The following is a 127,359-nucleotide window of genomic DNA, read 5'->3' on the forward strand; positions in this document are numbered from 1 at the left end:
TTAGTTATAAGTTTGTTAAGAAACAATCATGATTTTCAGATTTCTATAGATTTCTACTATTAAATACTCTCGATTTTGATAAACACTAATCTGCCATGAACCCTTTCCGTTAGCCATAATAATAATTGTTTCTAATATAGTCACAAGGCCAGCAATTTTTAAGACTTGGACTCAGAATGTAAAAAGCTGGAACAAATACCACAAGGCATTTTTTTCAGTGCACTAAAAATTAACCATGATGATGAAGAGGATCAGGAAGATGAGGATGGTGGTGGTGGTGGTGATGGGAACAATGATGAGGATGATGATGATTGCCACCATCAGCATCATAATGCTTATTTCTCCCTGCTGACATGAGCTGAACATGCGCATGTACTCTCTCTCTCTCTCTCTCTCTCTCTCTCTCACACACACACACACACACAGAGTTAACATAGTTATTCCAAATATTGTCGTTTTATTTATGTTCCATTGTATCTTCAGCCTACACTTACCTCTTGCATTGCCACATTTTAATCGGATGAAGTGTAGTGTTTTCCTTCTTTATGCTACTGTCTTGTGTAAGTTAGAACACCATTAGAAAGATTATCTTCTTCTCCTCTTTCCTTATATTCATATTTTAATAAGAAAATGCTTTGAAATGTTCATCTGGGAGCAACTGATTTTTTTCTTTTTTTTTTCTATGTCAGTTGCTTTACTCTATCCATCATCTCGTTATCATTTGGGCATTGCCCCAAATTAATTAACTGGTTGTCAATCAATGTTATGCTCTAAGACAGCTTGGATTGAGAGAAGGCTTCTTGCATGCAGGCGAGATAAGTTACTTTCTTTCAGAGGTTCAATTATGGCATGAGTTTAGTGCTTACATTCTACAAGATATGAAACTATTCTAAAAAAAAGGAAAAAAAAAAAAAAAATCTCTGTCTTTCTCTCTGTGGCTATCCTTCTCTCATATTTATTTTATCTTAGACTCTTATTCATACACAGTATTCATATAAGTGTTTATACTCACTCATTATTGCTCTAGCATATTACTGATACACTTTCATCCACTTCTACATACAAACACATCATCATCATCATCATCATCAACAACATCATCATTGTCACCATTATCATCATCACTTAACGTCTGCTTTCCATGCTTGCATGGGTTGGACAAATTTGACTGAGGACTGGCGAACCAGATGGCTGCACCAGGCTCCAATCTGATCTGGCAGAGTTTCTACAGCTGGATGCCCTTCCTAATGCCAACCACTCCAAGAGTGTAGTGGGTTCTTTTACATGCCACCGGCACGAGAGCCAGTCAGGCGGTACTGGCAACAGCCACGCTCAAAATGGTGTTTTTTACATGCCACTTGCACAGGAGCCAGTCCAGCAGCACTGGCAACGACCTCGCTCGAATGATTTTTCACATGTCACTGGCACACCAGTAAGGCGACGCTGGTAATGATCAAGCTCAAATGGTGCTATTTACGTGCTACTGGCATGGAAGCCAGACAGCTGCTCTGGCAATGATCATGCTCGGACGGTGCTCTTATATATATATATATATAAAAAATTATTATTATTAGCCATGCTACATGGCAGTGAAACATGGGCTGTAACTGCTGAGGACATACGTAAGCTCGCAAGGAATGAAGCCAGTATGCTCCGTTGGATGTGTAATGTCAATGTGAATACCCGTCAGAGTGTAAGTATCTTGAGAGAAAAGCTGAACATTAGAAGCATCAGTTGTGGTGTGCAAGAGAGACGATTGCGCTGGTATGGACATGTGGTGAGAATGGATGAGGATAGCTGCGTGAAAAAGTGCCACACCCTAACAGTTGAGGGAACCCGTGGAAGAGGTAGGCCCAGGAAGACCTGGGCTGAGGTGGTGAGGCAAGACCTTCGTACATTGGGCCTCACCGAGGCGATGACTACTGACCGAGACCTTTGGAAATGTGCTGTGCGTGAGAAGACCCGGCAAGCCAAGTAAGATCATTGCCAGTGCCCCTGGACTGGCTCTTGTGTGGGTGGCACATGAGATGCACCATTTTGAGCGTGGCCGTTGCCAGTACCGCCTGACTGGCTCCCGTAGGATTTTCGAGCGAGATCATTGCCAGTGCCCCTGGACTGGCTTGTGCGGGTGGCACATAAAAGACACCATTTCGAGCGTGGCCGTTTTCGTGCGGGTGACACGTAAAAGCACCCACTACACTCTCTGAGTGGTTGGCGTTAGGAAGGGCATCCAGCTGTAGAAACTCTGCCAAATTAGATTGGAGCCTGGTGTTGCCATCCGGTTTCACCAGTCCTCAGTCAAATCGTCCAACCCATGCTAGCATGGAAAGCGGACGTTAAACGATGAAGAAGTATACCAGAGTAAGCACATAAATGCAAAACAAGGTGGAAAAAATAGTACTTGAATACCAGAGGTAGAGTAATATGCTTTATTAAAAAGCAACAGAAATATCACAAAAACTGTTACTCAGAGTTTCACATTCCCATTCGTAGGACAATTTTGTTTAGAATTGAACAGAAATTAGGTTATAAGCAAGCATATTTGCTTATAACCTTATTTCTGTTCTATTATATATGTGTATGTATGTATGTGTGTGTATGTATGTATGTGTGTATGTATGTGTGTGTATGTATGTCATTTTTCAGTTTTATTTCAAGATTTCTAGCCAATAGAGAAAGAGCCAGTTTCTAACCTAGATCCAAGGCTCCTTCATTGGAATTTCAACAACATCAGCAGAGTATTTTTGTATGTATGTATGTATGTATGTATGTATGTGTGCAGATTTATATATTTTGTTTTATGTATGTATTTTCATGCATATAGTATTCGCATGCATATAAATGATAAACTTGAAGGTTTTACTGGTTTTTGCAGTTCCAGTGATGATTTGGATCTGTAGTCTTCAAATCAGCTTTCTCCTATCTGGCTTTAAGAAGCATAATTCCTCAAAATTGGTAGTTAGGCAGTGTGTTACATATCCCAGGGCCCCAATAATTAATAAATTTTCTTTCTATTTGAAAATTGGTTATAAAACACGTGTAGTCATTTTATTGTCTTTATCTTATGATATTTACTTTGTATTATATTATACTTATTTATTGCACTTTTAATTATTAATTTTTTTATATGTGACAGTGGATTTTCATTGATGAGTTCATGAACCTTGGTTTTTTCCCTAAAACTATATATTTGTATATATTTTATACTGTGAAACTTAATTTAATTTTAATTTTTAATAAATTGATTTTAATTGAGTTTTACCTGTAATTTTGGATTTTATCCCTATTATTATTATTATTATTATTATTATATATATATATATCTTAAATGAATGTATTTCTGAGGTTTATATTTGGACTTGAGTCAATTGAGAATTTGAGAATTCCTTTCTTTTCTAAGTATATTATTGGAGTGAACTGAACCCACCATGTTCTTGACTGCATGTAGCATTAGCTATTACTTAATGCCAGTTTCCTTTTGAGATTAGAAGAATGTGTATGTATGTGTTTGTCATTGTATGTGTAACAGAATGAATAGATTTACTCTATACTAAGTAACAATGCAGAACAGTTGTTTAAAGTGTCTTGCCTGTTCACTCACTTTAAAAAAAATTGGCGACAGTGTCAGGGAAAGAGAATCTTGGCACCAGAAAGCTGAGCTTGGTAAAAGACTGCCTCATGAATATTGATTTCATTTATCAATCAATATCCATCAGGCTAGCACCTGGCTTCAGTTTCACAATTTCTTTTAATAAGATGCAATAGCATACTAATTGGACTTGACAGCAGTCTAGCATAGTTGAAACATGTTTAGGACAAATGATTTGTGTAGCTTGGTAGAGAGAAAAAGAGAAAAATATTTGCAGTGGTAGTCATTACTTACAATGCTTGGCTGAATGATTTCATAATATCATGAAAATCTGATTTCTAAAGTAAAAGAAGGAAATGTTGTAGAGGTATTGCTAAATATAATGATAGAATTAAATTTCTAGGACCACTGAAACATTTCTCAGATCCAATTTCTGATTGCTAAAAACCAAAAGTGATCAGAATATATCTAAGCTATTCTACAGAGTGAAACTATCCTGATATTCATTTATCAATCAAATCTCTTCATACAGAATTTAGAATGAAAATAACTGCAATTGTTTTATACATTGGTTTCATTTCTGATGCAGTATGCTATTTTAAATCCTGTAATCTATGAGATTCTTTCTTGACAAGTTTATTAATTGCATTTCATTAAGTTACAAGTGAAATAGAAAAGAAAATCTTTTGACCCTTGGTCTCATCATTTGAGACTTTATTTGTTACAACACAAATGGTTATACAATCACTTTGGAAAATAATGATCCAATGAGGGAGCTTTTATGCTCTTACTCAACCTGCTAGAAATAGCTGCCAAATCGCATTCCAGTTATATCCTACCTTACGGGGGTGGGGATGTATGAATGCATTGGATAAGGCAGTCTTAGATACTACATAATCTAATGTATCGGATATTGTATTCCTAATTTTTGGAAATCAGAGAGTTAAATTTTATTTACATTACTACTGATTTATAAGTGAGTAATACATCCATTTAAATGGTATTTAAAATTAGTTTCTGAAGACAGTGATATTGAGCTGAATTCCGCACTAAACTTAACAACTTAGTTCTCAATTTGTGCTACATTTTCTTCACTTTCATCATAGTTATTTGTTGATGAGGAACCTTATCTTATAATTAGTAAAATGAGCATTCATGTAATGAAGTCGGCCAAGAAATTTCAATTATACATGCACATGCACACACATACATATACAAGAAGCCTTGTATATTTTCCATCTACCAAATTTGCTCACAAGGTATTGGGTCGCCTAGGGCTACATTGGAACACACCTGCTCAAGCTATAATGCAATGGGACCAAACTTCTTAACCACAATGTCATACCAAATTCAGTGCATGTGGGAGAGTGAGCAAGAAAGAGAGGGAAATTGGAAAATGATTTGTGAAATATAATAAAAACAAAATGGAAATAAACCAAGCTTTCTGAAAAGTGTTAGAATCCAATTTTGTAAGATCTACATGAAGAGGCCAAGTCTTTGTTTTGTTACTGTATTTGTTGAATGCTGAGTTGGCACAACTTCAAACATTCACCAGTGTCCTTTGAAATGAAACTCTTTGCATTGTTTTGTTGAAGTTATTTACATTATTCTGAATGAAAGAGAAACTGGTCTTATATAATCAACTAAATGCATTTAAAAGTATTTGGTATTTTCAAAAATCAGAAATAACAGTGTAATCTATCCTCCCTTTCTGCAGAATATTATGTCTTTGTCACAATGAATGCAAAAAGAAATTTTCTGGTAGTAATTAGCATTGCAATAGTAACAACATTTATAACACATTGCATTATATCAATCTGAAAAACAATCTGAAAAATATGTTTTGTTTTTTAAGTATTTCTTAACTGTGTTTAACTAATTGTTTCAGACAAGGAGTAGTCATGTACAAAATATTCTCTGTGCATTGGCTGGATAAAATGTGTTTTGATGTGAGAATCAGTGCAACACTAAATATAATTACAACTTGATTACATGTTATATTAACAACCACATTTGTGGCATCCCATCAAAAGCAATAGAGGAGAAGATTAAGTTTATCTTATCTTTGAAAACTATTGTAGCCAATTCATACATGGATCCAATATTTGATAGAGTCGGCTCAGTGAAAAGATAAAGGTAATAGAAGACATATTTTTTCAGCATATAAATAGCTGTTTGCTGATATGAATGATTCACCAAAAAGATATTGGTATAAAATAAACAAGTACAATGCTGAAACAACTTTATGGATAACTAGGATAGAAGTAAGACAATATTTTAATTTCAATATTTTTTTCACTAAATTCTGGTTGAATTTTGGAAATATGAATTATAGTCTGGTAAATTAGAAAATGACATTGAAAACAAAATTGTTTTTACTTATATTTTTATTGTCAGGCCAAGATTTAATTATTGCTTGATGTTCTGTAAATTGTAAATGTATATTTGAAGCCTAGCAGAGGAGTTGAAACCAAACAAAAGTAAAGGAAATGCAAGTAAACAGGAATCTTACAAATTATTTTGATACTGAAGCAAAGTCAGTTCATGGGATCCATGGCTCAATTCCATAAGAAGTGTTAGATATCTTATGTCAATGGAGCAAGCTTTCACTGTTTCAAACATAACTCCTTATCTTACCACTTTATACAGAATATATTCAGTTCTTCTGAAGCAAGACTATTGATAAACATTGTAGCTAGTGTATATTTCTTAAAATCTTTATCATCATTCTCATCAATGCTTTTATATTTGATTGTTGAAGTTCGATGTGTCAGCCATTCGGCATATCAACACTGATTGCAATTCTTTGTTACATTATCAGTGAGGTCCAGCATCCACAGATCTAGCCTCACATATTTTTCATAATCTTCTCTTGTTATTACTTCCATCCCTGTAAGGTGGTGAGCTGGCAGAATTGTTAGAATGCCTAACAAAATGCTTCATGGCATTTCTCACTCATTGTTTGCTATAAGTCACCTGTCCAGGACATACTGTTTTTGTCTCTGATGCTAGCTTCTCTCCTAGCTTACTTATGCTTCACCTTCCATGCAAATTAATGTAACATAGCTGTTGAACCATACCCACCTGATTACTCTCCAGTCTCTATGGGGTCCTATATTTTGAAAACCATCTGAACATTATTCATTGATTCATTTCATTGATGTTTACTACTAACTACTTTAGCATATTTATTTGGCATATAAATTAGAATTTTAGTCCTTGCCACTACAACTTTTAGACTATTCTCTTTCATTTTGAAAATTTTTTGAAATTCTTGATAAACTGAATTATCAGAGCCAGGTAATCAGCATATAAAAGTTCTTAAGTATAGCTGAACTCCAATATATGACCTCATGATCTATAATTGGTATTGAGAACATAATTTTATCTGCAGTTTCATGTATACATTAAATTCTTCGGTGAACCTGCTACAGATTTTGACTTTGCTTATATCACTCTTGTGCATGACTTCAATTGATATCGTGTACCTAGTGTTCTAAGTACTCACCAAATTATGGAGAGCTGAATACCTTTTTTAGGTTATTGAATATGAAACAAAGTTGTTTGCTTTTCAATAAGAACTTAGATTAAAATATAACATGGTTATTTTTTAAGCCAGTTCTAATACCAACATCATATTTTGCTATTAAACTAGTATTCTTCAAAGCAGTTTTGAAATTGAATAAATTTTTAATAATATATAACTTGAATAATGCATTCATGAAACTAGAAAAATGTTTAATTCAATAAACATTTTTGTCTCATCGATAAATTTAATACCTAATTTTGAAATTTTTTTATCCTTCAAAGTAGTTTGCAAGTTTTTGAAAATATATTTTTTATCTAGTTTGATCATTTCTTTGTTGCATACATGTTTCACCCTTCTATAGTTTGTCTGGCCTGTTTAGAATAATTCAGTAACTTACCAATTTTTCACAATTGCATTCTTGTGACTCACACAAATATTATTCTCATCTCCCAAGATGCACTGCCACATCTTCAAGACCAAATTTCTAAAGAAGGGATAGTTTCATAATTGATGAGAAACTTGACAATCCTATCAAATGATTGATTTTCTATTCAGTCTAATTACACACATGTGCACAATCATATGCATAAACACCTACACACACTCACATAGCACACCACACCACAATAACACAACACACTAAAATACACACACACACATTATATATATATATATATATATATATATATATATATATATATATATATATATATATACACACACACTCACATAGCACACTTTATTACACACAAACACATTTTCTGAGCAAAACGATGATGAAATGTATAATTTGTAATTTAAAATTTTATTTTGACAAAATTCACCCTGTTTTTTTCCCCAACAGCAATCTTCCTCCAATATTCATCCCTTGAAGATAAAGGATAAATTAGCTTAGAACAATGTATAAATTAAATTAAACATTTTTCATCATCAATTTGCCATGATGCTCTCTATCTCTTTTATTTCTGAGTAATTAATGACAAACAGCTGCGTGCAAGCATATGAATGTGGCTGTATATGTGTGTGCAAGTGTGTATGTGTGTGTGATTAACTGTATGGATGTGAATATAAAGGTGTGTATGTTTGAATGTTAGCTACAATTCTTCATTTGTGCAAATGAAGTTGAAGATACTGTGATACATATTGTTATTGTTGTTATTATTATCATTTTATTGTCATTATTATTACCATAGATACTACTACTACTACTAGAAACAATTACTGCTGTTGTTGTTATTGATGCTATTGTCATTTTTTTTAATTATAAAATTGGGTTTTCATGAAGTAAATTCCCTCAATATTTTCAGATAAGAAAATATAAAATAAAATTATCAAAAAAAAAAAAAAGGATCTTTAATCAATGAGAAAATTTTCATTCCAAAAATGATTAAAAGTGAAATGCTTTCTAAAAATTAATGGGAGCAGATGATTTATTTCCTGCACACAATATGATCACTTACATTAGGCTTGAGTAGTAACTACTGTTGAAGGGCTGAATTAGTAGACTCCCTTAATGCCATCTCCTATACAAAAGAATTGACCCATGATTTTAGGCCTATGTCTGTCACTCCTGTATTGATCTCTTGTTGTCAACAATATTTCAAAGTCATTATATCATGGAAATAGCAGCCATGGCATTAGTGCAGGCTGGAAGGATAGCCGTTAATTAAAACTGACAAATGAAGCATTTACTGTCTCAAAGGCCTGGAGCAAGCTGATTTGCAGTCAACTCAGTCTAGGTTGTTAGGACATTATTTATGATGTTCAAACTCTACTGCAGTTGAGTTAACATTGAAAAATAGGAGTTACGATGATGAAAATGATAATTTGAAGCTTCTTGAATCCCATGTCAGGAAGGAAATAATAATGATAATGATGATGTTGGGTAGTAACAACAATGATGACATAGCATTTGATAAATGTTTAACTTTCATTTTTTGATTCTACAGTAGATAGAAGTGGGCAAAGCACTTTAATGGACATGCTTCAAAGCACCCAGCTGTTGGAAATAGGATCCCCAGCTAGTGAACAATATTAGCAACAATAAATTTGTATACCAACCATTGGGGCAGTAATTTCTCATCATGTGATTAACACTACAGAAACCAGGTTTCAGCACTATCCAATGGACTCCTGTAGTTTCTGAATGTGTGTGTGTGTGTGTGTGTGTGTGTGTGTGTGCATACATACATACATACACACACACGCATACCCATATACATGAGGTCATCATCATCATCAGCAGCAGCAGCATTTTTGTGTACTTTCCATGGTGACATGAATTGGAGAGGTCATCATGGTCTGAGTTGTTACTGACAGTCATTATTACTCTTATAGACTGTTGCTTGTACATGCCATTTTGGCTTGGTTTCTACAGCCAGGTGCATTTTCACATGGCACCAGTATTAGAGAGGTTGTCATACCTCAGTAAGGCAAAACTAAAAGGTCCTCTTAATTCTACACTCATTCTCCATTCATATACCAACCACTTTACATTGTGCATTTTGTGCATTTTCTAGTGACACCAAAACTAGAGAAGTTGTCAAATGCTTAATGAAACACAAGTAAAGAGACCTCCCAACCTTACTTTTCCTCTGCTTGCTCACCAACCACTTCAGAGAGTATGTTAGGAGGAAGATTTTGCTGTAGCACCAATACAGCAGGAGATGTCTTGTACACTGTAGGTGTAGTGAGAACACAGTACCCTAAGACTTGTTCTTTCACTCAGGTAATATAATCAGGGACAGGAAGAGGAGAGAGAGGGAGAGAGAGAGAGAGAGAGAGAGAGAGGGAGAGAGCGAGCAATGACAGAAAAATGGCCAGATGGGAGAATGGGTGGGTAAAATGTACAAGAATATGATGGTAGAGACACAATGACTTCGGTGGAAATAGGTGGGGGGAGTGATGGGCAACACAGAGGGGAACAAAGACAAGAGCAGGTGGTGGATAACAGAAGAAGTGGCTCAAGAGCGAGAGACTGATGACTACCAGTAGAGAAAGGGGAGCAGTTGGAGTGTACTGGGTACAAACAGTTCAATACAGTCTCTCACACAGAGGCTGAATGATGAGAGAGAGAGAGAGAGAGAGAGGTAGGTAGAGTGATGAAGGTGGTGGTGGTGGTGGGTTGGGGAGACTATGTGGGTAAGCTTCATACCGTTTGGCATTATGTGAGCTGCATGGGGGTGGTGGTGCTGGAATGAATGATGAAAGGATATGAGAGATGGACAAATGAGGGAAATGATGGAGAGATGCGGATTATACTCGAGGACTTACAATATATATATATATATATATACACGTGTGTGTGTGCCTCTGTGTGTGTGTGTATATATATATATATATATATATATATATATACAGATACATACAAGCTGTACCAGACTCCATTGCTTACTTCAGCATGGTCTTTATCGTTGGATATATAAATATATATATATATATATATATATATTCACACATGTATATATATATATATTATTCTGTTTATTTCTAATGTTGCTATGTAAATTCAAGTATAAGATAAAAGAAGGTATTCAGAATAATACAAAAGTAACAATTTCAAGCTGGAGTCGTCTATTAAAGTCATTCATTGGCTTCTTGTACTTTGCACTTTGTATCCTTCCTTTCATATAATATAAACCTGTTATTCAAGTAAAACCTTTGCAAGCACTTCATAGTAATTTACAAATATCCTTGTCTTAGAATGTAACCAAAATGTAGATCTCATAACTCCTTGTATGTCTGTGGTTATATGCCTAAATAAGACATTTGTATTTGTAACGCAAATAATGATTATATTTCTTTTCTAGTTTCTCTAAATGCCCCAAAAGAATTTTATGCAGTTATGTGAAACTGCTATATTCTTCCATCTTACTCATGAAAAGCTAAAGATAACTCAAAGATATATCCAATACATTATTGGTGATATCTTTTTATTCATCTATATATTAGTTCAATGGTTTTGAGGGAAAAACAAAATATGATTTACATAATGTGTTTCCATATCATTTCTTTTTGAACCTGACATAGTATAAAACATGGAATATTCTAGCTAGTCTCCTATCTCTATGTATTTCATCATGTATCATTATTTTCTTATAAACTTTAATGTATCTATCTATACACTGAAATGGCATCAGTGCTTGTGATGGAAGTTGTGGTGATGGTGTGGCTGCTCAAAATACATTAGTAATGGCCAAATGGTAGTCATTTTTTCTCCCTAATCTCTACAGATCTTTACTGAATAAAAATGCATCTAAGAGAAAAGAAAGAAGAGAAAAAAACAACCATTTGTAAAAACAAGTAAGATGTATGCTGCTTATCTATGGTTATGCATTTCTTGGAAGCTAGGAAAATAAATGAATATAGCTATAACGTTCTGTATGTTTTATTAGCTGAACTACATCATGATATAGTGGTTGCCATTACTTTAGGTATATTGGGGTGGAAATGGGATAAAAGTGTGACATCCAATCAGATGTTCTCTATGTTGTGGATGGCTTTAGATTGCCTGCTGACCCAAATGACATGTTTACGCTTCAGTCATTTTTATCCATCTTCCTTGATTGTGACACTTCTGATATCTGACATGCATCTCAAACTCCAAGGAATTTGGTCAACCATTACAGATATGGAAAAAATATCTTTTCCTTGTTATCGATCATGCAGAGAATATTGTGAAGAATTCCATTTGCTTTTATCAATTATTATAGCAGAAGATTTAGTAGAAGAGCAATTAACCAAAACTGAATTGAAGCCAATACTAACCTAAATAAAAATATTTATGAAATACCTTTCTTTGCAGAAGATAAACATTTTACTGTCTGATAGCATCAGATGGCATTTTTTTCACTTTCTACATGAAGCTAAAACTGTCATATGATACTGAAACATTAAATGCAAGATGTCTGAAAAGAAGAAGAGATATATAAATTTCATAACTACATATCTCAATTTTGAACACACGCACACAAACACACACATGCATTGGCACATGTGCATGTGAGTACTCACATGCAAACAGTTTATAATAAGTGCTTTTGTTATGTGTCAATAAATCGAATGTTTAATGAAATGATTTAAACATTTGCATATGAATTGAAGCAGTTATTTCTATAGCTTAGTACTGTTTTACTAATATTTCCAAATTATATATGTAAACAGTGTGCAACCTTTGTGAGGACAACTCAGCTCCCAAATGAAAGCAATTCTGCATGCAGCGTCTGGGCATGCAAGGTCACATTAAGGACACAGTCTCTAACTAACGTGGTTGGGTCTTAGGCACCATAAATTAGGAGGTTAATGTACACGCAATATCATGGTTTGTAATTAATAGCTGAAGAATATTTGTATGGGCTTCGTCTATGCTTAGAAGGAAGACTTTGATACTGAAGCTAAAAGAAAATAGCTGAATAGTTACTCAGGATTTAACATAATTTAGCATACTTTTGTAATAAACATAGAGTATTCCAAACGGTTTTTATTCCCAAAAATTGCTACCTATGGAACTACAGGAACAAGCTATTATCACTACCACTTAGACAATGCAGTTTCAAGTCTACATTGATTCATCCATTTAATACAACCTACTTATATCATTTCAGTAGCTGTTTTTCCAGTTTGAACAGAAACAATGTGTGGACCATGCGGGCAGTCATACATACCCCTGGAAAGGGGGAGTTTCTCCCCCCCCCCCACCGAGCCCCATTACTCATTATGTGAAATATTTTAAGAGTCTAAAACCATCTCTGGAACATAAGTAATGTATTTTTTCAGTTTGGAGAAAATCAGTTATGAACTTCAGAAGTTCTGTGGGTTTACACACACACATCCTCAGTTGTATATATATATATATATACACAGTAGAGGTAGAGAAATTAACATAAGTATGTCATCAAGAGTAATGTCTCTTGAACCAACAAAGCAACCAAGTTATGCAATTGTTCATAGTGTCTATCCAGAAAAGGGGGTTTCCTGACCCCAGGGGACCCATTACTCATTATGTGTAAACTTTTAAGAGCCTAAAACCATCTCTGGAACATAAGTAATGTATGCTCCCAGTTTGGAGAAAATTAGTTGGAAACTTCAGAAATTCTGAGGGTTTAAACACACACACACGCATCCACAGTTTTTGGTAGGTATATTAAGGGTTCTAACAAAAGATAGCTATAGTTTCACACCCAAGTTGCCAGCTTTCACTTCAGCAGACAATATTAGAGGACAAATGTGTCCTTTCATGAAAACAGGTCAAAATTAGTAAAAGTTATTAAATATTCCTAAATATATTAAAGTTATTAAAATATAAAATAGAATACTATGGAATGTTTAGAGTGAAACTGGATTTTCGACAGATAAATTGCATCTATCCATACCAGCAATGTCTTCCACCACAACAAATAAATGTGAAATAAAAACACTAAAGTGTATAATAATGTTCTTTTATGGAAACAATATCATAATTTGTAATTATAATACTAGCTATAAAAATGATATCTGAAATTATAATGTAAACAATATCCATAGCATTAAGTAAAAATTACCCTTGCTACAAACTGTGCAATTCCCCAGTCGCTATAATTTAACATATGTGTTCTGTTAATTTAGGCAGATTTTCAGTTTAATGGCTGTTAGCTGTGAAAACATAATTTCCCAAGAGAGTATAGTCCAGCAATATTCTGTGATTCACAACCACATTTTAAATTATTCTTTTAAGATCTGCTTGATTATGTTAAAACTGTCAAGCTTGACATGATTTAGGATGCTACATTTATAGAATAAATGGCAAAGAAAATGATTACATGAAGTCAGAAATCACAGGAAACTAATATATTTTTGATCATCACATGTGTTTGTGCGTATGTGTATATACATAAGCTCACTTACATCCAGATACATAATATCTATGCATATTATCATCATCATTTGAGTTATTGCTTTTGCTATGCTGGTATGGGTTGAATGAGACTTCTTGTGACAGATTTTAAGTTAGATGCCAACTTACTGCCAACCCTTACTTGTTTTCAAGTAAGATATTTCATTCAATATCTACATGCTTTAAGGCAGCAAGCTGACAGACTTTGTTAGAATGCCAGACAAAATGCTTAGAAGCATTACATTCTGAGTTCAAATTCTGCCAATGCTGACTTTACGTTTCATCCTTGGATGAAGTAGATAGTCTGCTACTATAATGCTAGGCTGACCAAAGCCTTGTATGTGGATTTGGCTGAAGGAAACTTAAATAAACCCATCATATGTATGTATATATGTATGTATGTACATACGTACGTACGTATGTACACACACCCTTGTATTATGTAGTGGTTGGAATGGTGGGCACTAATTTACAACTTGTAACATCATATAATGTTCCTATACAGTATGGAAAACAAACTCCATGATTGGTAATGATGATGATGATGATTACGATGATGGTGATAGTGGTGGTGGTAGTGATGATATCATTGGTAGGAGAGTGGTTGGGATAATGATAAAGGGGAAGATGCTGAGTGTGAGGATGAAGATGATAAGAGCATATTTGTTGATATTGGAGATGATAATGGTAGTGGCAAAACCATCACTTGTGAGAATGGAACACTTATAATATGGTCCCAGTTGTGATGATAGTTATTAGTTCGAGATGATGCTGATAGTTGTGATGATTGTTGCATCATAGCAGTGGTATTAGGTAGTGGTGATATTGGTGATTAAAGTGGTAGTGTAGGAGATGATGTTAAGTTATAATGGTGTTAGTGTTTTGGTAGAATGGTGTTGGTGGTGTTAGAGGTGATAACGATAGTGGTGATGGGGATAGTGTTGATGGTGCTACTAGATGTGATGGTGATAGTGGAGATGGAGACCTCGTGCAAAATTAACTCTTCAAAAAGACTTCATTAGTTAATCAATTGTTCTGTTGTTTATTGTATCTTAATGTCCATAAAGTGTAGAATGCTTAGAATGAATATTGTAAAGTAGGTTAAAATGTTCACTGATAACTCTAGATTGTAGACTACTTCAGTTATTGGTTTCCAATATTAAAGAAAATAGGTTCAAATCTCTGATAGCAGCTCAGGCTTTGAAAAAAAAATCAATGTTTTCTGCTACTAGCTTTAAATACTGTGACCCCTGCCAAATAGCTAGTAACTCTACATTTAAGTTAATAACTTTGCTTTTAAATTCTCAATATCATAAAATATGTGTTTTATATCTCTGAAATATAATCAAAAATAAAGAACATTATTTAGAGGTTGGATGTGGAAGTTGAAAGATAGAATTTCTTATTTGCTTTATCAATAACTTAGTGTTTATTATTTTGATAATGTTTTATGGTTTTGAGGTTAACAATGTTTTATTGACTCGTTGATCAAACTAATGTTTGACTGGTATTAAAGTTGAAGGTTAGAGAGAATATAATTGCAAATAATAGAGAGAATATAACAAAATATACAAGAGACATGAGGCTAAAGGAACTCCCCTAATGATCAGAGATAACGTGGCTTTGATTTCAAGATGTAGCCATTCCACTTGGTATGAATGTCACAATTTCATATCCATTCTCTTATAACTTTGTACCAATATAACAAATTTATATGTTAGTTTGCATCTACCAAATCCACTCACAAGGCTTTGGTCAGCCTGAGGCTATAGCAGAAGACACTTGCCCAAGGTGTCATGCAGTGGGACTGAACCCCAAATCATGTGGTTGGGAAGCAAGCTTCTTACTATATATATATATATATATATATATATATATATATAATTTACACACAAACACACCCACATATTCTTCTGTACAACTGGTGTGCACCATCTACTGTTGACTCTCCTGAGTTCCTCCAACCTTTGATGGGTTTTGTTTTTCAACCTGCAGGATATCTAGAAATCCTCCTCCTCATGAAGCAAGCTTGGTGGGGTTGCTGGTTTAGTTGCTGATGATCTGGCTGTGCAACACGTTGTACTGGGTCATATGCTACCAGAAGCATGAGAGTAATCTGACATACATGCACACATACATACATTTGTATGCATGTAAATATGTATGTATGTATAAATATCTATCTGTCTGTATGTTATTTTTATGTAGGCTCATGTATCATAAACCCACAGAATACATGTTCAGCATGTATATGGTAACCTATTAAGAATAAATTTACAAAATTAATTCTCACAAAAAGCTGGTTGTATTTTAGATGGATATGGTCTCAATAAAGACATAGCACTCAGCAGGTATGAAATCTATCTTCATCGCCACATTACAATATCCCCACTAAAATAAATATGCAGATATGAAATGAAAACAGACCTCAGAAATCTACTCATATAAAGAAAATAATTAGAAAACAAAACAACACAAAAGAAACCAATAAAAACAACACCAACAGGAAAATAGCCATAAATAATGAATTGTCCATCGAAGGAAAATCAATATATCTGTTTGTTCTGTTGCTCATGAGACACATGTCAGCTAGGTGGGGGAAGGGGGGAAAGTTCTATGATATAAAACTGTCAAAAACATAAAGTATCCACCTTGATCACATTTCACTGCCATTGATATTATCTTGCAGTTGAGACATAAAATGGAAGAAATATAAAAATCTTGAATCACACAATAAATAACTACAGTATTGTTAATAGGGCCAGAGTAGTCAATATCAGACAAGCACTTTACAATAGAAGGCTATCAGAAAAATAAATGAAAGCAATATGTTTCCTTTCCAGTGCTGGACACAAGAACTAATTAAGCCAGATGAACCACTTGCTCTTTGAGTCAGAACAGAGCAATTTGCTTCAACATTATTATTATTATCATTTGGAAGGCAGTGAGCTGGCAGAATTGTTAGCACATCAGGTGAAGTGCTTAGCAGCATTTCATCTGTCTTCGTGTTCTGAATCCAAATTCCGCTGAGATCCACTTTGCCTTTCATCCTTTCGAGCTCAATAAATTAAGTACCAGTCAAGTACTGGGGTTGATCTGATTGACTCGACCCCTCTCCCCCAAAATTCCAAGCCTTGTGCCTGTATTACAAAAGATTATTATTATCATTTGGCAGAATTATTAAAATATTAAATAAAATAACTAGTGGAATTTCGTTACAAATCTTTACATTCTGAGTTCAAATTTCACTGACATCGACTTTACCTTTCATCCTTTCGGGGTTGATAAATTAAGTAACAATGAAACACTGGGGTTGATGTAATCAACTAGTCTCCTTCCCTAAAATTTCAGGACTCGTGCCTTTAGTAGAAAGGATTATTATTATTTACTTCTCAGAGCTCTCAATCTTACTTGCTCTGGTTAATTCTGTGTGAGTACACAGCATTCTGTTGTTAAAGGCCTCACAGGGTCTCTGTCTATGAATTATAAGACTTGGTACTTAAGAGTTAAGTATTGTGGAAGATACTTCAACACCCAAGCACCAATCTCAAAATCAGTTTTTAGAGCACGCTCTATCCTCATGTGAATTTCAAATTATTATTATTATCATTATTATTATTATTGTTGAGGTGGTAAGCTGGTAGGATCATTAGCACGCCGGGCAAAATGCTTAGCAGTATGCCATCTATCTTTACATTCCAAGTTCAATTTCTACCAAGGTCAACTTTGCCTTTCATCCTTACAAGGTCAATAAAAGTAAGTACCAGTTGAGCACTGGGGTCGATGTAACTGACTTGCACCCTCCCAGAAACTGCTGGCCTTGTGCCAAAATCTGAAACCGTTATTATTATTTCTATTAAAGCAGCAAGCTGGCAGAATCATCTGCATGCCAGACACAAAGTGTGTGTGTAAGCAAATATTCAAAGTGCATGTAAACATATACATCTCATCATCTTTGTTGTATGTCTGTTTTCCATGCTGGTATGGGTTGGACAGATCACCATGTTCAGAATCAGTACATATTCAGAAGTACTGCTATATTCAAAATCATGTGATAATGTTAAGTAAACAGTTGATTTACCTCATTCCGCACCTGTTCTTTTTTATCTCACACAACATACTCACACACACACACACAACACACATACACACACACACAACACACACACACATACACACAATGCCTGCACATAATCTTGTATCAAAATTTTTCCAGTTATAAGTTTCATATCCAGTAGGATTTAGTTTTCGAGTTTTACCAGTTCAAACTTGCCACTTAACAGAGATTGGACCAGTAAATTCATACAGCAGTTGAAAAAGGAGTGTCTCAGTCCCCATACACACACACATTCCAAATACACTATCAGCTTATATCCGTGCAAGGTATTTATGATCCTACAGACAAGTTGTCAGGATAATCTTAAGAGATAGAGCAAAGTAGAGAAGGAAAACATAAATCTTTCATCAATATAAGGATCAATAAACAACTTCACGTAAAGTGACAAATCTCATACATTCTGAGTGTTATGGAGAGCAACTTAGATAGAGTAAGCAGGGATCCTGAAGGCCTTGGCCATTTACACCATTACTTACCAAACCCCAAGTTTCAAAGTCATTCCTCAAACTGCCAACATTTGTACCTGAATTATTGTCATAGTTGGATTAACGATCTGAAAATACTGCATTCTGTTATTGGTGAGAAACTATGGATTTTAGTTATTTAGGATGTTCTTTCACACATCTCATATCTGATATTGTTATTGTGATGCTATAGATATTGCTACTGAAGTTGTGGATGAATGTTGCTGGAGTTGTTATTGTGATTGCTTTTGTTTTAATACAGCTTCAACTTATGTTTATCTTCTCTGTTGTTACATTTCGTTGAACATGTTATGCAATCTTTCTAAGCTTTTGCTAGATTTACTTTTTACTGTGAACAATAGAATACTTTTCCTCACTCTATTCCATCTACCACCCACTCTGTTTGCGTGTATGTGCATGCAAATGTGTGGTGCAGCTGAATTCGGTAAAATATTCCATTGCATTGCTTGTATGAATATCGATATCAATAGTGTGAAATATTTTTTCGTACTTTTATGTTGAACATTTATGTTTGATAATATTAACGAGAATTGTTTGAAAATTGTTGTTATCATTCTCATCATCATCAGCAGCAGCATTGATAGTTTCTATGAGATAAAGCATTTGTTATTGACATAGATGCAATTGTACTTGTTAGTGGATTTTCTGTATGAGAAGGTGATGTATTTCTTATCTCTAGCTTGGATATTGATGTCTAATAAAGGTATTTTTCTATTGATGCCAGTGTAGATTAGAACTTTCAGACCTTTCTTTATATATATTTTTGTTAGCAACCAGATATTTTGATTGACGATATATCTTTAGTAATGGGTGCCATTATTGTTGGGGCTGAAAGAATAGATTAGTTGTGCCAGTGCTATTTATTTACCACTCTTCCTCAATCTGTCTTCTTCATAAATGTGTGTGTGTGTGTGTGTGTACAGAGAGGGGAGAGAGAGACAAACAAAGAAAGATTACTATTTTTTGCCCATCCATTAGGCAGGAATAAAAAAAAAAATTGTAATCCTAGTGCTGAAAACATTGGGAATATCATTAAGAACTAATCTGCTGTAAATTAAATCTTTACTAGTAGCATTGCCAAGGTTCACTCTTAAAATATCAATCCTTTTTGATTTTAAAGAATATAATAAAAGGGTTGGCATCTGATCATTGCGACTGATTTATGTAGTTTGCATAAGTGCAAAAACTTGGTACAGACTTAGAACTGAAAATCACTGGGTGAAGAAATTATTTATTTATTTATTATAGACAATACATTGCTGTATCTTATTGAGTAATCACCCGATGCCAATGCTTATAGCCACTTCTAACAGCAAGCAAACATTATGGTGTAACTATTCTAAAAGCTGTGCTCCTATTCTAAAAACCAAGATACACATTTTATTATTGTGCAAACTGGATTACAAATAAACCCAGACATATATATTAAAATAAATAAGTGTTATATGCTTGGAACTGATTAGCATATCATTATTATCATTATTATTATTATTATTATTATCATTATTATTATTATTACTCGGTGAAAGAGCAGAGCATGCCATCAAAGTTACCCTGGAATAAAATATATGAAGCCCAATATATCCATCATGACTGCCTGTCTGATAAGGATACATCAGGTACATGCATCACAACCATATGCATGTGACATGATGATCTCATATCAAGGTAAATAGTGCATTACCTTGCAGGTGGGGGCCCAGTTGGAATTTTCTTCAGGTTGAGTAGCCCAGCTCACTCAAAAGGTCCCTGAACAAGGGTTGTTTAAGGATGTTGAATGAAACATCCATGTTTCCAGAGGTGAATTATCTAAACCCCAAAGAATTCCTCTCAACACATGGGTATGATGCTCCCCCACTACTTCTGCCCGTGATCAGAGATGCACATATTGTCAGTCACCAAAGGACATGCTCAACTGGTTAAGGTCAAACAATTGACAAGCAAATCTGTGGTATTGAGCAGAATATTTACTGTAGCCCATCTTTTTATACCAAGACAAAACAATGTACATGATAAAACTTCTGATCAGTTAAGATCTGAAGTCATGAGACTCACTGCCTGGTACTGCATCAGGGCATTTATTATTATTATCTATTTATTTATTTATTATTATCGTTATTATTTTTCTGCTGAGGTTGACTTTGCCTTTCATCCTTTGGGATTGATGAAATAAGCACCAGTTGAGCATTGGGGGTGGGGATCGATGTAATCAAGTTGGCCCTTCTCATAAAATTTCAGGTCTTGTGCCAAAGTAGAAAGGATTATTAACAAATTATTAACCAACACTGCAAAATAATAAAGAGTATTTCCTAAAAGTGTATCAATATTTCTTTGTCAGGCATGCTTATGGTGAGAAAACTATTTTGAATGAATACAAGTTTTCACAAGTTTCTGTCAACTAAATTTCATACACAAGACAATGGTTAACACTAGGCTTCAGTAGAAAGAAACTTGCCCAAGATTTGTGCAGTGGAGTCAAACCTGGAATGATTGGTTTGTGAAGTGAACCTCAGCAATACTTGCATCTATGAGTCTGAAAATTTATGATTTTCTTAGTGATAGTCTTTGCAGGAGGCTGAGAACTAATAGCAGGAAATATTCGGTAAAAGAGAGAAGTAAAAGTGAAATAGTAAGTGCAAAATAATTGAACAAGTTAAATATGTTGATAATTTAAGCTGAGAGAAATTAAAGTGGCAGAATTGATTGTGGATAGGACAGAAGAGTCAATCAAGCAGAATCATCTTATTCAGTGAGGGAAAACAAATATAAAATATCACTGATAAACGTATTGTTACATGATATAGTATAATGGGAATTGTCTAACATTTTTCCTGTCAGAATATTTCAACATCTTACAATACAACACATTTATTATGCCATAGTATACTGTCTAGCAATAATCATTTTTGTAACTGGATACAGTGGAACTTCTGTCTAGTATAGAACAACAGCTTATATTCCCACTATAACCTTGTTAATCAATGTGACACCTCATCTCCTAAATTTGCTTCAAGGAAGTTCACATTATCAACAGAATGTTTGACATCTGATGCTTTGGTTTTAAATGAATTATATATTATTTTTTTTTTTTTTTTGTTAAAGCCAAACAGAAATTAATTGGAAACAAATTGCTTGAAATAATTCTTTCAACTTGCTAACATTACCAATCTGAAAGTGAAATAAAGGTAGCAATAAAATGTGTCTAGTAACATAATTGAAACTATTCACAAGTGGAAGATAGATAAACAGTTCTTTAATTCAGATTAAACTTAATGTTTCAATGCCACTTATTACATTGCTTGTTATTGATACAATTTCTACTTAATAGATATACAGCTTTCATGAAAAAGTTTTTTTTTTAAATGTCTTTTCCATGGTTACATGTACACACACACACCAACAAATATGTTTACATACATCAACAGATACGTACATACTCACACACCAACAAATACATATACATGCATGGCCACCAAGAAATAGATACATACACACATGCATACAAACAAACATACACATAAATACATATACACATGTACGCACACAGTTACATAAGTAATAATAATGAAATAGTTGCTATCAGAATAACAGTTATGAACTAGACTTCTTTGAAATCCTTACTGAAAAAAAAAAAAATTAATATGAAAGAATATGCTAATAGAGCCTCTAGACTAAAGAACTAAAGATATTTAAAAATGAAAGCAATTTGTTTAATTTATAAACAACAATATGTCATATTGCAACAAACAACAATGACAGGTGGAGCAATCACATTAATACTAAACATACTAAAATGGATTTTGAAAAACTTGAAAGGCCCACATTTATTAATAAATTTTTTTTAAAATAAAAGAATCTATAATGTGCCAAGATGTTCTTTGGAAAATAAAACCTTTTTAGACTATAACAAATTTCACTTAAGGATATAGTAATGCTTTTGACTACTGGAAAGAATAAAAGTTTGAAGTAAAAATAAAATAAAATAAAAATATATGAAGAAAGAAATAAGAACCAATAATGGTAGAAAGTGATAATTTAACGAGTTCTTGGACAGGCCTATTAGTAAGTGAACATTAAACATAAAATGTTTACAACCAAATTATCATTATAGAGATACTTGGGATATTGATTGATCCAAGTTGTAATTTTGGGAGTCAACACCAGTAAATTTGAGAAGTGTATAGGAGAGAAATAATATTAACTCTAAATGCATGAATAGTAAACTATAAAAAGATAAGTAGTATTGTTAAATGAATAGAATGACAAAGTTTTAAAAAGGACAAGTTACAAAATTATCATCACAATGAAATTGCATAATATGAAAGTAATCCAGTTGTTTTTAAAGTCCTGGTTAAACAAACGTATGATTAAAGACGTTTCAACTGGAGCAGTCCATTTTTTTGGGGTTTGTCAGCTCCATTGTTCCTTGGACTAAATAATCCAATACATATTCAGTTTCAGTTAGTACTAAATATGGCAATTACCACTACTACCTACTACTACTACCATCCATAACAATTTCTACATTATGTGCTGCATCATAAAATCAGATGGTTAACAACACCTGGCTTCAGTGTGGACCATTATTACCTCTTAAAGCACTCAGTTTCAGTCCTGCTCTCAGAGGCTACAGCAGTCCACTTTCTGGTGCTATCTGCTCAGTGATCAGATTAAATGGTTATCTATCAGAACTATTTTGAATCACATGTTCAGACTGTTATGATTGTTCTCTGTCATCTCTTCAATATGCATTGACTCTCAAGCCACTGCTGCAGAAATTGGAGGTGTTGAACTGGGATACAATATATGGACAATATTGTAATGGTGTTGGATGACACAAAAGGAATCAACATCATTCTAAAGCAATTCCAGTTGGTGACAGGAGCAAAGATTGTTTTTGAGCAAGGGACACATTCCACTGCCCAAGCTGCCCAACTGTGCCAAAAACTTCAGTGCAGAGGGACCAAAATGCCCGATTGAAGATGCTCAAATTTGTTCAGTGTATATCTTCTACTATAGCTCTTGGCTGACCAAAGCCCTGTGAGTGAATTTGGTAGATGGAAACTGAAAGAAGCCTGTCATATATATATATATATATATATATATATATATATATATGTATGTATGTATGTGTGTGTGCATATGAATGTATGTATGTGTGTGCATTTTGTGTGTGTATGTGTGTGTGTTACTGCTTCCTTACCTTGACATTGCTTGATAATTGTGACAGGTAGAGCATCCAGCCACAGAAAATCTGCTTCAACAAATTTTGTCCAACCCATGCAAGCATAGAAAAGTGGGCATTAAAGCAATGATGATGATGACGATGATGATAGAATTATGAGAGCTACATTGCAAGGATAAAGTTCCATCCATCTTAACAATTATGCAATCATTTATAAGGAATATTACACCAAGGTTATCCTCAAATAGATCAATACATTTGATGAAGTAATATATACTGAAAAAACGTAAATCTAAGAGTGGGATGAAACATGCAAAATGGATAAGAGTTACAGTTACAGGTAATGAAATGGAACAAATCCATTTTGAACTGAATACCACATTTCAATAACAGAAAGCAGATCAGTATCTATCACATTTGTATATCTTCCCAGGGCTAAATACTTGAAAATAGATTTATTGTTGTAGTTAAAGAAGTAGCATGAATTTACTATGCACTGCAGTTTCATTAGCATTTAAATTAATATATTATCAAAAAGAAAAAAAACTTACATTATAAAAGCACGTATATTATTCATGATACATGTTAGAGGCAGAAAATAGCAAGTTACTACATAATCCTATAAACAAAATAAGAGCAAGGAAACAAACCATATATGGGCTAGCTTTCTAGTCTCTTAGACACTATGTAATAAATTAACTGACAAGTTAAACAAATGGACATTCTTAATAATGTTATATTGAGGTTGTTCAAAAATGACTAGCATGATAAAATGAGTAGAGCTAAGAATTTTTCTCAAAATCCATTAGGATAATAATAATTTATGTAATTGGTAATCAGGTAGACTATGTAACATCATGTTATAACAATTATAGAAATTCTTCATTGCAGCATTCTGATAATAGTCAAAGGAAGCAATGTATAATTTGAACCTGATGTCTTCCTTATGTGTCTGTCTGTGTGCATATATGGTTAATGATCTATGGACTCATTATATCTAACTGGAGAATGGGTAATAATCTGACTATTGTTAGAAAAGGTATCACATGGTCAAGCATTGGATTGAGGTTTCTTCTTACTCAAGCTAGCTGAGACAAACATACAAAAATGATAAATGGAATCTTCATTACGCGTGTGCATGTGTGTGTGCATGTTTCTGAGAACACTTTTTCAAATATTTAAGCAACAATATATTTGGAAAATTATTTCATCTGTTTTTTTTTTTGTGTGTGCACTGTCTAGTGGTAGTTGACTGTTCACTCAGCTTTGCATCAATGGAGAGAAGATAAAACTTAATGAAAAGGAATTCAAGCATAAATATATATATTATAACTTAGGTTGAAGCAATGTACATATAAAGATAAAAATTGATTGAATCATTGACTTGAATTAATATCATCATATCCAAAAGGGTAGAGGAGGGGGACATTTTATTCTTATTGTGTAGTAAGCCTTATTGATAGAACTATTATCATTATATTGGAGTAAAACTAAAACTCCTATCACCTTCATGAAGTTCATAGAATCAAACTTGGGTTAAACCAGAAGAAAATAATAATGATGATGATAATTTTCTAGAAAAACACAAAATTATAAGAAAAAAATATGTGATTATGCAGATGTAATTATGAAATGTATACAAAATATAAATATTTGAAAAAAAAATAATATAAATTGATAAATTGTAAAAGCAAAAGATATACCCAACTCAGAAATGATCAGAATATTCCATTCTACTTTCTACTCAACTAATTGCTGTCTTTCTAATTCAGCCAGTAAGCAAAAGTATTGGGTAAATTTATTGATACCATTCTCAGAGGGCACTTAACTATTTACCCAGTGAAAACAAAAAATATCAAATAACATGAATTTTCTTTTTCTTACACAACACCAAATATTTATAATTATCTACACTCACTCGAGTGACAGTTTTCAAGAGTTGAGCCCTTAATGAAGCTTCATAATAACAATCTAGTGTTTTTTTTTGTTTTGTTTTTTTTTTCACGAATGTTTTAAAAAAAAAACAAACAAACACAATACTAGATTGCTATTGTGATATATAAAATGTGAGCAGAAATGAGAGGAGACTGTTAGACAATCAAAAGATATTGTGAGCTTGACTGAAATTTAAAATATGAAAAGGAAAACAGAAAATGATATAGCTGTACAAGAACAAGCAGTCCAAACAAATCTTTTAAAGCAAAAATAACAGCAACTGTTTTGTTATATTTAAGATGTGTGGCAAAATATAAGAATATGACAATAGTTTGGTATGCAAAAAGAACAATTTCCTATCTCCAGAGACTTGTAGAAAAGACAATGATAGTAGAAGTAGAAAGCATTTATAGATGTTGCTACAATGTTTGATAGCAAAGTCAAAGCAGGGGAAATAGAAAAAGATTGAAAGTTTGAACTTGGTTAGAGAACAGAAACACCTAAGAAACCTGAAGAAACTTATCTATATTTTCATGTAAGCAGAGAGAAAAGTTTCAAAATTTGGTAGTTGTCTTTATCTATTGTCTAGTTTGGCTCTTGGACATCTTTGGTGGAGTCTGCTGTATTGTGAGCATTTAGTGAAGGTCTCTGGCATGAGGATAACTTCCTCCCTTCCTCTCATCAGTCACAAATGCTGCAGAAAATGTTTGTCCTCTTCTTTGTAAAACTCCTCTTTGAGAGTTGACTTGATTATGCAAACTGTAAAATATGAATCTACTGTTGTGATTCGATATGAAACTTTGTTACAACAACAGCAACAATGATTTGTTGCAATGATACAAATTTACAGAGGAATAGTCAACTGAATCAATCCACTGTAATTACTGATACTTATTTAACTTACTTTAGAATAATGGAAGTTAGCCTCAAAGGTTTTGAGTTCACTATGTAGAGGCAAGAAATAGATGGACTGTAATTGATATCAGCTAATGTTGTTAATTAGAAAGCAATTCACATTAATGACACTTTGAAACTATTTAAACTGGTTTGTTAAATGATTGAAAGATAATTATGTGTTTTTTTTCCATCTAACATATAACTGTATACTGTAAGTTCACAATTTTTTATGCTAATTCTTTTATGACAATATTTCTAATAGAGTACACTATGTGTTTCAATTAATTTTAAAAATCTAGAATTTAAAAGGATTTACAAAATTACTTCATTATTAAGCCAAAGAACAAAGTCATATAAAATAATATCAAGAGTTTTAAATTAAATATACACTCTTTCAAACATTGGGTTTGTATCAAAGAATCAGAAGCAGCCTTAGGCAGAGATTTATATAAAAAATAGCTATTGTTCCATTGAAATACCTTATCTTTTCATGTCACTATTTCTTTGAACAAAGAAAGAAAACAACTCATATAGAATCTATTTCCTCTCCTCTTTTCATATCCATTAGCAATGGATAGTGAAAGTTGCTATATAGTGTTTGATAATTGTACATTTTTTTGTCAACAGAAGTACAGTCAGCCAATAGTTGTGACATCTAGCGATGACCCTGTTATGATTCCTAACTATCTCAGTGATTCATTGGCAACTCTAAGAGACAGTCACCTTACTTTGGATGAGCAGTATAATGGACTTTATGAAGAAATACCTGCAATGTCAGGTAATTAGAAATATTACATTATCTCTTTAGTTTCCCTTCAACCATAACTTACCAATTTATCTTTAGTGTCAGACTTTAGCTGCACCTGTCATTAATTCCCATTGGTTCAGTTATGATCATTGCTATTAATATTAAATAGATGTGTTTATGCTTAGAAATATTTTCCCATCTTAGTAAATTCTAAGGTTGTAGAAGGAAGAATCTGTGCAGTGCTGGACTGAATGCTTTGTAGTTTAAAGTTTTAGTCTCTTTATGCTGAGGTAACTCCTCATCAGTGCTGACTTTCTCTTTCAGCATTCAAAGGTTGATGAAATAAGTACCAGTTAAATACTGAGGTCAATTTAAGAGATTATGACCGTCTGCTAATGTTAGAAACTATTATTTAAGCATTAGATATTAAGCTATTCTAATTATCAAGTTAATTAATTACTTGTCTATCTATCTATGTGCATATGCATGCATGTGTGTAGGAAGATATCTAGATGAATATGTAGAAAAGATTTCCAATATAGTTTTATACTACTAACCATTCTTTCTTGGCTCTTTGACTTTCAAAATCAATTTTTTTTGTGCAAAATTTAATTCTGACAAGTTTTATAAGTTGCCTTGAAGCTGTTGGTGAAACATTTCATTGGCAACAGAACATTGTTGCTGCAAGGTGAATTATCTCCATCATAACAAAGTTAGATGTAGAACAACAGAAGACAAGTAATTCTAAGTGTGTTGCAGCATATAGTAAATTTACATCTTACATTACAAATTTCCTTGTCAAAATGTTAGCAGGAAGATTACTTGGATAAATGTGTTGTTGAAGTCCCCCCTCCTACACAGACAATCCACCAACAAGGAAGCTTCTATGTAGTTTGAGCAGCTAGAAATAGCAGCTAATTTCTCTTCAAACCATGCCCTACCATCTAGAAAATATTGGGATGTATACATTATAAAATGTAATCCAAGATACACTAATCCTGAGAAAAGATGGTTTCTCCAAGGTTGGAATGCCTTTAATCATAAGTCCGCTAACTCAAGCTGAACTGGAGCTAAACAGTAACTGATAAACTTATAAGTATTTTCTTTTTCAAATTTGATATTTGCAAATGCCAGAGATTTTATTAGATTTTCCACATTATTTTATGAAAAATAAATTAATCAATGAAGCATTAACTTTATTTAGAAGCAGTTTCAGACATTCTTATACTTGTTCTAATTGTGACACAGTGTAAGCATCTATCCCTTCTGGCGGGTTTTTTATACGAGATTTTACACTAAATTTTGTTTAAGATTTTGAGTTATGAAAGTTTATCTAGTTTCATATGATGTGATTTAATTAAGTCAGTGTGGTAGAAAGTTCAATGGAGGAGTATAGATCTAGCCTGCATTAGTAAAGTTGGATTATCATTATCATAATCATCATCACCATCAGTCCGTTGTCTAAAACCCCATTTGTGTTATCAAGTGAGCAGCCAGCTTATTGATTTCTACATATAAGCTGTGGAAGACAGGTAAATAAGTTTATTCTGTGGAAAAGAAATAGTGATGCAAAAATCAGAGAAAGTTATTGGTATAAAAGTAAATTGGTAACTTCATTGGATGTATGAGTTTTATAACGTAGCTGTGCAGTGGACAGCAAACAGTAGTAATATATATTAATCACATAAAAGAGCTGCTGACAGACTGCTTCTATGATCAGATGTCTCTCGTTTAATTCTTTATCCTAACAAGTATCTCAAAGGCTACAGAAGCACCTAATTTGATTCAAGATCTGAACTCTTTTGTTTCCTTTTACTCTGTGAAGTATTAAAGTACTTTTCTACTCTAGCATCAACTCTTGTCAATGTTTCATTTGTATTCTTACATTGTCTTACAGTATAATCTTAAGATATTTTTTTGATATACTTTATTTATGACTAAGTCATTAATTTATCTAAAATTTATGTCATGGAGTACAAGCTTTAGTAAGCCACTGACAAAAAAAGGTTCTAAGTTTCACAGGGTAATTATTGATTAGGTCTGTCAACAAGGGCTTCAAATAGATTAGATTCCTTTGTAGTATGTGGTGAGAATGGAGGAGGATAGCTGCGTGAAAAAGTGCCACACCCTAACAGTTGAGGGAACCCGTGGAAGAGGTAGGCCCAGGAAGACCTGGGCTGAGGTGGTGAGGCAAGACCTTCGTACATTGGGCCTCACCGAGGCGATGACTACGGACCGAGACCTTTGGAAATGGGCTGTGCGTGAGAAGACCCGGCAAGCCAAGTAAGATCGTTGCCAGTGCCCCTGGACTGGTTCTTGTGCGGGTGGCACATGAGATGCACCATTTTGAGCGTGGCCGTTGCCAGTACCGCCTGACTGGCTCCTGTAGGATTTTCGAGCGAGATCGTTGCCAGTGCCCCTGGACTGGCTTGTGCGGGTGGCACATAAAAGACACCATTTCGAGCGTGGCCGTTTTCGTGCAGGTGACACGTAAAAGCACCCACTACACTCTCTGAGTGGTTGGCGTTAGGAAGGGCATCCAGCTGTAGAAACTCTGCCAAATCAGACTGGAGCCTGGTGTTGCCATCCGGTTTCACCAGTCCTCAGTCAAATCGTCCAACCCATGCTAGCATGGAAAGCGGACGTTAAACGATGATGATGATGATGATATATATGTATATATATATATATATATATGTATATATATATATATATATGTATATATATATATGTATATATATATATATATATGTATATATATATATATATATATGTATATATATATATATATATGTATATATATATATATATATATGTATATATATATATATATATATATATGTATATATATATATATATATGTATATATATATATATATATATGTATATATATATATATATATATGTATATATATATATATATATATGTATATATATATATATATATATATATATATGTATATATATATATATATATATATGTATATATATATATATATATATATATATATATATATATATATATATATATATATATGTATATATATATATATATATATATGTATATATATATATATATATGTATATATATATATATGTATATATATATATATATGTATATATATATATATGTATATATATATATATATGTATATATATATATATATGTATATATATATATATATGTATATATATATATATGTATATATATATATGTATATATATATATATATGTATATATATATATATATGTATATATGTATATATATATATATATGTATATATATATATGTATATATATATGTATATATATATATGTATATATATATATATGTATATATATATGTATATATATATATGTATATATATATATATATATGTATATATATATATGTGTATATATATATATGTATATATATATATATGTATATATATATATGTATGTGGGTGCGCTGAAAGTGTAGCTGCTAGAATAAGAATAGCCTGGGCAAAGTTTAGAGAGCTCTTACCCCTGCTGGCGACAAAGGGACTCTCACTCAGAGTAAAAGGCAGACTGTATGACGCATGCGTACGAACAACCATGCTACATGGCAGTGAAACATGGGCTGTAACTGCTGAGGACATACGTAAGCTCGCAAGGAATGAAGCCAGTATGCTCCGTTGGATGTGTAATGTCAATGTGAATACCCGTCAGAGTGTAAGTATCTTGAGAGAAAAGCTGAACATTAGAAGCATCAGTTGTGGCGTGCAAGAGAGACGATTGCGCTGGTATGGACATGTGGTGAGAATGGAGGAGGATAGCTGCGTGAAAAAGTGCCACACCCTAACAGTTGAGGGAACCCGTGGAAGAGGTAGGCCCAGGAAGACCTGGGCTGAGGTGGTGAGGCAAGACCTTCGTACATTGGGCCTCACCGAGGCGATGACTACGGACCGAGACCTTTGGAAATGGGCTGTGCGTGAGAAGACCCGGCAAGCCAAGTAAGATCGTTGCCAGTGCCCCTGGACTGGTTCTTGTGCGGGTGGCACATGAGATGCACCATTTTGAGCGTGGCCGTTGCCAGTACCGCCTGACTGGCTCCTGTAGGATTTTCGAGCGAGATCGTTGCCAGTGCCCCTGGACTGGCTTGTGCGGGTGGCACATAAAAGACACCATTTCGAGCGTGGCCGTTTTCGTGCGGGTGACACGTAAAAGCACCCACTACACTCTCTGAGTGGTTGGCGTTAGGAAGGGCATCCAGCTGTAGAAACTCTGCCAAATCAGACTGGAGCCTGGTGTTGCCATCCGGTTTCACCAGTCCTCAGTCAAATCGTCCAACCCATGCTAGCATGGAAAGCGGACGTTAAACGATGATGATGATGATGATGACTACAATAGTTAAAGAGTTTTCCTTTGTATTCGTGATAGAAAACAAGTGTTCATAATACATAAACAATATAAAAAGATGAAAGATGTGGGAATTTTTCTGGTGTTCTGCTTTGACACAGATGTGTGGAGCAGCTTCATTGTTATAGACATGTAAATTATGAGCAATACATGAAAGGTATATACATGGCATCCCCAATTAGACAATGATCTAATGTCAAAATCAGACTACTCCAAATCTTCTAACTACTATGTTATCATTGGTTACTGGCTAAAACGATTTTATTCATTATATTGATTTGAATAAAATTTACTAATTTATGTGACGGTATAGCTTCTTTGGGATGCTTTCAAATCAGGCAAAGATTATTAAACGTTCTAAAGACTTTTGGATAAAAAAATTATAAGGGGAGGGTAGCTTCAAAAGAAGTTTACATGCACAAAACCAAACAGTATTTCATTGTCATAAGAGAAAAGTTATATACCTCTATAGAGTGGAAGGGGACTAAATCTTCCTTAATATCAATTAGTAGAACAAGCTTGCTGGATATAGCTGAAAAAGTTCTCTCAAATAAAAAAAAAAAGGCAACACTTATGGTGCTATCTACTGTATTATTATTATTATTATTATTATTATTCATATGCTTAGCGGTATTTGGTCCATATTCATGTTCTGAGTTCAAATTCTGGGATCTTTTTTAAAACGGGGGCCACATTTTTCATTAATGTTTTACGTAGTGTTTTTGGTACGGAAAGACTTTCAAACTTCGTATACTTATCTATTTTGTGTTATAAAACAGAAAAATATTTTTGTATTCGAATTTATTTCATGTAAAAAATTGTCTTATTTCGATAATTTCAACCAATCACTGACGTCCATTCAGCCGATATACATTAAGTGCCGACTACATAAACAAATGATTCTTCGTTTTATTTGCTTTTTTCATTTTAAATTTGCTTTAACCCTAACCCTAACCCTAACCCCAACCCTAGGGTTAGGGTTAGGGTTAGGGTTAATTGTTTCAGAATCGTTTGTTTATGTAGTCGGCACTTAATGTATATCGGCTGAATGGACGTCAGTGATTGGTTGAAATTACAGAAATACGACAACTTTAACATGGAATAATTTATGGATTTCTTTTTTTTTTAAGAAGACTAAGAGAAAAAGATGTTTTATATGACACATTCTACCAGTGTTCCAAGTTTCAAAGTGTTTCGTTAATGAAAAATGTGGCCCCCGTTTTAAAAAGATCCAAATTCTGCTGAGGTCGACCTTGCCTTTCATCTTTACGGGATCAATAAAATAAGTACCAGGTGAGTGCTGAGGTTGATGTAACTGACTACTTCCCTCCCACCAAAATTCAGGCCTATAGTTGAAAGGATTATTATTGTTGATGTTGTTGTTGTGATTATTACTATCCACATCATCATCATCATCAAATGAGTTGTGTCGAAACATTAGAGTAACAGACTTAATGCTGCCTGATATCAAGGTCTTTTGATATTTAGAGTTTAAATTCTGCCTTTGTGCTTAAAATGGACTCTCACCTAACCAGGTTTTAATTCCCAATTATTGTTATCTCACTTTATATTGCAAATGTTCTTGACAAAAAAGCCATGAATATCACATAGTCATGCTTTTCTTTGCTATAAATCTGAAGACCTGTCATTATATTGGGAAAATTCAAGCAGTTGAACAAAATGACTGAAACTTTATCAACTAAACTGTGTTCAATCTAATTTTCAGGTATTCACATATACATGGATTGTTGTTGTCTGGTGTTTTGCGTGTCCACACGCACACACGCACACACACACACACACACACACACACACACACACATGTATACATACATATATAAATACATATATATATACACATACAAATACATATACATATATACACACATATACACACACACACACACATATATATATATATATATATATATATATACATACACACATATACACACACACACATTTATCTATCACACTAACCTTTATCATAAATGCAAAACTTGTTTGATTTAACTGTATATTTGTCTATGTGTGCATTTATGTATAGATGTTTGTGTATGTTAGTGTTTGTATGTTTCTATATGTGTACTTGTGCGGATATACATTCAACTAGTCCTCCATTATTTCTATACATGCATATCTAAGCACACAGCTGTCTTTTGTCTCTATATTTACATTTATGCGTCTCTGATTTGATTATCTCTCAAGGAGATTTCATTAATGCAAGCTATTTTCATGAATTTAGCTATCCTCTTTACTTCTGACCTCTTCAACTTTTCCATCTTAATGCCAGGATTGTCTTCTTACATATGTGGTTTTTAATTAAAAAAATACAATGAATACTGAGAAACAGGAAAATGGTGTTGGTTAGTTGTAATATTCAAATAAATTTAAAATTACAATGACTGATAAAGTTATGACACCATGAAAGGAACAACCTACCAAAGCTTTCTAGGCAAAGACACGTTGATCTCAGCACAATTCCAGTCATAAGCTACAACAGAAACTAAGTGTAATTTGCAGGCTTTCTGACTAGTTATCATGACAAATACTTGGTACTGTTCTCATTGACCCCTTTGCTTGTAATAATTCAATAACCAGATATATCTGATCTCTTTTCTGTGAATTTTCTCCCTATGTATACTTGAAACATTTCTCTGACACTATTGTTAACTATTCTCATTTACTATTTGGTGTCAGTATCCTTATTGAGTCATTCCCAGTTAATAGTTGAGTGCTTAGTGACTGGAACAATATTTTACTGTAAAAACATTTACTTTTGTATTATGCAAATATTCAACTTTGTAACAATTCGCTCATGGAGGAGAGAATAACGCTTGACATATAAGAGAGTGTGTGTGTGTGTGTGTGTGTGTGTATGTACACACACACACACACACACATGCATGCATGCACATACACACATATGTACATACACACACAACACATACATATTTATTTCATTTTAATAGCATCTGTAGTATATAGCCATATTAGCTGCATATACAAATAAAGGTGACATCTCTTAAAATCAAATCTTCATACAAACAACTTCAGAAATAAGCATATCTTTAATGAGAAAGAATGAGTGATGTGTGTGTGTGTGTGTGCGCATGCATGCAATGTGTATACTTAGCATGGACACTTCTCTGAATGGTGAGACATATGTACTTGTCAGAAATGTCAATTTGATATTCAGATGCTTCAATTAATTTTATATATGTATAATATATATATATATATATATATATATATATTTAATTCAATGTAGTTCACAGAATTCTGAGCATCTATCTATTTTGAAAGTGTCCAGAAAAATATATGCCAAAAGCCATTATATAGCATTTTTAAATTTTCAGAATATTTCATTATAGAAAAGTCAATACAGAAATAAATAGTACAGAGTGCATAGCAGCCATGCATGAAATGAAACAAATATTGAATGAAGCAATATACACACATAAATCTGTCTCTGTAACTGATAAACTTCTCAACAAGCCTCAAACATAATTTAAGTTTTCCAAATTTATTGAAGCATCATTTTTTTAAAATTATATCTCTTTTTTTATTTGGTGAGAATTTATTTTAGCACAGTAGCTAATATCTACACTCAGTAAATATCTACTTCGTTCTTGTCAATAGTTTTACTACATTTTCTAAAACAACAAACACTTTCTCAGATGTAATTTTTACCCAACTGATGACCTGTGGTTAACATACTTGGAGTTTAAAGAAGAAAGAAAACATTAGAAGCTTGTTTGATATGATTCTACCAAAATTTCAGCATAAACTAGAAATAAGTTTCGATTGTCCAATTAAAACGGAACAACCTTTCCTCATAGAATTCATAAACCCCTCAACTGTGCATTACTGACATTGTTTTACTATAGATATCACCTCTGTAAAACTAAAATGCGACATCATAATTTAGAACAGAAAATGTTTTAGAAGTTCTTTTAAATTCAGTTACTCAGGTTCATTTTACTACACAAAATACAATCAAAAATTATTTTGCCAGTTTGACAATATAGAAGCTTACTTCCCTCTATCTCTGTTATCTGAAATGAAAAGTGGATGTGTGAGCGTGTGTGTGTGTGTGTATGCCAGAAGATTTATATTGTACATAGATTGATGTCTGCAATGTGAGCTTGTTAATCTGATATCAATATGATCTAATGGATTTGATGTTGCACCTAACAGTGAAGGGAGCTGCTTAGAAGCTAATGTAATTGACTTGACATCAGAAACTGAGTTTATAAATTGGTGTCATAGAGAGTTGCTATTGAGTCATAGACCTTAGCTTAAGGCTACTACCCAGCATGATTGCTTCCATGGAGTAGGTTTCACTTCAATAAAGATTTGTCAAGATCTTTTACAGTCACTTTTACAATTTATTTATGATTGATGAAGATATTGTATAGCTTTTATGTCAATATCAGGTTTTGTTATTTTTCAGGAATCTACAATTTCAACCCAAGTATGTCCCCAAATTTTATGAAGAAATATCAACAGCACTGCTGAGGTATCTCTTTAGAAGTTACTTCTCCTGAAGGTATAAGTCTCCTTGATGCAGATATCTAATTAACAAACATTGAACAACAATGGGATTCCTTTCAGCAATAAACTGGAAATTAGTTTTATCTTAGATTCTCTGCATTGATGCATAAAAGAACTTTTACTTTGAACAATTATATATCAAGTGTCCACATCTCAAATTCTATTTCTTCCACTGTTTGTTGGCAAAGTGGATGATAGTGGAGGGAAGGTAATATATGCATTTCGCTTAGAAGGTAATAAAAATTCCAAGATTACTTGAAAAAATAAAGTTACTATGATAGAATTATATTGCTAACATTGTTTAGTAAACATGTACATAGTACTATGAACAACAAGAATTATCATTTCGTTCACCACAACTTTAAAATGAACAGCCAAAAGATTTTTTTAAACTCTGAGAAAATGAAAATGTAAAAAATAAAATATTCATTTGTAAATACAACGACTGTAATCTCTAATTGTCCAACACATTCTAAGTCATACTGTCTGGGTTAAGATACTTGCTGAATTTTGGTTCATATTACTTCTTTGTTGCTTAATCAATCTTTGTATACAATGAGAAAACATCATGGAAGGAAAAAAGAAAGACAAAGAAACAGAAAAAAAAAAGAAAAAAACTAAACTCACGTGAAACTACAATTGTCAAAAATCAAAGCCAATTCTACACATATTCTGATATTCATGATATATAATCCATTTACTATGTAATCTAATTTGACATTTATTCTATTTGATATATAATCCCTTTGATATCAATAATCTAATTTCATATGTAATCCTTTGTAATCAATTGAAAATTGAAACATATATTGTTTGTAAGTTGTCAAAAATAGTTGCATCAGATGTTCTTTCTAAAGCTAGCTTTGGTTAATGTATATTTTTGTTGATGGAAACTTTCTGCAATTCACTTCTGTTGTCATCAAAAGGATTTATCTATGGAAATATTGTATATCTAAATGGAACAGCAACAAATATAAAAAAACAAAAAAAAGACAGAGCTAAAAGAATTTCCATCAGACAAAAGGTCTGTGCAAAACAATGCATGTTTGAGATTCTTATCACTTGTCATGTGTGATATTATTGAATGATAGTATGTGATAATACATTGTAATACTCAGTTTACTGACAAGAAGATCATTAAACTAACACAACATTTACTAACTTATGAACTGCATACAACTGTATCTCAGTTAAAAAATAAAACTGTGATGTAGAAATCAAAAACATGACTATTTATACAAGCAAGCTAACAAGAAAAACAATAATAATGGTGGCAGTGGTAATGGTGGTGATGATGATGATGATGATGATGATGACTAAAACAACAATATCAACAACAATAATGCAGTCACTGATATTTGCAATGATTTTATAAGAATTTTCCTACACTCCCCTTCCCCCTTACTTTTCCTAAAAGCAGATTTTTTTATGTAAATATTTTGTTATTCCCTATACAAAGCAATAGTTCGTGAGCAAATGCTTCCAGTGTGCGTGATATTCAGGGAAAACAGTGTTGTTAATAGAGCTTGGAGCTTATTGATTGCTACAAATTGTTTATAACACGGCTTAAAGTCTATCCTATTACCAGCAATAAAAAGAAAAGAAAAATGTTTGTGTTGAAAACAAGAAGCAAACAATTGTAAATAGAAGAAATGGAAAATAAATATACAAATAAAATAAGAAATAGCAAGTGAATGTAATGTTTTAAAATTTATTTTTTTATTGAAATTTCACAAATGAAAATATTTATTAGAAAATGTATAAAAATTGATGTTATACACAGGAATATTTGTAAACATGACATGCAAAAAATTTGATAAAATAATAACTGGTGGTGGTAGTAGTGATAGCTGTACTAGTGACAGAAGTTAATAATAACAACAACAATGATGATAATGATGATGACGACGACGGCGACAACTACAATGATGATGACAACGATGATGATGATGATGATGACAATAGTAATAATTTTTCAATATATTGATTTCAAAACACAGCAACAGATTTTAATGAATAATATTATATAATAGTTGAGTTTTGAACAATTAGGAAGAAGGGGTAGGAGAAATTATTGAATAGTAATCTTTTCACAAATGGACAAAGAAATTATTTTATCAAAAAAAAATAATCAATGCTTAATACATTCCTCTCTATCATTTTTGTTCTTTTTATCTTATTATTTCCAATAAAAATATAAATCTGAGAGAGGGCTTTGTTTCAATGTTGCCTTGAGTTGCACGAATGGAGTGGGTAAAGAAAGTAAATAAAAGAAAGTATAATAGAATAATGGGGTGGTGGATATAACCCAAAATTGATAATGATAATATTAGCTGCTAAACAAACAAGGTAAAAGAGAGGAGATGTAAGGGAGAGGAAAGGCAGAAGGAAAGAAGTCAGTTTGAACACCTACTTTGAACTTGAACTTAATCTGAAAGCTAGGGTCAAAACAGGAATAATAGCAGTATCTTATTAAGAAAAGCAATAATATAAGGGATGGGGGAAAAGGAAGGGAGTGGAAAGAAGCAGCAGTGAAACAAAGTACATTGAAGTTTTATTCTAGATTGAATCCCCATTTGGAAAGTAATATTGAAATGTGGAGGTGAATGGCATGGGAGGGTTATAATAGTTTTAGAAATAAGTAAATAGAATTATGTTTTAGCACAGCATAGTTTTCTTTATTCCTTTTGTTTGTCTTTCACTAACTGGATTTGTTGAGAAGTTCAACAATAGCTTGGAAATGAGGCTCCTAGTTTTCTTCCCACATCAGCTTGGCAGTTGAAGGCAGGAATCGACTGCAAGTCAAACCCCACCTTCCTATCCCACCCCACCTCATTTCACAAAGACTTGCAGAAAAACTCACTCAGCTATTTACAAATACAGTAACACCATACATATATCTATGTAAGTCTACTTACACACTCACACACAGATTGAGAAATACTTGCAGAAATGCACAACACCTTGCTGCAGTAGCAGCCTCCCACTGGCCGACACAACTCCTCTGAAGCATCAACACACAGTCACTCTCACACACTACTGCAGCAGCAGTTACATTGGAAATCTACACCAGGATACACTTCTCCAGTCACAGCCAGCAACAAAGGATTAAAACAATGCAGGTAAGTCTTACCTTAATTCTAACTCTTACTTTAAATTTAACTTGTTTATAGCTTTATCAAAATTAAAGAAAAAATGTTCTTTTCACTTTATATTAATAACAACGATCATTCTCAGCAATCTATTTTCAAAATATAAATTTAATCTTATGTTTGTTTCTTCATCTTTTAAAATTTTGTTTTTACTTAAGTAGCCAGTAATAAATGACTACTGAAGGAAAAATATCATGAAGATATCATTTTCTACTGTTCTACATTTTTTCTTAATTTGAGAAGAATATTTGTTTTAACTGTTTGGCAGTTTTCTACTCTTCACTTTTTAAAAAGTTTATTGATCAGTAAGCATGGGTGGGTGATTTCTTAAAAGCTTTGTTTGAGAGGATGTGTTAACAACGGATACATATTCCCACTGACAGGTGATATCTGACCCTCTGCACTGCCTGTCTATGCAGGGGCATCTCAAGTCAAAGTCAAGCAAATAATATATTCCCTAACTGTTACACTATCACTTACAGGAACTGGATGGTTATGGTGGGGATGGTGGTTGGGGGTGCAGCTAAAAGCAAGTGGTGGGGGAGAAATGGAAAACAAGATGAACTAGTGTTGGTGGTACAAATAAACTGAGAATTACTTTACAAAAAAGAAAAAAAAAAATCAATTTCAGTTAAAAAATCGTTTTTAAATACATTAAAGATGTTTTATTGAGAGAGGGAAAGACTGCGGCTGTACTCAGAGTGTTCATAAATAGTTTTACACAAAAAACAAATTCATAAATCAAGTGATCCAAATTACCAGTGATCTTTCAAATATTTATTTTTATGAAGTCAAATATATGTATATACATATATGAAATGAGTGAGTACATAATAAAGATGATTTACAAACATATATATGTGTATATGCACATATGAATGTGTATATATATACATATATATATGTGCGTGTGTGTATGTTTATATATATATATATATATATATATATATATATATATATATACATATGTTTATATATATATATATATATACATATGTTTATATATATATATATATACATATGTTTATATATATATATATATATATACATATGTTTATATATATATATATATATATATATACATATGTTTTTATATATATATATATATATACATATGTTTATATATATATATATATACATATGTTTATATATATATATATATACACATGTTTATATATATACATATATACATATGTTTATATATATACATATATACATATGTTTATATATATACATATATACATATGTTTATATATATATATATATATACACACATATGTTTATATATATACATATATACATATGTTTATATATATACATATATACATATGTTTATATATATACATATATACATATGTTTATATATATACATATATACATATGTTTATATATATACATATATACATATGTTTATATATATACATATATACATATGTTTATATATATACATATATACATATGTTTATATATATACATATATACATATGTTTATATATATACATATATACATATGTTTATATATATACATATATACATATGTTTATATATACATATGTTTATATATACATATGTTTATATATACATATATATATATATATATATATATATATATATATATATATATATATATATATATACATATATACATATGTTTATATATATACATATATATATATATATATATATATATATATATGTTTATATATATACATATGTTTATATATATACATATATATATATATATATATATATATATATATATATACATATATACATATGTTTATATATATACATATATATATATATATATATATATATATATATATATATATATATATATATATATATATATATATATATATATATATTATTACAAATTAAAAGGGTAAAGGTTTATCAATTTATTAATTTACTAATAAATCAACAATTAATAATTTTTACCAAGCCCTTCGGTATGTAAACACCATTATCGGTGGAGAACTTATTTAAAAGTTCATATACATGCATATATATACATACATACATATATATATATATATATATATATATATATATATATATATATATATATATATACATATGTTTATTTATATATATATATATATATATATATATATATATATATATATATATATATATATATATATATATATATACATATATACATATGTATTTATATGTGTGTGTGTATACATACATATATATATATATATCTATATATACACACACACATTAACACATAAACATATATGTTCATATGTGTGTGTTGTGTGAAGTTTATTTCCCAATCACATGGTTTGGGGTTCAGTTCCACTATGTGGGAGCTTAGGCGATAGGTGCAGTCATGGTTGTATGCTTAAGAAGTTTACTTCACAACCACATGGTTTTGTGCCACTTCCCATTGTATGATACCTTGAACAAGTGTCATTTACGATAGGCCCTGGCCAACTCCTGCCTTCTGAGTAGATTTGGTTTGTGCAAATGGGAAGAAGCCTGTCATAAATACATATACATACATACACACCTACCTCCACACATACAAGCATGCATACATAATACATACACACACACATACGTACATATGTACATACATACATACATACATACATACATAAAAATAAAAATACTTTATTGTTGATGTTGAAATTCCAATAAAGTAGCCTTGGATCTAGGTTAGAAACCGGCTCTTTCTCTATTAGCAAGAAATCTTGAAATTAAACTGAACAATGACATACATGCACACATGCATATATACATACATATGCACACATATATTTATATATGTATATATATGTGGATATGTATATACATATATGTATGTATATATATTCATATCTATATACATGTATATATGTATATATATATATATATACACACACACATATACATGTATACAAATATACATATATATACGCAGGCACAGGAGTGGCTGTGTGGTATGAAGCATGCTTCCCAGTCACATGGTTCCAGGTTCAGTCCAACTGCGTGGCACCTTGAGCAAGTGTCTTGAACTATAACCTTGGGCTGACCAAAGCCTTGTTAGTGGATTTGGTACACAGAAACTGAGAAAAGCATGTTGTATATATATATATGTATATGTATGTATTTGTGTATCAGTGTTTGTCACCAAACCATTGCTTGACAACCGATGTTGGTGTATTTGCATCCTCGTAACTTAGCAGTTCAGCAAAAGAAATCAATCAAATAAGTACTAGGCTTACAAAGAATAAGTCCTGGGGTCGATTTGTTTGAGTAAAGCCGGTGCTTAAGGATGGCCACAGTCAAATGAGTGAAACAAGTAAAAAGAATGTATGTGTATATGTATATATATATGCGTGTGTGTGTGTGTGTATATATATATATATATATATATATATATATAGTCAATTCAAAAAAAATCATTAAAAAATAAAAAAACAAACATGACGACATAGTACATGCAATGTATTAACATGATGCTTGGAGAAGGAAGAGAGCAGTTGTATTACACATATATATATATACACACACACACACACACACACATACATGTATATATATATACACACATACATACATATATATGTATGTATATATATATATATATATGTACATACATATGTATGTATATATACATATATATATATACATACATTTATATATATATATACAAATATATGTGTGTATATCTATGTACACACACACCACAAATATGTGTATATACATATATACATATGTATACATATACATGTGTATATATGTTTGTATGCATGTGTATGCGAGTATGTGCATATGTTTGTGTCTCCTTGACATTGCATGGTGTTGTAAATGATCAGCACTGTTATAAAGGCAGTGTTATTCATTTCCAATATTTTGCGTAAACATGTCTGGCTATGAGGAAATATTACCTTCCTTGGTAAACAGGTGAGGGTTGGTGACAGAAAGTGCCCCCCCCCCGGTCATAGGAAGTCTGCTGAATGTTATCTGTTCAACCTATGCAACCATGGAAAAGTGGATGTTAAAATGATGATAATGATACACACATACACACATAGGTATGTAAATATATGCATAAATTCCAAGCAGACGTGTGCATGTGTGTATATACATACATATGTATGTATGTATGTATGTAGTCATATATATACGTATATATATATGTGTGTGTGTGTGTGTGTGTGTGTGTGTGTATGCACACACACATACGTATATAAATTTACACACATGTATATATATTTATATATACATTTGTATATATACATATTTCAAAATGTAACTACATGTAAATCATTGGCAATTTTTTTCCTCTTGGACTTTCCTCTGTCTCCTGTTTCTGACAAAGAGCTTTGCTCAAAACGTAAAACCATTTTTCTTTCCTTCCCTGAGCGTCTGCTAATACTTTACATGTACCATGTCCTTGTGTTGTTGATTTTCTTGTTTGTTCTTCATTTTTTTGGATTTATATATATATGTATTTATGTGTGTGTCTGTGTGTGTGTATATAAATATATATATTACATATATATATATATATATATATATATATACATACATATATATATATATATACATATACATATATACATCCACAAACATATGCATACATGTATGTATATATATATATATACATATGCGCACACATTTATGCTTGTTATTTATATGCTGTTTATACACCTGTCTTCATCTTTTGTTTTTCTGTAAATTTCATATATATATATATATATATATGTGTGTGTGTGTGTGTGTGTGTGTGTGTAAAATTGATCACTGCAGAATATTTCTGAATTTTTAAATTTTTTTCTAAGTATTAAGTATAAAACAATTATTTGAATGTATGTGCATGTGTGTATATACAAATAAACTATATTTATACCTAAATGTATACCTATGGAACATTCATAAAAAATTTTTTTAATGATACTTTAGATGTATAGTATGTATTTTTGTTATCAATATTGGTCTGTCTCTCTCTGTATCTATCATGGGATGAAGGTAACATTCTATAATGATTTCTCAGTTGACATGTGGTTACAGAGTCATAAGCACACAATACACAGCTATTTAAAATTAAGCATGTAACAACAGTCAACGAGCACTTCTGCAGATGTTCCACTGTTCATTGAATCGTGTAAACCACAAAACACCGGTAGTTTTCAAAGTTTGCATGAAGAGGTATTGAAAAATTGTATATAAAAGATCATAGAAACAGAACAGAGACACACACACACACACACACACACACACACATATCAATATATATATATATGTGCATGTATATTTATATATTTACACAAATATATTGAAGTATATATAGATATATAAACACACATACACACACACACACACATGCACAGGCATATACACCAGCATACACACACATATGAGTACATACATGAAGAAATAACAAAGTACATTCTCTATAAAAGGTTTTGATGTTAGAAAATATTCATTTAACAATATATTTTAGATGCTTTAATCCCTTTTGCTTACATACTGAAAAATAGGCTAAGACACACAGAGTCATATAAACACATGTAAACAGTTATATCTACGCTGTTCTCATCAAACTGTCCAGTCTATGCCAGCATGAAAGAGAGTGGTAAGATGATGATGATGATGATGATGATGAGGATGATGATGATTTATCTCTACACATTCAGTGATGTGCAAACATTTATATATGTAAAAAATTTCTGTTGATTCTCAAAGGAGTGTTAAATTTCAGAAATCAATAGGTAATAGTAAACTGTTCATCAATAAATTTTAATTGAATGGCTCAAAAATACCTCAAGAATGCATACGTTCATACATATATGTTTGTGTCTGTATCATCATCCTCATCTAATGCCCATCATACACACATATATGTATATATATATATATATGTATATATGTATATATATATATATATATATATATATATATATATATATATATATATACACATATATATACATATAGATATATATATGTATGTATATACACATATATATACATATATTTATACACATACACATATATATATATATATATATATATATATAAATATATATATATATATATATATACATACATATATATATATATATATATACATATACATATATACATACACACATATATGTATACATATATATATATATATATATATATATATATATATATATATGTATGTATATATGTATATATATATACACTGCTTGAAAACTGATGTTGGTTTGTTTACATCTTCATAAATTAGTTGTTTGGCAAGAAGAGACTTTTAGAATAAGTACCAGGCTTTAAAAATATGTACTCTGGACAATTTGCTGACTAAACACTTCAAAGCAGTGCTCCAGCATGTCCACTTTGCAATGGCTGAAACAAGTAAAAGTTTGAATATATACAGATACATATATATCAACAGTCCAGCAAAGGCAAGAAAATTGAAACTTCGAAGTTTGTCACTTCATTTCTTGAAAAAGTTTTATCAGCACACATTCAAAGAAAATGTATTGAGTAATTCATAAAATACAAAATACAAAATGGCTGATAGTTAGCAAGGTGAGACACACATAAGAAAGAAGAAAGCAAAGGACCACTGATGAGGTCACAGAAGTGTGACGAAAGAACTCTGGCCGAAATAGGATTAATGTAATATAATGTAACATAAAGCTGAAGTAAATTAACACCAAATATACAGTGCGTGTGTTTTTATTGGCTAAACTGACAATATGACCATCCCCAAGTACAACAACATCTGTTTCAACACACGATTTCACATCAAAAATCTTGCAAAACAAATATATATATATATATATATATATATATATATATATATATATATATATATTCAGCTTTATACATGCACGCACACACACATATCAATATATCATCATCAGTTTACATGCACTTTCTCTGCTAGCAAGAGCTGGACAGTCTTTACGGATCCAAATCACTTCCCATAGTGAGGTACAACTCCCAAAGTTTTTGCATTTGTACTTGTCATTTGGCTTAGTTTGTACAGCCATTCCTAATGTCAACCACTTTACAGAATATATTGAATGCATTTTGCTGTGGCATCAATGCTAAAGAGGTTGAATATCCCTTGGTGAGACAGGGCTTGAAGGACCTCTTTCCATTTATTTAAGTAACCACTTTACCTGGTGAATGGTAGGTGTGGATGGGGTTTGTACACAGTAAATGAAAATTTAGAAATGGAACAATGATGACAGAAAGGCCAGAAATGGTTATTACAGTGACAGGGATGGGAGAGTAAATGTAGGTCTAGAGCAGGACTGAAGAGAGCTTGCACGGGTGACCAAGGAGGGGAACTGGAGAGAAAGAGGGGAAAGGACAATGGACTGAGAAGGATCAGAATAGGTGGGAGAGTAGAAGGAAAAAGAGCATGATGGGAAGAAGTCAGGGATATGTAGAGGTAGTTGAGGAGAAGGGAATGATTGACAATAGCAGGTGGACAAAGATAGTGAGAGCTGATAAAGAAAAGGTGAGATTAAGTAGGGGTGGGTGAGTGATTTGCAGTAACAGAAGCAATAACAAAGGTGGAAAAAGTTAGTGAGTGGGGAATGCTAGTGAAATAAATGTGAGAATATGTGAGGGTGTCAACAGAGGAGATTCAGAGAAAAGAAACTGTTGACTGGCAGTACAGCCGAGTAGAGCTAGAATGTATAGAATGAGCAGAGGAGGACGATGGCCCAATATAGCCTCCTATATATGTGTATGTGTGTGAGAGAGAGAGAGAGACAAAGGGGAGAATGTATATTTTTTTAACTTGACAGCTGTTTCTGAGAACTCAAAATTATGTAATAGTTGTGGCAATAGTTGTAATGTACATAACAGATGGAGTGTAAAAACAAATTATGGATATGCAACCTGCAGATGGATACACAGAAACATTACCATAATACTGACTTCCTTCATCAGGAGGGAAAGATTGGAAGATAGCATAAAGATGGATGAAATGCCATTTATTATTTTGTCCAACATGCTAATTATTCTACCAGTTCACTATCTTAATAATAACAGTAATAATAATAATAATAATAATAATAATAATAATAATAATAATAATAATAATGATAAAAATAATAATAATGATAAAAATAATAATAATAATAATCATAAATAACACACTAGACTGGGGAAGAAAGAGAATGTACAAAGTAACATGTGTGTGTGTGTGTGTGTGTGTGTGTGTATATATATATATATATATATATATATATATATACATGGTTGAGTCCTATCTATTTTCCCGACTATTAAAACTTTGATCTTTGTGTGTGTGTGTGTGTGTGTATCTTTATATATATGAATAATAAAGGTAGCTTGTTAGCAATGTTTCAACCAAAAGGCAAAAATATATACACCACTATGAAAATTATGCATTCCTGAATAGGACACTCGGATTTACCCAGTTAGAAAAGTTACCAGAGCCAGGCACCTTATTGTTAGTTTGGGTATCACAAAAGGATCATTGTGGTTAGCTGACATCTGAAACTGAATTAAGAGGAAATGCTGTAACTGCCAGGATAATATATCCCTTTAAACTCATTTTTGGATATACATACATACATACATACATACATACATACATACATACAGACAGACAGACAGACAGACAGACAGACAGACAGACAGATATGTGCATGTGTATTGTGTGTGTGTGTATGTGTGTGTATTTTTGTCCCCCCCCCCCACCATTTCGTAACTAGTGTTGGTGTGTTTACATCCCAATAACTTAGCTGTTTTGCAAAAGAGACCAATAAGTACCAGGTTTAAAAAATACAAATAAGTACTGGGTTGATTTATTTGGTTGACTAAAATTCTTCAAGGCAGTGCCCCAGTATGGCTGCAGTCTGACAACTCATACAAGTAAACGATAAAAGATAACAGAATATTTTGGGGATTATTTGACAGTTTCGAATCCTTCATGTGAGGGCTGTAGGGGACAGTGCAAATGTAGAAGAGAATTCAGTAGCCAGATCTGTTGAATTGAAAAAATATTGAAGATGGTGTTATATAAATTAGTAAATTATAAACGTGTTGTCTGCAAGTTTTGGAAATGAGTGCCTAATAAAACTTATTTTGTGAAAAATAAAAATGATGGCTTGAAATCACAGGGACCATAGTGGAAGTTAAGATAAATTTGTCTATACAGGGGATGGACGATGTGAATGACAGAATTGCTTGACTCATTAATGCAGACAGTAATGATGAAAGCATTTCAAACTTAGAGCAACAGCATACGTATGGAGAGACTGATAACGAAGGAGGAACAAATTAAACTCTAATACAAATGGGGTTGATTTAATACACCCCTGAGGCATCCTAGATGTGAGTGGAATTACAATAGAAGAATGAAAAGAGAGCTATGTAAGTCAGAAAACAAGCTGAAAATTCACTCAGCCACTACAGGGTCATGCACAATAATGAAAATAAAGAATACAAATATCCCTTTTATAGTATTTTTTTTAATTAATAAATGCTCCTAATTTTTTTTACTTATGCTGATGCAAGTTAGTAACTCACAAAACATAAAACTGTGTCCAATTCATTTATTTCCTTCTTTATATCTATTGATTTTCACATGCTTTCTTCTGGAAAGCATTTCGGAAATTTAAATTTGTTTGGTTTTTTTTTTCAAAGTTTAGATGTTATACAACAATTTTAAATGTATTTATACATTCAAATACCGTAGTTACAAACACTACAGTGCTCATGCTGCACACATTAACTACAGCAATCAAAATGCTTCTGCAGATGTGTCTACACATGTATACATTCTGATAAATGAATGTGAAAATAGTAGCCAAACCCTATGTAATTTCAGCTTTATGTAAAATTTATCTAAACACACATGTTAATATATACATACAAGTGTGTGTGTGTGTGTTTGCATGTGTATGAATATGCAATTAATCTCATAGACAGAAACATGAATGGATTGAAGATTATATATGTGTATATATGTTTATATGAGTGCATATCTCTATGAAGGTAAGTGCTTATGCATTCATATATATATATATATATATATATATATATATATAGGTGCTGTGTGTTAAGTAGCTTGCTTGCCAACCACATGGTTCTGGGTTCAGTCCCACTGTGTGGCACCTTGGGCAAGTGTCTTCTACTATAGCCTTGGGCCGACCAAAGCCTTGTGAGTGGATTTGGTAGACAGAAACTGAAAGAAGCCCATCGTATATATGTATATATATATATGTATGTGTGTGTATGTGTGTCTATGTTTGTTCCCCCAACATTGCTTGACAACTGATGCTGATGTGTTTACGTCCCCGTAACTTAGCGGTCCGGCAAAAGAAACTGATAGAATAAGTTCTAGGCTTACAAAGAATAAGTCCTGGGGGCAATTTGCTCGACTATAGGCGGTGCTCCAGCATGACCACAATCAAATGACTGAAACAAGTAAAAGAGTATATATATATATATATATATATATACACACATGCGCGCACATGTGTGTGTGTATATGTACATGTATGCAGATATAAAAACAAACATAGCTGATTGATTAAAGAATTACACACATGCAGTCAAGGTTCAATCCTATTGTGTTACATCTTGGGCAGTGTATATTCTACCATACCACAGCCATAGGTGGACCCAAGCCTTGTGTAAAATTCAGTAGATGAAGACTACAGAAGTACAATGGATGGACTATACTCCTAATTGAAAAGACCAGCCTTGTCACTGATCCTGCCTGAAGATCATATTGCTGGTATATGTGTCTGTGGAATACATTACCACTTATAATTCAATGAATAGGCAGTTCAGTTATTTGAACAAATGGAATGCTCGTAGTTGAAACTGAGAGCCATTTATTTTTTTATCTGCATAGATGTTGTGAGAAAAATGTTTTAATGCACAAGCATACATAGTGACAGATAAACAAGTAATAGATATGCATGACTGTATGCATATATGTTTGTTTGTTGTGCCAGCATGTGTGTGTGTGCATGTATATGTGCACAAACACACACACAAGCTTAATGCACACATATATTCAAGTATATATGAGTGCATGTGTGAATGTGTGTATACATATTAGGTGAGCTGATGAAGATGTAAGACAGACGTATTTGGCTAAATACTCACATGAACAGATACATATATAAAAAGATAGACAAATGCCTACATAGTCTGAATTATAGGAAATAAACTGCTTTTCATTTTATCAAAATGTCAATAAATTTCAATGATCCTATCTAAGGTGTATGCGTGTGTGGGAGAGAGAGAGGGGAGAGGAGAGGGGAGAGAGAGGGGAGAGAGAGGAGAGAGAGGAGAGAGAGGAGAGAGAGAGGAGAGAGAGAGGGGAGAGAGAGGGGAGAGAGGGGAGAGAGGGGAGAGAGAGAGGGGAGAGAGAGGAGAGAGAGAGAGGAGAGAGAGAGAGGAGAGAGAGAGGAGAGAGAGAGAGGAGAGAGAGAGGAGAGAGAGAGAGAGGAGAGAGAGAGAGAGAGAGGAGAGAGAGAGGAGAGAGAGAGGAGAGAGAGAGGGGAGAGAGAGGGGAGAGAGAGGAGAGAGAGAGGAGAGAGAGGGGGAGAGAAAGGAGAGAGAGAGGGGAGATAGAAAGGGGAGAGAGAGAGGGGATAGAAAGGGGAGAGAGAGAGGGGAGAGAGAGGAGAGAGAGAGAGGAGAGAGAGAGAGGAGAGAGAGAGGAGAGAGAGGGGAGAGAGGAGGAGAGAGAGAGAGAGAGAGAGAGAGGAGAGGAGAGGGAGGAGAGAGAGGGAGAGGGAGAGGAGAGAGAGAGGGAGAGGAGAGAGAGAGGGAGAGGAGAGGGAGAGGAGAGAGAGGAGAGAGAGAGGGAGAGGAGAGAGAGAGGGAGAGGAGAGAGAGAGAGGGAGAGGAGAGAGAGAGAGGGAGAGGAGAGAGAGAGGGAGAGGAGAGAGAGAGGGAGAGGAGAGAGAGAGGGAGAGGAGAGAGAGAGGGAGAGGAGAGAGAGAGGGAGAGGAGAGAGAGAGGGAGAGGAGAGAGAGAGGGAGAGGAGAGAGAGAGGGAGAGGAGAGAGAGAGGGAGAGGAGAGAGAGAGGGGAGAGGAGAGAGAGAGGGAGAGGAGAGAGAGAGTGAGGGCACATGGCTTAGTGGTTAGGGTATTTGGTTCATAACTTCAAGGTTATGAGTTCAATTCTTGGTAGTGTGTTGTACCGTTGAGCAAGACACTTATTTCACATTGCTTCAGTCCACTCAGCTGGCAAAAGTGAGTTGTACCTGTAATTGAAAAGACAGTCTTGTAACATTCTGTGTCATGCTGAATCTCCCTGAGAACTACACTAGCGATACACGAGACTTGTATGTTAATTTTACAAGCAAGTTGTTCTGTTGACTGGATCACCTGGAATATTTGTGGTTGAAAACTGACAGAGTGCCAATTATATATGTATGTATGTACCTGAATTTAGCTTGTGAAAAGAGTCCAGCAAGGCTCATTTCACAGCTTTAGCCCCATTTTATTTATCATACTCCTCCAGCTTGTAAGTGAAGAGTTTAAGACTGTATTCATGAAAACTCTTGCATGCTGACTGTGTAGTTCTTAGACCTAACTCTTAACAGAATTAAAGAAATTCCAGACTGAAAACAAAAACCTAGAATTGAGAGGCATCACAATAAATTTCACAAAGACTAAATTTATTTTAGATAAGAAAGAAGACAGGACCCTAACATAACAAGGGAAATGTTCTAGGAGAAAATCTGGACGTAAGAGAAATCAGCTGTTGTGGAGAAGAGAGGGGCCTGCATGGCTGAGTTTTCATAGCAACGTGTAACTCTAATGTAATTCTCAAGTGAATCAGTGTGACACAGTGTTACAAAAAACAAAGCTGGCTCTTTGAGTTATGGCAAACTCACTAGTCCTGGTGCCAGGAGAAAAAGCACCTTGTACACACTGTGAAGTGGTTGGTGTTAGGAAGGGCACCCATCCATATCATACAAGAGCAGACATACTTGTCAAACTGTGCAACCCATGCCAACATGGAACATGAACATTAAATAATGATGATGTGCACACACATGCACATGAAATATATATATATATCAAAAGTGACCTCCTGGTCATCAGTGTCACTTGGGCTCATTACAGATTTTGCATAAGGCACATGCTTGCTCGAAGAATTTCATGTTTTTCTGCAATGTTTCTAGCCCCAAAATAGCTGATTTTTGTATATCTAGCACTATTTCTTTCTCCATTTCTAAGTTAAGGATAAAAATAAAGCAACTCTGCAGAACCCCGCAGAACACAACTGATCTTTACATACAGTCGCACAGAATAACAACAATCAAATGACGACAACAGAGTGTATAACAAACATCAGTGATCTCACTATCGCCTGTACTCTTGACAAGAGATGCCAGATAGTTTTTTACCCCTACCAGGCTCGTTTGTATTACTCAGTTGCTGGATAATTTTTCATTCCTTTAAGAATATTGTAGAATAGAAACTTTTCATAGATTGGAATTTAAATCCTAATCTCTATAAAAATTTATTGTTTCAGGAAAAAAACTGAATTTGAATTACTTGTTAATTTTTATGATTATAGATAACTTGGGCTGTACCTTCTGAGCCCTAGTCAGTCGTGTGTGAACCATGACAAGAGGACATCTGCTACGAATGATAATTTTTGATACTGTGCATGTCTAAGATGATAGTCAGACACTGAATGAATATATATATATATATATATATATATATATATATATATATATGAGGTGCAGATGTGGAGACTTCCCAAAAGCTTCTGGACAAATTTCTTTCTGAAATCCCAGATGAATCCACATTATGGTGGGAGACACAAAGTAGAGTGACTCTGTCCAACTCAGTTCTTCATCAAAAATGGTACAGAAAACACACTGATGCTCCAGTACAGTGCCAGCCTTTGGCTGAAACCAGTAAAAGCTTTCTTTTTTTATTCTCTCTCTGTTTATTTTCTCATGTTCCTTTCTGTTGAAGAGTGTAGGCTTGAAATGTAAAAGACTTCCTCACCTTCCCGAGTATTAAACTAATACACCTGTTTGTTGTTTACACACCTGACCATGTGTGCATCGTTGGCAATTTTCTTTCTCCATCTTCCCTTCTTTGGACTTTTTCTATATTTCTGATGAAGAGTTCTGCTTGAAATGTGAAATCCTCTTTCTTTTCTTTCCTTTCCTGAGCGCCCAATAACACTCTACTTATTCCACATCCTCAAGTTGTTGTTTTTTCTTGCTTGTTTGTGTTTGGATTGACTATATATATATATATATATATATATATATATGCATAGATAAATTGGCTGGAGAAAGTTAAGATAGTTATTAGCTTTGTTGGTAACAAAGATCATTTTTTCAGAGTGAAAGGTAGATTGTATGATGCTTATGTACCATCAAACAATGCCACATGTCAGTGAAATGTGGGCTATAAATGCAGAAGACATGCAAAGACTGAAAAGAAATGAAGTTACCATGCTTCATTGAATGTGCAACTTCAGTGAGTACATATGATAAAGTGCAAATGTGCTGAGAGAAAAATTGGGCATAGGATTAATCAGACGTCATTTTGAAGAGTGCAATGGTATGCATATAGATGTGAACAGCTACATAAAGAAGTACTGATCTCTAAATGTGGATGGAACCTGTGGAAACGGGAGACCTAAGAAGCCATGGGATGAAGTAGTGAAGACAAACCTAAGCTTGTTTAGCCTTACAGAGAAGATGACAAAAGACTAAGATGATTGGTGATTTTTTTGTGCACCAGAAAACCCATCAGTTGCAGAAAAAAAAAACGAGGCCCTAAAAGTATATCATTTATGTCTATAGCTCTGCACCCAATCTGTACCTGTTAAGCGTTTCCTATGCTTCATCTCCATAACACCCATCTCTCCATCAGCTCTCTAACTGCTGCACCATTTCCCCAGCTGCAGTAATTATATAAAAGCAAAACTGCACATATTTTATCCCTGCTTTGTGCCACCGGTTATCCCACTCCTTGAAACCACTTCCCTTGTCACATATTCTACATTCTCAACGTCATTCCTTATCACTTTACTTTCCACTGAATACCCCTTCCTCTGAACATCTTTACATATCTGCCATCAACAGCTCCCCACCCATCTTTATATGTCACTCACTATATAAACTTATATATACACATAAGAGTGAGTATGAATGTTTTTGTGTCTTCATATACCAATACATAAACAAACCTATATGCATAAAATTCTAAATATATTAATATCTATCAGTATATGTTTAAACACTATCCCGGCATGTTTTTTAATGTGTCTATGTGTGTATATAAAATATTTGTGTATGTGTATGCATTCATAAAATATCTACAAATATACTGGTATGCATATGTTTGTATATGTGCATATGTTTGTATATGTGCATATATATATATATATATATATATATATATATATATATACACACACACACACAATTTAATATTGTCGTGGAGATATTCACATATAAGATAGTATTATTGTGCAGATTTCTCTTAAAACACCATTAATGTTATATTGTGAATTTCTCTCTGTACTAGCCTATAAATATAGATATATTTTTGTCTGCAATTATTTCTGAGAATATGTCTATAAGAACATATACATACTCATGCACATACAAATATATATGCATACTCACAAGCACATGTATACATGCATACATATATATATATATATATATATATATATATATATATATATATATATATATATAGAGAGAGAGAGAGAGAGAGAGAGAGAGAGACAGATAGATAGTTATAGATATATATACACATACATATGTATGTGTGTATGTATGTAAGTATTTCTCTCTCTCTCTCTCCCTATCTATCTATCTAACTATACACACACACACACACACACATATATATATATATATATACACACACACACATATATATGCATACTCAACAACATCTTTTTGGTGTAATATCTACAAAGATATGTTTATGTGTGTGTATCTGTAAGAAAAGTAAAGAATACATCTTCTCTAGAGAAGTTGCTATCTGCTTTCTTGCTGTAATGACATTGGAAGTGACTTATATAAAAAGAAATAAGTATTGTGTGATATTTTCATTAGAAATATTCCAACACACTGCAAAATAAAATGAAATAAATAAATGACAAAATAGAAATCTAAGAGAAAATAATGAAATACTTTATCATTTCTTGACAGGTATTCTCAGAGATGTGAAATAAAACCAAAAAGAAAGATATTTCCAAGAACTAAAACCATTACTTTTTCTTTCTATTGACATTTATATAAATTTCTTTTTTCAAAATCCTCATAAGAGTTTTTATTTATTTATTCGCATTTCTTTTTACTTCAGCTTTCAGAAACTTTCAATGAATGCAATTTCTTTTACAAATGTGTTGAATCCAAAAGATAAAAAAAGATGCGATGAATTTCTCTACTAAAACTGTTCGGAAAACTACTAAGATTTTCATTTCCATGAGATATGTTTTTTTGTAAGCATTGGAGGCATTTTCTACAGAACTCTTCCCTGTGTAGATAAACATGGTTTGTTTTATGAACACAATCAATTTAGAATTCGGAAGCAAAATAATAAGAACACTAGAGAAAACAAAGAAAGGAATAGAAACAAACTAGCAAAGAACGGTTTTGAGATGATTTTTCTCACTGCAATTGATTTTCATCTGGTGGTTGTTGTTTTTAGATTACTTTTTCCTGTGGCATACGTTCCATGATAACATTTGAGAGATTTTTATCATTTTGCTATTCCATATTCATCATTAATTTTTTTCGGCAGACATGATAGCAGGATATTTTATGACTCATCCGCTCCTATGAGCACAGTCTTTTCTTTAATTGCTACTAGCAGGCAGAAAACAGCATAACCAGAACTATTCCTTTTTACCTCAGTCCTTTGTTTTATAAGTGTCTGAGTATATATCTGTATGCATGGTCATAGTGAGATAAACTGAGAAGAAATAGCAAAATAATAGAAATGGCAGATTAAATGTTATGTATATTTCAAATATATATTATCATAGTTTTATAGCTGTATAAAGAATGTTTCACATGTATATTCATTCTTCCATTTATCATAATTACCAAATACGTGAGATTGAAAGGTCAAGACAGTGACACCACCCACTTGCAATGTTCTCTTCATTTTCTCTTAGTAAAAAAGAAAAAGTTAAAATTGCACTACCTACCCATGAGGCCTAACTGCAGTTAAAGGAGGACTTAGTGGAAAGTTAACGAATCATTATCAGGATTGTGTACAAGCCATTCCAAAGATATAGCCTATAGTGATACCATAGATAAACTGAAAGCATATTCCATCAAGGTTCAGTCATATAAGAAATAAGAGTTAAGAGGTGAATTTTCTAAAATGAGAAAGGCTGGATAAGTTTATATTACTGATATATGTTTAATGGGAATAAACAGAATTCCTCACTGCAAAAATTTACCAAACCAAGCTAATATAATGAAACTGTGATCTTTCTTATTGAATTTTGGTATGCATTAATATTTACAGGACATGCTTCAACATATGCTGAATTCTGAACAGCTTTGTTGTAAATATATGATTGTTGCTGCATTTGTGCATGAATGTACATATATGCATATAAGTAGTTTGGCAATCTCCATATGAAAACATTGATAAATAAGCACATAACTCCCTAAAGGTAGACTGGGAAATTTTCGGAATGCTCTCATTGCTCACAGAAAGAAAAGAAGCTGTTCAATCTTTCAGAATGGTGTATATAATCATGAATACCTTTACTAAAAGACTTTATCATGTCTTTACTGTTATAATTATATTTCTGTTCTCCAGCTGATTTCCCATATTCTTAGGTATGTTCTAATATGTGAGTCTGTGAATTTTACTGTCAGAAAGAGGAAATAACTTTGAATGTACTAGCTGGTAAGTTTAATTCCATTTGAATTTAATATATTATTTCCAAATTAATGACCAACGTTAGGCTAGAGTCTAGACAGAAAGCATTAAAAGAAGTTTATAAAGCAAATCTGTCATTCTACAGAGATGAAAAGTGCAAAAGGGAAGAATGATTGTTAAATGAATGATGGATTACACTCAACAATACTGCTAACTTGTTCTGTAAAGGAATCACAGAATAGCAAATTGATTAGAGAAACATATTAAAAATTCTTTATCTTCTATTGTGAAGATGAGAAATTCTCATTAAACATTTTGAGCAACCAACGATGGTATAGTTTTGAAAGAAATCAAGCAACCAAGTTGATATCTAATATTTTGTATTTAATAAGGAATAAAATAGTTTTGAATCTTCTTGTAGTGTCCTAATAAAATCTGAAGAGAACAGTACTCAACTCTTCTTGGGTAAGCAACAAGAAAACAAACAAATTATCAAAGTGGACTTGTTTATAACCCAGAGTTTGTAGAGCTACAAGGGACCCATAAGGACAGTGAGCTAAGATTATTGATGAGAGTAATTTAATATGGTCATTTTTAGTAATGACACTGACAGAATTATATCAGTAAGTTCATTGAGTAAAAGATGGAATTTGTTCTAGAAAGCATGAAAAAATTTTGTCTTGTTTATCCGAAGAAATTTGTTAGAATTTATCTTTAAGCTCAGTTAGGTTTAGTTGATTTCTCATACTATTACAAAAGTAATATACATTCATTTGTGGACCCATGCATTGGCAATAAAAGCATAGATGGGGTCAATATATTACTATAAAAGTTATGTAGGGAGCTGTAGTGAGTCAAATTGAATCATTAATATTAATGATAATTTCTGTCTTCTTTAATAAGAATTACCATTAATACTAAGGCTTTTTTCATTTCAATACAGGTGTTATTTTTAATTAAACTTTTTTTTTATTTTTTAGTTGTTTTTGTCAACTACTTTATGTTCTTCATACAGAAGACATTCCTGGAATGTCATGATTACCATAATAGCTTATTTGAAATAACTTATTAACTGCTTTTCATAAGTTTTCCTATACAAATACTAACAATTTTAACTGCTAATCAGACAAACGGCTACTAAATTAGTTATTCATTAAGTCTTAGACACACTTGGATTACATCCCAAATAAATTTTGGTGTGAAAAATCAAATGAATAATGTCATGTATAGTGATATTTGCAAGAAGGAAATTGAAAATTTTTCAATAAATAAAATTGAGATTTGTAACAAATATGGAGTGAACTGTAATTTTGTTGGCTCTAAAAGGACAATAAAGCACCTTCATATCTATCATGGGAAAGAATGCATAAGGTATAATCAAAGAAAATTTGAGGTAAAAGAGAGATAAAGGTGGTAGGTACAATTATCAAGTATAGAGAATGCAAAGAGAATGGTAAAATCATTAGTTTCAGATGTATAGGGCCTTAAGAGAGTTGTATTTGAATTGTATAGATGGAGTTGGAGATGAAATGCACAAATTAGAAGAGATTCATTTAGCCCTGGCCTAGAAGGCATGGCAGCTGTTAGGAAGTGTTGAGTGCAGAGCTGAAGTGCGGCAGATGAAAGATATTTTAAATTCAGTGCTATTGAGTTTGGCACAGTAATGAGCTTAACCGCAGGCTGTACAATTATTAGATGTTAGAGAGTTTCTCCAAACTTTAAGAAAATGATTTTTCTGAAAGCCAGCATTCATACATTTGGATATAAACTATTTAGAAGAGAAAGGTAACATGGAAGTGATTCAGTAGGAAACATACAGTGACATTTACTGCTATTCAACGTTTATGATTATAGTGGCAGTGAGCAATAAGTAAAATGTTACAGTCACAAATCCATACATAATCATATGAATATTACATCATATATATTCAAAGGTATGTATGTGGATGTAGAATATGACTAGGATGTTGTTGATGTGAATATATATATATATATATATATATATATATAAATATATATAATGTATGTCTGTATAAGACGTATAGACACACACACACACATATATACATACAAATACATATGCAAACATATATATATCCATACACAAATATGTATGTTTACACACACACACACACACATACATACATGCATACATTCACATGTACATATATACATAAAAATATGTATCCATCCATTCATTCATATATACATACATACATACATAGACGCATGCATGCATACATCATCTTCGTTTCAACATTCACTTTGCTTGCATGAGTTAGGTAGAATTCATTGAGGTAGACTTTTCTCTGGCCAGATACTCTTCCTCTGTCTATTTGTCTGTCTGTCTCTCTCTCTCTCTCTCTCTCTCTCTCTCTCTGTATATATATATATATATATATATATATATATATATATATATATATTTTTTTTTTTTTTATTTATTTATATGCTTGGGTGGGTTGTATACACACACACACACAGAGTATCAACCAGATTGTCAGATGCTGTTATACACCACTGGTTGCAATGTGCTTCCTTGCATTGTTGTAGCTTTCAAATGATACTATCTTGCTAGCTAGACAGGCAAATTGGCATTCCTCCAAATCAGAAGGCTAGTCCATCACAGGGTAACCCACTTATGGCTGAGTGGACTGGAGCAATGTGAAATGAAGTGTTTGTCACCACTATATGTACAGTTTGTCACCACTATATTTACCTCTCTTTCAGGCCCTCTTTCAACCAACTCATGCATTCATGTTAAATGCAAGGTAGCCATGAATCCCTTCCTTAACAATAAACTTAACTCGGGAATTTTACCTGTCCTAGATAGAGATTACTGGTCTTCCCACCATACTTAAATCTCTCAACACCTAGCATAAAGTGACTGTTCCATCTCATATTCTACCTCTTGGTCAAGGCGTTTTAGTCACATGAGTTACAAATCAACATGACTAATGCTAGTGCCATGGAAAAAGCATTTGCATTTCATTGTGTAATGTGATCAATGTTAGGAATACCCAATGTATGGACATGCTAGCCTATCACCCAGGATATCCCAGAAACAGCCATAAAGCTTCAAATTCTCCTTACCCTAATTAAATATTCTAAATGACTTGAGATGCCTGTCCTGCCTTGTTTTTTGTTTTCCTTTTTGCTCTAATATAATATATATATATATATATATATATATATATATATATCTTGCTCAGGACATTGACATCCTGGAAACTGTTCAGAGATGTGCAACCAAGCAATTGCCTTCCATCAGGAATCTACCATACTTTGAAGGCCTTGCTTCCCTGGGCATAGATACATTGAAGCTCTGATGTCTGGCAACTGACTTGGTAAACACCCACAAAATTATAAACTATAGTGTCAACAACCACTTTGAGCACCTTTTTGAGCTCCATGTGTCTAACACACATGGGCATGTCTACAAAGTCAGAAAACAGCACAGCTCCCATGACTTTTGGAAACATTTTTTCACACTCAGAATTGCTGAAGCATGGTACAAACTACCTGCATCAGTTGTTAGTTGTCAAGGCATTGCATCTTTTAAAACCTCCATGCTTCCTGAAAATCACCAACACTATACTTGTTATCCCCCTCCACACGCATGCACACATGTATATCATGACTCATACACTGTTCTCTTTCCTAACATTTATACATAATTCTATGAACTGTACATGCACCTTTGATGAGTTGTAGTGCACCTGAGCACTATACACAAGAATTTCACTTTTATTATTATTATTATTTAAAAGACATAATATGAATTATAAAGACATAAGAACAAAGAAGACTGCTAGCTTGAAACCCTTACACCTTCATGAGAACCTATGCATAGATATTTGACATATTCCCTCAAATCATACCCTACTTTCTTAATATGGTCTCAGATATATAAATACTAGCTTGTTTATGGTTAGAATGCCTTTGATTATAGATGGTGTGCTCAATTAGGCCTGATCTGGAGCTAAACAACAACTACAAGGTTTCTTAGATTCTTTCTGTCAAAATATGTATGAAAGTCCTGCTGGATTACTGCAGTCAGAAATTTTCCTCACTGAATAATTAGCTCTACTAATTTTGTAGGAGAGGGAGAAGAAAGTTCTTAGCTAGGTGAGTCTGGAAACTGATTTCAATTGTCAGTGGGACATTTACCATCACTTATATTGCTAATTCACTGGAGAGGCATAAACATATCAAATCTGTCCTTTTCCCAAATACAATAGATTCAAATATTCACTGGTGAATATCACCGAATATAACAAAATCAAGTACTTGAATCTATGAATGTGAATTAGTAAAAGCCCCATAATTAACCACTCAGATATTTTCAAAAACATATTATGTCAATGCTGTTATAAGTGGGTGCAGTGGTATGAGCTGCAGAATTTTCCTGAATTATAATATTTTATGGCATTTACTAGTGAACGTAGTTGATATATTGTGGCTAAAGAGGAATGAATATAATTCACTGTATGTTAATTCGCTATGTTAATTTTGTGAAGATGAGAGACAATGAGCCCATAAAGGATGTTTTTGATGAATAATTATGGAATAGGAATATTTGTTACACACTGAGTAAAGAAATGTAGAAATCTCAATGATGGCAGCAGAGATTATTTAAGATATGGTGGGGGTGATTTAATACAGGTAAAGTATAGTTGTGAGATAATTATTGCAATGATCGATAGCGGTAGCATATATTAAAATATCTATAGTTATATGCTATACATGAATATATTGTTCATTTATGCACATGGCAGAATATATATATATGCATCAGCTTGATTGTGTCAATGAACAGTTATGACAATATTCTTGTAATTAGCTGATTTTATTTAGTGTCTCTTAAATAGTATTTTGATATGAAATAGTGTAGTCAGATGGAACTTTGAAAAGGGAAAGTACAACTATTCACAAGCAGTCCTCATTAACCGGTACTTAACTTTAACATTTAGTGATTTATTTGTATATAGAATATAAAACAGAAATATTTTATATATATAAGAAGATATATGCAGAAAATTTTAAGATTTGATATGAAATACTGGATAGAGTTAGAGTCAGCTTTTAATGTCAATTATGAACAAAAGTACTGTTCATGTGTCTATGTGTCTGTCTATGTATGTGTGTATATATGTATGTATGTATGCATGCATGTATGTATGCATGCATGTGTGTATGCATGCATGCATACATTATGTATTAATGTGTGAGTAAAAAAAGGTGATGAAGAAGATAATAGATAGGAAACCATTCACTAAATTATTTATCCATTTAGAAATATTGTGTTAGCATAAGTCAATTAGCAATTTGCAGTTGAAAGTAAGAGCTTTGTTTTGCATTTACTTTCTGTTCAATTCATCCTTATAAAAGTTACATTCAGAAACCTAGATGGAGTTGTGTAAAATATACAAATAAGAATGCCTTTTGAGATTCAAGGGCAGCAATTTCATATTTTCCTATGCTGTATCACCAATATCTAAATGTATATCAATACTTATATTAATTATATATAACCTTATGCAAAAATATGTAAATATTCATTTGTTAATGATATAAAGCTAAAGAAATTCATGCTTTTATATAGATCCATGTGAATATGTGTAAACAGTCAATCATTTTAGTTGCTTTCAACAGTTTTCTCTCCTCTGGTCAGATTGTAAATATAACAAATGGATCAAAGGGAATCTGTACTGGGTGATTCATGTCTGTGTAAATAGATTTGTAGATGCAGAAACAGTCACATTTAAATATGAATAGATAAATTGATCTCAGCTGATCTAATTTAGTTACTGCTTTCTTTACACTGAAGTTTATCACCTTCCAACATCACAGAGGCATTCACAAGAGAAACAGTTTAGAGAAATTACACTTCTATAAGTTCATTCGGATTCTATTCTTAACTACAAGGATTTTTCCCCTCAGTTTTAGAAGCGAGAAGATGAATATGTTTCTAAATGAAAATTTTAGCACATTAATGATATTCAGAATTGTAACATTGATGCACAACAGAACCTTATAGCAAATCTTAGTTGAAGGTAAGTGGACGGTTTCTAAAATGCTAGACACTGGTTTGAATGTCCTTTGCAGCATCCCTTTTGTTCACTCACATACACACATACATGTAAGTATTCATGCATATACATGTGTGTGTGTGTGTGTGTGTGAATAAATGAAGGGAAAAAATATAAAGCTAGATTTAAAAGGAAATAGCTGAGAACAAATTTGTAGTTTTTTAACAAGTTACGATGAGTTATAATGGTGGTTATGAGTTTTATATGAATGGTAACTACGTAAAGAAAACAAATATACAGTTCTTGTGTCACACACACTAGTTCAGAAGGAAATATCGTTACTATGACAATGGTTGAAAAGCTAAATTTAATGTTTATTTTTTATACTAAAAGATTTTATGTGACATTTTTGGTCAGTGGATTTGCAAGACAAATAGAGCATTGAGCTAAATACCTAATTGCATTAATGTCAGTAATACATTAAAGTTCCCCCAATCAGTGACATTATTGCCTTTTGTAAATTAACCTTGTGCCTAGTCAAAGAAATTACTCAGCAACAACATTAGCTATGATATGATCTGGAATTTATAGACATGAGCTTCACAGGTTAAAGCAAGAGTCAGTGAGAAAAGAAAAAAAAATCACAAAGCCACAAAAGTAATTGTTATCAGCTTATTTGCATATAAATTGATTTGTTAACTTCTTTTGTAATTTGAATAGTAAATATCAATGTTATCTTGTAGGAATCTAAATCTTGGGATTATCTGACAACAGGACTATCTCACTTCAATTACTTTCAATGATTTAGCTAATTCACTTGTTTCCACACAAACTGGTAAAACCTTTTCATATGTGTGTTTGATTGTGTGTTTCCTATTTTCTCACATATATACACAAATAAAACTAAGTTTCTGCCATTCTAGCATTCTTTTTAAGTCTCTCAGATTTTATTTGTACAATACATCGATTGTCTTCTATTGGGTAGAAGGTTAAGATTTTGCTGGGAGGAAAACCAACCCCAGTGGGATTTGAACTCAAAGCAAGTTACAAATCATAAACTCTAGTCTTTACTGTCTGCCCTGTCTCTAGTGCTCTTTCATTTTACCATCTCACCTAGGATTTTGGTTTTGAAACTTCAATATCTAGAACTTAGACTCAAAAGAATACTTTAATTCTGTCTCATATTAAACGATGTGAGGTTGATACAAAAAGTAATGAACTGAAAATCAATCTCACAAATAAATATTCTGAGTCATAGCCCCAGATAAATATTTTACTACTAGTATGAGTGAAAATATCATCATCATCCTCATCATCACTTTTTTTTTAGACCTGTTTTCTATACTGACATGAGTTTGGTATGGAGGAGCAGTTCAAATTGAGTATCTTCCTCTCAGTTATGAGTGTCATGACACTGTGAGTGGAAGAGATGAGAAAAAGAGAGAGAGTATAGAAGAGAAGAGAAAAAGAGAGAGAGTATAGAAGAGAAGAGATAGTGAGGAGATGTGAGGGTATAGAAAGAGAAAAGAAAGATGCACAATAATGCATGCATTGTCCCACTGTTTCAACAAGTATTTCACCAAGCTCGTGCAGGAGGTCAGGTCTCCTGTAGTACTATGCATTGCCAACTAATGTAGTCCTCAGTCAACTCTTTCATCCGATGTAATATCTTGTGATAATTTTTCCTCATCTTACCACAAGTCTCCACCCCCCCCTTTCTCTCTCTCTCCCTCAGTTACCATTTACATTAAGCACTCAGCACTTGCTTATGTAGCTGCCATCTGCCTTCTATTGTAGTTTCCTGTCTGACATGAGTTGCATGTTACATCTGATTCCTCTTCTACCCAGTTTGTCTCCCAGTTCATTTGTCCTTCCTTGATCATGACCACTAGTATGGCACATCCAGTGAAGCATGTTCATTTCATTTCTTTCTAGTCTTTGCAGGTTCTCTGCTTTTAAGGCCCATATCTCAAAATTGTGCAGCAGCACACTTTGAACATAAGCCTCATACAATCTGCCATTGATCTTGAGGGGTAAGCTCTTTGTTGTTGGCAAAGGTAACAGCTCCCTAAACGTTTCCATCCCATTCTTATTTTAGCTGTCACCTTCAGAACATTCATCAAACCCACTTTTAATTTTTGGTCAGCTAAATAGCAAAAGCTATCAACTATTTCCAGAGAGTTGCCCAGGTATATGAGAAAATCAAAAATCCTGAACACTCTGAGTAATTATTGCTTCGGTGAAACTGATACATGTGAAACCTACTTATAAACATGTTTGTGATCCCACTACATCTCCTGTGTGTACCTTGCTTACAATGGACACATTATGGAATTTCTCAGGATGCATTTTCTGCTGATAGGACTTGACTGTTTCCATGATCATATAAGGAGCCTGATTTCCTTACTATTTAGTAAAACTTTTGTTTCTTCTAAGTTTACTGTAAGGCCAATCAATTCCAGTCTTTGCTTCCATATCTTGAATTTCAATAACAAATTTTCTATAGATTCTGCTGTATGCTTACAGCAGAATCTAGAGAAAGTTTGTAATTGAAATTGATCGCTATGGATAGGAAAATTCTTACGATACAACCAACAAAGATTGCAAACCATCTGAACAAACATCTCAAAAGTAGGGGAAAAGTCCTGCTGAAAAAAAATGCTGTTGGAGATTGACAAAAATCTGTATCAATCCCATGAAAAAGAGAGGGTATACAAAGAGGTCTGGGTTATAGAAAATATTAAGTCAAACCCTAAAACTTTCTTCAAATTTACCAAAGCAATAGCCTCAGTACACAAGATAGGGCCCCTCCAAAAGGATGACTCCCTCACAGGAACCCCAAAAGAAATTCTGAACAAACAGTTCAAAAGTATGTCCACTACCCCTTTGGGACACAGGAAACTGAACTAACCAGCAGATTTTGGCTGTTGGTTGATGAGGAATTAGCTACAAATTTTGTTTGTTATGTTTTTGTTAAATTTTCTGTTTGTTGTGTTTTTGTTAAATTTCTGAAGAGAGAGAGAGAGAGAGAGAGAGAGAAAGAGAGAGAGAGAGAGAGAGAGTGTGTGTGTGTGTGTGTGTGTGTGTGTGTGTGTGTGTGTGGAGAGTTGAGATTGAATACATATATGTCTCATTAACTATATATTCCTACTTCAAATGAGTGTGCATGATATGTGTGTGTTTGTGTAAGTATGTATGTGTGTAGTTTGAGGATTGAGTGGAAAAAAAAGGCATCGTGCAGAAAAGTTAGTACTGCTAGTATAAAAATAATTGAATATGTGATGGCCGGAGTGTTCTGAAAATGCATACATTCATTGCTAGTACCAATATTGATGTCTAATAGAGGTATCTGTGCTAGATGAGAATCTGAACACATTTCCTTCTACTCCCTTCACCATCATGCATACACTAATTTTTTTTATCATCCCTGCATAGTTGATGATATCTGCTATAAATATGTGTACATTAATCTGTCTGCTTAGCTCTGACAACTGGATTTTCAAATATGATATAAAAAAGAAAGGAAAAGAAAAAAGAAAGAGAGAGAGAGAGAGATCTTCTAATATGGCTAGTTCTGGGAACAAACCATCTGGGAAGTTAATGGTGTTCACTGCTGGTCCTCTGAAAATGATTGAAAACTTCAATTATCTAGGTGCCATGGCCAATGTATTGGGCGGAGTTTAGCAAAGTAAAGTGGTTTGAATACAGAGTTGATGAAAGAAATTTAGGAAACTTTATTACTCGGAAGACAGATTGCATTAGGAATTTTATATTATACCCTTATGGAACATAAGCAATAAAAGAAGCTGATCTATAACTATGATGAAAGGACATGCAAATATTGTGATGGTGTTTTAACATAAATCTGTATGATAATATATAGGTAATCTAAAATAACATTCTGCTGTTGTAAATATAAAGAACTTGCTAGAAGAAAGAAGAAGAATATATATGTTAGATGAATGAACGATGGGAAGTGGATGAGTAAATGAAGTATGAAAGTTATGGCCAAGCTAAATGTAGAAACAAGAAATGCATAGAATGAGGCCAAGCTGAACCAATTTATGTTAGAATATAAAAGAAACTTGATATTATTTCTGAAATAAATATCATGGAATTTTCTTTATGAGACAGGAATAATTTTGTTGGAGTCTCACCACCTAAGGCTTCAGTTGGTGTTTGACAGTAGAAAACATTTCAATAGTAGACTAATATTGCATTAGAGAGTAGAAGTTATTTCATGAATTGTACATAAGGTTTACTATCAATATTATCAACTCTGAATCATATAATTTATGAAAAAAGGATTTCCTCAATAGTGTAACATATTACCATTTACAGTCTTATGTATTTATGCGCATACACTCTCAGTTTAGTATATACCTGAAGTTGTAAGCCATGGGTAAAGTTCCTTTTTGATTTAAGTATAAGTCTTTCCTTTCTTTGTTTCCCACTTTACCAATTTCTAATTTTAGCTGGTCGAAATAAATAAAATGAAGATACATGATCTGAAATAATGATATGCAGAAAATTTGATCAACAAACACATTTTTTATTAATATCTTATAATTTCAAAATCATATAAGTGGATGCATGGGATTCCTCTCAACATATGGCTATGATGTTCTCCCACTACTTCTGCTCATGATCAGAGATGCACATATTGTCAGCCACTAAGGGATATCCTCAACTGGTTAAGGTCAAACAACTGACAAGCAAATCTGTGGTACTGAGCAGAATATTTGCAGTAGCCATCTTTTACACCAAGACAAAACTATTATTATTATTATTATTATTATTATTATTATTATGGCGGTGATATGGCAGAATCATTAGAATGCCAGGCAAAATGCTTACAGGTATTTCGTCTGTCACTACATTCTGAGTTCAAATTCCTCCAAGGTCGACTTTACCTTTTATGCTTTCAGGGTCAATAAATTAAGAGCCAGTCAAACACTGGGGTAGATGTAATCAACTAATTCCCTCCCCTCAAATTTGAGGCCTTGTGCCTCCAGAAGAAAGGATTATCATTATTATTATTGTCATTTTCTCTTTATCACAGGTTTTGTTGGAGCTTCTGGAGTCCTGCTTGCATAGCAAGCTTGCCACCTGCAGTCTACAATACCATGCTATTCTTTCTTTTCAGCTATCTGATACTTTCCTAATTATTCTGGTCGTGCCAAGGAGGCAAACACTTTTTGTAACAGTTCTACTAGGCACTCTATTCTGATATCCTTTCTATTCCTCTTGATGCCTTCTGATACTGCTCCCAAGAACCCAACAATAATTGATACTATCTTCATCTTCTTCATTATTATTATTGTTATTGTAAATGTAAATAATAGATCATAGACTTTATAACACCTCTTTACATCAAATTATCAAAGTTGAGTAACAGGAAATCAAATCATTTATTCATTGAGGGACCATTTAATAAAAAAAGTTTGTTTTAAATAGTAAATCTGCCTTCTAGTATATTGCAAGAAGCATATATGCACTGTTCAAACATATATACACCTGCAGAAGTATATATTCAAGATAAGAGACATGTGATAATGTATACCTAAACACTTCTTACTGAATGTATAAAGCAATTTGAAAATATATTTAGAAGTTGAATATGTGTAAGAGTTACATAAACAGCTTGTATATGTATATCTTCCCACTAAGTTGTGTTTAGAATAAAGTTGCCAGATTCAGCAATTTTATGTTCTGTTAAATCTTTTATTCCCACCCATACCAGCATGGAAGGAGGACATTAAACGATGATGGTTATGATGATGCATGAAAGTGAACTGAAAGATAAATCATTTTGCAATATCTATAACTTAACACAAGATCATCCTGCTTTTTTAATCCTACTTCTTACAGAATTATGGTATTACCATCATACTGCTTTGATTTTTCTAACTTTTAATAAGGAAGTTTGGATTCAATGTTTTAAAGCCAAGAAAAATAGAATTTTTTGTTTTTCATGTTTTCATAACCATCTTGCTTTTGAGAGATGCTTTTGAGAGATGACTAGGGCATTTTCTATTCTAGCATAATAAACAAATATTCATGATTTGCCATTGTCATACATTCAATCTCAATTAACCTATCTTGGCAGAAATGCAACTTTGCTTTTGGAAAATCCATATCCAAAAACTATTCTCCTTTTTCACTGCTTGGAATTATTTCAAATCTCAGAATTTTCTGATTATTTGTAGTTGACTTATTGGAAAACTGCTGATATTCTCTACAGAACACCTAGAAAAGTATTGTATCATACTTTCTGGTATCTTCAATATAACTTCAACAACTATCATTTAAAATACTCTGGACTTTTTCTCAGAACCCAAGAGTATATATATTTAAAGAATAAAATGACTTTAGTTTATTCTGGAATGAGTGCTCTTATTCTTTTTAAGATAAATTTCTTGCCACATATGTGAAATATACATGTTACTTTCTCTATTCAAAAGGTATATATATATATATATATATATATATATATATATATATATATATATATATATATATATATATATGGATCTAGATTGATGTACCTGGAGACCCATAACAGGTCAAAACATGTGTTGTACCTAATAAAATATTTTACTCATTCCATCTATTCTATTAATACTGTTACTATATCATCATCATCGTTTAACGTCCGCTTTCCATGCTGGCATGGGTTGGACAATTTGACTGAGGACTGGCGAACCAGATGGCTGCACCAGACTCTAATCTGATCTGGCAGAGTTTCTATAGCTGGATGCCCTTCGTAATGCCAACCACTCCGAGAGTGTAGTGGGTGCTTTTACGTGCCACAGGCACGAGGGCCAGTCAGGTGGTACTGGCAACGGCCATGCTCAAATGCTGTTTTTTACGTGCCACCTGCACAGGAGCCAGTCCAGCGGCACTGGCAACAACCTCGCTTGAATATTTTTCATGTGCCACTGGCACAAGTGCCAGTAAGGTGATGCTGGTAACAATCACACTCGAATGGTGCTCTTTACATTCCACTGGCATGCAAGCCAGTCAGCTGCTCTGGCAACAATCACACTCGAATGGTGCTCTTAGCACTCCACTAGCACGGATGCCAGTCATCGAATTTGATTTCTATTTCGATTTCACTTGCCTCAACAGGTCTTAGCAAGCAGAGTTTAGTGTCCAATGAAGGAAAGGTACGCAAAAGTGAGCTGGTTACACCCCTAGCATAGGTTATGGTCTCACTTGGCTTGCCGGGCCTTCTCAAGCACAGCATATTTCCAAAGGTCTTAGTCACTAATCATTGCCTTGGTGAGGTGGGTACCCCAAAGAAACTGGAGTTTTGCAATATTATTTAATTCATTTAGTTTTACATGTTTACACTTTTATTGCCTTCAAAGTATTCTCCATACAGTGTGAGAGAAGGCCCTCTTACCTGTCCATGTGTGGTAAGATGACACTAAAATCATTATGTATATGTCTATTTGTATATATACATAGACATGTATTGTTAGACAAATGTATGTACTTGTATACACATATACTGGCATGTATATAAACTGTCAAGTTTACATCATTAACTTCTTTTATAGCCACTCACCCTCTAACATCCATCTAACTTATCCCCCATCACCACCCCATTTCTTTCACTCATACCATTCTTTCTTTCTTCCTCTGAACCCACACCCCTATTGTTCAGCTCTCAAACATTTCCTCTTTTTCTTCTCAACCTCACTCTACTATGCAGTCAGTATGACTAAGAATGGCAGCAGATCTTTTCTATTTACTGCATCCTTTCACCCATGTCAATTGCTCATCTCTCCTTCTCAATTCCCAGCATCCTATCAAAGTGACAGTATGACTGCACATTTCTTCCAATGCAACTAGAAATGCTTGTGCACCTACCCTGACCCTGTCCCTAACACTTCATTGTAACATTCACTAGTACTGGTTCCACCTATTCTCTATTTTTTCTGACATCACTCTCATCACTTGATCCCATCTCGATGTGAAGGTAACTACTTGTGAATCACTTACAACTAGTTCACTCTCTCCTCCTGTACTCCGAGTGCCAGTATTCCTATACTTCTTTCTTCTCAGGCAGCCTTAGCCTTAGTACATTCTGTCTTCTAGATCACATACATTAGTTATCCTCTTTCAATCTCAGTCACATGGCATTGCCTTGAATATATGCATTCATCTCAGAATACTGAATATTTTGTGCACACGCACAAAAAAATTTCTGCACTCCATTTGTGATATCCTAATTTCTCCCAACCAATAATTATTTCATGAATTCTCCGGCTGGACTGATATTCAGATTTTTTCTTTAATGGCTCATCAGCTGGAGTTGCGGTATGACAAAGGACTTTGACAACCCATTGAAGGATGAAGAACCATAACTTTAAGCAAAAACTGCTACAAGGTAGAGAGAACTCTTTAGTCCTCCTCTATTGCCAAGTGGCATGATAAAATGCACCCAGTATGTTCAGTAAAGTGATGAGTGATAGGAAGAGCATACGAAAAGTCATACTCAACACCAAAATCAGCCAGTTTTCTCTGCTGCTGCATGCACAAGATAATGTAGATTCTTTACTACTTTAGGCACAAGGCCTGAAATTTTGAGAGAGAGGAGGGACAGTCACTTAGATCGACCACATTACGCAACTGGTACTTAATTTATTGACCCTGAAAGGATGAAAGGCAAAGTCGGCCTCAAAAGAATTTGAACTCAGAATGTAAAGACAAATGAAATACTGCAAGGTAATGTAGACTGTGACACCTATCGAACCCATACAGTTTGGAAAACTGATATATTGATGATAATAATGACAAGAATGACAATGATTATGGTGTGTGTGTGTGTGTGTGTGTGTGTGTGTGCGCGCGCACGCGCGCGTAGCAATCTGAAATAGAATATGTATGGTTGCTATATAGTTTGATGAGAATGTCTATCTATAAAATGGTGCGTGTAGATGAAAAGCTACTATTAGGCTTTCTTACAGATCTAAATAACAATAAGAATATTCAACATAAAAAATAGATTTATCATTGGCATAGATAATGTGTACGGTGTACTTATTAAAAGTAGTGATGTCAACTGAATAGTGAGAAACATTCTACACATGAAATTGTCAACAAAATGCTGAGAAAATTTCTGCTAATGACATCATCAACAGAACAGTGCTAAACTTTCAACTAATGAAGTTGTAGTATACTGGAAGACCATTTTTTTTTTTTTACTTTTCTTGCTATCGATGACTATTAAAGTAGTATTGTGAATTTCTTTTGTCATATGTAACCATTGATAACATTCTAATAGGCATTCTGGAAGAAAGATTACAACTAATTTGTTTGTAGTTAAATAGTTTGGGGCTAGTTTACCACTGATTTAGTCCCTTTGTTCACAATGAAATTGGATGGGTACTTTGCAAGCACATTTTTTCTCCCTGAATGTCAATTATCTTCCTTTTATAAATAACAGTAGAACTTTGATGGTGTTGCTTAAGGGGTCAGATCTGTGTGTTTTGTTAGATTCTACATCATTTTCTTCACTGATGTTATTTTACTTGTGCTGGCTCTGTAGTTAACTATCATTTCACTTGCAAGTCATGCATGTTGGAAGAGCTGACATTTTAATTTTTTTTATTTATTTTTTTATTTTACTGTCATTCTGAATATCTTCCTTCCAGTAAAATTCTGTGGTTAATTCTTTTCATGGACCACTACAGCATTTCATACAGAAACAGATACCTCTAAACTTTCCATTATATAAAAATAAACATGAAAGTGAACAGTGTTTCAATATATTCAACAAAGTTCTAATACTTTATGTGCATGCATGTGTGTGTGTGTGTGTGTGTGTGTGTGTGTGTGTGTTATAAAAGAAAGAATCCTACTTTTCAGAAGTAAACTGTTTAGCATTTCTTTTGTTTCTTAGCCTGAGGTATGCTAAGTTACAGAGAAAACACAGGAGTGGGAGGAAAGTAATGAACAAAGAACCAGGCAGATAGTTTACTTAGCTAAGTAGTAGTGTGAAGGAAATTTGTAAATATTCTAAGAGATATGATATGTGATAAGTTTATGATAGCAAGAGGTCTTAAAATAATCAGAAAGTAAACAGTTGGAGAAAATTGGTGTGTTTTTGTTAGTGGCTTGGTTAGAATAAAAGGGTTGCACTCATGGCCTGAAAGATCAATGAGGACGACATGGTAGAACAACTGCAAGATGTCAACTGGAGGGAAAATATGGATAGGGAAGGGGTTCCAGAGAAATGATGTTTGAGGAAAAAGGGTTAAAAAAAGTTGTTAATATGGCACTTAGGATTGAGGTAGGCACAATTTAAGTAAGAAGAAGTCATTATAGTAGAGCTAGAAGAGGGAGAAAACTTGTAATGATAGCTATAAGAAAGGAAAATGAAGTGTTGTTATAGAGTTAGAAGATTCATAAAAGAGAAAGTAACATTGTCCACCAAATCAATGAACAAACTATAAAAATTAGTTAAAAATTAACGAGACAGACACATTTTAAACTTCTCTAGTCTAATTGCCTTATGATATTTAGGAGAGGAAGTTATCTGTTCAACTTAATAAGTTAAATATGACAGGCTTATCAATAGTGATTAGCATAGCTTCACAAACTGCTAACAAGACAGGAATTAAAAATATTTAAATCTAAAAATCACAGATAACAGAAATGCTAAAAATAGCTCGAAATAGAATTGAGCCATAGGAAGTTTAGTTGACTACAAATGTGATAAAACATACATTTTCTGTTGGTAATTAGATAGATCTGAGAGGTGTACTTCACCAAATACTTATTCTGAGCAAAGGACTGTAATTTGCATTTCTTGATCTAAAATTCATTTGATAGAGTGGGTTCAAAAATAATAAAAAATAAGAAGGGGGTGAATCAATAACTGACATATTAGTAAAATCCTCACAACTAAAATTCAAAATTTAGAATCCACAAAGATTCTGTAAACTTTTTAAATCTAGGGAAAATAATCTGTTAATCTGTGTCAAGAAAACTGAAGGTAAGGTGTGACTTCACTGATAGGGGTATAATAGGGACATTGTTGTAATAGGGTTTATAGTGGTTTGGAGAAGTTTCCTGATGAAAAGATGAAGCACATTTCAATATGAAAAGATTATTCATGTTAAATTATGTAAGAACAAAACAAATGAAATACAGATAAACGTGAAAGTGTGAATGACACAGTGGGTGTATAATAGGAATTTGAAGGACGGTTTCAATGCAGATTATTATGTGAATAAGATATGAAGTATTGATGTGTCCATATAAAGAAGAAAGCTAAGTATATGCAATAAGAATAAATCATACAACCTGGTTAACATTGCAAACATGTTTGACTTTTAACAACATGATAAAATTGTGAGATTTACTTCAAATATATAATCAAATTATTAACTCTTTTCTCAAGAATTGTGAATGTTTGCACAGAAAAACAAAGCTATAAACTGATTTATTGTTTAAATTATTATTCTAAGCATGCTTGAAATTAGATTACACTAAATATTCATAGAAAGATGTTCTAATCTATAATTGGGATAAACATCTCTTTGTGTTCTTGTCTTTATTAATATTCAATAGACATTCATAATACAAATAATAAGCTCTAAAAGATCATATTCTGTAAAGCTTTTATCAATGTATTGTTACATTTTTATTCTCCCTAATATGTATCAGCATGTTTCATTTTATTCACTATTCAGTCAACAAACAATAAATATGATTCAGTTTATCACAAATAAAAATGGATTAATGAAGATTTGTAATTAGTTAATATATTCAGATAAAAACTGGTTCCACAGAGACAAGCTACAAACAATCAGAATTTGATGAAATAGTGGTATGTATGTGTAAGTGCCAAATAAAGATGTTTGAAACCCTTCATAAACGATAACTTAATTATATCATTTCATTTATTAACAGCTGATGTTTTATTTATAATTTGAATGAGTAATAGAGTATCCTCTCTTATAAATTTTATTTGAAAATTTTGACTTATCTATTGAAAATCTTGGTTTTTTTTCTTACCCATAAAATCATGTTCACATTGTAGTTATATATAATAAATTGAATGAAACCCTGTGAAATGAAAAGCATAATCAGTTGCAGAGGAATCTGAGCTCAATATGTAGGTAGATAAAGCGAAAAATTGTAAAGCATTTAACCCTATTTATTTTCCCTTTCTGGTACCTTTCATAGCAAGTAATATTGGTTCAGAAGAAATAAAACATTACAAAAATAAAGATATTAAAATCAAAAGGTATCAAACAATTTCAGTAAAGTATATGTTGGTATAAATGGAATTCATCAAATTTGACATAACTGGAAATAGTATAAATGCACCCTTAAAAATACAGTATTATTTTTACATTGAAGTTGTCTCTAGTTGCAAAGAGGCTTGCATTATATGAAGGAAGAGAATTGGTAAGAACTCGTTATCATGGTTTTAATGCAAGCATTGTCATTATTTAACTCTGGATCAGAACTGATTGATCATATCTATGATCAAATATATGCAAGCTATGACCATCTAGTCTTTTTATATAGGAAGTAATTCAAAGGAGATTTGACAGCAATTTCTATCATGGCAGTACCTTTGTAGGTTAATGTACAAGCAATGTATATATACAAGACGTTGTGGATCTCTGGCAGTTTGGCAGAGAAGTAGGACTTTGTGTATATGAATAGTTCAGTGGTTTGAAAAAATTTCATGATGAAAAGATGAAGAAAGTATCAAGTAGGAAAATGTAATTCATAAAGAACAATATAAGTGTGTATGATAAATATGATACTGACGAAGGTGGAATTTGAGAATGCTCCAGTGGAAGTATACCAGGAGAGACATCTGTGATGTTGATGACTGATGAGTGCAGAATAAGAAAGGTGCTATGTACCAACAAAAGAGGCTATTTCAGAAAATGACTAGAGGAAACTAAGGAAAAAGTGAAAATATCAGATATGATGCCAAACTTCTAGACTTCACATTGAGATGACAAAGAATCATGCCAGTATACTACATAGCAGACCTGTCTGACCCATATCAGCACAGAAAAATGAATGATTAATATAATTGAGGATATTGGTGATAGTAAATGATTAGGTCACTGCATATTTAAGACCTTTTCATAATTACGTTAGTTTGATTAACAGATAGCAAGATCATTAAATATATTAGCTTATAATAAATGAGATAATATAAATTAACCAATGAATTTTGGCAAATATGTATTCTATAAATTTTATGTTGAATATTATACAGCCTTTGGACTGAAACACATAAAAGAATAAAAGAATATCTAAATAATTCAACTTTCTTTTCACCTATATGATAAAACGCTGCTTTAATTATTCTTTGTAACATTAAGTATCCAAATGACACTTTCTATTGTGTTTAAATTCTAAACAAACAGAAGTATTGTGTCAAACAAATAAAGACAAAAATATTACATTTTGATCAAATTTTTCCATCTTATTTGAAAAGAGGGAAAACAACAGATATTAACAGTAAAGCTGTAAATTCATATTGTCAACTAGATATGTATTAGTAAAAAGTCATTTTCAAAGTGTGTATCTTAATCTTTGTCATATCTGGGGTTTTTTTCCATTCACCATTATTTTCCCCTTCTTTCTTTTCATCTTCTCAAGTGTGCTTATCTACATTCAACTACATTTGTAGTTCTAATTTTCATCTTTTGGCTTTGGTGAAAAGTGAAAGGTAATAATAACAATAATGTAAAATAAACAACTTGTCACATTTGATTATATTAGTTTAACATTTCCAGTACACAACATTTAAATTACAACTGAATATTATGAAGAGTAAACATCTTTGGAATGTTTCAGAATACTATTGATAGATTTTTGGGTTTATTAATGTCTTACTACACAAAATAATATTTCAGAATTTCATTCCATTGTCAGTCTGTCCCTTTCAGTGTGTGTGTGTGTGTGCATGTTTGTGTGTGAGTTTATGAGAGAGAATGATTGTAAATGTGAATGTGTATATGAAGGGCTGTATGAATGTGCATGTGTGTACTACTGCTACTGCAAGTGTGTATGAAGACTAGAACCTTGAGAGGTTGGGAGTTCTAAATAAGAAACCATATGAGTGTCTAAAAGATAACCTTTTCACTTTTCTTATTGATTCACCAATATTTTGACAGGTCATCTAGCAAGTTTACTTTTATTGTTTGTTTGTTTTCAGAATCCCAACAAGGTCTTATCTATTTTTTCTTGATAAAATTACTATATTTATTGAATCTAGTGTTTTGCTTAGCTTTTATCTTTCTCTAGAGCAATCTTGCCATTTGAGAATGAAGTAAGCAATTATTAACTAGGCTTGTGGTTATATGTATCTTCTATAAATGTAATAAATGTAGTCTATTATTATTAGTTTCTGTATGTTTTTGAAATTAAGTTTCTAATATGCTTCATTTAATTGTTTGGGTATGTATGTCTGTGTCAATGCAAGGTGAATTTAAACTGATTTAGACTATTAAGACGTTTCTGAATTTGATATGTATTTTTTTAAAAACTTAGTTATTGCATAATTAAGTCATCTTTATTCTTGGACAATATAAATTTTATGGTCAAAATTAAACCAGTCTTTTTGTCATAAATTCCTCTTGATGAATCCTTAACTCTTATATGTACCTCTAAGGTTGAAACACAAGCACAATCATTTACAATTAAACTTAATATATTATCAATGTCAAGCATTTATGCTTACTATATTTTTGATAATCTTACTGCCTTTCCTTTCCTATATCATCTTTTTAATGGCCCAGAATTATCAAGCAATTTGTTTTCCCTAATATCATACTAATATTATTATTACAAAGATTTAGAACCCTTTCTTCTCTTTAATGTGTTTGTTAGGTACTACTCTTTTACACTAATTATCTCCATCATAGATTCCCTTTAATATACATATGACTGTGTGGTAAGAAGCTTGCTTCCCAACCACATGGTTTAGGGTTCAGTCCCTCTGCATGGCACCTTGGGCAAGTGTCTTCTACTATAGCCTTGGGCTGACCAAAGCCTCAGGAGTGGATTTGGTAGACAGAAACTGAAAGAAGCCCATCATGTATATATCTAAGTGTGCATGTCTTTGTGTCTGTGTTTATCCCTGCCCATCATCACTGTTTGACAACCGGTGTTGGTGTGTTTACATCCCATAACATAGCAGTTCAGTAAAGGAGACTGATAGAATAAGTACTAGGCTTAAAAAATAATTCCTGGGGTCGATTTGTTCAGCCAAAACCCCTCAAAGTGGTGCTCCAGCATAGCCACAGTCAAATGACTAAAACAAGTGAAAAATAAAAGAAAGAATCTATCTACCTTTACTTTAATATATATACATATCCTACAACCTATTTTGTATGTGTGTATCTATGTAGGTGTTGTAGAATGAATGAATTGATGAATAGAAATTTGCGTTAAATACTATGGTAATGTAAAAAGTGTTGAGTCACCCTCACTAACTCTCCAATTTGTTTAATCATTGTTATGGTGAATGGAAGATAGTAAATGGGCAAAGTTGTGAGAAGATTGGATAGTATGTCTTATATTTGTTCTAGCTATATGTGTTATGAGTTCAAATCCCTCCAAGAGTTGCTTTCCCTTTCATCACTTCAGGATTAATAAATAAAGTACCAGTTAAAAACTGGGGTTTGTTTCCTCTTTCTCTCAGAATTGGTAATGGCAAAGGGGCCATAAAATAAATGTTTACACTATGGGCCCCCTTTAATTCCTTTACAATCATTGTATGGACTAAATAAATAAGTGTGATGACTGGATACTTTGCCTTCTTTTGTTGCAAGTGAAGTAACATTTATAAACTTTTGAATATGAACTCATAAAATCTTCATCAGCCAATCATATTTCTTGATCAAGTTAAAATGATTATATCAATAAGATGCTTGATCAACTTTTGTAGAGTCTTTTGAATTTAACTAGTATATTCCTGGTACTTATTAATCGCAGAAAGAATTCAACGTTAAACAGAAAGGAAAAACATCACATATTCTAACATATTCAGTCTGATGTACTGTTGTCAAGATGATCTCCTCCACCCTTTTGACATACTACAGATTATGATATCTAAACAGAGAGATTCTGATGTCTGATTATACAGTTTTGAAAGCTTTTCAAGCAATGACCTGAACTGAAATATATACAACACATGTTTATGTAATGCACCATCCCAACTCAAATAGATAAAATGTTTGAACTGAAATTTTTCACTTGAGTAGATATCTGTATTTGATATTCAAAATGGAATTGTATTTACATTATCACCACAGACAATTCAAGCTGAAGAGATATCTCCAATAGTTTACATTGGTGTATATGATGGCAGCTTAGTTATTGATATTTGGCTTGGATTTTTATGGAACTAACTCTGTGCTTAAATTTTGAGGTTTGCATATTTCCAAACATTGTTCTTATGTCAGGAAAATAATTAATTTAAACTGTCCTAATAATATAAAAAAAATAAGGAGGCTGATTCATCTCATTGTACATGGCCATAATGCATATTGACAATAAGGGGGTTGGGCCAAGGTAAAGTGTGATGGCCACAATACAGCTCTGGAAACAAACCATGGATGAATGGCCCTTTGAATAATTTATAAAAAGATTCCACTAACTATAATATTATTCTATTATTGTATATTTATGTAATGCTTTAAATAAACTCCATCTATTAAGACATATAGCATTTATATTATTCATTAAGTAGTTGACTGAGAAAGTATGGATTGAAATTGTAGACGTAATCTGTTATAGGCAACATTTATTCATAAGATAATTGATAAGCCTGGAACAATGTAAAAAATAATTTATTATAGACATAACATTTACATTATTTGTAAAATAATTGACTGACAAACAAATATTTTAGATTAAGTGTTTTATATATATATATTACTGATACTTTTCCTAAGAATCCACAGCTCAGTTGCATTTCATTCACTGAGGCTGTGGGTTCAAGTCCAGCCATATGCAATTTTCTGTGATATCAAAGTAAAGATGTCATAGAACATAAAATTTGTTAAAACCTCATTGTCACAGTTGTAAAGTAACAAAATAATATTATAAATAATGTCTACAATTTTATTCTCAGTGGCTTTATTATTATTATTATTATTATTATTATTATTATTATTATTATTATTATTCTAATAGTCCTGGGTGAAGAAAAGACTGAGAGACTGGCACCTACAATGACATCAGGCACTCACAGCCCTCTACCATTTGGGCAATTTCCACTTTAGAAATTTATAGAAGATTAGTGGTGGGGAAGTGAGATGACATTCTTGGGGAGACTCTGGATGCTGACAAAAATAAGCTGGCTAGTCTGTTCTAGAGGACGTTTTGGTCAGGAACTATCATAGATAATTTCCAGATGTCCTTGGCCTGGCAGTGCTATCAAGGGGCACTACCAGTTTGAGATAAACTCTACAAGCACAGAGTGCTGTCAGACGGGCTTTTGGGATATACCTTTAGCTTTAGGTTACTTTCTACAGCTTAGAAATCATTATTTAAACAGGGAAGAGTTGAGTTCACAAGGAGAAACATATGAAAAAAATTTGGTTATAAATATTTGAAACTATATGATTATCTTATTTGGAATAAACTTGCAAATCAGACTATGTCAGATAAAAGACTAAAGTGTTTCCATTTTTTAATTCCAGGTTTATTTTACCGTTGCATCTGAAGTCTTCATACTACAAAGTGGAATATGTTGATGAAAATATGGTTTTCATTTTCATTTCTACATGTTTCTTTGTGTGTGGACCTTATTTATCATGTGAAAGAAGAAAGAAGTCCAGCTACATACATCGGCGACATTGCAGCTGACTCTCAGCTACTGGGCAGTGTTTTACCTGGAGACAGCAGGCTGATAGCATTCAGCCTGTTGCAAAGAATAGGTTCTCAACTGTTCAATGTCACCAAATCAGGAAAACTGTACACTGCTCAGAAACTGGATGCAGAGACTTTGTGTACATATAATAAAGAATGTTTTAAAATTGTCAAAGCTGCTGTCCGAAAAGCCAAGACTTTTATGAGAATTCTAAAAATAAAAGTAATAATAGAAGATGCCAATGATCATCAGCCTGAATTTCCTGGTAAAAGTATTAGCATAGAATTCTCTGAAAATGATCGCAAAGGAGCAAGAAAATCAATCCCTAATGCCATAGATAGAGATGTAGGCATTCTCAATTCACAAATTCATTATCAACTTGAAAAGCTTCATGAGGAACCATTTTCATTATTTGTTTCGAAAAGAGCAGATGGTATATCCACCCTTGAAATTGTTTTAGATCAGACACTAGACAGAGAAGTAAAAAGTAACTACCACATTCAACTTATTGCTAGTGATGGTGGTTCACCTACTCAAAGAAGTTCCTTAGTGGTTCAGATTTCTATCAAGGATGAGAATGACAACCGACCAATTTTCTCCCAGAAAATATATAATATTTCAATTAGAAATATGCCAAACATTCATTTACCTGTTGCTGTTTTATCTACAACAGATCTTGATCAAGGACAGAACAACAAAGTTTCATACTTCTTTAGTCCAATGACTTCTGATGTAGTAAAAAGTCATTTTAGTTTGAATAAGACTACAGGAGAGATATTTTTACAAAAAAATTACAACCTTGATGAAAAGCTTACATATAAATTATATATTGAAGCCAGAGATGCAGGGAGCCCTCCTCTCAGTTCTATAGCAACAGTTCTAGTAAATGTTATCAACCAACACAACAATCCTCCAACCATTGATATAGATTTTGTTTCAGCTCTAAGTGATGACACAGCAACTATCTCTGAGGATATCAAAGTTGGTAGTTTCATTGCCTATGTGATGGTCACTGACAACGATGTAGGACATAATGGTCAGGTCAGCTGTGATATCAAACATGAAAAATTCAAGCTCTTAGCAATGGGTTCTAAAGAGTATAAAATAGTAATGAAAAGTCAAGTGGATAGGGAAGCTGAGGATCACTATGATATTACCTTGTCATGTGAAGACAAAGGATCCCCTTCTCGCAAAGTACAGAAAAGATTTTTTCTACAAGTGATGGATGTTAATGATGTTCAACCACACTTTATCTCAGATTCTTTTAAATTTCTTACATTTGAAAATGAGAAAGATAAGTTTCCAGTAGGTTATATCAATGCCACAGACCCAGACCTAGGATCTGGAGGTCAACTAACATATACTTTGTTTGGTTACAATGGAGACTTTCTTCCTTTCCAAATCACTGATTCAGGATTCATATCGACATCTATGTCACTTGATAGAGAAAAACAACATATTTATGAGTTTAAAGTTTTAGTTAAGGATAAAGGAAGACCATCTCTGAATAACACAGCAAATATCACCATTGAAATTTTAGATGAAAATGATAATGCCCCTTATTTTACATTTCCTAGTGTTAATCCTTTTAGTCTTGATGTCCACTATCATCCCCAAAGTAATAATGACATCACAGTTCTGAAAGCCTCTGACAGAGACAGTAGGGAAAATGCTTTCTTGAGATATGAAATTCTAAAAGGAAACAACAATCGGTTATTTGTAATCAATTCTTACACTGGCACTTTGTCTTTCTCTCGAAAAGTTTACCAAAATGATGCTGGATCATATCAACTGCAGTTTAGGGTCAAAGACAGTGGTACTCCAGTTCTTTCAGCATCAGTTACAATGTCTTTGACCTTAACTGTTAGTAACAAGACATCTCCATCATTAACTGCTGTTCAAATACAATCTGACAGTATGATTGATGTAACGTGGGTAATTATAATTGTAGTTTCAGCTGTGATAATATCTGTGGCAATTGTGATTTCTATAACGCTCTGTGTTGTCCGATGCAATAATGGAAGAAATGGCTCTGTGAGAGCTCGGGGAAACCCTCCATATCAATCTCGCACAGAAATGAGACAGCTGATCTATCAAACTACTACTACCCCTAGCAGCATGCACCCAGAAGAGATGCTTAACAGAAATAACCAGTCAAATAGATCTAGGAACCAATTTCAGCCAGAAGAAGGCCCACAAATGGAATGGAAAACATCAACAATTATGAGAAGCCTCCCAAAAGTTTCTAAGGTAAGCTATCTAAACTCACTCATTCATAAACGTATAAGTACTCTTTCACTCTTTTACTTGTTTCAGTCATTTGACTGTGGCCATGCTGGAGCACCACCTTTAGTCAAGTAAATCGACCCCAGGACTTATTCTTTGTAAGCCTAGTACTTATTCTATCTGTCTCTTTTGCCAAACCGCTAAGTTATGGGGACATAAACACACCAGCATCTACTCCTAATATGAAAAAGGATTATCTAATTTCTTCAAGATAATGAAAATTAAATTGATACTGTTTGTTTAATTTTTTAAAGACTTTCATTATTTAATATCTACTTCAATTTGACTACTGTATCAAAACCAAAATCAGAAAATTGATATTAATCCAATTATTAACAAACATCTCATTTCACTTTACTTTGCTTTAGGGCGTTGGTCAAACTAATGAAAGGAAACCTCAGTAGCCACTTCATGTAACTACTTCACTTGTTTCATTCAATCATTCTAATCACTTCTCTCATATGAGATGTATAATGCTGAATGGTGTTATTACTAGCCATAAAAGAACTTTAATTCCTATCTCAGGTAAATATTTCTAATAGACTGCATAACACAAATGGGATATATAACAATTAACTGTCTTTGCTTATATGAAGATAATTAAAGAATTCTATATAGTCTGTGATTTGGAAATTGACTGTTTGTTAAACAACTTTACAAAATTCCAACATTCAGTATTGTTTGCTTAGATTGCAGATGTTGAGATATAGAAAATATTAGGAATATAAACCAGAAATATAGTATTAACACTTATTAAATATCATTAAAAGATATTGTCTATATTTCTTTTTGAACTAGAGTTGTGAACCTGAAGTAATTTAATTATTTTATTTATTTCTTCATCTTGTTCTTTTTCTAACTCCCCCTTTTTTTTTTTACCTGTTCCATTGTTCTTACTTTGGTTTTTCATATTTAACCATCTAGTTAGTCAACCCTATTCATCCCTTTCTCCACCTCTCTGACTCATATTTTCATTTCACTTCATTTCTCATTTCTTTCTCCATTAATAAAACACAAGTAATGTTTTACATTGTTTTCTTATGACAATATCTATATTTTTTCATGATTTTCTTTTGACAATATGTTTTGTTGACCAAACTTAGTACCATTTAACATACAACAATCATAAAATGTCCTCAAATTATAAATAATTGTATGCAAAAACAAATGGAATATCCAGCTGATTTTCATTTCTTTTCTTTTATCTCAGCAATAGGGGATGGAGTGAAACCTATATAATAAGCAGCTATATCATCCATATAATGTGAACAGGGCAACAACTATGTCAAAATAAAATATATTGCTTGCTTCTCAATATAATCAGTTTTCTTAGCAGCTCCTCTTTGATATTCTTTCTCTGTAACTTGAATAGGTAGTCATTATCAAAGTATTGTCTTTATTGATGTATATTGATTTTTCAGCTATTGCAATACAACATCAAATAATTTTCAGATAAACTTAGCAGAGGTCAAAAATTCTCAAGTGGAAAAGATACTCTACAGTCTAGACTGTCTATGGTATATTTTAAAGATAAGTTTTGTGACGAAAGCCATTCTCTTTTGATGTGTTTCTTTGATCAAAGTGGCTTCGTGTAAAAGACTTGGATGATGGGTGGAATACATTAGATTCTTTCTTCTGGTAGTTTGTTATAGTGACTGATCAAGCAATTTATGGTGGTGAAGTCTTCAACTAGAATTGATGACACAGATGAAGATTCATGGTGAAATAAATAGCTATAACTTGATTATTTTTTTTTATGTTATATTTTTAGATAATGAATCCAGAAACATCTTATTGAGAATTGATAATGGCATATTGTTCAGTGATTCTTTATATTTAGTGTTCAATGTTTATGATTTATCATTTGCAGTAATAAAGTTATATATATATTAAATGTAGTCTGTCACAAGTTAAAACTAGCTGGTTCTTTTCTTTTGCATATTATACAACAAATAATGATACAATTAGCCATTACACTAATTTCAAGATTTTGTTTAATAGCACTTTCAAATTCACAAATTCAAAAGTGTTCTAATTTTCCCAATAAGATTAGTATAACAAAGTGTAAAGAATTAAACTTTTAATAACAATATTACTTGATGTTTAGATATTTATGATTGAGAGGTCAGTGAAAATTGCTTGAGACAGCGGTAGTTATGAAAATGTGAGAAAGAAAAAAATTAAGACATGTATAGTAATATCCTCTTTTGTGGATTAATTTAATCCATAATAGAAGAAAAGGATATTAACAAGTTCATATTTATATTCATGTGTGTGTTTCTAAGAGTTTATTGATATGGTCTTCTGTGGAAAATAATATCAAGAAAGATAATATCATTAATTATTTCAGATGAGAAGAATAATAAAGTTTCTGGCTGTCAGTTAACATATTCAATGTCTCTCATGTAAAAAATGAAGCCAAACGTTTTTATAATTCACACTTAGTAGTCAGGAAATTAAATATTTGAGAATGATAATAAGAACAAGTTTAAATCATGCAGTGTGCAAAATCAATAGTTATGAATCTATTAACTACAAACGAATCTTAAGTAATAGAGAACATAAATTTAAATTTAAAATAGCAGTAAAGTAATAAATGTAAATATTTGTGAATAACTGTATGCATTTGTAAATTTGCATGTATTGAGACAAGGAAACTGAATGAAAACTTTGAGTTGATATTTTATAACAGAGAAATAAATTCATGTTGAAACAAAATTATTTTCCAAATATGAATACATAAAAATATGTTCAGCAACTACTGGACTATATTTACCATTTTTAAGGAGATATTTTGTATATTTAGCATGAAGCTTGGTTTTGTCTACAAAGTTTTAATATGGTGGATTCAGTGTAAGCCAATTTGTCATTCTTTAGAATTTATTATAGAAGCTCATAAACACAATAGTCTGGTGAGTGTATGCATTTTGAATTTGCTTAGGTGTTTAGGTCCTGATCAGCTCTGACTGAGTAGACTTACAATCAAAGACATTTGTGCATGTAGAAGTACCCTCTCTAATGTATTCTGTCCTTACTTAAGATAGTAAGATGTGATTTAAGGGAGATTTACCTGTTATTCTTTGGAGCCAAAACAACCAGGTGATTGGCTTGGAGGTGTTGCAGTTATCCCAGATACATTGTTAATGTTTCTATGTGTTAAACATAGAAATATTAACTTGAGTCTTCCTCATTGCCTTGTGCCTTCCTTCAGCTCACCATACATCAGTTGTCTGCTCCAGGCAGCTCCAAACACAACAAAACCTAAGCCAGCCATCGCCATCGATGGGGTTGAGCTGAATTGTGTGGAAAGCTTCAGGTACCTAAGTGGCATCATCTCTACAGATGGTTCACTGGATAAAGCGATCACATCCAGGATCCAGAAAGCCAGCCAAGCACTCAATAGACTCAGAGCTAAAGTACTATCAGAGAAAGGCATGTTGCTGTCCATGAAACTTAAAATATACAAAGCTGTCATTCTCTCCACATTGCTGTAAAACATGGACTCTATACCAGTGGCACATCAGGCAGCTGGAACAGTTCCATACAAGATCACTGCACACAATCATGGGCATCCACAGGGAGGACAGAGTCTCCAACCAAGATGTTGTTGGTTAGTTCAAGCAATAACAACTACACTGGAGTATGGTGCTTCTTTTTGTGGAAAGACTCAGTAACTTAGATCAGAAAGTTCATCTATTTCACAGATCTCATTATGTGGTGGCTGCTAATCCATGGTCATATGCTAAGGCAAATCATACAATGAATATTTCTGAATGAAGTGCAAGTGTAATGGGTTGTTGTTTTTTTTGTGCTACAGTTAATAATTCAACAATGATGTGATATTTGACAAAAGGTAACTGTTGTTAAGAACTCTAAGCTCTCTGTATCAGCTAGACAAAGCCATCACTGAAAGACATTCTTCATAATCTACAGAGATTACTGAAGGGTGCATATATGTATCAGACTTTCGCTCCCTCTTTGCATCCATTGTAGGTATATATCATTTAGATCAGCCTGTAGTTATGAATTTAGAAGAATGCAAAAGTGTTCACATTTTTCCAGCAAAGTTTTCCATTTAACTTTCAATTTATTTATATTAGCATTAGTTAGATTCTGATATTAAACTGCATTAAGAATGGCCTTGTATTTTATCCTTCCATGATCAATGAAAGAAGTAACAAGCAATATATTGATGTTGATCCAATAACTATACATTACCATACCACACACACATACATGCATGGTTGTATAGAGATGTTAACCATGCTCATTGCTTCAAAGTCAGTGAAGTAGGATAAACACAAGCTGGAGACTGTGATGATGATTAATAATTGCAGAATTTTATGGGAATTTGCATTAAGAACTGACAATACTATTGAAGCAAGGAAACTAGATATGATAAAAAATGATAGGGAAAAAAAAATAGTGTAAGATCATAAACTTTGCAATACCATATGTTACCAAAGTGGAGATCAAGGAAATTGAGAAATATTAGAACCCAACCAGAAAGATAAACAGATGGTGAAACACGAAGGTGAAAATTGTTCCTATTGTAATTGGTGCACTTGACACAACACCCAAACTGCAACTTAAGAGGCTGAAGGATATTGGAATTGTGACATGTGCTCTCAGAAACGTTCAATCCTGATGATGTCATTCTCTGAACATAGGAACACAGGGTTTCCTTGTTTACATTTTGAATTTCTGTGTTTCTGCAGTCGTTTTCATTTTACATTTTGAACTTGAAGAAGACAGATGAGCTATCAAAATATCGTTCACACCCTTAAATAACTAATCTATGACAAATCACATCATCCTCTTCTTATTGTCTATTTATCTTTGTGAAGAGTTACATCAATCTTTAAAAAATATAATAATAATAATAATTTATAAATTTTAGTACAAGGCCAGCATGTTCAGTGGAGGGGGTTAGTCAATTATATTGACTCCAGTGTTCATCTGGTACTTATTTTATCAACTCTGAAAAGATGAAAAGCAAAGTCAACCTTGGGAGAAGTTTAACTTAGAACATAAAGATGGACAAAACGACACTAAAATATTTTGCCCCAGCATGCTAACAATTCTGCCAGGTTACTGCCTGAATTATAATAATAATAAAAATGGTTTCAAATTCTGGCATGAAACCAGCATTTTCAGGGGAGGGGAAAAGTTGAATACATTGACCCTAGTGTTTGACTGGTACTTATTTTATCAACCTAGAAAGGATGAAAGGCAAACTCAACCTCAGTGAAATTTGAATGCAGAATGTAAGGACTGATGAAATGCTACAAAATATTTTGCCCGACACACCACCTGAGTGACAATAATAATAATGGTTTCAAATTTAAATTCAGAATGTAGTAACAGGTGAAAAACCACTAAGCATTCTGTCCAGTGTGCTAACGATTTTGTCAGCTCACTGCCTTTATAATAATAATAATAATAATAATAATTACGATATATTCTTGTATATGTTTCAGCTTGTCAGTAGTGTCCATGCTAGGGCATTGATATTATATGACAATGATGGTAATGAAAACCCTTTCTAATTTAGATACAAGGCTAATAATTCTGAAGGGGGAGTATAGTTTATACCACTGACCCAAGTACTTGACTGATACTTATTAGTCTCAGTGGGGAATGAAAGACAAGTGCCGTAACTAAATAACACAAGCATTTTGTCCCCCTGCTCTAATGATTTTGCCAATTTACCATCTACTACTAATAAAAGGAATCTTTTCTTTATTAGCCTCAGGGCCTCAAAAAAATATAGAACTTTTCATGAGGGGTTACAAAGAAAAGACAGATGGCATGAAGCATGAAATGTGAAATGGAAAAACACATTTACAACCAGTAAGGGAGAAGATAAGAGATATTATACAATATATGGAAGAATACAATCAATAAGAATTCTAAAATATGTGCATGCATACATGCACATATATTTGAACAAAATAATTATAAAAAAGGCACAATAATTTAGACAAAATGTAATTTAAAGAACTAAAACTTGGAAGATCACTAGTTAAGTTGAGTTGCGTACTCCATGATTCTATTCAACCTTTTACTCAAACTGCATTTGAGTACAGCTGAATACATTATTTCACGTTTTTTAAAGTATTCAATGTTGTAACATCAATTAATTGTTTGTTTGATTTTTGAAGAATAGTGAACCTTAGTTCATCTTTTTCCTCTACATTCTCTTCATTGTTTTCTTGAGGGATTTTGCTGTTGTTTAAAAGAAATAGTTCCCTTTCACCTGTTTTCATTTGTTTTCATGCATAATTTTTCTGATTTGTTTCTCTTTCTTCCCTTTCATATTTTTCTCTTATTATTTCTTCCCCAATGAACTACATGAGATGAGCTGGTCATTCATCTGATTGTGATACAGGGTCTAAAGTTATTTCCTTTGCCATTCCCAGAGATTTTAGAGTTTTGGCTGGAAACTGTCTTTTCTTCTTTTCTTCTTTTTTTTCGTTTCTTTTTGTTGATGTTGCTCTTAATTTTCATTTTCCCTTATTTCTACTTAGTGTTCCTAGTTCTTCAGGGTATTCAGCTCCACAGTGTATTTTCTATTCTGTGTCATCAAATGCTTGCCCTTTGTCTTCACATTCTCTAGTGTGCATACTTCTGGTATTGCTCTGTGGCCTTCAGAGATCATTAGGACCGGCAAGTCCATTTTGACACCTCCTAGCTACAGGTCACTTTCCTTAATGCACTTTGTTGTGTAGCATGATTGTTTGTGGTAATCATTTTGGTTGTGAAAATGTGATGTGGGTAAATAAGGTTTTTAAAGTGTGCGAATCAAACATTTTTTTCCTGTTGTTGCTATCCAAGAGTACTGAGTGCAACCCTTCCTTTGGCAATTAACATTCTTTTTACTAGTCTTCCAAAGAAAATTCTGTTTGATAATGCTTGAAATGATCAAGTTTTGAAGAGATAATCAAAAGGACATCTTCACACTGAGAGTCAAATATAATAATAATAATGGTTTCAAATTTTGACACAAGTACATTGATTCCAAAATGATTAAAAGTAAAAATCAGCCTTGGTGAAATTTTAACCCAGAATGTAAAGACGGATGAAATGCCACTACACATTTTGCCGAGTGTGGCAATGATTCTGCCAGCTTGTGGCCTCATAATAATAATAATAATAATAATAACAACAAACAACTTTGGCACAAGGCCAGCAATTTCAGGGATATGGTAAGTTGATTACATTGACTCCAGTGCTCCAGTTTCTAAATAACATAACCTACACAAAATATACAAGACTAAGGTCCAGTTAATAACATAACTCACATTACACACATTCTAATATAACCACAGGCATATGGCATAGTGGTTAAGAGCGCAGGCTACTAACTCCAAGATTCCGACTTCGATTCCAGGCAGTGACCTGAATAATAATAATAATAATAATAACATCGAAAAATACCTTAGGAATGGGAACCCAGGTTCGAAATTTCCCAAAGACACCTGATGAAGCCTGGAGGGTAAATCAGCCGAAATGTTGTGTTAATAACAAACAAAATAGACAAATATCAGTCAAATGTAAATAATGTATATAATTCCTTATCTCTTAAATATAAGACTCTATTAAGAAACTAAATCTCATAGTAAAACAAAACAGTGCAATACACCAACAGGAGGAGGCTATGTACCTCTAATCATCACAAAAATAAGAACACACTGCTGCATACACCTCAGGAACACAGAAGTGCACCAGAAATTGCACAAAACTACAAAAAAAAAAACGTTTCAAAATTACAATAATCCTTTATACAATAAGCACAAAGCCTGAAATTTGGTAGGGAGGGAACTTGCCAGTAACATCAATCGAAGTACTCAACTGCTACTTATTTTATCAATCCCTAAAGGATGAAAGGCAAAGGTGACCTCAGTAGAATATTAACTCAGAACGTAAAACTAGAAGAAATACGAAGAAGTTTGTCTAGAAAGGTAACAATTCTGCTAGATCACTGAAAATATAAAAGGCGAAATCAACCTCAGTAGAATTTGAACTCAGAATGAAAAACCAGATGAAATGCCACTGAGCATGCAACCAGTTTTGCCTGCTTGCCACTATAGTATTTAGAATAATTTCTACATTATTATTTTTAGGTTTATACGATGAACCATTCCTTAGAAAACAAAGGGGTCGTTTCTATTACTGATTTACGTTAATACTTTTAAAGCATGATGTTGCTTGAGTACTGGCAGAGTTATGTCCCTTCATTTTCTCTTCACCACAAAAGATGTAATCATCATCATCATCATCATCGTTTAACGTCCGCTTTCCATGCTAGCATGGGTTGGACGATTTGACTGAGGACTGGTGAAACCGGATGGCAACACCAGGCTCCAGTCTGATTTGGCAGAGTTTCTACAGCTGGATGCCCTTCCTAACGCCAACCACTCAGAGAGTGTAGTGGGTGCTTTTACGTGTCACCCGCACGAAAACGGCCACGCTCGAAATGGTGTCTTTTATGTGCCACCCGCACAAGCCAGTCCAGGGGCACTGGCAACGATCTCGCTCGAAAATCCTACAGGAGCCAGTCAGGCGGTACTGGCAACGGCCACGCTCAAAATGGTGCATCTCATGTGCCACCCGCACAAGAACCAGTCCAGGGGCACTGGCAACGATCTTACAAGGAAATTTTCTATTTAACATATATGAGTGTATGTCTGTATCAGAAGATACTTGTATGTTTCTGTGCATGTTGGCAAATGCTTATTTGTGCGCGCGCGCGCGCGCATTTGTGTACAGGTGTATTTGGTGAGACTGCATTTGGATGTATTTGTATGTATGCATTCATGTGATGTCCTTACGAATCATAATTTTTGTCTCTAAAATGTTTTTTAAAATTAACTTATGTAATTTCATGTTATTTTACAAGAAGGAATCAGAATGTAAAAAAAACTTGTTGATGAAGCAAAGAAATGTCAATATGGTGGTGCTTTTTTTAGAGATGAAGGCTTAGATCAATGTGAAGAAATGGGAAAAAAAACCCCACTTATTTGGTTTTAAAGTGGTCTTAGAAAAGAGGTGCAAAAATATATAAAAGAATGAGATAAGGAATACAAGCTTATACATTTTAGACTTATATAACACACCTGAAAGTGAAGCAAAACTGAGTGCCAGTAGTAAACGAAATTGAGATTCAGTTTGTATTTGCAATAAAAGAAGACCATTTTAGTATTATGAAAGTTCAAACAAGTGGAGGTAAGCAAGAAAGTGTTAGCTACTGATAAACTAAATTCGATCTTCTTTGATAAGGACTAAAATATACCTACTGTTTATAAGTGTTGGGCTCTGTAATAAGGAGAATTTATGCCCAGATAAAATCAGTTGGGTAGTATATTTGTCATCCAGTTCAGTACCACTACCTGACCCCATGGGTACCTTTTGTAGAATCCACCCAATAACATTCAGGTCAGATCATTGATCTGAGGATGACCTAACATTTCTCCCACCAGTCTCAGAAACCCTGCAAAACCCTCACCTTCTTCATTTAAAAAAAAAGATAAATAAAATATTCAATCAAAGTTATCTGGAAATAAATTCAGTTGTTATTGAAGTTCTGCTGACCATACTCATACACAGGATATCCAAGAAGAGTTGATAAAAATACTTAACCTCAGTGTCTATCACATAGATGAATACTTCAGTTTCCTAATGCTAAAATTATGTTAATGTTATTCAAGAGTATTTCTGTCATTGACTGCCAGGTTCAGTTAAAAAAGAAACATTGTAGTAGATAAACAGAAATGTCTTTAAACTAAAGCAGATAAGAAAGAAAATAGTTTAATTTTGAAAGTAGATACTGTGGCAGGTAAACAAAAGAAGTCTAGTAAAGTAGAAAGATAGACAAAACTAGCTGAGCAATATCCAAACATACTTATCAATACAACTTCACATTTTATTAGTTTTGGGATATATTTTGAGATTCTAAATCCATATCCTAGTAAACAATTGCTAATGTCTAGAGTATTATTCAAGACTTTCAGATTATTTATCAAAACATATAAGAGAAATGATCCCCAGTAAACCAAGTTCCCAAGAGAAGGAGAGTATATTTTGAAGTATCTGAGTATAACATTTTTGATATGTATAAAAATGTTATCAGTAATATAAGCTTCTGAATCAGAACAATTCCAGTTAATCAAACTAAAACCTTAAAAAATAGAAAGGCTTCAGAAATGATGTTGGCTGAAATACTTAATTTTTGTGATTCATTTGTTAGCTTTTTATTTAAAAAAAAATAATTTGATATTTCATTTGTTTTAATCAAGTGGAAAAAAAACAACCTTTTCTGAGATAAGTTTTATTGACAGATTTTCATTAGTCAAACATATATTCCTTTCATACTTTATAACAGAACAGATGACTGTACTATTTCAAATTTGATTTGTTTTGCATTATTCCTATTTTAAATTAATTTATTTACTCCTCAACTCTAGTTACAGTCATTGTTCTTCACCTACACAAATATAATCATTTCAAAATGTATATTATGCAGGAGTTATATACCTTGAATTTATTTGATCTTTCTGAGTTGTATGCCTTGTAATTTTGTTAATTTCTTATAATTAGCAAAGTCAGACAAAATTTGAACCAAAGGGGTGAAGTGTTACAATTAAATATTGCCATCAAGTGTTCTATTGTTATTGTACCACCTTCATTGTCACCTTATTAATAACAAGAAGTATGCAAGCTGGCAGATTCATTAGTACAACAGACAAAATGCTTAGCGACATTCATTGGTCATGAAGTTCTGAGTTCAAATTCCATTGAGGCTGACTTTGCTTTTTGCTCTTCTAGAGTTGAATAAGTACCAGTTGAATTCTGGGGTCGATATAATCGACTAGACCCATCCTCTAAAATTTCAGGCCTTGTGCCTAAAGGATTATTAACAAGAAGGAAATTTAATCAATATTTTTCCTTTTCTAAATAAAGTCCAAATGTTTTTTCAAATATACGGATAAGTGTTGCAGAGTAAAGGGAAACTCCAAGTGAATTGATTCTGTTATCTTACCTCAATTTTCAATTTCATCTAATATTAATTTACTGCATTTAGCAGGGACCATTCTGTTGCATTCATTTATACCTGACTCCTAGTGCTCTTCCTAGTTTCATTTTTCTTGCAGATATCCAGGCTAAGCACCTTACTAAGCATCCAGACTATTAAACTAAAAGAAATTTTCTTTTAAAAACTTGCTTTTATAAAGGCATAAGCATCACAACACCCTATTTTCCTTCTTGAAGAAACTCTGTATAAGAAACAGACTTTATCACATACAATGATTGAAAGAGAACCACTAAATACTTGTGATAATTAGCTCTTAGTATTTATAAGAATCAGAATAAGTTCTGTGCAATAATAAAGTTCTTAAACTGAATCAATGATTAGGTTTTAATTCCAAGCTGGAATAGTGTCACTTATATCCCTAATGATCTTGGGAAAGTTGAGCATCATGGCTTCTCTTTGTCCCTTGCATATGAGATTTGATACTTCATGTCTATGTAAAAGAAATAAATTAGTATTTATAAGAAATAGTATGGTACTATTTTCTTTAATTATTTGGGATTTGTTTTTTTTTTAAATCCCTCAGATGTATCATGAGTCAATGGAAATAGCACCACACAGTGAACAGCCTGAACAGAATACTGAGAATGGCTCCCGCTATCTCACTGACACAATGCCAACACAGGGAGACAGCAGCCATTGTTGGACTAAGGGCTTCACAGAACAATATGAAGAAATTCCAGGAGTGTTAGGTGAATACATTTAATTTACTTATGCTATGATAAGTTCTGGGCTTCACTATTAAAATCGAAATTAAAATTATTAACTACCTCTTAAAAATAGGAAATTATTATTTGCTCCTATTCCTATGCACACACACATTTAATGCCTTCTCTCTCATTAAATATCATCCTAAGCACACACTTTTAGGATTATTACTTATCAACACATTGTGCCCACGTGGATGTGTAAATGTATGAATACAGATATCATATTCCTCCATCTGACAAGTGTAATTTCCACTGTTAATAATATCAGTTTAGGAACTAAATTATTTCATAAATACTAATTTTAAATATGTTAGTGTTTGTTATTGCTCCTCCTCATTGTTGTAGTGAATATAACAGTTTGATAGATGGCTTCTGTGTTGCAATTCAAAATGTTTTGTACTTGGTTATAATTAAACCTTCAGAATTTATATTTCAAACATTTTGGCATCAGTCACATTTGCTTTATCATTTTAATTTAACCTACTAATAAAACTAAAACAACGATTGCCCCTTAACTATGGCTGGCTTGGTGCTGATTATTCTGATCCAATTTAGAAGTTATTTTAAATAACATCAATTAAAATTGTCTTTCATGAATAGTTTAACTAGAATAAAGTTTTTGTCCTAAAAATAGCTTAATATTTTCTTTTTAATTACTAAATACATGACCCTTAGCCTTATTATTCCATTTTATTTCTCTTTGATTTTCATCTACTTTGCACTGCTTAATCTATGTAATCCAATTCATTAACACTGAGTCATTTCAAAACAGCCACAAGTTTACACTTAAGTTTTCAGACAATTGTCCCTTATGCTTACTCAACATTCATCAATCCAATAATGTGAACTCTTTTGGAAATATATATTTGCATTAGATGAAGAAATTATGCTTCATTTAAAAAGACAATTTTCTTTCTCCTCACTAATTACATTTTACCTTTTATTCTACCTAAAGTTAATCAGACAGCTCACTTATGTTAGTGAATAACTGTCATCAGAATTTATTCATGCCATTTCAAATTTAACCCAGTATGCATGCTAGAAAAAAAAATCAACCCAAAATTTTACATGTCGGAACCTAACTAACTTGACTACATGGTATCATTAAATATCACAATGTCATTGATCTCAAGAAATCAAACCCACAAAACCAAGTACCCTCTATTCACAAATCATCACAAACAAACTATCAAGTTCTTAGCAAGTGTTTTTGTGATGCATCACAGAAACTAAGCTACTTTTTCAGAGCTAGAAAATACCCATGCCTTACATAGCTGCTAACTTTACACAAAATTTGAATTCACCTTTCACTGGCTACAGTTTATATATCTAAGACAAGCCAATAGCCTTATCATACACATGTTAGATCATATCTGAGTAAGAATTTCTGTCTAAACAGTAAGATTTCAATCAACACTACTATCTCCAACCAACCTACAACTAGTATTCTCCTCCTATCTCTTACACCACTATCACAGTTCATTCTCTCTGCACTTACTTCACCAAGCTAACTTGATTAGTGGTGTAATTTTAATTGATTAAACACTTTTTGGGGGGATCCACTACAATCGAAGTTGAATTCAAGAAATGTTATTCATCATCATCGTTTAACATCTGCCTTCCCTGCTAGCATGGGTTGGATGGTTTCACGAGAGCCGGCCAGGCAGAAGTCTGCACCAGACTTCTATGACTGTTTTGGCAGGATTTTTACAGCTAGATAGATGCCCTTCCTAACACCAACCACTCAGTAAAGTGGACTTGGTGCTTTTACGTGGCATAAACAGACGAGGTCAATTTTGGCAAGATTTTTACAGCTGGATGCCTTTCTGAACACCAGCCACTTTACAATGTAGACTGGGTGCTTTTAAGTGGTACCTGCCCTGACAGGGTCACCAATTACTTATAAGACAAAAAAAAAACTTTCAAGAGGGGAGGAAGCATTGGAGAAGATGATCTTGTGTTAGATGATGAAAGGTTATAGTGAGACAGAGAGACAGAAATAGGTTTCTTGCTGTAGAGGAAGTACAAGGTTACCTGGAAGGAGAGAGAGGAATGAAGGCAGAAACAGGTGCGCTACCACAAAGGAAATACACGGTTACCCAAACTGAGGCAAGTGCAGGAGAAGGAGAGAGAGAGTGGGTGACAGCAGGAATATAAATGGAATGGTTGAGTAAAGGAAGAGGAAGTGATAAATTGAAGAGTAATGCCTGTTATCAGATATGAAGCTGGAATTGTAGATTGGACACAAGGCAAATGTGCAGAAACTTAACAGGAAAATTAGAAAATTGTTGACTATGTATGGAGCCTACCATCCAGAAGCTGATACCAACTGGTTGTACTTGAAGAGAGATCAGGGTGGAAGAGATTTAATTGGTGTGGAAGAGTGTGTGCTGGTGGAATGAAACAGCTTAGTAGGTTTTTTACAGAACAGCACAGAAAAGTTACTAAAGGTAACAGGTGAGCAATACTGGAAAAGTGAAAAGGACAGGAATGAAAGACCCAGGGAGAATATAAGAAATGAAGGTATGATCAAGTTGTGAAAGTTTTACATTGGAAGCTTTGTCAGAAAAGAGGGTTTGAAGTAGGAAGTAAATTGAATAGAAAGTTGAGTCAAGAACATGCATGATTTTGCAGGATCTTCAATTTCAAACAGATAAAAAGATTGAAAATAACAAGTCAGATACTACAACTGAATTTTCTTATTGATTCATCCATCATGTCCATTTGATATCAGTATTATAAAAAAAGCAGATGGAAAGTTGAAAAAATACAACCCCTTAGAACTTGAGATTCCAAGGCTTTGGAACATAAATCTGTTAAAGTTGTACCAATGATATTTGGTGCATTAAGGCCTGTGAGTGATGACATAGACAAATAGATAAAGGAGAGTGGAATGCAATGTCCTGTAGAGCTTCTACAGGCGGTTTACCTCTTAGGAACAGGAAAGATCATCAGATGGGTTTTGAGCACTTGATAGTTTATTGAAATCATAGAGATAGCTAAGGTTATGGGGAGTAACTCACTACCCATATAAATTCTACAAGGTACAAGATCAACCCTGAATCAAGTAGAATAATAATAACCACTTCCTTTAGATACTTAGTACATTCATCATTTGAAATATCCTGTTTAAGAAAGCTTATAATTTCATAAAAATATTAGCAAAAAATAAAAATTATGTTTCATGAAAAAATATTAATCTTTTAAAGAGATAAATTACTTTTGAAGATACTAGTGACAAAAAAATCAGTACTGAATAAGATCCATTTATTATGATTGTTACTTTATTAGTTTACTGACCATTGTGTATGTTTGCTTGCATGAGAAAAATTAATGCAGAAATAGTACAATTTAATCTCTAAGTTATATATTGTCCTTCAGATGGTACTAATTTGACATATACACATAACCCAGGGTTAGTAATCAATGTAACAATTTTTATTATGAACACATTATTTTGTAGATTTTAAAAGGGGACTTCAACAACCTAAACAGGAAAACTCAGGATTGAAACAACATTTTTCTAACCAGGTATATTTAATGGAGAGACAAAGATTAACATCCCCACAGTCCCAAGTTATTAATTTGGTATGTTGAACATCACAAACTAAAAGTGATGTTAATTTTTTTTCTTTGACTGCTTGAAATAAATAAATCCAAGAGATTTGATATATTAATGTTTAAACTTCTGATTATCAGGCAGCAATTTATTTGTAAATCTGTACAAATAAGAAAGGCAATGGAAACTGATTATTTGTTTAATGAATAAAATATGAAATAAGTGAAAATGAAAAAAAAAAAAAAAAAAAAATCACATTTCCAGTTTCAAAGAATTTCAAAATGCTGAAAATAGAAAAGTTTTGTTTAAAGCAGTTTATCAAGTTAAAGTTTTTTCTTTTTGTTTATTATACATTAAAATTTGTCAGATATTTTCCTTGTTGCACTACTTTTCAAGGCTCCTTACTCTTCCAAATTCTGCACACTGTCTTCCATACAAATGTTGACATCTGTACAAATGTTTTTAACTTTGAAATTACTGGTATACTCCCAGATTGTTATTCTTCAGTTCTCTATATTAAAGTTTATATAATATCGTTATCCTTAGAATTTATTACCTCCAATTAAATCCTCTGCCCTTATCTTCTATGTAATTATATCCATCTTATTACTCTTCTTTCAGATAGTTCTCTAAATTTTGTTTGAACATTTCTCTTCGACCTTTTCATTATTATTTATCATTAAAGTTCACTTTCTGTACAGTCCACTACATCATATTCATATAGTCAGTTTTAATCCATCCTATTAACCTTCTGTTTTTGCAAGCTAAACCTTGACTACTACTATTGTATCCTCCTTAATCTTTACTACTGATTATATACCCTGATATTTTATATATTTTTAGCAAAATTTAAGTAAATCCAGTTTTTAGATATGCAGAGGTTCACAACTCAGTCACATATAATTACGTATGTTGTGATAAGGTTTCCATTTTCATTTGAAATATAAAATAGCTGAATGTTAAATTTTCTGAAGATTAAGAATTTGGTTTGGAAATATGTAGCGCGTGTGTGTGTGTGTGTGTGTGTGTGTGTTTGGGGGGGGGGGGGGCGTGTATGCATATGTGCCTGTGTTCATATATGTTTGCACAAATACATTCATGTATGCATTATGTCTGGTAATCGTTGAACTTACTAGGCCCTCCAAGACTGGTAAGGTCAATATGATTGATATTCTTGAGCAACAACTTAACAAAAGAGAATGCTTGCAATAGAATGGGTTGTTAAAGGAACCTAAGAGTCAGTTAGAGTGCTAAACTAGGAGATGAGTTAAATGAATTAAATCTACCACAATAATTGAGGACTCCACTTGAAATTTTGACTTGCTGTTGTTAATCGAATGTAGTGCATGATGATATTTTCTGTATATGTCAATCTTGTATTCAGAAACTACAAAATGAACACAAAACCATATATATTATTTACAATCCCATGGCAAAGATTTGAATAACATTTATTTTGAGAAAAAGCAACCAAATTTCCCTCAAATCCTATTGTTTACTAAGAAACGAAATGAGAAATGGAGATCATCAAACCAGTTTCACCAGAGTTTATCTACATCATCTTTCAAATTTAAAAACAAAAATCTTCTAATGAAAAATATAAACAAACTGTTACTGGAATTACATTTTCAAACTGAAGACTTAATATATATTTATTAAACATACCAAAAAAAGATTTCTATGAATGCATTTATTCATAACAATGTTGAGTTCGTACTTTTGTTTTTAAATCCTGGTCACCAGTCTTGTACCATTATATAAACTTATTTACTTTAGCAATATTTCATATTTTTTATGTGTGTGTGAACGAAGAGTACATGTGCTCAAGTATGTGTGTGAGAGCAAGTTTACATGTGTTCTTACATGTGTGTGTGTGTGCATGTATGAATGCAATAGAAGCATTCTGTCATTCACCTCACACTCTTGTGAAAGTATCTGATCCTCTGTCACCCTATCCATATCACTTGTTCCCCTCTCCCCTCCACCCTACATTCTCCCTCTTGTACCTTAAAGGTACATCCTAATACTTCATCACTTCCATCTTCCACTCTCCTTTTTCAACTGGGGTAGCCATGTTTCTCTTCTACAGCAAAACACCTACTTCTTTTCTTGTCTCTCAACACACACACACACACACACATTGGTTTTGTGTGTAAATGAATGTGTTTATTTTGTTAGACCAGCACATGAATCAGTGAGTTAATAAAATAAAGGAAAAGGGTTTTGTAATTGATAGTGTATAAAATGTGTAAAATTTTGTACCATAATAATATAAGTTAATAAAGAAAGAAAGTCTGTTATTTATTGATGTATGTATGACAGAAGGTAAACATTTTATCTTAATGTATTTATTTGTATCTTTTACAGAATTCAACAGTTCCCACTTAACTACATCACCAGTTTCACAGCAAAAACAACTTCTTCACATGGATATTAAAAAATAATATAAATTTCACTAAATGCAATAGCAATTTTAAACTGAAAAACCATTGTTCAATAACTGGATAGAATTGAATGTTTGAAGAACTTGTTTGAACATGCTATGCATTTTGTATGAAATGAACCACAGCTTTGGAAATTACATTTCTTCTAAATGCTATTTTTTCTGTTAAATTTCTATTTCTCAAATATTTATAGAAATGAAGTACGAAAAAAAAATCTAAAAACAATTCTGCTTCTCTCCTGAAAGAAGACATGGAAACTGTTCAGCTTACAACTTATTGATATACTATTTCAGCCTGGAGCTAAATGAATTCTGGTTGTTTCTGATATTCCATTGAGGTGCTTCAGTTAAAACATAAAATTTAAAAAGATTTTTGCATATTGTGACATCACACTGTAAACAACAAATGAAGTCTAACATTTATGAAAAACAAGAAGGTATATATAAAAAGAAAAAGGGAAAATATATAAACAGGAAGAAAAATAAGGAAATACATAGCAATGGTTACTTGAAACCTCAATTCTAGTGTGTGCTTCAAGGTTGTGAAATGAACTGTCTGGTTAATTAATCCCTTCATCATCAGCTATGAATATGTTTAAATTTCCATATCAGTAAGAGAATTATATAAAATTCACAGAAGATTCTTTTACCTGAACATTTTAATAAAAATATTAAATATCACAACAATTAACTTCTAAGTCAATGGAGCCAATATTAAAATATTATTTATACCATGTTTTTCACTTTATTTACCTATTTTTTAAGAACAAAACACTCTCAACCTAAAGGGAAATTTATTGAAAATAAGACTAACAAACACTATCTTACATCTAAAAGTCTTATTAATTAGCTGATAAACACATTTAACTTCGAAGTAAATTGAATGCATTAATCTCAATGATATTAATGTTGCAAATCATGCAAAATTTGTTCAAAAACATTTATAATAAGTGAAAACAAACAACAGCTTTCATCACTTAGTGCATCTATGAATTTGTGTGCAAGTGTGGATGTGTAGTAACCAAATATACTACAAAGTGATGTTGGCACACAAGCAAGATACTGATTATTGATTTTTCTTTTTTTTTTATCAGTGATAACTCTTGTGCTTGTATAGATTGAACAAGAATTTCACATGTTTTGAAAATTTCGCACGCTCACATACAAGTAGATCTCACACAAACATACATCCATACTTTCACATTTATGTGCATCTGTGTATGAGTGCACTCATACATACATATCATCATTACCATTTTAGCATCCATTTTTCCATACTTGCATGGGTGTGAAAGAATTTGTTGAGGCAGATTCTAGTACGGCTATATGTCTTTCCTGTCACCTAACTTCACTTGTTTCCAAGTAAGGTAATATTTCCCCTTGGCTAGACACATCATGGAAGACAGGTTATAAATGACACTGCATGTATGACAGTGCCACTCACAGCCATCATATGATGAGAAGACAAAGAGATACACACACATATATATATATATATACACATACACAATGCATATATATATATATATATATATATATATAATTTTTCAAAGTAAACTCTGTAATCGTTACCAATATAGCATAAGATTTCACCTAAAAAAATCTTTAATTATATTCCTTAAGGATCATTCTCCTTGTTTATATATCCAAAGTTTCAAATTTATACATTTAAAAAAGAGATTTAACACCGAAGTTTTTTATCATCAATCAGCAGCAGCAGGAACATTTAACATCCATTTTCCATCCTGGCATGGGCTGGATGGTTTGATAGGAATTGGCAAGGTTAGGGGCCACACCAGGCTCCATAGTATGTTTTAGTTTTTGTTTCTACATATATGTTTGTATGTATGTGTGTATATATATATATATATATATATATATATATATATATATATATATATACACACATACACACACACACATATGTATGTATGCATAGAAAATCCAGGCTCCTACATAAATGGGACCAAGCATTGTAAACTATACATAGCGGAATGGGTGAGAATTCTAAAGGACTCCCTCAACCGAAGGAACATCCCTAACTCCAGAACTCCAGGATATAAAGCATGATGGTGCAAAAAGTTGTGTATAGCAAAGGATGCAATTTCTGTATTGGCCTCATTGGTGAGGGATGAGTGTGAAAGCCATGTTGAGTTATGTGCTGAAGGATGAGGTCTTTGGAAAAGGGAGAAGTGAGACAGATGATCTCTGGTTTGCAGATGGTTTAAGGAATGTGCACAGCAATAGAAGGCGCAAATGTATTTAGATGAAGGATACAGGGAGACATTGAGCCAGAAAAGCTAGAAGTTATTGCTGAAAGAGTGGTATGGTTGTGCCATCCAAAATTACAAAGGTAAGTATAGATGAAAAGTTGGGATGGACATGAAAGAGAGAATACAGGTGAAGTTGGAAGATGTCAAGAGGATGAAAGAGAAATATGGGAGTTATGGAGGCAAGCTAAGGAGTTGAGGTGTTTTGGGGGTATATAAGCTATTCGGAGAAGACAGTAAAAGAAAAGAGGCAGAGAAGGAGTGATATGTGGCAGTGGGCAAACAAGCAATCATCACAAGTGGTGAGACAAGAGGTATGAATGATGAGAGACGTGAGCAGGGTGATGTAGGAAGGAAGTTAGAGTGATATTGATGGACAAACAAGAGATATAAATAGTACAGTTATAATCGAAGTATGTGTGGATATTGATGGAGGAGCAACGGTGAGTTCAAATAGAATGATGAAGATGGACCAATACAGTTACTTACACAATGATGGATGGGGAAAGCAAAGTGAGAAATATGAGAAAATACCAGTCATAATTTGTGAGCTTTACAACAGGTACGAAAATAAAAGATGGAGGGGTATGAGTGATAAAAGGACATGATAATTGAAAGGAATGGAGAAATGAGTGACAAAAAGATGATCAATAAGTAGATGAGAGAGGGAAGTCAAGAATGCATGAGTGGAAACAAATATAGGCTTGGGTGTCTTGGGTGTTCAGATTTAATTTGACAGTTTGCATAAAAGGAAAACAAAACATTATCCCATCCAAAAATAAAAAGAATTTTAAAAAATCACAAACTATCAACTAGATTATAGCTGGGAGATAAGTTTACTGAAAGTAACTACCCTCAGTTTCCACCATGACCTTAAAACAACTTCAAAACTTGGCACATGCATTCCTCACTGTATCCCTGGGGAGATCTTCAAACACCTCCTTGATCTTGGCTGCCAGCTTGGCCTTGGTATCGCAAACTGAATGTGGGTGTTTTTGTCAAGTTATTTCACTTCTAGTCACAATAATATATGATTTTAAAATTTCCCTCAGCTAAGCATTTTATATTTCTCTCTTTCTCTCTACCTCTTCAACAAACTTTTTAACAATGTAATTTGCTTCTTCGTGTCTTTAACATTTCTCTTTCCCCTCCCCTCTCACTTCCACTAACCACATGAGTGCCAGCATAGTGCATCTGCTGGTTTTCTACTCTCTCACTCACTCTCACATTCCCTTTTCCTCTCTCTCACCCCTCCTCCCCATTAACAGACTAAAGCATAAAGTGTGAACGAATGGGTAGAATAACAATAATAATATAGATTTAATTCAATAGAAAAATTATTTTCACTATCAACACACCACTACCACCATCATTATCATTATAGTTTTCAGTAACAAAGCTCATTTCATTTCATTTCAGTTCAGCTGTATATTTACTTTTTCTTGCTGTCAATGTATCTCTACTCTGACAATAAAAACACTATCTGCTTCTCTCTCTCTCTCTCTCTCAATGTAGCTGCCTCCCCTGTCCATCTCTCTCTATCAGCCTTTCTTTAATCTCACCACCAGAACATCACCCTCTGCTAAATATTGTATCTGAAACAGATATCTTTCTCTTTACCTTTCTCTCCCCACCTTACTGCACATCATTAACACTTCTCTCTCTCTCTCTCTCTTTTCTATCACCATCTTTTTCTCTTGCTCTTTACCACACACTTCAACTAGCCACATGAAACATTTGGCCTTATACATCTTTCTCTACTTCTTTCTTCTCTACTCACACTCCTCCCCTCTCTCTCTCTCTTTTACTCTACCTTTCACTCCACCTCCACAACTAACTAAAGTATAACGGGTGAATGAACAAGCAGATTATTATATAGATTGTGTGCACACACATATATATATATATATATATATATATATATCATCATCATCATCATCGTTTAACGTCCGCTTTCCATGCTAGCATGGGTTGGACAATTTGACTGAGGACTGGTGAAACCGGATGGCAACACCAGGCTCCAGTCTAATTTGGCAGAGTTTCTACAGCTGGATGCCCTTCCTAACGCCAACCACTCAGAGAGTGTAGTGGGTGCTTTTACGTGTCACCCGCACGAAAACGGCCACGCTCGAAATGGTGTCTTTTATGTGCCACCCGCACAAGCCAGTCATGGGGCACTGGCAACGATCTCGCTCGAAAATCCTATGGGAGCCAGTCAGGCGGTACTGGCAACGGCCACGCTCAAAATGGTGCATCTCATGTGCCACCCGCACAAGAACCAGTCCAGGGGCACTGGCAACGATCTTACTTGGCTTGCCGGGTCTTCTCACCCACAGCACATTTCCAAAGGTCTCGGTCAGTAGTCATCGCCTCGGTGAGGCCCAATGTACGAAGGTCTTGCCTCACCACCTCAGCCCAGGTCTTCCTGGGCCTACCTCTTCCACGGGTTCCCTCAACTGTTAGGGTGTGGCACTTTTTCACGCAGCTATCCTCATCCATTCTCACCACATGTCCATACCAGCGCAATCGTCTCTCTTGCACACCACAACTGATGCTTGTAATGTTCAGCTTTTCTCTCAAGATACTTACACTCTGACGGGTATTCACATTAACATTACACATCCAATGGAGAACACTGGCTTCATTCCTTGCGATCTTACGTATGTCCTCAGCAGTTACAGCCCATGTTTCACTGCCATGTAGCATGGCTGTTCGTACGCATGCGTCATACAGTCTGCCTTTTACTCTGAGTGAGAGTCCCTTTGTCGCCAGCAGGAGTAAGAGCTCTCTAAACTTTGCCCAGGCTATTCTTATTCTAGCAGCTACACTTTCAGCGCACCCACCCCCACTACTAACTTGGTCGCCCAGATAGCGGAAGCTATCGACTACCTCTAGTTTTTCACCCTGGAATGAGATAGAAGTTGTTTCCTGTTTGTTTACAGTCTTTATTGCACCTGAACATCTGCCACAAACAAAAACTAACTTTGTAGTTAACCTGCCTTTGATGTTGCTGCACCTCTTATGTGTCCATAGCTTGCACCGGGTACATCTTATAGAGTTACTACCTACTCCTTTTCTACATACTGAGCAGGGCCATCTACCTGAAGGGGTTTGTGTTTATATATATATATATATATATATATATATATATATATATATATATGGCTGCTTGTCATAAATTGACATTGACTGTTCTTGCTCAGTAATCATCTCTGGCAGGCTTGCATGTGGGCTACAAGGCCTGCTCGTAACCTGCAGCAACAATGACCTGCTGCAGGTAAAGCTACTCCATACAACAGAGAAGTGAGGCCTCTAATGTGCTCTTTTGTATCTCTCCATTGTGTCTTCTCAATGGCTGGAACTATGAGCTTCAGTGATTGGGTGCTGGGCCTTCTCCTCCTAGGTGTCAGGAGAGGTGCTGGAGTTCTTCATATGTCTCTTAAGCACATCCTTGTATCACAACCTTTGGCCACCATGGTTCGGCATAGAAAACTGACTTTAGGAGCCTGCTGCCCTCCATCCTGCAGACATCTCCTGCACACACCCACAAGTAATCACATAAGTGCAAACACAAGGCAGAAAAAATAGCACTTGAACACCAAAGGTAGAGTAAAATACTATTTTATTAAAGCTGTAAAAACTTCAAAACTATTACTCAGAGTTTCACATGACTGTTCATCAGACAGTTATGATAATATGGAAAAATGAAATTGAATAAATTGTGAGTATAATCTTTAGTGGATACTAGCTCAATGAATAAGCATTTAAATCTGATTGGGTAACTCTACTGAATGTTGTCTTGGATATATCACAACATTATATTTTATATACATGTAATGTTAAATCATCTCTTCACCCCTCCCTCTACCTTTTCACTTTAATAATTATTTCCCTAGTCTTTCTTTCCCTCTTCTCAACTTTTCTTTCTCTTTCTTCTTTTCTACTCTCTTTGTTTTCTTTTCTTTCCTTCATGTTTTCATTTCCTTTTCTTATTAGTGTATTTTCATTTGTTTACCTATATTAATTGAAATTAACATAGGTAAACAAATAAAAATACACCATGATGTTTAATCTTTAACTTTAGTTATATGAAACTCTCAGGGAAGTTGAACAGCATAAGGTCTTCTGAGACAAAACATGCCTCAGGCTCTTCTGCTGACAATTTTTAGCCACTTGGATATCAGAGGCTTATTGTGCATTTAAACCATATAGAGATTTGACAAGATCTTGCTGGAACTCTTCTGTGTTGCCTCTGCTTTCAATCTTATCTTTCTTGAGTTTAGAAATAACGTTGGTATTCATGGCAATGGTGAAATGTCAACAATGTCAATGCTGCTATCAACACTATCATAACAACTCACTGAGAATTACTTCCTTAGCATATGTTAAAATACACACATATTGCCCTCAACGGTATGGAGGTCGTTTTTGTCCCTCCTCAACCAGATCCAGCTGAAACATCTCTCCACTGCCACTAATATTACCTTTAGTGTTTTGGTCCTGTTCTTTCTGGAAGCTGAGAGTTGCTTCATGAGATTATAAGCAGATTTGCCCACAAAACCTCTAGCTCCAACCTCTATAGTGAGAACTTTGACCCGGAAGCTGGTTTCCTTTAGGCTATGAGCCAAACTGTCATATTTTTCAGTCTTGAACATGATGTGTACTTCTATTCTATTTTAAAATGGTGTGGTGAGTTCAATCAAAATTGGCTGCTTTGATAAACTGGAATTGAGTACAATATCCAGCATCAAGCCTCTTGATGATTTCTGGTTGTTTTCTTGATCTTGGGAGGTCTGCTGTGCACTCCCAGTCATCCATACCACCCAGAGGACTCCACTCCTATGCCCAAAATGACATGGCTGTTCCTGGCCATAATTTGCTGCCTCCTATCATGTAGAATGTTGTTAGAAATTCTGGTAATATGGATTTTAACTTTACCATACTTAATCACAGGTACAAACTCCTTAAGCACATTTTGGGCGATTTACTGGTATTATATTCCTTTTTATCATTTGCAATTCCTATTTTTTGACATAGTCTATCTTATTTTGTATATTTTTTCACTTGCTTTTACTCTAAGTTTTGCAATTAAATTATTGTTTATATTCATTTGCTTGCAATGGTCAACCGCCACTTGCAGCCATTTATACTCTATTGTTGTTTTTTTTTATTATTTACCCAATCAGATTTAAATGCTTATTCATTGAACTGATGGTATCCAAAAGAGTATATATACTCACTACTTATAAAATTTCATTAGTCTGTATTATCACAACAGTCTGATGAATGGTCATGTAAAACTCTGAGTAACAGTTTGTGATGTTTACTTTGGCTTTAATAAAATGATGTGTCTGTGTGTGTGTGCATATGCATGTATATGCATGCATATGTGTGTGTATATATATATATATATATGTATATATGCATGTATATTGATTGAGACAGGTATGGAAATTTACATTCATGATTTTAAGTTTCCGTATCAACAATTCACTGGTCATTGCACACACTCAGCTGTGTAACAATCATCGAGTTGTTGGCATAGAAACTTAAAGTCCTGAATCCAACTCTCCATAACTGTATCAATCAATAAATATAGTCCTCATTTCCTAATGATATTGAAACATACTCCTTCTGTCATCACATCATATGTTTATATGTAAACATATACACACACGCACACATACATATATATATATATATATATATATATATATATAGCTGAAATTTATGGAAAAACAAGAGATGAAGACAGGTATATGAACGCTAAGCAAGTGTATTAGTTTAATACTTGGGAAAAACGAGAAAGTCTTTTACGTTTCAAGCCTACACTCTTCAACAGAAAGGAATAGGAGGAAATAAACAGAGAGAATGAAAAAAAGTTGTAGATTTCAGCAATCCAACATGGCAAATGATTGGAGAAAAGGTTGAAAGAAAGGGAGATAATAATAAAAAAAGAGGTTGAATGAAAGGGAGATAATAAAGTGCTCGTGATCCCAACAAGAGAAGGTGTGTGTGCTAGTGTGTGTGTATGTGAGAATGGTGTGTGAGTGTGTTAGTGTGTGTGTGAGTGTGTTAGTGTGTGTGTGTGAATTGGGGTGAGAGACTTTGACAGAGTCTCTCTGACACTGAGTGTGTGTGTGTGTGTGACCAAACAGTGTGCATGTGTATGGTGTATATATGTGGGTGAAAGTTATCTTTGTCTATGTATGTTGTATGTGTTAATGCATGTTATGTGTGTATGTATATATATATATATAGCCTGTGTTCAAGTATTATGTGTTCATGAGGTGTGGGAGTATATATTGTTTGTGTTCAGGTATTATGTGCTTGTGTGGGTGTGGGATTATGCATGATAGTGTGTGGTGTGTGTACTGAGTTAAACAGTGTGGCTGCTCACATAGTGGTATGTGTGGTGACACTACTGAAGACTGTGTGTGGATGTTTGGATGATGGTGTTTGGTGTGGGTGCTGGGAAGTGAACAGTGCTAGTGTGTGTGGAGTGGTGTGGGGTTGGTATCAAATGACGAGATGAGGTGAGTTGAGCTCATGTGACACAAAGGAGTGAAGAGAGAAGATTAATTCCTGTTCACAATGAAGGCGGGAGTCCAGATGACCCCTGTGCAAAAACATTACTAGAAGTGCAGGTAAAGGAGTTGGTGATGTGATAGGGATGCTGATGGGTTCCTGTGAGGATGGTGGTGTTGGAGAGGCAGGAGCAGGTGCAACAGCATGGGTAGGAGCAGAGGAACAAACTAAAGTGTGAGGTGGGGTTAAGGAAAAAACTGTGAACCAGGTCACGCAGGTTATGGACTCATTTGAAGGAGGGAAGGGGTAAGTTAGGGAAGATGCGAGAAGTGAAGGGGTTGGACTGGAGTTGCCGGAAGACTCAGAGAATGATGCATTGGAGGGGTGGTAGCTGAGGAAAAATGGGAGATGGGCAACAGTGGGACGGGTGCAATTATTTAAAGATAGTTGGAGAGTTCTTACATATGGCCAAATGCTTCCAGTCAGCCACCCCCATCTCATGCACTGTGCCAATATATTATCAGTCTTTTGTCGACAACGCTTAGGAAGTCCAAGGGAGATAACTATATGTGACCTCTAAATGAGAGATGGCAACATTCCAGTTAAAAACTTAATTACTTTTAAATTCATTATTTTGAATTGAAAAGTTTTCACATGAAATTCTGAGTATTAAATGTCTCAACAAATTATGTGTAACAGTTTAATATTCAGTGTATCGTCAACAGTATTTCAAAATAAAAGCATGAGTTAACATAAGAAGTTACAATTTAATTCAGTTTAAAACAATATTTTTTGTGAAAGTTCTATAACAAACCATGGTGAAAATTGTCTCAGTGAGCATATCAAAATATAACATATACCAGTTGATATATTTCTCAAAAATTCAGTTATCGAAATGCTCCTGAAAATAATTTCTGAGCGAATAAAGAGAATGTTTCAAAGAATTCTTGATGTGATAATCTTTTAACATTGTAAATATCTATTAGATTTCAAAAATGGTTTCTTCTAATTTATCGAAAAGGGCCTATATTTAAGGGAAGGTAAAATGGTAACTGTAGAATAACTGAAAAGACTGCAACCAAGAATTAAATTATAATTTATTTTTGTTCTATGATAATATGTTTAGCAGAAATATACTAAACCCTTTAATATAATTGAACCAAAAATAGAGACTCTATGTGGAAGTTAGAAATAACAGTTAAACCTTCCTTCAATCACATTCTACTATCTTAAGAAAAGGAGGAGAGATTGGACAAAGTAGTTGCTGATACAGGAAAAAAAAACCCAAAAAAAATACAGGATGATTATGGTTAGTAAGACTTTGATCATAAATTTGCACGATCAGGGATTACACTTTTCTTTTCTTTTTTTATTTGTTTCAGTCATTTGACTGCAGCCATGCTGGAGCACCGCCTTAATCAGACAAATCGACCCCAGGACTTATTCTTTGTAAGCCTAGTACTTATCCTATCGGTCTCTGTTGCCGAACTGCTAAGTTACAGAGACGTAAACACACCAGCATCGGTTGTCAAGCGATGCTGGGGGGACAAACATAGACACACAAATATACATACATACATACATATATATATATATATATATATATATATATATATATATACGACAACCTTCTTTCAGTTTCCGTCTACCAAATCCACTCACAAAGCTTTGGTCGGCCCAAGGCTATAGTAGAAGACACTTGCCTAATGTGACACGCAGTGGGGCTGAACTTGGGAGCATGTGGTTGGTAAGCAAGCTACTTACCACACAGCCCCACAATGACTTAAAAACAATTTTCTACAAAAATATTACTTTCACTACCATGGCTGAATTGTAACAGGTTGCTCCCCTTTATCTAATAGTAAGAAAAACGGAAAAGGAATTTACAAAATCCCCATTGTTAATTTGTATCTTGTCATTCCTCTTTTTGAGTCTGCCTAAGAGTAAAATCAACTCACAAACATTTAATCATATAATGATATAAAATAGCTTTAGTACACTTCTGTTGCAAAGTAGCTTCTCCATTAATGTTGTACTTAAATCTTTATTACTTAACACTGAGTCTCATACTGTGGTTATTTTAATTTTATCAAAATCAATATCTACTACTTCTACTATTAAATATGTCATTCATTTAGTATTATTATGTTTAATATGGCTTGAAACATATAACTCATGAATAATAAGTATGATATTTTATAGCCATCAAGCAAAGAAAAAATTTTTTTGACATGATACATTTTTTATTCATAACCTTATGGCTACAAAAGTCTCTTAATAAAAAGAAAATGAGATCGAAGTAAAGAAATAGAAGTAGGGTTCATACAGTGTTACACCCTACTCCTGTATTATTAACTAATCAGAACAAATCTTTGACTTAATATTAACAAAAACCTTTTCAAATGAAAACAACCAAAAAAGTGTTTTCTTCATAGACAGTTAATAATTTAATGTTTGTGCTCGTGACATAGTCACCCTATGTAAAAGACAGTATGTGGTACTTCACTGAGAAAGAATATATTTCATTGCATTTTTTTTTATATATATTTCTACTGAATTTTGGTTTTCTTAAAATGTAGCTTACTGGACAAATTTTTCAAAAATTACTTCTAAATCGGAAACTGAAATAAATGCTAATTTCTATTTTCATTGGTAATCCTTCATAAAATTAATTCAAACTTCCTAACTTCAGAAGTTTCTCAGTTACCATAGTAGACACTAAACTTCCTTGCTTCAGTTATTTCTGAGACACTGAAGTATCAAATCAATCTTCGGAATGGAGGCTGATATATAAATAGTAGTGGTGCAAAATAACATGTGCAAACTTTGCAGCTATGTTGTTTTAAGTTCAATCCTTCTTCACGGCACATAATACAATTGCTTTTTACAATAACCTCACGTTAATTTAAGCCTTGGGAGTCAAATTTAATTCACTGTTGACTTCACAGAAATCAATATCCCAAAATTGGAAGACTCACTTTAAGATGGAAACAAGACTTCAAGGTCTATGGCCCAGTGCATAAAAATGTATTTAACTAGCTTCATAAAATATGCAAAATATCAGTTGGAATCAATTTCAACTGATATTTTAATATATATTTATTCAATGAAAGAATTTATAAGATTGCATGTTTCTTTTTTAGTAGAAATAGTTATAACCTGAGAGAACAGAACTTAAAATCATTGAAAATGACCCATGGTATAAGCTCCTTGTAATATCAAATTTATTTATGATGATATCGGATATCCACGTGGCAATAATGACAAAATATAAAGCTCTATATCTGACCTTGATAATGAGAATGATGAATAGTTATGGAAATGATGTGAAAAGCTTACATTTAGTATTTGAAATATTTTTATGACCATAAAAATATTTTATGACTATACAAAGAGCTTAGTGGAAAAGGTTACAGATTAATAAGCAATATCGCCATTATCATCATCATCATCATACTTTAATGTCTATGTTCCATACTGGCATGGGTTGGGCTATTTGACAAGGATATAGTGAATCAAGAACTGCATTGTACTCCAGTGTCTGCTTTGGCATGGTTTCCATGGATGGATACCCTTTCCAACACCAACCACTTTACAAGGTGTACTGGGTGCTTTTTTCCTGTTACTGGCACTATTAATGTCACCATATAGCTCACAAGTCAACAAACCCGAGGAGGGATGTTAAATGGAGGTTAAAGTATGAGTAAAGAGATTGGAGTAGAGCATATTCTTGCTATAGAGGAGCTACATGGCTACTTACATTTAGGTGAGAGAGTGAGAATGAATTTAGAAGTAATCCAAGCAGGTAGGCAGTAGTGATGAGGTGTCCAGGTGGTACATCAGGTTGCAGTAGTGGATGGTAGGGAATGGGGGTCTGCAAGATTGTGTGAGGAAAGTGATAGGGAAATTTGGGAGAGGAAGGTGGGCAACATCTGTAAAGATTAAGGGGAGAGATGGCATGAGTTAAGGAGGCTGCAAGGATATTAACAGTATGGTAGTAATGATACTATTAACAGGAGAAGAAAAAGGGAGATGACATGTTTGGGTAGGCTGCAGGAGAGAAGTAGATAGATTAAGAATAATACATAAGGAGAGATAATTTGATGGTCCAAGAAGGTGGGATGACCACTGTAATATGAGTGTGGAGAACAATATTAATAGCAAACGAGATGATTCTGAGTAGCAAGTGAGAAAAGGGCTATCTATATGGTAGGGGAAGGAAGCTGCAGTAGACGATATTGTGCGTATGTAGGGGGAGTGGGGCAACATGAAACGGGGGTGATGGAGTGCGTATATGTGTGTGTGTGTATATGTATATATATATATATATATATATATATATATATATATATATATGTATGTATGTATATACAACACACACACACACATGTGTGCATATCTATGTAGTGCTTCTAGAAGTCAGTTTCATTATGAGGAGTAGGTTTTCAAGGAACTTCACACCACCAGATAATCAAGTCTTTGTCATTTCTTCTGAGGTTCAAGATCCTGAAGTCAGCCTTCACTATTTCACCCCATGTTTTTCTGGGTCTTTTTTGTCCTCAAGCTCCAGCCATGTTTAGTGATTAGCACTTCTTTATACAGCTGACCGCATCGATATACATCACATATCTATACTAGTATCGCCTTCTTTCTGGCACACTACACCCAATTCCTCTTATACCCAGGCTTTCTCTCAGCACATTTATACTATGACATTGATGCACACTTTCATTGCACATCCAATGGAGTATGCTAGCTTCATTTCTTTCCAGTCTTCTCATGTCCTCTGCATTCAAGGTCCACCTGACTGGCCTTCGTGCCGGTGGCATGTAAAAGTACCCACTACACTCTCGGAGTGGTTGGTGTTAGGAAGGGCATCCAACTGTAGAAACTCTACCAAATCAGATTGGAGCCTGGTGTAGCCATCTGATTCACCAGTCCTCAGTCAAATCGTCCAACACATGGAAAGTGGACGTTAAACGATGAGGATGATGATGATGATGATATATATATATATATATATATATATAGACCAATGAAAAAAAGACAAGAAAATTCTTTAACACATCTTTAATTACAAGTTACAAATATTTCCATACCATCTCCATTTGCAACGCCAGTTTACTTGAAAATTTTTAAGAAGAAATTATATAATATTTATGGTTTTAGGTATTGAAGAGGCACTTCTGCAGACTTGCATCAAAATCATGCTATTACACTGTGCATCTATTGGGCATTGTTGTTAGGAAAGTACCAGGAGGAAATAAAAAAGAAAAATTAAAAGTGTGTGTGTGGGATGAGTCGATGGAGAAGATACTATGTGGGTGGGGGATCGAGGAGGTGGGTATGCATCATGATAGGATGGAAAAATGGAAGGAGGAGGAAAACGAAGAAACTATGACAAAAGAGAAGTAGAAGGAGGGGGAGAGAAAGAAAGAAAGAAAGAAAAGAAGAAGAAGAAAGAGGGGAAGAGGGAGGAGTAAATACAGTGAGCAGTGCTGCATATAGCAAAACAGTCTATGTACATATATATAAAAATATATATACATGTATATATATACACACACACACACACACACTTATACATATGCACACATACATACATATAGACATACATTCATACATACATACATACATACATCCATACATACATTCATACATACATTTATACATTCAGACATACATACTTATTTATAGTGGGGTAGGCCGATTGATCTAAGAGTGTGCTTTTCCTCCGGATTTATGTATTTCATTTTGTCTTTTGATTTATTAATGGTGTTGCTTAATATGTTTTGCTAAAATTGCTGTTTCTTTTCAGATATCATCAGACAAAGGTAATTAAAATTCATTAAAATGCCAGATCTATCGGACTTTCAAAGAGGTCAAATTGTTGGTGCTCGTATGGCAGGCACTAGCGTAATGAAAACAGCTGAAATGTTTGAGAGAGGAATAAGGAAGAGAGAGATAAATGGTGGTAATTGCCAGGGCATGCCCTCAAGATACAGAGGTCATAATATATGCAACCTGGTGTTGCTAAGAAGGCATGAGTAGGGATTGCAGTAGCTGGTGAAAACCTGGGTGTAAAGATGGTGTGGGGAAAAGCAGTAATACAGCGAGCAAGGCAGTAAGGGCAGGGAAAAGGAGTGGGAGACAATCATAGTGTATGAAGAAGAAATGTAAGGAAGAGAAAGATGCAGTTTAGAAGAGATGTTGTTCAGTTTCTTGGGGTAGGATGTGTGAAAAGTTTATTGTTACATGTGAGTGGGACACAACACTTGTAGCACTCAGATGTGGGTGGGTCTTCTCTAAAACCTCATATGGTCAGACATTTTGGTCCATTGTCATTTCCTCCGTGAACCCTAACATCCTGAGATTGGTTCTCATCATTTCATCTCATGTTTTCTTGGATCCCCTTCTTCCACAGGTACCATCCACTGTCAGTGACAGGCACTTCTGTATACAGCTTGTCTTTACTCATACGCATTACATGTCCAAACCAACGCATTCTCCTCTTCAGCATGCCACATTTAATTCCTCTTATACCTAAGTCTCAATACAGTTGCATTTTGTTGATCATGCACACTAATGCTGCAAATCTAATGAAGCATACTACCTTCATTCCTCTTCAGTCTATGCATGTCCTCTGCATTCAGAGCCCATGTTTCACTACCATGAAGTGCAGCCATTCATACACAAGCATCATACAAACTACCTTTCACATTGAGAGGGAGTCCTTTGTTGTCAACAGAGTAATAGCTGTCTCAACTTCCTCCATCCTATTTTTATTCTAAAAGTAATACTTTCAGAGCATCCACCAGTTACTAATTTGGTTACCTAAGTAGCAGAAACTATGTTCTAACTCAAGATAGCCTCCTGGACATTAGAGATTAGAAGACATATGGTATATACCTTATAGCTTACCAGTAAAGCACATTCACTTTCGCAGTGTTCATTGTGTATTTTGTTAATCAGAGAGATGGAAGATGGAATACAGATTGAGAAACATTGTAGTGGTTTTTGAGTTTCTCCCATCTTCTGTCTCTCTCATTAACCAAATATATATATATATATATATATATATATATCCGAGACCTGACTACTGACCGAGACCTTTGGAAATGTGCTGTGCGTGAGAAGACCCAGCAAGCCAAGTAAGATCATTGCCAGTGCCCCTGGACTGGCTCTTGTGCGGGTGGCACATGAGATGCACCATTTTGAGCGTGGCCGTTGCCAGTACCACCTGACTGGCTCCTGTAGGATTTTCAAGTGAGATCGTTGCCAGTGCCCCTGGACTGGCTTGTGCGGGTGGCACATAAAAGACACCATTTCGAGCGTGGCCGTTTTCGTGTGGGTGACACGTAAAAGCACTCACTACACTCTCTGAGTGGTTGGCGTTAGGAAGGGCATCCAGCTGTAGAAACTCTGCCAAATTAGATTGGAGCCTGGTGTTGCCATCCGGTTTCACCAGTCCTCAGTCAAATCGTCCAACCCATGCTAGCATGGAAAGCGGACGTTAAACGATGATGATGATGATGATGATATATTGTGCATCAAATAAACTGATGTCTATGTTCTAACTCAAGAGAGCCTCCTGGACATTAGAGATTAGAAGACATATGGTATATACCTTATAGCTTACCAGTAAAGCACATTCACTTTCACAGTGTTCATTGTGTATTTTGTTAATGAGAGAGATGGAAGATGGAATACAGATTGAGAAACATTGTAGTGGCTTTTGAGTTTCTCCCATCTTCTGTCTCTCTCATTAACCAAATATATATATATATATATATATTGTGCATCAAATAAACTGATGTCTATACATCAGTTTCTCCGTCTTCTTTTTCTAGTAAGTATATGTGTGTGTATACATATGTATGTATATATAGGTTATGAGAGGTAATGGTGTCAATAAGACCCATGTTTTCCTTTCAAATATAGTTTATACATACTTTTAAATATATAAGATGGCAGGTTTTGAGGGGACTACAATACATAAAACTTTTCGCTCAGTATATAGACTCTTAAAGGTCATATCTAATTTTTGCCACATTGGAAAGAAATAGAATTAATAAAATGGATATGAATAAACTAATTCAAAGAAAGCATGAATGCTCTCCTCATTCGTTAAAACTTGTGTGTTTCTGTGTGTATATTCATAATTTTTGCATATATATATATGTGTGTGTGTGTGTGTGTGTGTACATACATACACCAGATATTTGTAAAAGAGATTTGAAGTGTATAATGTGAATGTATGTGTGTTTAGTATATTTATGACAGTAGTATTTGTTAAGCTTGTGCAGCTAAGCCAACATCATATAAAATAGTGAATAAGAAAGAATTATCATTCACTGAGTTAGAAATATTTGGGAAATTGCATGAATTATTAAACAGCTGAACTGCAATTACTGATGTAAAGAAGTTAAAATAAACATATATAAAAAGAAACCCAAAAGCCACTACAATGTTTCCCATCTGTATTCCTCAGTTCTGCAGAAGAAAGATAGAAGACAGTTGAAAATGAAAAATAAATAATGTATGAAATAATTATTTCCCTAACTGGAAGGGAACATGAAATATTGATAGTTCTTTTGCTTTCCCACATACACACACACATTTTATTTATTTCTAGCTCAAAATGAGATATTACTGAATCTGTCAGTAACACACACACACACACACACACACACACACACACACACATATATAATTTATGTATGTATGTATGTATGTATACCCACACAAGCACATGCATTATACATACACACACACATCAGTAAGAAATACTCTTCCCGGAAACTCAATTTTTGAGAAATGTCTTGAATTTAAAGAATGATACCTGAAAGAATGATTTTTATTTTTATTCAAAAATTACCAAATCTTATTCTTATCATATTGGGAGAAGGAAAGTAATTATTTCTCTTATTTAGAGAAATTTATGTTTCAAAATTCATTTGTACTAAACTGTTTCTTTGCATCTACATTATAGTATGTCATTAGGAAGAACACATTTAAATATATCTTAGGTGTTTATCTTATTTATTCACTTTCTCACACACAGACTCAATCACACTCACATGCATATATGTTCACTTAGATGTGCACAACTAATAGTAATATTTTAGAGCTATCAAGTATGTTTTGTTAAACTGATGCATATATAGACACATGCATACACAAACTTTCATGTGAATTAGCTGTGTAAATGATAAATGATTTGATTGGTTCAACTTTGTGGGTGTAAGAGATTTCCTAAGAGAAGCTAAAAGTGTTGGATTGATGCTTCTAGTATCTTTCAGTACCAATCACAATCAACCAGTCAGAGGTTAATGCTAACAGACTTTCTCACTCAATCACAGATTCAAAAGTTACACACAGAGTATAGGCTTTCACCAAGTCATGATACAGACTCTCAAAGATCAGGACACTGCAGCAACAGTGAAGCCTTTCATTGGGATACGTTGCCTATCATAGTTCAAAACTAGGGATAAAACAAAATGAAAGTAAGTTTTTACATTTACTTTTTAATTTTATTTTATATATTTACTTTTCCTAAACATTCAAACTGGGAAAAATGTTCCGAATCATATGAATATCTCTGACTTTTCAGTTAAATGCATTCTCATATAAATATAGAGTGCTTTTAAACAACTGAAAAAATAAAATAATTTCACAAAATCTGTGTAACATTCATTTTTGAAGTGAATAGAAATTAATGAAATTTCTCTAACTCTTTAAGAATAGGAAAATATTAAATAATAAAAGCTTTCCACATGAATTTGTTGAGAAAGAGGGAGTGCTATGTTATTATAGGGAAGTTTACAGAAAACTATCTGTCATACCAGATCTTAAGGAGATTTTTCCCTTATTGGCTGTTGGGGATGTTTATTGATTTACTGTAATATAAGTCTTCATAGAATTCAGTCTCATTGTGTAGCTAGCCTGAGGCTTTGTTTGAGTCAGAAAGACTTAACAATAGAGCATCAGTGATACAAAGAGTAGGATTCATGAAATCCACACTGAGGTCATGAAACCTGACAGAGTTCTATAGATTGTAAGGAAAGGACTCTCTTGCTAGTGTTAGATATTGCAGTCTCCTATAATGTAATCATAGCTTTCATTGACAGCTGGGAGATAGTCAATCAAAATGGCCGACATTGGGAATTCTATTTAATCAATACTCTGTTAAAATAAAACACGGAACTTTTATCTGATATTTCTTTAGAAAGCTGAAATACTATATTAGTTTATAGATGCCCATTGATCAGTAAATTCTGATAATGTAAAATAAAATCAAAAATGTATTTCAGTGTAAATTTATAGAATTTTATACAATTTATCATTGAATTACTCAAGCCAAAATTAACAATTGACTAGAGCTAGGTCTGACATTCTGAATAGTTTTATACAATAGATTGAACCATATATCAAAGACTAGTTGGCGTGTTGAAAATAATAGTGGCTAAAGAATATCTTGTTTCTAATCAGAGAATTGAAAGAATATTGCGTTTCGATAGGAAATTAATTAAAGTCAGATAAAAGGTGACTAATTAAAAGTTAACAGGAAATCACGTGTAGATATTTTTATAGTTCTGTTTAGGGGTTGTGTATATATGCTTTGTTTCTATTAATGCAAATATACATTTTCACATGTTGAAAGTTTATAGCAATAAATGTGTATTTGTTTGTGCACAAGTATGTTAGGATGAATAAATGTATTGTATATAAACTATGTATCATATCTGTGGAACAGATATTTAAATAATTATATGTACATATATGATATAAGCTAGAGCTGTACATATATGCACACACATTCTTATTTATATATGAGCTTATATTTATACCTATAGGTGCATTTACAAATGTATATATACATGCATGTTGGTGTGTGTATGTATGTATATGCATGCATTGATGTATACACACACACACACACACACACATATATATATATATATATATATATATATATAAACATACATACAGATACACATATATTAATGTCTGTTTTTATGTTCAGTTATAATAAAAACAATTTCACATTAATCTAATGGGTCACTCTATACTTTTGTAGAGTACAAATTTATTATTCTTAAACAAGAATGTTACTGACAGTGACTTCAAAGTTTCACCTTACTAAGCCATCATTTGACTCTTAGCTGACTGAAACTTCAAAGTCACTGTTTAAGAATAATAAGTATAGATACACAAACATATGCATGCATATGTATACACACACACACACACATATATATATACACATTCATATATATATATGTGTGTGTGTGTGTGTGTGTGTGTGTGTGTGTGTGCTGTCATGGGCTGGATGGATTAACAGGATTCAAAATGTACAAGAATTCCAACATGCCCCAGTGTCAACTTGGCCTGGTTTCTACAGATGGATGCCCCTCCTAGCACCAAACACTTTACGACATGTATTGGGTGTTCTATTCAAGACATCAGCCCTTGTCAGGTTACTATGCAGCTTACAAGACTACAAAATCAGGACAGAGGAATTGTAGCAGGGAATTGTACCAATCTGCCAGAAGGGAAGCTAGGCGACAGGTTTATTTAGCCAGAGGGGAAGCAGATAAGAAAAGATTTGCCAATGTTCTGCGCTGTGAGGATCAAAGACTTGAGACATTTTGTGTTGCAAGACAGTGTAGGAGAGAGAATAGTGATGTCGTAGGAGAGAAATGTGTTCGCATGGATGATGGTACGCTTGCACTAAATGAGGCTGCAAAGAAAGAGGTCTGGTGATGCCACTACAATAAATTGCTCAATAAAGAGAATGAATGGGAGAAAGAGAGTCTGCCATGTGTTGACCCAACAGAGGGACCAGCTATCCGAATGAATTCCGGATAGAGGTAGGGGTCCACCAAGGTTCTGTCCTCAGCCCCCTCCTATTTATCATAGTCCTCCAGGCGATCACAGAGGAATTCAAGACAGGTTGCCCCTGGGAGCTCCTCTATACTTATGACCTTGCACTAATTGCTGAGTCACTATCAGAACTGGAGGAGAAGTTTCAGGTGTGGAAGCAGGGACTAGAATCGAAGGGCCTTAGAGTCAACCTAGCTAAAACCAAAGTCCTAAGTAGGAAGGTAGATAAAACACAAACCCTGCTCAGTATGTAGAAAAGGTGTAGGTAGTAACTCTATAAGATGTACCCAGTGCAAGCTATGGACACATAAGAGGTGCAGCAATATCAAAGGCAGGTTAACTAGGAAGTTACTTTTTGTATGTGGCAGATGTTCAGGTGCAATAAACACCGTAAACAAACAGGAAACAACTTCTGTCTCATTCCAGGGAGAAAAACTAGAGGTAGTTGATAGCTTCCGCTATCTGGGTGACCAAGTTAGTAGTGGGGGTGGGTGCGCTGAAAGTGTAGCTGCTAGAATAAGAATAGCCTGGGCAAAGTTCAGAGAGCTCTTAACTCTGCTGGTGACAAAGGGACTCTCACTCAGAGTAAAGGGTAGACTGTATGACACATGTGTACGAACAGCCATGCTACATGGCAGTGAAACATGGGCTGTGACTGCTGAGGACATGCGTAAACTCACAAGGAATGAAGCCAGTATGCTCCGATGGATGAGTAATGTCAGTGTGCATACCCCACAGAGTGTAAGTATCTTGAGAGAAAAGCTGAGCATAAGAAGCATCAGTTGTGGTGTGCAAGAGAGACGATTGCGCTGGTATGGACATGTGGTGAGAATGGACAAGGATAGCTGCGTGAAAATGTGCCACACCCTAACAGTTGAGGGAACCCATGAAAGAGGTAGGCCCAGGAAGACCTAGGCTGAGGTGGTGAGGCAATACCTTCGAACATTGGGCCTCACCGAGGCAATGTCTTCTGACCGAGACTTTTGGAAATATGCTATGCGTGAGAAGACCCGGCAAGCCAAGTGAGACCTAAATCCAAGGCCTCTGCCAGGGGTGTAGCCAGCCCACTTATGCATACCTTTCCTACATTGGACACTAAACTCTGCTTGTGAAGACTTGTTGAGGCAAGTGAAATCGAAATCGAACTAAATTCAACGACTGGCACCCATGCCAACGCTGTCTCCTTCATTGGACATGAAACTCAGCTTGCGAAGACTTATTGGGGCAAGCGAAAGCAAAATCGGGATAGCACTTGTGCCCAGCGTCGCCTTTCTGGCACTTGTGCTCATGACATGTGTAAGGATTTTCGAGCAAGATCGTTGCCAGTGCCCCTGGACTGGCTTTTGTGCAGGTGGCACATAAAATACACCATTTTGAGCATGGGCGTTGCCAGTACCGCCTGACTGGCCTTCGTGCCAGTGGCACATAAAAGCACCCACTACACTCTCTGAGTGGTTGGCGTTAGGAAGAGCATCCAGCTGTAGAAACTCTGCCAAATCAGATTGGAGTCTGGTGTAGCCATCTGGTTTCACCAGTCCTCAGTCAAATCGTCCAACCCATGCTAGCATGGAAAGCAGATGTTAAACGATGATGATGATATATATATACATACACATACATATATATATAAAAAATGTGGAAGGATGGTTTATGGGATTACCTTAGGTTTCCCTTCCATAAAGGGTTTAGCTTTATGCCATATCGTCAGATCCCAAAACCTGTTAGCCCAAATTTTTAAGAGATCTTGGGCCAACAAGTTTTGGGACCTGATGACACAACATAAAGGTAAACCCTTTATGGATAGAAAACCTAAGGTAATCCCATAAACCAGCCATCCCCATTTTTAATATACCTTAGAGTGTGCTACTTATGGATTTGTTTTTTACATATGATATGTATATATATATATATATATATATATATATATATATATATATATATATATATATATGTATATATATGCATATATACACACACATATCTATACACACACGTGCATACATATATTCACATGGTTATACTTATGTATATATGCATATTCATACATACAAATAAAAACATACAATATATATATATATATATATATATATATATATATATATATATATATTTAATAGCAAATGTAATGTGGAACAACAACAATAAAGTAAAAGATAATATTGATGTGACATGCCTTAATAAATTTTGTATTAGTTTAATATGTATAATGTGTGTGTGTGTGTGTGTGTACTCATAAACTCACTACTGTTAGAGAAGTTTGTAAATTTGTATATTTTATGCCACGGCTAGCAGCTGCTCCTCGTGTTTTGAACAATCTCTATGTGTGAGAGAGAAAATGCTTCTGAAACGTTTGAGACCTTAATGAGAATATTTACATAAAGGAGGGGTATAGACAAGTGTTGCTAGGAGGTCAAAGGAAAATGTGACAAATCGAAGTGTGGGGAGAATGATATTGATGAGTTAAACAGAAAGTGATAACTGTTATAGATGTGGCTGGGGCTCTTAAGCATGCAGCAGTTGTAAGAGTGTTGTGTGGATGTAAACATGTGTTATCTAAACATTCAAAAATGCATTCACTCATTCCGATGTGAGAACCCACATCAAAGTTTATGGATTAATATAACCTACATTTATATGGAAGTATGCAAAAAAGCTCACAACTATACACACAAATGAAAAACACACTTATACACACTTGTGTATTTACGTGCAAGTGAAAATTACAGAAAAAAAAAGAGCATATATATATATGTGTGTGTGTTTGTGTGTGTGTGTGTGTGTGTGTGTGTGTATACATACACACACTACCAAATGGGAAGAAAAAAAGATAGCACCAATGAATAGACACATACTCACATATCTACATATATCGCTCAAATCTGGAGAGCAGACAGGGAAGCTGGTTGTGACAGCCAGGTAAGTTGAAAGTTACATGAATTCTCACGTACAAATTAGAAAAGCATAAATATTAAAAACATTCCAAACTTAGAGAGCGACACTATTATATGTACATGCTCATATACTCATATCTACATGCACCCATACAAATTTGAGAATAGCATACGCAAACAACATATGAACATATATGCTCATTTTTTAATGTATAGTGTTAATAATATAAATTATGTTTTCTATGTGTGTGCATTATTATCACTGTTGTTGTTGTTGTTGTCATTGCTGTTGCTGTTGTTGTTCTTGTTGTGTTTGTTAAAAATTGATAGTAATAATTACATATACTAAAATACGAGAAGCTACCGAATTCATGAGAGTAGAATAGCAAAATAGTATTTGTGTTTATGTATGTACATATATATTACAAACATAGGGAGACATAAACAAACACTTAATTCTTCAGCATACACACACACACACACACACACATATATGAGAAAAAGAGAAAATTGCTTGTAAAAGAGCATATGAATATACATGATTATACATGTGGTGTGAATGTATGACTGCAGTTCTTAGTGTACAAAACTAAGTTATAGAGTTGTATAGATATAAAAGTATCTATCAGGAAATTTCTGCATGTTCTTTTCATATTACTTATTAATAGCAAATTGAAATAGTTTACTCTAATTGAGAAAACATTATTTAATGTTCATTTCATTTTTATATCTTTCAAATAGTATATCAGTTTGTCCAAATGTCTTTAATATGCAGTGTCTAATTCACATATATACTTTTTCAATGAATTAATATTTCTGCAACATAGGAAAAAGTTAACTGTAGCAGAGTATGTAATATCATTCTGTGCAATATATATGTGCACTTGCATATGTAGGTAATATATTCATTTATATATATATGCATGTATGTGTATGTGTGTGTGTATATATATATATATATATATATATATATATATATATATATACATATAAATATGTATATATATATATGTGTGTGTGTGTATGCATATATATTGTATATATATTTATATATACCTGTGTGTGTGTGTGTACCAATATGTGAGCGTGTGCACACGTAGTGGGTACATGTGTGGTGTGTGTATACACACACACACACACATATATATGTAATTGAGCCTTAGCTGTTCCTCATTTTCCTACTGATGTAACAGTTCCTTCATGTAGATGGTATTGATGACTAAAAAGGCAATCTTCTGTGAATATATGGGAACAAAAATTCCAAAGAAGATTTGGTAGAGGGTATAGATTTTATTTCATTTGATTTTATGCTCTTTTATTTATTTATTTTTAAAAAAGTTATTGTGTACTTTCAACTTCAAGGAGATCAGTTCTCATGGTGATAGAGTGACACCAGTTGAAGTGTTTCTGGAGCACATTATTTGAGGGTTAGCCTTAGCTGGTGGTTGTCTTTGTGGAAAAGGCATATTTTAGGTTTTTACATAATGGTTAGTTCCCAGAAGATAATTTCACAAGGTATCCCTTAACTTTCATTCTAACTGCAGGTCTTAACCATTACAGTTGGAGTTTCATAATGACTGATTTTATGCTTCAACTGTTGGTTTTTCTGGGATAGTATTCTTGATGTTATAGTCCTTCTATTTGATGTATAAGATGCAAAGAATTTAGTTGATGGAAACAATCCAGCTTTTTTCATGTCAAATGATGAAGTATCCGTGTTTTACAATCATACAATATGGAGAAGATATCTTGATAAATCATCAGTTTTGCTTTGGGATTAAATATTTGCTTTTTAAACAAATTTTGCCAGTTTTCCAAATGCTAGATACATTGATCCAATTCTGAGTTTCTCCTACTTTATTGAAAGTACAGTTGTTGGAACAATAGGGAAAAGAATCCACTTGTTTGAAGTATGTATTCAAAATTATCATCATTTCTAATATATACTTGTATGAAGTATGTATAGAGATGGTGATGCTTAAATTATGGTTGTTAGTCTTTTGGTTTGGCAAGGATTTTGTTTTGTGAGGCAAGTCAGTCAGATGAATTGGTGAACCCAAAGCTGGAGTTCTTTTGTTCTATGTGTGTGTGTGTGTGTGTGTGTGTGTGGCTGTATGGTTAAGGCCTTGGACTTAAGTTCCAATGGACATCTGTCCACGTGGGTCTGAACCCCATTGATGCTAATATATCACTAGTGATGGTGATGTTATGCCTCCATTCATCTTCCCACACAGCCTCAGACTCAACACGGATGCCTACATCAAGTGCCTGGAGGAGGTAGTGCTGCCCTGGGCCCACAGCTACTTAACACCTTGCTAAAACATTTGAGAGATCTCCATGGAGTGGGGGTAGATATTTTCAAGAAACAATTTGACTTCTTGCTATCCAAGATCCCAGATGAACCAATATCAAGGCAGGAAACTCAAAAGGGAGCAGCAATGTCAAACTTTCTCCTGCACCAAAAGCCAATCACATAGGATTGACCAATTAAAA

At 33.5% G+C, this 127,359-nt stretch overlaps 2 protein-coding genes across 13 annotated transcripts in view; both read left to right on the forward strand.

Moving 5' to 3' along the window:
* LOC106867371 (cadherin-related tumor suppressor) overlaps positions 1 to 36,399 on the forward strand; it is a 90,090-nt gene extending 53,691 nt beyond the window's left edge. The window contains exons 6-7 of the mRNA XM_052972925.2: positions 27,236 to 27,386; positions 36,197 to 36,399. Of these exons, the coding sequence (XP_052828885.2) occupies positions 27,236 to 27,386; positions 36,197 to 36,261 (216 nt within the window). The 3' untranslated portion in view covers positions 36,262 to 36,399. The remainder of the gene's footprint in view (positions 1 to 27,235; positions 27,387 to 36,196) is intronic.
* Positions 36,400 to 39,346: 2,947 nt separating this feature from the next.
* Positions 39,347 to 102,027, forward strand: LOC106867369 (protocadherin-18). 12 transcript variants are annotated; one of them, XM_014912220.3, is made up of 5 exons: positions 39,347 to 39,419; positions 81,032 to 83,451; positions 95,106 to 95,271; positions 98,753 to 98,877; positions 101,216 to 102,027. In XM_014912220.3, the coding sequence occupies exons 2-5, from the start codon at positions 81,079 to 81,081 to the stop codon at positions 101,234 to 101,236; spliced, it is 2,685 nt and encodes an 894-aa protein (XP_014767706.1). In that variant the 5' UTR covers positions 39,347 to 39,419; positions 81,032 to 81,078; the 3' UTR covers positions 101,237 to 102,027. The 12 variants fall into 12 exon arrangements, 9 of the variants coding, with proteins under 9 accessions (XP_014767706.1, XP_014767707.1, XP_014767709.1 ...); XM_052972920.2 differs by lacking the exon at positions 39,347 to 39,419 and adding an exon at positions 43,215 to 43,483; XM_052972919.2 differs by lacking the exon at positions 39,347 to 39,419 and adding an exon at positions 63,093 to 63,353.
* The last annotated feature ends 25,332 nt before the right edge of the window (positions 102,028 to 127,359 follow it).

This window comes from Octopus bimaculoides, chromosome 14 (assembly GCF_046866305.1).
Source record: "Octopus bimaculoides isolate indiv1 chromosome 14, ASM4686630v1, whole genome shotgun sequence".
NCBI lineage: Eukaryota > Metazoa > Mollusca > Cephalopoda > Octopoda > Octopodidae > Octopus > Octopus bimaculoides.

Excerpts from the sequence above, each read along its gene's own strand:
- LOC106867369 (XM_014912220.3), top strand. The coding sequence starts at position 81,079 with ATGTTGATGAAAATATGGTTTTCATTTTCATTTCTACATGTTTCTTTG. Across the intron at positions 83,452-95,105 it reads GCCTCCCAAAAGTTTCTAAG|ATGTATCATGAGTCAATGGA; the intron begins GTAAGCTATCTA and ends TAAATCCCTCAG. Across the intron at positions 98,878-101,215 it reads AGTCCCAAGTTATTAATTTG|AATTCAACAGTTCCCACTTA; the intron begins GTATGTTGAACA and ends TATCTTTTACAG.